The following is a 137,447-nucleotide window of genomic DNA, read 5'->3' on the forward strand; positions in this document are numbered from 1 at the left end:
ACAAAGGACATTTGCGGCAGGCTTTGGCCTTCAGACCCCCAAAACCCGAAATAGGAACCCCCATCAACTTGAGGAGAGAGAGAGAGAGCTCTGAGCCAGGGATCTTGGTTATACAGGATAAGCAGGGGTTCATGGTATTTTAATTATTATAATTAAACCAGAGGTTTGTCTAGTTAATGGTTATAAAATAAAGAATGGCTTTGTTATTTATTTAAAATTTATTTCTAATATAAATATATCCTGAGAAAAATTCCTTGTGCTGATTGTTAAATCAAATATTTATTAGACATTTTTAAATTTCGAAAAATATTGAATTTACACATTATTTAAAAATATATTAAAATACTCTTATTATTTCATTAAATTTTCTTCGATTTTAAAGCGGTTTCTTACCTTCTCACTTGGCACTACATATGCCCCAAAAAATAATTCTAAAGCTCTCTTTCTCCCATTTATTTAATATTTTCAAGAGTTTACCATTATAAAATGGTGTGTAAATCCCTTTGGTACTATATAAATGAATTTTTGATATAAAAAATAGAGAGAAAAATTCTTATATAAAGTATCATTAATATATAAACTAATTTCTGAAAGGAATATATTAAAAAAAATATTTTAAAATTATTTTTTCTTTGATTTTAAACCAGTTTCCCTTCCATTTATTTAATATTTTCAAAAGTTCACCCCTATAAATTGGTTTATATATCACTTTGCATCCCTCAAACATGTAACCCTTAACCCATAAACTCCCCTGGATGCCGCCATTCATCACATTCAATCGGTTTGAAAATCGCTGACCACAATTCAGTAACCATTATCGTGGCCCAGGTCCTGGCGAGGTGTTATGGCGATGACACGAGCTTGTACTTTGTAACCAGCCCCGAACCCCGCCCCCTCCCGATATCCTGATAACCTCTGCCCTCGCCCCGATTTATCCACTTCCAATTCGCGCCGGCGGCAGCATCTTGCGTGCCAGCAATTACAAAGTTTTCGGGCGCTGCATTTAATTACATGGAACGAGGGGGGGAAGGGGGGGCATCCCGCTAACCGGCAATCGGCCATCAGGCATCAGCATTTGTTATAGTCGCCGTACACAATGTAACAAACTAATAGCTGACCGCTCGGGGCGTTTTCTGGGGTTAATGTTGGGTGGCAGGAGGATCGAGTGGGAGTGCGGGTGCGGGTGGGTCCAACGAGCCGCTTAATTGAATGCCCTTGGCGAAAAATGAAAAAAATAAAAAGGAAAATGCAGGAAAAACAGACTGAAAAACAAGTGGAAGAATTTTAAGCCGGCTATAAGGACTTTGGGAGGGTCCTGTGCCAGGGATTTCAACAGAAAACGAAGATTTTTTTAAGGGAAATTATTAGAACAAAGATTAAATCATAGCAAAAACCTGTAATTACACACTATTCTATACATTATATATTTTTATATGTTATGAGTCCTGAAAGCCGACCCCGTTGTCCCAGCATTTGGCTTCGACTTTGCCTTCTTCCCGCCGGCTGTTTGTTAATGGCAAAAAAGCTCAGGCAAATTTTCCATGTTGGCTTAGACACAGCGAACGGCCCAGCTGCACCGTTGCCGCCACAGAAATTGGCCTTCTTTATTGTCTTATTGTGTAATTCCTCGCCAGCAGCAGCAGCTGCTCCTCCTTGGCGACCACAAGCCGCAGCACATTCTTTCGTTTTACACAGGAAAAACGTAGAGTTTTGTGCATTTGAATATAGTAAATTTTAGGTAATTGAAATTTATATTAATTTTTCACAGTGCAGAGCACTCTTCTCTCGCCCTGCTGGGACCCTCCGTTTATTTGCAGAAACATAAGCAGCGGCATTATGAAATGCCGCCGGCGGGTTAATGGCCATTTTTGGTATTTCGGTAACTGTTAACAGCAACAACGGTAAAAGCAGCACCAAAAACCAACATGGCAGACGAGGCGGAAACGGTAAAAGGTCACAAAAATGGCGGCGAAAAATTATCAAATTAAATATTGCGAAAATATTAAGAATATAGTGAGAATATATTAAGAAAAAATTAACAAAATATTCAGAAATATTAAAGAAATATTAAAAAATCATTAAGGAAATATTTTAAAAAAAATTTTAAGAAAACATTAAGTTATTATTAAGGAAATATTAAGAAAATATTAGGAATATATAAAGAAAATATTGATAAAACATTAAGAAATATTAAAGAAATATTAGGAAAATATTAAGGAAATTACAAAATAGTAAAAAAAACACACAATTTTACATTTTTATTTTAAAAATAATAGAAGAAATAAAAATGCCATTAGAAAAACTCAAACTCCACTAAAAAAAACTGCTTTCTTAGAGTATAGAATATTTATAAAAATTGCTTTAAAAAATCTAAAGAGAAGCAGACTTTAAGGACTCCTAATAAAATAAAATAAAAGCCAACAGAATATCAATTTCCCAGCCAATTATCCACACAAAATAGAACCCGATGCTGGCACAGAATATAAGGTTACCTTTGCTCATAAAATAAATGCATGAAAATAAATAAATTTACCTGCAGGAAAATATAAAATAAATACCCGAAAACACTGTAATAATATGAAGCTCTTATAAGAACTTTGACAACTTGAAACCTGACAACTTCAAGGCACAAACTGGTCTTCAGGTTGGAAATAACAAAACTGGCCAGGTGCCCTTATCCTCATCATCGACATTGCCCCCTCCTTGAGTGTCTATTTACTTCTGAAAATATGCAACGTCACTCGCCCGTCATTCCTCTTTCTCTCACAGAATGTAATCTCGTTAAAAGCTCCTCAAATGGCAGCAGCAGCAGCATCGGAAAACCCACTTTTGATTTTGAGAGAGAAGAAAGAAAAGGCGTTTCCCCCGTCGATTAGGTTTTGACAATTGATCCTACAGAGAATATATGTATACATATGCTGGGCTGTGGCATCCCTTTTCCTGCCTGTCCGCAGTTGATAAGCTTCCTAAAATGAATTATGCAACAGGAGCCACATCAATATGCAGTATGCAGCAATATGCACTGCTTTCGGGCGACGAGGCCAGCAACGACATTGTAGTCCCCTCCTCCATGTCGTCGTATATGCCCACTTGGAGGATATATAGCCACTGCCGCGATATGGTGACGTCAAACAACATTGTCACTGGTCCTGTAGTGCCAGTACACTGAAAGAAAGAGGGGGAGATGGAGGGTGAAGAGAGTGAAACTAGGGTTAAGAAACTAACAAGAAATTGGGGGGAGAATTGCCTCTAGATTCGTAACTTATTACCCAGGCTGTGTGTGTCTTTGGGAAGTGATGAGTAAGCCAGCTGAGCCTTTGAGCAGCCTGCTCCAATCTGGGCGGAGAAAGTCTTGTGAGTTTTCTGAGTCTCCTGAGTCTCCTGATTCTCCTGAGTCTCCTGATTCTCCCGAGTCTTCTGAGTCTCCTGATTCTCCTGAGTCTCCTGAGTCTCCTGAGTTTCCAGAGTCTCCTGAGTCTCCTGATTCTCCTGAGTCTCCTGATTCTCCTGAGTCTCCTGATTCTCCTGATTCTCCTGATTCTCCTGATTCTCCTGAGTCTCCTGAGTCTCCTGAGTCTCCTGAGTCTCCTGAGTCTCCTGAGTCTCCTGAGTCTCCTGAGTCTCCTGAGTCTCCTGAGTCTCCTGAGTCTCCTGAGTCTCCTGATTCTCCTGAGTTTCCAGAGTCTCCTGAGTCTCCTGATTCTCCTGATTCTCCTGAGTCTCCTCTCCAATTGTTTAATATACTTAGGAGAAAACAATTGGCAAAAAAATTACCTTCTTTTTTAATTATAATTATATTTTTTGACAACTCCCCATCACATACCTAGTTTCTCCCAGTGTAATCACGCAGTTTTCCAGCTGTGCGTGGGCTGGCAACGAATTTTAATGGCGGCTTAATTAAGCGTTGCATTTTGCGTGGGCCTGCCCAAAAATGGCAGCGAGAAGAGGGTTAAACTTTCAGCGGGACGCTGTCACTGTCACAGCCACTGCCACTGCCCGTGCAATTTTCCAACCCCCCACACCACCCCTATTTCCACCCCTTTGGCACCCCGCAATTCCGCGTCGCATCGTCTGTCACTAATCAAGCTGCGTTGCCTGTCAATTACGAGGTCCGCGGAGACAGCGAACAGGAGCTTCCTGCTCTCCTGGCTGAGCCCGATAATGATGGATAGATTGATGGATAGATTGATAAATGGATGGATGGATGGCTGGTAGGGCCCACAGGGATCGGAATTGGCATCAAAATGGAAGGAGGATCGCATTACCAGCTCATGGGTGAGATTTCCTGTTTGGATTAGGACAGGTTTTTGGATGCCAAAAGAGATAATGGATATTAATTTGTATATTTCTGATTTTAAAATACTGCAAATATTTGTGGAATTTTGTATGTTTACTTCTCTCTTCAAAGCATATATATGTAAAATCAAGGATAAGTTGGAAACCAAAAGCAGTAGATGGTAACCTGGAGATGGTTCTGGGAATTCTCCGTTTCATTCGTAAGGCGACAATAAATTTGCTGGCGACATGAAGATGCTTTCTCGAGTGGCAAAAACAATCAGCGAGGAGGAGGTGGGCAGCCAAGAACCTGGATGAGGGAGGGGCTTCTACATTAAGTACTCATTCGAGTACGAGTGGAAAACAACAACAACAACAACAGCAAGGACAATCTGGCACTGCTAGCTCACAATTTATTGTTCATTTATTCGCATTTAGAATACATACTTACAATATTGAACGACTCAACGAGCACTCAAGGTCCCTGTCCCTGTCGCTTTCCCTTCCTTCCCTTCGATTGCTATAAATTTCAAAATAGATTTTTGCATGGCGCTGATTGCATTGGCTTGTCCGGGTCCCGCAGCTCCTCCTCCTCATCCTGGATTCTGAGTACTGGTTCTATTTCTGGTTTCAGGACCTCTCCAGTCATAGTCATCCCTGGCCAGTCATCCGTAATTTCCCGAAACCGAATGGAAAATGAAATGGCGGCGACTCCCTATACAGTCCCGAGAGCGCCATCCAACAATCATCATCCAAAACAATATGTACTTAATTTCCTTTTGAAAAGCAGCTCCAAATTGCACTGACAAAATATTTTCTAAATATTAAGAAAATATTTAGAAAATATTAAGGAAATATTTAAGAAATTTTTGCAAAATACTAAGGAAATATAAAGGAAATATTGAGAAAATATTTAGGAAATATTAGGAAAATATTTAGGAAATATTAAGTAAATATTAAGACAATATTAAGATAATATTAAGAAAATATTAAGAAAATATTGGGGAAAAAAATAATTAAATATTTGGGAAATATTAAGAAAATATTTAGATAATATTAAAGAAATATTAAGAAAATATTAAGAATGTATTAAATAATATTAAGAAAATATTAACAAAATATTAAAGAAATAAAATTAACTAAATGAATCTTCAATAATTTAGGAAATATAAAAACTTGATTTATGGCAGCCACTGCAAGCTTACTAAAATACTTAATAAATATATATGTATTTTTTTAAATTTAATTATATACATTTCTTGCCATGTACTCCACTTTCTCCCCGTCCCCCTCTGTCCTGGCTGCTCATTTCATTTTGTTTCGTTCCATTTCATTTGAAGCTCTTAATGCTTCAGCGAGAACTCGAACTCGGAACTCGGAACTCTGAACTCGGGCTTGAACTCGAACCCGGCGCGTGTTGAATATGAATCATGCTCTTCAAGTGCTTTCCATATTGATTGGACGTGGAGTCCAGCCAGGGAGCCACCATCTTTTCATAGTTCACCTGACGGTCACATTGCTTATTTTCCCTCTTTTTGCAGCCATTATTTTCCCCAGCAGCTGCTAGGGGAAAAGCCAGAAGCAGGAGCATCAAATATTTTTCAATTTGAATTCCTCCCCCATATATCAAACCCGCGGAGTTGCCGAAATATTTGAAAGGCACGCTCGCCGCTCTTAATTAACATTTTCCAGGGGGGGGAAGAGGGGAAGCATGCAACAAGTACCCCCTCCTCAGACTCCAGGAAAAACACATATTGAATTTTTCAACACTTGAAAACCTGAACATAAAGTTTGCTCTATTTTAAATCATATTTATTAATTATTTATTTAAAAATCATAGCTTCCCTTTTTGGTTATTTATAACCGGGAAAACAAAACGCAAGGATTTTCCATTCATTTCATTTGTGATTTTTTCATATTTCCGTTGCGTTGGAAGGGAAAGCGTTGGGTGGGTGGCCAGTCTTTTTTTTTTTTGCTTCGCTTGTGTTTATGCAAATATTTGTATTCCATTTGCATTTCAATAATTGAAATTTTTTATTTCTCCAGTTTCCTATCTCCCTCTTTTTCTCTCATTTATTATGCGAAAAAAAAAGAGAAGAGAATGTAATTTTTGTGAACTTGATTAAACATGGGGTCGGGGCACATAATCCAGAATTTGTTTGCCTAACTCTTGACACAGCTGCCGGAAAATTGTGGTGGTGAAACTCAGCTTTTCTTTACAATTTTTTATTCAAAAAAATCTCTAATTTATATTTTAAAACTTTATATATAGTATATCGATAATATATTTCTACAGCTTTTTCCATCCACAATGATCACATTAAAAGCTTAACCTAAGTTTGCCGCATTGTCGCCATTTACCTTTTTTTTTTTTTGGAATTTTCCTCTTCTCAATTTCTAAGAGTCTTCTCGACTTATTGCTCTCGTAGAGTTTTCCCCTCCTCCCCCCAAAAATCTTCCTGGAGTTGGCTGCCTTTCTTGGACCTCGGCTTATTACGATTATTATGTCTTTTATGGCTGCGGTCTCGTAGCAGAAAGCAGCCAGATGCTTGTGGTAGTAGCTTCCTAGGCAAATGCCACCAAGTACAGTGCGTGACGAATGTGTATGAGCTTTCGTAAACTTTGATATAAATATTTTTAAATATCTTAAAATATTGTAAATATTTTGTAAATATACTATTTAATTTATAGTTCCGATTTATTGCTTAAAAATCGCAGTTTTTGTTTGAAATATCGTTACTTTACCTTTTCCAAGAATGGGCCTATATCCTTGGCCATCACTGTAGACTCGGCAGGGCACTGGTTGCTTCGCTTTCCATCTAACTTGCTGGGAAACCGCATCATCAACATGGCCGACATCATCGCCGTCGCCATCATCATCATCCGTCGTGATACGCACCGCGACAGGTTCGCTGCAGTTCTCCTGGAGGGGTTTCCCCCGTTCCCTTGGAGTGGCTTCAGTAGATTGGAAAATCATTGCAATAACTTCCACTTGTTTACTCTCCTCCAAGTCTTGCGTGTGTTTCCATTTTCATTTGGGGTTCAAAGGTAGGAACTTTGGGGGAGTTAATATAAACTATTATTTAGTTATTTTACTTTTTTCTTAAGATAAAAAAAGTGGGAGCTGCTGTAAATTAATATAAATATTAAAATAAATATTAATATAACTAAAAAAATATTCAATTTTAATATATAATTATTCAAATAAATTAAAAAATGGAGTAAAGTTCCTCTTCCGCTACCAAAACATTGATCTTAAATCATTTTCAAGCCAGCTTAAATGGTTTACAAATATATTAAATATTAATGTAATTAATAAAATATTAAAAATTAATATATATTTATTAAAATAAATTAAAAGTTTATGTAAAAATCCCTTTCAGCTCCCCAAATATTGATCTTAAATGGTTTAAATAAGGACTAAAAATAAATTAAGACCTGAGAGACTGAGAAGTGTAAATAAAAATCAAACAAAAATCGACTTAATGAGCTGCTGCAGTATTTGAAATTCAGATTAAAGCCCCCTGGAAACCCCCCTCGAAACCAGGAAACCCCCCCCCCATTCCCACCAGCAATCCGCAATTGAATTTCTATTGATTAACAAACGAAACGATTTGATTTCTCAATGGATTAATTCGAGCGTTGATTGGGCTCTCCATATACGTACGTAGATATATGTATGTACATATATTTGCACTCTGGCTGCACGTATATTATATTGATTTATCGCCGTGCCAGGCGCATGGATTTATTTGGCCAAAAACAACAATTAGCCGGCCCAAAATGGGAGTGTACTGAAATATATACTCGATAACTTACTTGATGATGCATAAAAAACAATTTTACGGAAAATAGTATAGGGAAAATGGGGTTTCTGTGTGTTTGTATTGTTTGGACAGACAATTGACCACTCAGCACATCGTTAGGATGTGCCCAGGGTTACCATAACCAAAGGAATTTCGGGAAATCATGCTCGATCCGGGAATCCTGAAGCAGCAGCAGCTGCAGCTGCCATTTTGTTTTTGGTGTTCACATCTGAAAATTTATGAAATTCCATGCCTTCGTCTTCAACTGCGTGTTCTTTCGTCTTTTGAGTGTTTTGTGTGTTTTGTGTGTGTGTGTCAAGCAGTCAGGGCCAAAACTGAGAGAAACTAAGGCAAGAACACCTTAAATTACCTTAAGCTTAACTTGAATATATAAATATTACCTAAAGCTTAGCTTAAATATATATAATATTTTTAAAAATTAATTTATCAAAAATAAATATTTATTTGTGAATAAATATCACTCAGCCGACCCGTGGGACAGAGTCTAAATAACAAAAAACCCCATAAAATCCTTTATAAAATCCTTAAATTTTAATAAGTAAAATAAATAAAATATATAATAAAAATAAATTAATAATAATAAAATAAATACTACATGAAAATACATATAATATAAATATAAATAAAATGTAAACACAAATTTTCGGAATAAAAAAAACCTTATAGTTGGAGCTCCACATTTTCTTTTAGTGCCAAAACAATAAAGACAAAGGATAAAATAAACAAAAAGAGAAAGAGACACAGATACAAGGAGAATGGGAAGTCAGAATAGCAGCTAGAGGCACAAGGAAAGGACCAAGAGCGGCCATGTCCTTGTCAAGGGTCGTTGAGTAAAGTGTATTCGAGTGTAGAATATAACGATTAGTTGAATCAGCTGCCACTTCCATTTTAAGAACCCAAAAACTAAAAAGAATAATGAAAAATAAATCTAAAAACTCTTCTACGTTAAATATTTAACCTAAAAAAAAAATTCCAAAATTAATGTTGATTTTATTCAAATAAATCTTTTGCTTCTCCTCAATCCTGAACATTCTTTTAAGAACATTTTTAGCATAACTTCTGGTGCCATCTTCATTCGCTTTGCATGCCAGAAATGGGGGCGGAGGGAGTGGCCTCAGAGGGTTAGAAAATGTAGATTGCCATGGGCGGTGATTGAGAGGGGGCGATTTAGAGGGTGATTGAGGACAAAGGTGCCGTTCGCCAGAATCTAAGGCCATGAATAAATGAATGAATTGCTCGATTTCGATTTCGATTTCAATTCTAGGGCTCTCGCTCACCCGCAATCCCCTCAAAGTCATTATTTACATTTCTCAGATCTGTTTTTTTACTCTTCCTTTGTTTCCCATTTAAATTCCAAGGGCAGTCGGTGTTCGGTGTTTTGGTGCAAATAAAGTTTTGCCTTTTGACTTGCAGCCTCTTGATTGTCGAACGCATGTTGCAAGAGGCCACATCCTTCAAGTCCTGCTCGAGCACTTGAAAAAACAATAAAATCAAAATTAAAATTGACTAAATCTAAAAATAAAATTTAGTTGTCACTAAAAACCAACTCAGAACAGCTTTTTGAATTCAAATGAATGCATTTTTGGACTACTTTTTATATTTTTTATCTTAAATTCTTTCCAAAAATTATCAAATAAATTTATAAATAAAATAATATAAATTTTAGTACCCCTTTGAGGGTATTATAATTTCAGTCAGAAGCTTGAAAAGCAGTGAAGGAGTCATTTCCGACCCCATAAATCATATATATTCTTGATCAGCATCACCAGGCGAGTCGATCTAGCCAGGGTTGGAAGAAAAATAAAATTTTTAAATTTTTTTCTTAATTTTATATCTTAAAAATCTTAAAGATGGCCATAAAACAAGTCAAAAATTTTGATCTCTTCAAAAATGAAATTTAGTATACAGATTTGTTAGCCTATTAAAAACTAGCATAAAAAAGTTTACCGAATTAAATTTGCTCGCTTTTTGACTTAGTTATGATATATTTAAAATTGAATTGAAAACATTTTTGACAAAGATACAGATTTATTAATATATATAATAATTTTCCCAAAAATTCTGAAATAAAATTATGGATAAATTACAATTTACAAATTTACAATTTAGAAAGTAAAAAGTTTCTTTGAGTGTACCGCAAACAACCGGAAACAGGCGACAGGACAACATGGCGGAGCCATGAAGGAAACTTAGAATGAAACCACGCACGCAGCCCAAACACATTGTACTCTCTTCTCCTCTACTCCGCGGCCACTCCGTGCACTTGTCTCCTGCTGTCTGCCAGTTGTCTCCCAGCCGAGGACATTTCCCCTCCTGCACATTAATTTTTATACACTATTATTTATTTATTTTATATAGATTTTGTATTTATTTTATGTTTATTATATATTTATTTAATATTTATTATATATTTTAATATATTTTATATATGTATTTTTTTTTTATATATTTTTTAAATATGTTTTATACATTTATTATATTTATCATATATTTTTATAATTTATTTTTTTATCCATTATTTTTCTCCCAGTGCCTCATGTTTCTTACCCCCCCCCCCCCCCCCCCTCCCTACCCACTATTTTCCACAGCTCTTTCTCACTTTTCCGACCATTGCAAAAGACATCACGTTGCCTATTGTAGCCATTACTCAAGCGACAGCAACGGGTGGCCCTATGCTTTTCCTGATTTTCTCCACCTACTACCATCCCTCCCTCCCCCCTTTCCGCCTGGTTCCACCCGGCATCCCCTGGAGGACACCAGCACCTCCCCCTTCCCGGGGCCGTGTGCATGCAAACACGTTTCTGATTAGGAATCAACAAAACCGACAACAGCAGTCGGAAAAGGACCTGTTCCTTCAGTTCCTTCAGCTCCTTGGACTTGCAGATAACAGATGCGAAATTTGAGAAGGCGGAAAAACAGGAAAACTAAAAGAGAAAGGGGGCGCGGCCATAATGACAATGCCGCTAGCAAAAAAAAGTCATTGAAAAAGTAAAGCTGAAGGCACTTTAATAGAGGTTTCTTAGCTTTCAAATCAAAGAATAATTTAATTTAAATTAAAGAATAAATTAACAAGAAGTTATTTAGTTAATTTCTTGCAAAAAATTTAAAAAAAATTAAAGTATATATATAAAATATAGTATTTTATTTATATTTTAAACACAAAAATTCCAAATTTCTTAAAATTGCACAGAAAATGCCACAGATTTTTGCTGGCAACTTTAAAACCACCGCTAAAAATGGCATTGTCTACGTGAAAAACTGGGGGAAATTTACACCATTACCAGGCCCTCCCCCCCCCCCCCTCCTATTTCTAGTTGAAAGCCCCAAAACTCCTCTTTTCAATTTTCCCCCCTCCTGAACAATATGGCAAAAGTTACGAGGCAACTCAACTTTTGGTAGGATATCCCTGGAACAACCCCCACCCCCTCCCGGAAAACCCCACCTACACACAAAGTAAACGTGTTGAAATTTAACTAAAATTAATTTGCCAAAAATCAGGGCGAAAGTTTGCGCCATTTTTGCTCTCTGATTTACTCAGACACTCCCCCTGCCCCCTTCGAATATCCTGTATTTTGTTTTGGTCCTGAGCGGACAGGGTCATAAATTTCATTGGGATTTGGCTCCTCTGCCTCCCCAGCAGAGAGCCCTTTTGTCAATTCAAAGTAATTCGCAGGCAAACAGGAGACAGCCGTGTGGATGTCCCGACCTGGGGAATTCGAGAGGAAGAAAAGTCCAAGGAGGTGCCCAGGCCAGGCCTCGTAGTGAGTGGCTGACCCGCAGGTCAGATCGATGGCACAGCTGGGAATTATACGAAAGTTTTCTCTCCCCATTTTTGGTATGGCTTGGATTTCACTCTCTGCCTGCCTACTTGGTTTTATTTTTGGGAGTTTATGTGGTTAATTATTGAGAGAGACTGCCAGGTGGGTCTGTTAGGTGTCCAAAGCTTTGAAGGAATATATGTATGTATAAAGGAGTCTTATTTCTGAACTATTTTATATATATTTAAATTACTTTTTTTGGTTCAATGATTTCAAAAATTAATTTTAGGTTGAATTATTTTTTATTAATTAATTATTTTATTTATTTTTTATTATTAATTTTTATGTTGGTTGTTGGTTACTTATTGTTATTTATTTTCTATTATTTAATTTACCTTTTTAATTATTTATGTTGTATTATTTATATTTTATTTATTTTATATAATATTCAGATTAAATATTTTATTTCTCCTTCTTCCTCTTCTTCAAAATATGGACAAATATGAAATATTTAAGAAATTAATTAATAATATTTTCTATAAATAATTCTCATATAAATTAATATTTTCTAGAAATAAACTCCCTTTTTCCATGATTTAAATATCAAAATACATTTCCTATGGGCAGGATGCCTGCACTGCCAGAACCCTTATCTTATGCCAATCCTCCATTATTCAACCTGCCGTTCGATCCGCCATATCAGCATCCAGCAGAGATTTCCCAGCAATTTCCCTGGGAAATACCAAATGGAAATATACGTAGGCGAGAGGACTCGCTTTGCAATTAGTTTAGTGGCTGCCAGCCCGCAGAGAAAACACAAAATTAGTGGCAGACTATAACCAGATATCCCCCTGCCTGCCCCTGCTACTGCATCTGCTCTCTGCCCGTATCCGGGACTCGCATCCGTCCGGATTGCGGTACATTTTTCTGTGAAGCGGAGTGTGTGAAAAGTAATTTGCATATGTATTGCCATGGCATTTGCATTTATGCATGTCGACAGGCCCGCCAGCCAGCTACCCCAGCCCCATTTTTCCCGGCTTTATCCTGGCCCCGCGCCCCACCGCTGCCGCCGCCGTGCATTTGCACATTTGCGGTCATGTTTATGCGCGCCAGTTAATCGATTATGCACGGGCTGAGTGAGCAGCGCCGGAAATGTGCAAATGCTGCACTTCCGCTTCTCCATTTTGTGCCCACGCCTCGTCCTTGCAGTTTTTCCCATTTTGACATCCTTTGTGTGTGTGTCGCGACGAGGTGTGAAAACGGAAATCATTATCGCGTTGCTGTCATCGCTTCACTCTATCCGAAAAACACACCAGCAGCACTCGCACAATCATGCCTTCGACCTGTTAACAAACAGTTTTGTAATCTGTAATCCCCTTCAATTGGTTCATTATCCCTATTTCTAGTTGTCTGATAATGTCATTAAATAGTGATTGAATAATGGAATTGCAAAGAGCTGTGATTCAAATATAAGAGTTTATTTAAGGGGCAAAGTAATGATTTAATAATTAATTTAATATATATATATAAAATTTATGGATATTTATTATTTTAATTATTTTTTGATATATAGAGAAATATTTATTATTGAAAATATTATTTGGAGGTTTTCGAAATTATTAATTTATTAATTTATTTAATACATATACAAAATATTTAGATATTCTTTATTTTAATGATTTAAAAAAAAAAAATAATAATATTTATTTATTTTTAATCCCAATATTCTCTTTTGGACTCTCTTTTCAAAAGCTATATAGTTTCATTAAAAAAATCAGTATAGATTATAAAAATTATTATTAATTTCCTTAACTTAATATATATTATCAGCTATAGCACTTATTTTTTTAATTTTTACAGATAATCTAACTTCGGCTTGGCACCTCACTGCCCTGCCTCTGCCATCACTTGTTTTTGCGGTTGTTTATTTAAACATTAAACGCCCGGAGCTGTCTGTCTATTTCACGTGTCTCGGATAAATAAATATATGTATGGAATATAGAAAATTGTGCATTTAGCTAATGCGGGCTTGGTTAAAAAAGGGGGTGCGGTGAGGTAGTCAATTTGTATTTTCTAATAATTTTTTTAAATTTATTGATTAAAAAATGTACTAGTAATTAATTTGAATTTTCTAATAACTAATTTGATCTCATTTTTGGCTAAATGAAACTTTCTTGTTAAAATGATATTATTTAAATTTTATTTAGACTTTAATTTCGTTTATTTTATACATTTATTATTTAAATTAATGTTGGCTTTAATTTTGTTTTTTCTTCTATAATATATCAGAGGTATGCCTCTTATATTTTCCTTAACCTTCATCCTAATTATTTCGCTTTGATCGAAAGCAAGCCTCAACAATCGATAAACAACCATCGATAAATAACCATCGATCCTGGGCCTCGCTTCGATTTATTCGTCCTGCCATTTGGCGATGCTAATCGATGTGCATTTGCGGCTTACATCACTAATCCTGCCAAGAGCTGGCCTCGTCCACTTCCCGGGGGCGTGGCATAATCACAGGCCATTTATCAAGCATGCACTCTGGCTGGCGATTCCGATTCCGATTCCGACTCGGATGTATGTGTGTGTGGGGGGGGGGGGAAACTTACAACACTTTGGCCAAAGGATACTGGTGGCCACAGGACATAAAGAACTAAAGAAACAGCAGCAGCAGGAGCAGTAGCAGCTGCAAGAAGTCACAACAAACAGAGGGAACGGAGAGCAAAGAAAGGAGACAGCGGAGAGCGGAGAAGGGACGAAAAAGAACAACGAACTGAGAGCTGAGAAAGCAGAACCGGAAAGTCTGAGGAATGGCCTGTTTGGGTCCGGGCAACAAAGTTAATTGAGCAAACCGGCTGGCTGGCTGGCGGAGAGAGAGAGCAGAGCAGGCCGCAGTTGAAATCCAATTTGTCTGCAAATACACAAATGATGGCCCTCCCACTCCCAGATCCGGCCTCATCCTGAACCGTAGCATCATTCATCTGCCAGGACCGAAAAAAGCTGCAAGCCGTGAAAGAAACACCACCAGCGGCATAAGATTTACAAGAAGTCTCTGCCCCAAAGGACAAGGGGAGAACGTGCTGCTGCTGCTTCTGCTCCTGCTGCTCCTGCTGGCGGGGTGGCCATCTGGTGGGCACTATCACCGCAACAACAACAAGGAGCAGCCAGGCAACACCAACAACAATAGCCAAACAGGATACGGATCCCAGCGGGCAACCAATTTCCCACTCGTCCAGGACATCTCTCTCCCCTTTGCTTTGTGAATATTTCAAAAATTGCAGCAGCCCAAGGAGCTGCACTGAAACAACTGGGAGCTGCCTGAGGCTACTCATGAGTTAAGGAGAAAAAACGTGGTGAATTGAAGAGAAGAATAGGTTTTTTGAGCATCAAAATATTGCATAAAAATCACGCATACGCAGTGTGGCATTGAATTTTATTTTTGTTTAAGTTTTAGTCAATATTTTTCATATTTTCCAGTTAAAATATTTAAGAAAAGACCTAATTACAAGTTTAAAAAATCTAGTAAAAATTAAATAATTAAGTTTTTATATTTCCAAAATATCCTAAAAAAAATTAAGCATACGCCTATGCATTTTTAGCTCAATATTTTTTATATATTCAACTTAAAATCAATAATTTCTTTTATACCTAAATATTATTTTTTAATATATTTCCGCTTTAAATTAACCCCAGTGCATTCTGGAGAACGAACTGCAAGCTGCATCTGCAACCGTTCTGGTCTCCCGCTGTCCCTGTGTCCTTCCAGCAGCATCAGGAAAATCAAAAAATTTTTCAGGCTAACAAGAAAGCCAGCAGAGCATCGCCAGCTTAGGCCCAAGTTGCAGGCTGCATTATCCTTGCTGCGGCAAAATATTTGATACCCTTTCCTCCTGCCCTTCACAGTGAGTGCCTGCCAGCCGAGAGTAGAGTATACAAATAATGGATTCCGGGGGAGGAGTGGGAGCGAGAGAGCAGGAGCAGCAAGTCCGATATGCATCTGACAGCATTATGGGTAAATTTGTTTGCCTTGTAAGCATATCCTTGGCGCACATCCGGCCGGGATATGTCTGCCATCTGCCTAACAAGCCAACAACAGTTTAGTTTGCCCCACTTCCGTCTCCAGTCTCCTGGAGTCCAGCTGTAGGTCGTGCTCTGGCTCTGACTCTGGCTCTGGCTCCTGCTGCTGTTGCTCCTCCTTCTCCCGGGACATGATCTGCTTCCAACTTAATCTGCATATGCGACCAAACATCTGGCAACATAAATTGCCGTAGAACGAACCAGAAATCAGGACACAGCTCCCCCCTGCCGAAATCAATGGGCAGCCGAGGCTTGAAGACAGGCATATCAGGAACTCGGTCCATTTCCACATCGACAGACATGGGATTCGCCACAAAGCTGGCCAGTTAACCGAGCGAGGACGAGTGAGTGCTCAGAATCCTTCAGTTTCTGGTATTCGAAAGCAACTTTGCACAAGGGAAATAAATGGGAAATTTGGGAAAAGACAACCAAACCTACTTGTCTTGAGAAATATGATATTTTCCTACAATATCTTTAATATTTTCTTAAATATTATTTCCTGGGTATGTCCTGTCAGGCTATCAATTATCAATCAAATCCTTCTGCCCTTCTTGTGCCTGTTTTCTGGTGAAAATCGAAAACGTTTCCCCACTTGGCTCGTAAAATCCGGCCATAACCCGGCCGGCATACCAAGTGCGTTTCCGTCCGGTTCGGCTCCTTTTTTTTTTTGCTGATGAGTCATCAATAAAGAGAGACAGGATCTGCGACAGCAGAGCAAGGATAAAGAGAAAATATTTCCTAAATTTTCTTAAATTTTATCAAGAAAGAAAACTATCTTGGGGAAGCCTCAAAACAATTATTACTGAAGATCTTTCTCAGGAAACTCTGTTCGTTTTCTGACAGGATGTGGCATAACCATTTCAAGGATAAAACGCCTCTTAGGGCATCCCTAGAGCTCTGAAAGCGAGAAGGATTCTTATAGAGAATCGGTAAATAAGACTTTAATACCTGTAAGCGAGTAACTGGATTTCCCTGCCGATTGAATTTTGAGTTTCGTACTTTCCACGATGTCCTGAGAGCCTGCCACGCCTACATACGTCCTGGCGTATGGATGATGATGCCCGTGATGCCTTACAGATGGCTCCGTGTATGCTTATCCCTAAACTTTGTCACAGTTAAATGACAATAAATGTCACACAAAACGCCATAAGCACACACAGCAGAAGCACACACAGCACACACATACACACACTGTTAGGTTTATATATGTGTATATATTCATATACATGTACCCACTGATAGGAGACGACAACGACACGGGACAAGGACATAAAAGGCAAAAGTTGTGTTCGCCAGCGACAGCGGCGCATAAAAGTTTTCCTTTTCCCTGGCTTTTCCTTACCTTTCTGGCCCGGCCAACATGATGCTCCTTTCTTTGCCTTTCCTTTTCATATACGTGTATGCCCTCACAAAGGGTATTTCTCTTTTTTTGTTTTTTTTGGTTAAAATACAGCAAAAAGCAAACAATAAGAGGTCGTTTTATAGCTAATAAAGTTTTTGTTACAGCTTGGAAACGGTAAATGGCATTCGTGTTTGTTTTAGAAAAAATTGTTTACAATTAAAAATATTTGAATTTTTTATTTATATACCATAATTCAATGAAATCGGTGGAATATAACGATTACAGAAAGAGTTTTTATCTTTCACTGAAATTATAGCCATAGGAAAAGGTAAAAACTATTGCCTATCTTTTTGGGCATTTTTTGTCTGTTAAAAATGCTTTAAAATTTAAAAAAATGTAAAAAAAAATTGTTTTTAATTAAATAAAATCTAAAAAAATTAAATAAAATTAAAAAAATTAAATAAAATTTAAACCAAATTAAATAATTTTTAAAACAAATAAATAATATTAAAATAAAATTATATAAAATTTATACAAATTTAATAAAATTAAAAAAAAATTAAATAAAAATAAAAAAAAAATAAATAAAATTAAATTAATTTAATATTTTAATTTTTCTGTTTTTTATTTTTATTTCTCATAGAAAAACCTTCCTTGAAGAGTATCTTAGACGCCGTTCTTTGGGCTTAAACTTTATAGCTTGTTTTCATTTTATTTTTATTTGTAATCTTATTTTTTGTTGTTTTCGTGTTTTTATTTATATTTTTTTTTTTTGTACATACTTAAGCCCGTGACTGAGGCACGTCATAACTTGGCCGTAAAACAGCTGACAACTCGGAGCAGAAGAGCGATGTGTTACGGCACTTCACCGCCGCCTTTATCCGCCTTTCTCCTCTTATCTTCTCCTTCCTCGGCTCCTTTCAGGCCTCCTCTCTGCTCCGCCTTCCTCTGCTCCTTTTGGGCTCTCCAACAGCTAGTTGTTTTAGTGGCTTAATGTGCTAAACAACTGCTCAGCGGGGGACAAGGGGGAAAGGAATTGAATTCCACCTAAATTTAGGGACTAAGAAAAGACACTCGCCAAGTCTCCATATGTGTGGGCCTCGCTGTGTCTGTGTGTGTGTGTGTGGAGCACGTCGAGAGCTCCCCGCAATAAAAAACATCATGCGGGTAGCTGTTGCTTTGTACTCGCTCTCCCACAACCACTGCTTTTCCCTCCCCCTTTTCACCCAACTACAGTCAAACATCCTTAAATAATATAATTACAGGTAAAAGGTCAGAAATCGATTTTTCTTATAAAATTTCAACTGTGTTAGAATCTTTAAAAATTAATAAAATATATAGAATATTATTTTATATAATAATAATTATTTATAAATATTAAATGGAGCCCCAAGTATATTTTAAAGTTTTTTCTTGGATAACAACTTAGCGTTGAACTAAAAAAATATTAATTTAAATAATTATTTACTTTATTTAATAAATATAATTAATTTTAATATTTATTTATTTTTTTATAAATATTTCAGGAGTAAATAAAAATTAAAATAAACAGATAAACTTTAAATAGTTACTATATACATTTAAATAATTATTTGCGCTATTTAATAAATATTTAAAAAGAATAAATAATTCTTGAAACTAATTTTGTTATTATTCAAATTTAATTGTTTTTATTTTAATAATTAATTACTTATTTATTTTTGTATGAAAAGAAATTACAAAATAAAAGAAAAACAAAATCCGCCATATGCAGGCTCCTCTGTAAATCCCATCTACTGTGCCAGGACCTCTTCTCGCTCAATTTGGCAAATTCCCTCATGCACTCCACTCATTTCTAGTTTGCCTACTCGAGCCTCGTTTGTCATTCATCTAACGGCCCTCGTCGTCCTCCTTTTTTTCCGGTTTGTCTTTGTCTTTGCTTTGTTTCCAATTCCCTGAAAAAAAAAAATAAGAATGGAAAAGGAAGAGTCCTGCTCGAGCAGGGCAGAAGGTCCTGTCGTAGGCTCTGATTGTTTGTAAATAAAATCGTGAGTTTTATTGTCGCTGTGCAAACTTTGATTAAGAACAGAGCGCCAAAGTATTGAGAAAGTAAACTCAAATGAAATTTTAAGGAGGCAGGACTAGCAGGACTAACACAGCCCCTAAAAAAAAAGGAATAGGAAATCCCCTTCAACTAGTTGAAACTTTCAACGTCAAGAAAATCTGCACACACAAAGATATCAGCGGCAAACAGTAGTAACAAAAAATACGCGAAAAAAAATATACTGGCAATACTGGATTGAGCAAACTTTACAAATTGAGAGAAATTGGCAGTTTTGACAGCATTTTTATTCGTATGCAATATTATTTCGTTATTTGTACACTTCCACTTCACAGCGAGTCCTTTGTTTTGTTAGTTTTTGCACTGCAAACAAAGTTACGAATGGTGTGTTTTTTATTTAATATTTTTATATTATTATTTAATATTTTTATATATTTTTTTATATTTTCATATTATTATTTAATATTTTTATATTATTATTTGATATTTTTTTATATTTTTATTTATTATACTTTATGTTTTTATATGCTAAATATTACTTTTGGAATTTTATGGATATTTTCTATATCATCATTTTTTTCCTTCTTAATTTTTTCGTAATTTAAGAAAATAAACAAATAAATAAAGGTCTTGGAAATCTTTAAAATACAAGTATTCTTTCGGATTTCTCACTTCAGAATTTCAAGGACAACTCCTATTAATTTCCCGATCTCAGCCACTCAAATTTCAAAGTGTAACCACCTCTATTTCTATACCCCAGTTTTCCATGCGTTTGTTTTCCATTTCACCTGCGCAATTTGAAAAAAAAAAGAAAAAAATGGAGTGCAACGTGACTCGCTCCCTGTGTGCTAGGTGTGTGCGTGTGTAAATTCACAGTTTTGCATTGCTTCGACAGGGCAGACAAAACACACAAATAACTGTCAAAGTTTCAATTCTCTGCGAAAGTAAAGCACGGTTCAAAAAAATACGAAAAGAAATAGAATCCAAAGCAAACAATGGGCGGCAAGGGCAGCAAATTGAAATCTCTCTATGGATATTCCCCTGCAGTTTCCTATATCCCGCTTTTGTTTTTTCGCTTTACACCTTTTATTCAAAAATATCAAGCAAAAAAGAATTTCAGTTCGAAAAAGGTTGAAAAATTAAAGTTGCTGGAAAAGTTTAAATACGAAAAAAATTAAATTAGAGAGAAATTAGAAAATTTAAATTATTAGAAGGTTCCTTTTTAGTTTAATGATGATTTGTTTTAATTTAAATTTAAATTTAAAAAATATTAAAATATTCCCATTTAATTTATGGAATTTTTTCTTTCAATTTAAATTAAAATCTAAGTTATTAAAATGTACCTAGTTAATTTATTCATAAATTCTCGAGACCGCAACTTCCTCTTGCAAAACCCAAAAGCCTTTACAGCATCCCTTCCCATTATGATATATTAATATTTTAGTTTGGTTTGGTTTTCAGCTCTGCTCCTTTTGTCCTCCGATAAGTCTCCTGTCGCCTGTTTACTGTCATGTAAATATATGCACCATATATCCTGCATATATTCTACTGATTTCCCTGCTTGGAGTGCAACACCTCCTCGAACAATTTTAATTATTTCCATGCCACACGCAGCAGCGGCAGCAGCAGCAGCAGCAGCAAGGAGTAATCCAGAGGCGAGGTCCTGCGGGATACCGCAGGCTCTGTGTGTGTGTTGGCTTTAACGGGGAATTAAGTCGGGCAACAGGAAGTCAGCAAGCACAATAATTAAGATGAGCGCTCGAGGGGCAATTATGTGACATCAACTTGCCAATTTTTGGTCCACTCGCTCGCACCTCCACCTGCCTGATAGCCTGCTCTCTCTCTCTCTCTCTCTATCCTCTTGGCTGAGCAAAAGGATAACAAGGAGTGGGTTAAAATCAAGGTACAGTGGTTTAGTAGGCAGCAAAATGAGCTTATTCGATTGGGGGAATCCTCTGGAATCCTTTCTGTCTTAACTTGGCCAACCAATTGCTGAATTGTTAATTGGCCACCCAACCAGCTTAATAGAGAAATTAAGCATAGTTGAATCAGGAGCTGATCCTTCGGAAGGAAAAGATGGCGGGCCTGAAGTTAATTTGTTATTTTTTATTAATTATAATTTATATAATTTTTATATTATAAATTTAATCAGAACTTTGCAACGCAGTAAAGAAGTCAAAACGATCGGAAAATTGCATAAATTAATTATTTAAGACTTTTAATTTAGATTTGTGTTCATTTTTTTGTGAAAAAGTATTTCCAGTTTTAGTTTACAGCCAGGAAATCAAAACAAAGAACACCGAAAACGTCCAGTCCACAAATGTGGATCGTATTCTCTCTCTCTGTCTTCTGCGAGAGAGGCATCCTTTCGTTTGCTTTTACATGTTATTTCAAGCGCAAGAATCAGAAGCACAAAGCCTAACAAGAAAAAGCCGAGGCGGCAGTAAAGAATGGAAAGCGAGAGAGAGAGAGAGAGAGAGAGAGAGAGAGAGAGAGCTTCCCGTTTATATCGGCGTCCTTATATTCCGCCATTGCCTCTTCAATTTCGCTCTCGCACTCGCCAGGATCGGTCGAAACTCGCGCGGCTCCCATGAAAACGCCGGAAAAACTGGGAAAAAAGTACGGAAAAACGGGAAAAAGTGTTCCCGTCGGGAAAACTAGCCCACCGGAGGGATCGGAAACTGTTTTCTACGCGAAAATCCGAAAAAAAAACCGAGAAAATCTACGCTCGGACTGCGTTGTCTTGACGGCCGACTATTGGTGCAAGTGTAAGTGAAATAGGATGTGTGGGCATGTGCCAGAGCCTTTTTTGTTGTTTTTTGTTTTGTGTTTGTGTATTTTTTTTTGTTTTTTGTTTAGTGTTTGTGTATTTTTTTTGTTTTTTATTTAGTGTTTGTGTATTTTTTTTGTTTTTTGTTTAGTGTTTGTGTATTTTTGTTGTTTTTTATTTAGTGTTTGTGTATTTTTTTTGTTTTTTGTTTAGTGTTTATGTATTTTTTTGTTTTTTGTTTAGTGTTTGTGTATTTTTTTTGTTTTTTGTTTTGTGTTTGTGTATAAATTCAACAAAATAAAAATGGAATTTCGACTACAAAGTGCAGATTACAGAATATAGAGTGAGTACAGATCATGCATTTAATTTTTCTATAGTATTTAATATATATTTTTTTTTTTTCTTTTTCTCCGTTTCTATTCCTATTTGCATATTTTCTTATGCACCGTCATTTGGCACTACACACGCAGAGCAAAGTACAAAGTGAGTACAGTCATACATTGCATTTTTCTGTTTATCCTATTTGCATATTTTCTTAGATGTGTGAGTATGGTTCACACATATACAAATATTATTTGCTATGCTCTCTCCTTCGCTCTTTTTGTGTTTCTTGTTAGGCCTTGCGCTTCTGATTTTTGTGCGTGGAATAAAATGTAAAAGTACAGTCATTCATTGCTTTTTTCGTATAGCATTTAGTTTTTTATTTGGTTTGCCACCGTTATTCGGCCAACGCAGAGCAAAGCATCGTTTGCTCTGCTCTCTCGCTGTCTCTCTCTCTCAATTCGTTCCTGCCGCCTCGGCTTTTTCTTGTTAGGCTTTGTGCTTCTGATTCTTGCGCTTGAAATAACATGTAAAAGCAAACGAAAGGATGCCTCTCGCGCAGAAGAGAGAGAGAGAATACGATCCACATTTGTGGACTGGACGTTTTTGGTGTTCTTTGCTGTGATTTCGCTCTCCCACTCGTATTTATTACGCGGCTCCCATGAAAACTCTGAGAAAATTGGGAAAAATGTCGTCCCGGGAAAACTAGCCCTCCGGAGGGATCGACAATTCTTTTTTCCGTTTTGTGTTTGTGTATAAATTTAACAAAAGATAAATGGAATTTCGACTACAAAGTACAGATTACAAAATACAGAGTGAGTACAGATCATACATGGCATTTTCCTTTAGCATTTAATATATTTTTTGTTTCTCTCTCCGTTTTTATTGAATTTCATTTATTTAATTTTAATTTACAACAAATTTTTTAAAAAAAAATTGATGATAAAAACAACAAAGAGTGAAGTCGGGAAGCGATTCCACAACAACTGCTGACTGCCCGAATGATTAATTATTAATGATTAATTAATAATTAACTACTGAAAACTTTTTTAATAATATTATTTGTATGATTTTGATTTTATCAAAGGCTCGACTTGACTTCGGCGTGCCGAACTTAGCTCGTTAAAGATAAATTTGACAAAGAATTAAAAAAAAAAAAAAATTATCAAATAAAAAAATCAAATATTTCAGGTCTTTGTGAAGGGTTTTATAATTTAGTCACTGAAGAATTCATTTCCGACCCTATAAATCATATATATTCTTGATCAGCATCACCAGGCGAATCGATCTGGCCTTATTCGGAAGAAAATAAAAATTTTTAATTTTTTTTTTAATTTTATGTCTTAAAAATGTTTTAAAGTTGCCAAAAAACAAGTCCAAAATTTTGATCTCTTGAAAAATTAAATTTAGTATGCAGATTTGTAAGCATATTGAAAACTAGCATAAATAAGTTTACCAAATTGAATTTGAGGCTTTTTTGGCCAAGTTATGATATTTTTAAAATTAAAATTGCCTACAAATTATAACATTAAAAAGATATTATTACTCATTTTTACAGCATTTAAGTTATTAATCATCCTCTAAGAATATCTTAAAAGTCGATTTTGAAAAGGATTCAAGGAGAAAGCAATATCTAAAGCAATATCTTCAACCTTGGAGAATTTTTAAGGCACTTTTGGGGCTTGGAGGGATATGTATGAAGGACTACCACTGTTCCGGTGCAACTTTGTGTCGCCTTCGAAGCTCTGTGCGTGTGTGTGTGTTTGTGTGTGTTTGTGTGTGTGGAGGAAAGTTTTCTTGTTAAGTTGCAGACTGAATGGCGCCGGTAAACATGGCTCGGCAAGTGCACAGCACAGCTCTCTGGCTTCCCGGCTCCCCGACACCCACAGCGTCATCATGCATCCATCCATGATTGAGCCAAATCCAGGCTCATAACTAATTGCCAGCGTCGTGGAAAGTTTAAATTAAGTTGCGTGTCATAGTCGAAAAGTTTTCCACTTATTCAAAGGAGGCGAAGGAGAGACGTGCTCCCCCAAAGTCCCTGCTTGAATTTGAATACACAAAATACTTGCAACTAATAAATAGATTTCATTTATTCAGACATTTAATCGAATATAACATTTTCTTTATGGAATTACCCACGCATTTGTCTTGGGGTTTATCACACTTAATCTTAGGATCATTTTCCCGATGATATATGCAGGCATTCAACTGGTTTTTACCTTTGCCTGCGACGGCGACTGCGGCTGAGGCGAGCTCGCTGGCGACTCCTCAAACTCCACATAGTCTGCATAGTCCCTGCGCTTGGACAGGGCCAGGGTCCAGCAGATGATCCACAAAGGCAGGAGGACCGTGGATATGACAAAGTACAAGAAGTTGCCATACAACTGGAAAGCAAGAGAGGAATATAAAATAAAAGTTAAAAGTTTAAACCCTAAACCAACTCACCACCGAGTCAATGAGCCCGTAGGCCGAGGCATCCATGGCCGCTGTGGCTGCTCGCAGCAGGATCTTCTGCAGCGGCAGTTCGGGGAACTGATAGAAGGTCATGGCCAGCACAATGACATACACGATCATCATGGGATTGAGGATAAGTGCGAGCAGGCGGATCGCATGCCTCAACGTGCTTCTGCTGGTGTCCTCCTTGGTCTCCAGGGCAATTACCAGCGGGACCGTGAGCACGGCCACAAAGAAGCCCAAGGCAAAGTTGAGCAGCCCAATGACGATCAAAGAGCAGCCGTAGATGAGCAGGAAGGCCACGTGCAGCAGCTCCAAGCCGCCGGGCGGCAGGACCACCACAAAGGGCAAGATAAACCCAATGAGGGAGAGGAAACTCAGCACGGAGGTGGTCAGCGGGGCAGCGCCCATGGGTATCTCCAGGAAATACTGCTGCAGGGGCAGCACGTTGCACAGGAAGCCAATGAGCAGCGTGGCGGTGAGATAGATCAGCACTGAGCCATAAGGCAGTTCGAATTTCTCGGCCTCCACATCGGTGTCTGCATCCCTTTCCTCCGTGTCCAGCTCACCGCCAGCCTCCGTCGACGGCAGCGTGGACCACATTAGGTAGGCCTTCACAAAGGCACAGGCTACCAGGGCCACCAGAGCCGGCATATAGTCCCCAATGGAGATGTACCGATCGTTGTTCACAATCACGTAGAAGAAGAAGCTCTGGTGGAAGCGCTCCAGGAGATTGTTTAGGCTCCTGGCTATGCCCTCGATGGCCTTCAGCAGCGGCACTGCCGCCGAACCCGGCTGACCCTTCAGCGTGGCATGGGTGGCCCTCCGATGGGCGGCTATGGTCAAGGCATCGATGCGATAGCGATGAAACAGGCCATGATTGCCATTGGGCACGCCCGACGACTGAGTGGCCAGCATGGCCAGCATCTGCCGGAGATTGGTCTCGAAGAGGGACTTGCTGTGCCGGCGCTTCTTGCGCGGCGTCTGCTTGTAGCCGGAGGCGATCCCCTCCCGGGCCATGATGCGCTGCACCAGGTTGAACATGTCCAGATTCGGCAGCTTCCCGTTTAGTCCTTCAATCCGCACGTCCACGTAGTCTGTTGTTGATTAAAGGTTACCCTTTGACTTTTGGGGATTCAAGCCTGAACTCACCTATTTCCAGATCCTGCACCTCGATATTTAGGGCCGCCTGAAGGGAACCCGCTCGCGCCGGCAAATTTCCGGGCCTCAGGTACGCCTTGCTCACGTCCAGGTCACGATCGCCATCGTGATAGGCCTCCAGCCAGGCCTGCATGCCCAGCTGCTCCTGCTCGGTGACCAGAAAGATTAGATCCTTGGCCCAGTAGTTCTTCCGCCGGGCAAAGTCGGCAAAGGCCAGCAGCAGCGGCACGCTGGGCGAGATGTCCGTGTGCACGGAGCTGGCGGCGCGATAGGGAGCCGTGAACACGATGCCCTCCGTGGAGGCAATGCGGGGAGCACGCAGAATGCCGTAGATATTCTTGCCATGATACTCCTTGCCGCCGCCAAAGGGATACCGCAGCGTGTAGTTGTGCGTGTGCGTCTCCAGCCCGAACTCATTCATCTTGGCCGCTATCCAGGCATGCGGGGTCGTTGACAGATGATCCTTGCGCTCGCGCTGCAGCTCCTCCAACAGCTGGATGGCCAGGCGATTGGCATCAACCCGGATCTCCGGGTAAACCAAGCCCGGCGACAGGGCATTCTCCGAGAGATATGTGCCGTGGTTGAACTCCGGCAGGGCCAGGCAGAAGAACCAGGCCACACCCGCCACATACAAGACGGTGCACACCTTGCGGACATGGCGCGCCAGGCCGTCCACCAGCTTGCTTTGCGTCGATATCGATGGATCGGACAGCAGGCCCATTTTCTAGCCCGTGTCTATATATATCCTGTATCCTATATCCTGTGTATCCTGGGAGACGGCAGCGGCAAAAGCAACAGTAAATAGGACGGAAAGGCGGCAGGTCTATCGATGCGGGTGCTATCGATAACAGCGCCTCTAGCAGGCCGGCTAGCTAGGAGACTTTTTGCGATAGTTTATCAAGCTCTAGGAAAAATATCGAAGATCAATTTAATATTTAAATTTTTTAATTTAAATTTAGGCTGTTCCTTAAATAAGAATAAATAAATAATTAAACATTAATATATATAAGTATAAAAATATAAATATATAAATATATAAAAATATCGAAATATAAAAATTAAAAAATATAAAAAATAAAATAATATAAATAATATAATATATAAAAAATATTAAAATATAAAAATTAAAAAATATAAAAATAAACTAATTTTAAATATAAAAAAATATGAAAATATAAATATAAAAAAATATTAAAATAATAAAATAAAAAAAATCTAAAAATATATAAACAAATAAATAAAAATAATAATAAAACAATTGATAAAATTTCAAAGAATTTAACATTTTCCATTATATTTACAACACAATAGTTGATGTTTTTAACCGAATAACTTTGTAATTGTTAATCTTAAATTGTATCAAGTTTTTGGGCTTAAAAGTACATACACTTAGAAAAAAAAATCGTACTTTAATATAGATAAATTCAGCGAACTTCATTCTTGTTTCACTTAATTTTATGAATATTTATTAAACTCAAAAAAAAAAGATACATATATATTTTTTTGATATATTTAGTGAATATTTGCAGTTTTAAACACTTGTTTTAGAGGAGATATTGATCCTGCGACGTTAATGTAACGAATATAATATAATATACATAATATACAGGGCTTCAAAATGAGGTAATAAATTGAAACATAAAGTGTTCTTTTTGAAATTCATTGATTACTTTACACTTTTCAACTATTTCTGTGAAAATGCAGCATTATTTTATAGGTGACTTTTAAGCTTAAATTCTAGTCAAAAAAAAAGAAAAAAAATAGGGACGAAGGACTACTCAATCAATATCACTTCGGAACACTGCTGCGGGACTGGATCCCGCGCCGGATACTAGAAGGTAACGCCCGGCATTATGCGCGACACATAGGCGCTGTGCGGCTTCCAGTCGAGGCGATCCAGGTCGATGGTCAGCTTCGGCTGCTTGAACTGCGGCTGCTGGAGATGGTCGTGGATGGTCTTGGCCGTCACACAGATCACATTCTGGCCCTTCCAGTACTTGATCATCTTCATCGACTGCAGCGTGTAGATGATGTCCTCCTGCGTGATGCCGCTCATCTCGCTCAGCTCCTTGATGGTGGTCTGCTCCGGCGAGCAGCGGTTCTTCATCAGCTCCAGCAGCGTGTATGCCCAGTAGCTGCGATAGCTCAGCCGTCCCAAGTCGGATAGCGGCTTCTCCGGGCTACCGATGACCCCCTCCTTGCGGGACAGCTCGTAGCTAAAGGCTATCAGCAGCTTACCGAATCCCTTGCGCTGATGCGGCGGCAGGACCAGGATGCAGGCCACATTGTAGTTGTCCATGGACTTTTTCTCCTTGGAAAAGTAGCCCACAATGTGGCTGCCCTCGCGATCCGTCTCGCAGAGGATGTAGAAGTAGAACGGATCCATGTCGAAGTAGAGCACCTTGTGGTCCAGAAAGAGCTTTGCCATCAGGCAGAGCAGCTGGCAGTACAGCGGCTCCTCCTTGCCGTTCACCTCGAAGATGGAGATCTGACCCTTGCGGTAGATCTCCCTGCCCGGTGGACGGCGCCGGTCGCACTGGTAGAGATGATAAGCGTAGCTCTGCCGGTACCGCATGTACTTCAGGCAGTACTCGCAGACGTACAGCGTCCGCGACTTGCCGAACTCCTCGGGAAAGGGACTGAAGTACCAGGTGTCGATCTCATAGTTGCCGAACTGCAGCTTGTCAATGTACTTGATCTTGGTGATGGACTCGTGCTCCTTCTCCGCCGCCGCCTGGGTGGCCGTCAGCTCGGCGTGGCTCTTCTGGACGTGATTGATTTCGTCGTAGCGCCGCTTCTGGTAGCGCGTCATCTTCCGGTCGCTGTAATCGTAGCGGTTGTTCTCGCACGGCGACAGATAGTAGTCCCGATTGAGTCCCGATCGATTCGGTCGCTGGACGGAACCGCCTGCCGCTGCCACTGTCGCCTGCTGCTGTTGCTGGAGCATCTCCCGGCTGGTGCTGGGCTGGTCCGAGGGCAACGGCGGCTGCGGCATCACCGTAATCCCACCCAGATCGTCGGCATTGTCCGATATACGATGCCTGCCCACCCATCCGTCCAGGCGACGATTCAGGCCCACATAGTGCACATAGTACTCGTAGGGCGTGGCCGCGTTCTCCGTCGTCCGCGACTGCAGCACCTGGCCACGGTGGACGGTGCCATCGTCACGTCGTATGTAGTAGATCTTCTCGGGATCCTCACTGACGTCGATCTTCTGCATCATGGGATCGCCGCTAATCACCGTGGTCATGGTCTCCGAGGTGGTGCTGTCGTGCTCCTCGGTCATGCCCTCCTCCTCCTCGTCGTCCTCCTCTTCCTCATCCTCCTCCTCGTCCTCATCCTCCTCCTCGTCGTCCTCGCTGCTGTCGCTTGAAATGGTCTCCACATTGGCACCGAGCGCCGTTCGGCTGGGCATCGACGATGTCGACGACGAGGACGGCGGCGGAGGAGGAGGCTGTATGGGCGGCGGCATATTGCGCTGGCGGGGATCACGCAAAGCCAAGCGGAGCGGCATGAGGGCCTGCTGCACCTGGGTCTGCAAGAACGGCGGCGGCTCTTCGCCACCATCGTCCGTGGGAGAGTCAGGGGTCTCGGGCACCTCCGTTGGCAGCTTGACTAGCGCCTTGAAGCCAAGCGGAGCGGGTATGGTGACCACCTCGGTGACAATGGCTTTGGTGGGGGCATCGGGATCGACTGTGTAGCCGGTGGGCGCCACATGAATCACCGTACTCGAGGAGGGTTCGTCATCGGTTTCCAAGTCATGTTCCACCTCAACTTCCTGTTCAGGTTCCTGAATCTCGGCCTGATCTGGTTGTGGCATCTCTTCCTGCTCCTGGTGCTGCTCCTGCTCTGGCACTTGCTCCTCCTCCTGCTCTTCCGCCAGCTCCTCCTCCTGCTCTGGCTCTGCCTGCAGTTCCTGTACAGATTCCTGCTCCGGCTGTATTATGTGTTCCTCCTCTATTAATTCCTTTTCCTCCAATATGTGCTCCTGTTCCGGCGGCTCCTGTGCTATTATCTGTTCTTGTAGCGGCTCCTCCAGCGGCTCCGGTGGCATCTGCTGCAGCGGAGTCTCCTGCTCGCCCTCCTCCACCTCACTGATGTCATCATAGCGTGAGCTACTGCCCCCGCCGCCGCTGGATGAGCTGGAGGTATTGCTGGGACTGGTGTCCCGGCGATCCCGCTTGCTGGGCGGCTCGCACTCGGCGGACGTTTCCGTCGTTTGTGTATTATTGCTGAGGTCCAGTGACTGCTCCGCCGATTGATCCGAGCCGCTGACATCTAGGCTGGCGCTCAGTTCGGCCGCCGCATCCTGGACGGGTGTGCGCGGCGGGCCCGCGTCCATTGTGTAAACATAGCCAGAGCCCTCCTCCGACGGCTGCTCCGGCTCGTGGTGTTCCTTCTCCTCCTGCAGCTGGCGCTGCTCCTCCACCTCCTCCTCGTGCTCCTCCACGTGGCCAACGCGCGTCTGTTCGAGCTCGGCGTCGGACATGTTGCCTTTCCTATTTACTTGCTTCCAATTGCGCCTTTTTTTTTAGACGGAAAAAAAGAATGCAAAACGCTTGGCGGTTGTGATGGCACTTTGTCGATAGGCGAGTAATCGATTTTTTTCTAGACTTTTCTTCTTGCGACCAAGTACAGTGGGTGCTCATTATATGAGTATACACAGGAAAAAAACAGGTTTAAAATTATAGAAAATATATTAAAAAATAAAATTATAAAATATTCTAAGGAATTAACTAATTAAACATTTTAATAATATATTATATATTAAATATTTATTAATATATAATAATATAATTAAATTATTAAATATAAAGAAAATTTAATTTTTAATTTTATAATTTATAATTCTTTCTTTTAAAATAAATATTAATAATAATAAAATTAAGTAAAATATTGCCTAAATAGTATATATTAGAGGTTTACGCCGATGGTTAAAGGCATCGGCGGCGGCGTAGAGGTCAAAATGACTCGGCGGCGGCGGCGTAGTAGTCAGAAAGAACCGGCGGCGGCGGCGCGTCAAATAAGGCAAAAAGGCCATTTTAATGAGTTATTTTTTTTTTTTTAAGTTTTATAAAGAACAATGACACTGAAGGCCGCGCTGAAGCTGCGCCGATGCCGCACCAGCGGCGCGCCGCGGCGCGCCGTTATTTTCATAATTTGGCGGCGGCGCGTCAAAGAAGGCAAAAAACGGCGGCGGCGGCGGCGTGGCGCGGCGGCGTATATGTCTAGTATATATACAGATATACCCAGAATCTTTTGAATATACGTATGCTTTATAAACAAACCTTTCAATTAGTTTGATATTATATTATTATTATATATTTTTAATATATTATATAATGTTTTTATATTATTTTATTATTACATTATATTATTATTATTTTATATTATTATTATTCATCGCAGTAAATTTCAACATTTAAGACCCCCTACAATTCGTATATATTCTTGATCAGCATCAACAGACGAGCGTATCTAGCCGTGAACATAATCCCAAACAACTTCTTGAATTCATTAAAACCCTGAAACATTTCAAAATACATTTTTGTGAGAAATTTTTATTGAACAGCTATCCTACGGAAATAACGCGCAAACAATTATCGGTAGATTTATGTGTGTAAATTGCTAAATACAGACAGCTAAAAGCACATTATGAATTTGGAATTCTTAGTTCTTAGAAAATCGTAAATGCATCGATAACAAATAAAGGGGATGATGCACGATGCACGCAGGATGCAGAGACCACTGCCTTGTCCTCGGCTGAGTATACGTCAGATCGCGGGCATATGGCTATATGCATATATCAATATAATATATATATATATGTGTGGGTAAGTCGTCTCTTATGGCCACGACGTGGGTCGAGTAAGGATTTCGATTTGGATATTCCATCACATCAAGTGTTTGCCGGCTGACTAGGATCCTCCTTCCGCCCTTCTCCTCCGGCTGACTAGCGCAGGGGCAGCTGCCGGTGCTGTCCCCGATCGTAAAAGAGCAGATATGCCGGCACTCCCAGCACCTCGTCGATGCTCACCTCCCGCACAATGGTGTCTGAAGTGTAGAACCATCTACAAAAATAGGAAATTTTCAATAAAAATATTAGGACAAAGGAAAACTGCCACTCACCGATGGGCATTTCGCAGGGAGCCGCGTCGATAGGTCACAAAGTGACCACTGTTCGCCTCGCCCGAGTGCACCACCACGGCCAGCAGGCGGTACAGGTTCTTGGGAAACATGGTGCCGAAGCCCTCGCCACCGCCCAGGCCATTGTTCATCGGCAGGCTGCTGGAAAACAGCGACATTGTCGAGCCCCAAGGGGTGCCAGCCTGGAAAAGGATATATTTCATTTCATCTTCACAAAATAGAAAGAGATAGAGTCCCCGTAAATTCTCACCTGACTATTGAGATGCGGCTGCACAAAGCTGTACGGCGCCATCGACAGGCTCTCGGGGAAATGGACAAAGTCCTGGCGCTTGCACACCTGCCCGGTGGGCAGCCAGACTGTGCGCGCCACATGAATGCACAGGCAGGCCGGCAGCTTGGCAAAGGTCACCGACTTGGTGTGCGTGGTCGTCTCATTGCAGGAATCGCACTTGACATCGCTCAGATCCTCCGAAGTGATGTAATCGCTGAGCAGGTGGCCCAGGCTCTGGCCACTCCGTCGCTGCGGCGGCAGATTCAGTGTGATGCTGTCGAACTTGTCATAGCGCACCGCCGACTTGGAGCCACAGCCGTTGCAAACAATCTGGGCGCCCATGGCCCCCTGGAAGGGATGCGCCACCTGGCTGGGCATCATGTTCGACCAGATGGACACACGCCCCGGGCCGCGATGCAAACGCTCGAGCGACCGGCACGAGCTGGACACCCGACGATTAAGGCCCTCGCCCATTTCCTGGCCCTGCGGCTGCCTTGGTCGCGACAATCGCTCGCCGCCGAGCGTCGGCGTGGGCGTGGCCAGAGCATCCCCTTCGCTGGCTAGCGGAAAGCCAAACGGCGTTCCGGGCGAAACTGCATCCAGCAGCAGGGAACCCAAGCGATCCGAGCCTTCGCGCTCGCAAACGGAGGCCGGCGAGTCCGGTGTATGGGCTTCGGAGCGCACCAGGCGGGTGAGACTGGTGCTTTCGTCATACTCCATGTTAAGGAAGTCGGTCAGCATGGCGCTCGAGGGCCGATTTGGCTGATCCCCAATGCCCCGCTGGCTGGCGCTTGGTCCGGCGGCCATGGCGCTTATGGGTCGGAATCCACCAAGGGGCGTGGCCGTGCCCAGGCCAATGCTGCTGCTGGCGTCATCGTTGTCGGTGGTTCCCAACGTGCCCAGCGGCAGGGCGTCCGACAGACAGCCTAGGGGCTGCGGCCGTATTGCCTCCTCCTCCAGGGAGGAGAGCAAAACGTGGAACAGCTCGTGGGCATCGTGCTCCTCCTGCGGTATCACCCAGCCCAAGGCGTTTAGGGCGCGCAGCACAGCGCCCGGTGAGTGCGGATCACCGCGCAGAGTGGCATGGGTGCCGTTCACCACCTCCAGCGTGTTCAGCATCGAGCTGATCAGGCTCCGGCGATCGGGGGAGGCGCCGTTGTACAGCTGGAGCCAGGCGATGAACTGCGGGCAGGCGGCCAAGGCCTGGAGCAGGGTGTTTAGGAAGCAGGTGCGCCCAAAGTTGTGCAGTCCGGCGATCTGGCCGCGACGCTGGCGCAAGCGGGAGCCTGCCAGAAGGATGGGGGGGAATCCATAAGGCTTTCCGTAAGAAAACAACACATTTGCCACTCACCCGAGGGTCCCCAGAAGACAAAGGCTCCCACGACGGCGGCCACCGTCACTCCGGCGGCCATCAGAATCTTTTCGCTCTCCATTTGGCTCCTGGATTCCTGCCCGTGCCTGTCGCTTCTTCACTTTTCGGGGGGTTGCAAAAAGTGCAAATAAAGGAAACTGGAGGCACGTCTACAGCATGGACTCCTCCTCCAGTCTGGGAGCTCCGCTGTAACAAGTGTGGCAATGTTTTCCTATTCGGGAAAAGCTCAATAATTTCCCATAAGAATAAACTATAAATTTTGATGGAAAAAGAAAATTTTGTGTCTGCTCCTTGGCTAGAGATTGCCACCCTGTGCAGACATGGCGATATGGCAAGGCTGCCTTCTATCGATATCTGCCTATCGGGCACAGCTGCGAAGTAACGGAGGCGAGGGAATGGCAAATAAGAAGAGGAAAACGAAAACACAAGGCAGACACAACAAACAAAGCTGGCGCTGTCAGCGTGAAAAGTTTTTATTTGGAAATTGTTCCCGTTCGTGATAGGTTGTAACACTCGGCATCTCGGCATGCAAAAAGTGCAAAGAAATTTGGGAGGAGAGTGGAGCTAAGGGACAAATTAAATGCAAAATTTGTAAGTGATTGTAAAGGTGAAACAAAATACCAGTGCGGCGCCCGAGTGAGGCACATTTTCGAATATTCTGGAAGCTTCTAATGTTTTCTCGACTGGTAAGTTTGGGGAGTTGATCAACCAACCCACCCCCTTTCGCCCCATTAAGCGACGGCCTTGTGTCCATTTCCCAATTTTCCCCCAGCTGAGAATGCTGCGCAATAGGCAAAGCAGAGAGGAGGAAACAAAAAAAACACAAATACACACGAGACTTTTAATCGCTCCTCTGTTTTCGCTGGCTGCTTTATTGCGCCGTTTGTTTATGTCCCCCCTTTCGCTGGCTGCTGGCGTTGTGCAATTTGTGCTCTAGTTTGCATTTCTGCATTTAATTTTGGAATCTATGTCAAAATGCTATTTCAAGCTGTTTCGAGAATGTTCGAGTTATTCGATATTATTTGGTTACACTTCTCTCTCTCTCTCTCTCTCTTCAAGTCTAACTGTTTTTGTTTTTTTCTTTCTTTGCTTTGTTGCCTTTCGTTTCTTTGTTAAACACTCACACAAGCTCACACCTGTTTGGCCTCTGTGAGTGTGTGTGAATGTTAGTCACGTTTAACGGCTTTCCCAGCTTGGCTGCTTACAGTGGGCCTTGCTTAACAGTAATTTCGAGAATAAGCTTTACTTTTATAATTGATTTTAAAAGGCTATGAAATAAATCTGTTTTTATTTGTAAATATTTTCATATATCAAAATTTTTGTTTAATAATTTAATTTAAAACTCAAGACACTAGTTGTCATTGCCAAGACAGAAATAGATAAGACAGAATTTCAAAATGATTTCCTACACAATTTGAATTGAGCAATTTCTAGGGAAATGTGTACATTTTTATTTATATATTCTTCTGCTGTTGCTTAATTTGAAATCTTATAATAATTAATATGTAAAACGAAATTTTTAAACATTTTAGGGACATTTTATTTTCCTTGGTATTACATAGCCAATATCCACTGTGTCTGATCCCTCCTTTCGAACCACTAACCCCCAGCGGAGCTTTGACGAAGACCTCGAACAAAGAACAAAGAAAGCGCAACGCAATTGCAACTGCAAATAAAACCGCCTCGAACCGGTGGTAACCAAATTTGGCTTTGGCTCAAAACCAGTTGCCAAGATCTAAGATCTACGTCGCATTTCCGCCTTCACCTGGTTGGTGGTGACAAAGAGAACAAGCCACAAGCATGGATGCCCAAGAAAACAGTGGACAGCAGCAGCAGGCCAAGGACGAGCATCGCATCCGCACGGACAGCGAGAGCTCCGTGGATAGCCTGACGCGCTTTGTGCTGCCCAGCCTGGACGGCTCACCGCCGAAGATAGTGACCCTGGACGACATGTCTAGCATGTTCAAGGACCTGCAAAACATGGAACTGGCCCATGAGATAGCCCTCAATCCGGACTTTAAGCTGCAGCAATACGAGCCGCCATCGAACAGCCTGGAGGGTGCCATCAAGAGGAATGTGCACAAGGCCTTCTGGGAGTTGCTTCGCGAGCAACTGGAGCGGCAGCCGCCCTCCTACGACCAGGCCATTGGCCTGCTGGCCGAGATCAAGGAGACCTTCCCCCAGCTGCTTTCCCGGAACAAAGAGCGGATCGTGGCCCACATCAACGAGGTGCTGGACGAGACTGTCATTCAGCAGCAGGCGGAGCGGGGACTGCTGGACTTCCGCGCGTATGCCAACTTTGTGATCAACATCCTGTCACGCTCCTGCTGCCCGGCCAGGGACGAGGCCGTGGCCAAGCTAAGGGAAATCGAGGATGTGGTGGACACCTTTCGCAGCATCTTCGAGCTGATGAGCCTGATGAAGCTGGATATGGCCAACTTTATGCTGACGCTGGCGCGCAAGGAGATAGCCGCCAATTCGGTGGAATATGAAAAGCAGAAATTCAGCAAGTATATGCGCGAGTACATGGGAAATGGTGAGCTTTCTTTCCTTTTATTTTTGAGAATATTTTTTAAATTTGAATTTCCTTTTTTAGGCTACAGCTTTCCGGCCACCGAGGACTGGCTGCAGCGCCATCGCGCCGGCAGCAATGTGGACGAGACCATATACAATGCCTACATGCAGCTGATCGATTATCCGGCGGACAAGGAATTCCCCGAGCTGCTGCAAATTGACAAGGATCGCTTTTCGGGCCTCAGTTGGCGCGCCCAGCGTCTGATCCTGTGCGCCTCGCTCATCTCCATTGCCCAGAGCACGCCCATTATATCGCAGCGTCGCGAAAACCGCCTCGAGCTATCCAAGCAGCTGGACATCATCGTGCAGGATGTCAAGAACCAAGAGTGAGTGTCTACTCGATCTCTTTTTTGTTTAAATAAACTAATTGTGATGGCATTTGCAGGCAAGTAGCCACTGCCATTGGCAGCTGCTATGAGCAGATTCGCGCCTTTGTCAACCAGGCCTTGGCGAAGGAGCAGCTGCCGGCCATGAGCGAGGCCGACCAGGAGGCGCTCAAGAATCAGGTGCTGAAGCTGAGCAACAAGGCCTCGCCGGTGCCCAGTTTGATGGGTGAGTGCTTTTACATTCCCTTGTCTCTTTTTTTTCTTATAATTTATTATATCCTGTATTTCAGCCAAGCGCTTGGATGGTTATGTGCGTGTGGCCCTGCGCTCTAATGGCAGCATACCGCCGCCGCCCGCCGGCTTTGTGGATTACCAAGAGGAGCTGGTTGCATTTATCGCCTCGTTTCGGCGTTTGGTGTCCTACAATCATGCCGTTTTCGGCGAACACTTTCACCAGATCCTCAACAAGACCATGCAGCCACAGACGGAGGAGGCAGAGACCAGTCCGGCAGGTGATGGAATAGCCACTGGCCAGGCACAAACTGCAAAGCCTTAAGCACAGTCATTTACACCCAAAACACACACCAACACACACAAGCCACAAGATGAATCTGAAGGAAATCTGGAGCTGGACTTGGAACAGAAAGAGAGAGAGCACCCTCCCATCTGTATCTCCCCCATTTGGCTAATGATTTCATGTCCGAGAAAACCCCCTTGGAAAACAAGTCCTCGGGTGGAGAGGAAAGTACTCTAGGGCGACTGTGATAACAAAGGAGAGAAAAGAAAGCGAGATGAGATGAAAAGATATCCAAGAAGGAATAAGGTAAATCAAAGGTATGAATCCTTTCGTGCTCGCTCCTCCGTTGAATTCGGAAACGGCTACAGATCGGCTAACAACCCCCCTTAAATGTACACATAATAAATAAATAAATAAATATAAATATGTATACAATATGTACACTAACCCCGGACTAACCGTTATTCGCTGGACTAGACCCTGTTGGGTCATACCATGGTACTCTCTAACGATCGATAGTGAGGCGTTGCGTGGATCGTGGCAGATATATACAAAATAAGATATACATTTACTTAGTTTATCTAGTTGAATAAAATATATTTGAATTTAAACTGGAATTTAAATGTTTTTGAAACCATACATGAAAATCTGAGGGTTTTTTCTTTATAGAGTTTCATTTCAAACCCTTTTTTGAAAGGTATTGTGATTTAATAATATTATTATATATTATTATAACATATAATTTCATTTATTATTTCAGTTATTACATACCATCATTTAATTTTTGTTAAGTTTTTAATTTTATACATAGTGTTTTAAATTCAAAATCAACAGAAAACCCTGTATTTCAACAGATTACAATAAAGCTATAGACTGGGAGATAAGAAATCGATTTTCTGGACTTTGAAATCCCGTTGTAATTGGTATTTTAATTGGATTAAAATCATTTTCCACCCAGTCTATGGTCACATTATAACCCAATTCAAAGAAAATAAGCTTAAAAAACAACAAAAGAAAACTTGGGAAATATTAAAAAAAAAAAAAACCTCAGCGAAAATTGGAAACAAAAATCCCAAGCAATATCGGATAATTCCGAAAAATATCAAGGAAGGGTGCCTAAAAAAGCTATGAAGATAAAGATCCGGAGGAGCCTCTCGTTCGCCGGCTGCGGCTTTCTGGGCATCTACCACGTGGGCGTTGCGGTCTGCTTGCGCCAACATGCCCCCCACCTGTTGCTGGAGAGGATTGCCGGCGCCTCCGCCGGAGCTTTGGCCGCCTGTTGCCTCATCTGCGACCTACCGCTGGAGGGCATGGCCGGGGATTTTCTGCGGGTCGTCCAGGAGACACGTCGCCACTCGTTGGGCACATTCAGTCCCTGGTTCAATCTGTCCGAGTGCCTGCTCGAGGGGATGCATCGTTGCCTGCCGCCGGATGCCCATCGGCTGGTCAATGGACGCCTTCACATATCCCTCACCCGGGTCAGGGATCGCCAGAATGTGGTTATGTCGGAGTTTAGCTCACGCCAGGAGCTCCTCCAGGCCCTGATGTGCTCCTGCTTTATACCCGGACTGTCGGGCTTGGTGCCGCCGCAGGTTGATAGTGATATTTCCCGATTCTTAAATTATTTGTTTGAAATCCCCGTTGCATCCTTAGATCCTTGGTGTGCGCTACATGGACGGCGCCTTGTCCAACAATCTGCCCCTGCTGGACGAGGCCACGGTTACCGTCACACCCTTTTGCGGTGAGAGCGACATCTGTCCCCGTGACCAGAGCCCACACCTGCTGCAGCTGAATCTCAATTGGGCGAACAACAAGTTCCGCTTGTCACGGCGAAATCTACGTCGCCTTGTGGGCATTCTGGTGCCGGGACGATCCGATGTTGTGGCCAATTTCTGTCAGCAGGGATACGATGATGCCCTCCGCTTTCTACGCCGAAATGGTCAACTCAAAGAGGACTACAGCCTGCAGGATGGCGATATGGTTAGCTGGATTCACAAACAGTGGGAGATCGAGGCGAAGCGGCGCGAGAGGGAGGAAGTGGATTCAGTTGGAGCACCTCAGGAGCTGCAAGAAGAGTCCCAAGACTTGGATCATAATAATAATACCAGGAAAATTCAAAAGCGTCAGCATAAGAATCAAAAGAAGGCTAAGGAGCTGGTGGACAATGAGACACATCTAAGGCTAGTGTCAGAGAGTAGCCACTACCATGCCAAGTCCCTTCTCAGCTGCACCTGGTCCCTGCTCCGTCGGATGTTGACCGCTCCATCGCTGGCCAGGCACATGGTTCAAAGAATGGCCGGACATCTGGGCCGGAGTCTCACGATCTGCGAGCAGCCGCACTTTGACCTGGCCCTGATGCAGGCACCCGGCTCGGGCTCGGGCTCTAGCTTTGGCTCCGTCGTCTCCGCCTCCTCCAGCTAGACCCCACCTGACGCCACTTTGGGGCTTTGATAAGGCAGGTGATAAGAGCAAAGTCAAGGCCGAAGCAATGTGCGACGCCGACTGGGGAGATCAGGTGGCTAAGGAGGAGGTGGCAATGGAGGCGGAGTATGAGGAGCCCCAATGAGGCGCCAATAGTTTATCAGCGATCGGTCAATCGATCAGTTCCCAATTAAGCTTAATTTGCTGTGGAAATCGTTTTGTAATAAATATATGTTGTTTTTTTTTTACACAAAAAATTGACATAAAAAGCCATTATAAAATAAGATAAATAATTACACAAAAACACATTTATTTGTTTTTATAATAATCTCTGTAATTTTCATAATAAAAATGTATATTTTTGTTCCTTGTTAAACCCATGCAGGGTAATTTCAGACACACAAACAGTGAAGGAGTCATTTCCGACCCCATAAATCATATATATTCTTCATCAGCATCACCAGGCGAGTCGATCTAGCCAGGTTCGAAAAAAAATAAAATTTTAAATTTTTTTTTTAGATTTTATATCTTAAAAATCTTACAAATGGTCATAAAAAAATTTTAAAAATTTTGATCTCTTGAAAAATTAAATTTAGTATGCAGATTTGTTAGCCTATTAAAAAATAGCACAGAAAAGTTTACCGAATTGAATTTGAGGCTTTTTTGGCTTAGTTATGATATTTTTTAAATTAATAATTTCCACAAAATAAGCACATCTAAAAAATTCAAATATTTTAGATCTTTGTGATGGGTTTTACAATTTTTTTTAGTGAAGGAGTCATTTCCGACCCCATAAATCATATATATTCTTGATCAGCATCACCTGGCGAGTCGATCTAGCCATGTTGACAAGAAAAAAAAAATGTTATAAATTTTAAAAATTTTTATAAGGAGTTACATCGTTAAAATCTAAAAAAAAAATTACAAAAATTTTAATTTTTTAAAATGTTTAAACTGAGTACACAGATTTATTACCCTATTAAAAGCTAGTATAGAACAGCTTTCCGATTTGAAATTAAGTAATTTTTGACTTAGTTATGGAATTTTTAAACTTTGATTTAACAAAAAAATTATCATTTAAAAATATATAAAAATTTCTATTTCAATAATGTGCATGAAAATGATTATTATTAAAATATTTAATATTTTTTTTAATGATTTTTAACTCCGAAATAAAATTAAAAAGTGAGCTTTGAGTTAATTTTGTGAATATCCACAAAAAAACAATTCCTTTGTAGAATTCTGTAGAATTTCCTATCTAAACTGGTAGCCATACAGACTGATAAGCCCCTAGACTATCAGAATATATCCCCGTTTCGAAGTCTCTCTCTGACGCACGGCAAAAAGTGCAACCCGAGGCAGATGCACAACGAGATCAGAGAACTCGGCATAATTCGCACATATTGCTGACCATAATACGCCATATACACAATACTCAATCTCAATAATCAAAAGCGAGAGAATGAATAATAAGAATCACGCCACTTTCTGTACTTTGAACTCTCTCGATCCCGCTCTCTCCTGCTCTCTGGCTCGCTTGCACTCTCGTTGATTGGCCACGCCTCTTCCGCCGGGCTCATCCTGAGGCTTCAAGCCAGTGGCGGAGGCCAGCCAGGAGGGGTCTGATCTAAGATAATCGCACCTTAAACAAGGAACTTGCCAGAAAATATAAAAATATATATTTTTAATTAAAAATATTTTAAATTTTATATCCCCCCTTAGGCCCCCCTACAAAATATATCATGGATCGCCACTGGCTTAGCCGCCTTTCTTCCGCTCTCACACTCTCTCCCACTTTCAGAGTTAATTTCTCCCCTCTCTCTTTGTGTTTTTATTAAGTCATTCAATTTTTTTTATAGCACTGCCTGTACGTCAAATTCTTGATTACGTTTATAGTTAGCCTTTATGGGTCTCTGCCTCCCTCTCTCTCTCCTCCTCCCACTCTTTCTCCGCGATAAGAGGAATTGTCGTTGCCAACTGAGGGGACCAGAAGAAGACCGGGCCTCGTCATCGCTGCGCTTTGGGAAGAGTCTCGAGTCTGGGGTCGAGCAGGGCTGGGGTCCAAAGTCCGGTTCCATTAACATCTTGAAGTACACCTTGCGGTTAGTCAAGCCCATAACGAGTATTACCTCTATGATCATTGAGTACACAGTGAGAAATCTTGATGGGTGGTTAATTAGAGAAAATATTTCTCAAAGGGCTTTAACTAATACCTTAATGCCTTGTATTTTCTAACTTGAAATGAAATAAAAACCGGATTTTGTTGTATTATTTTGTTTCGATGCCTGGCGTCTGCGGTTTTGGGAACCCGTCCAACTAGTCGTCCACCGCCAGACATGCCCAACGAAGAAGAAGCCCTTTTCTGGCGGAGACTCATGAATATTTTGTAGCCCCCAAAATGCATTTAGCAAAACTCGAAAATTATGCCAGGTATGCTGAGATTGATTCCTGGATTCCATGTTTCTCCTGTACGTGGCGCAAATACAAACGAGGAAGAGGCAGGGGCAGGAGGAGGAGTGGCAGCTGAAATTCAGACGACGACGTTGCCCAATCTTAAAACAAAAAAAAATGGATAATTGCCCGGCCATTAACGCCGTCATTATCGACAAGGACAGGCAGAGATGCAGAGTCCAACGACGGCGGTACAGTGGGCACCCTAACAATGGGATCTTCTATTATAGATTTGTAAATATTTAGCTTAAAAAATATATTTTAATAGAAAGGTTAAAAAAAATATTATTTTCTTATTTTCAACTCTTAAAATCAATTTAAAAAATTTAAAATAAAAACGAATAAAAATTAAATATTGTTAAAAAGGTGTTAAAAAAATTATTTTTATATTTAAAAGCGTTTAAAAAAAGTGAATTAAATACAAATAATATTTTAATATTATTAAAAAGGCCTTTTAATATTTTTTTTAAATAAAAAAAATTATTTAAAATTATTTATCATTTTGAATTAAAGAATTGAATGTTTGCTGTTCAATAAATCCCTTCCTTTTGTACGATATAAGAACACACTTAATTATCACATGTTTGTAAATATAGTATATTTATAAATATGTATAGGAACCTTATCTCCTCTATAAATTCCATTCGCTCGCCGCTGCCTGAACTCCACGCTGAACTCCCATATAAATCAGCGGACCGGGGAACGCTGTCTCGATAAGGCGACCAATCAGATAAGGAATATATAATATAGCACAGAGCACTATCGTTGGGGGAAATAATTAAAGATGATTCTTGTTCTTCGTTCCAGTTTTGCGTTGGTTTTCTCTTCTTTTTATTATTATTAATAATATTTAATAGTATCAAACTAGGGGTTGTTTAGAGCAAACATTATGGCTAGGTTCTCCATACAAGTGTTTGTTGTGTGTGTGTGTTTGGGGTGTGTGTTTCGTGTGTGTGTATATATATTAAGCATAATTCATTTTCATTAGCAATTAGACATCATCTGGTTTTAGGGGCTCCCAGCGAGCGTAGAGAATAAAAAATAGCTTTAGGCACTAGGATTACGTATACGTATAGCTAACCCACACTTTCTAGGCCAATGTATATATATATATATATCAGTGTATATATTTTAGGTATATATAGGCGTATATATAGTATGTATATTATATTCAATGCAAGTGGCACTTTGGACGCCTTTTAGCACAGCTAAAATCGATCTCCCGATCTCTTTCTATCGACTACAACTTACAAGCTACGGTGGTGTGTGGGTGTGTGTGCGTGTGCGGGGGTGCTGAGGGCTGGCTATATACTTCAAATAAATATTTACAAATCAAAGGGAGGCTGGTGCACACTTATTTCTTGTTCTTTGCTGGTTAATCCCTTTTTTTTTTATATAAACATGTAAATTTTTGTAAAAAATTGAAAAAAAAAACGAAATTATAAAATTATAATTAAGAAAAAAAAATTATGGATCTTGGGGTATGTGTGCAGATGTGTGTGAAAGAAGGTAATATCTAAGCTTCAGATATATACGTATATATCATTACTGAGACGACGCCGCCGCTGGTTTGCTCTTGGCCACAGCCACTGCCGAGGAGTTGGAGTTGGAGTTAGAGTTGCTGCTGCTGGTGGTGGTGGAGGTGGCTCCGCCAAAGGGCGAACAGTTGTCACTGGACAGCGTAGACTGCTCCACATTGGTGCCCATCGATGAGTTTATAAAGTTGATGTACTGGTGCAGCTTTAGGGCGGCTATCAGGGAGCTCAGATAGTCGTTGATGTTACCCTTCTGGACCTGCTTGATCTGTCGGGAGACATTTCGATAGACGCGACGCGAGATCTTGTTGGATAGCCGTCCAACCGTCTGTACTGTGTGTAGGACTGGATCCTCGCTGGCGGGAACTGGCACTGCAAATTTAATTAAAATTAAAGTTAATTGCAATTCAAATCAAAGAGTTTCTTAGTTATTTAGTTAGTCTTTCGGGTTATTTAATCAAAAGTTGTTTTTGGGTTAGTGCTAGTGTGAGTGGGATGTGCTTGGGCGGTGTTCTTTGTGTGTGCTTACCATAAACTTGTTGAGTTCCCTATCGATAATGCCTACGATCTCTGGATTTCTTCTAACGTACTCAACAATTTCGGTTATGATTTTCAAGGACATGGACAGAAATACCGTCGAGGCGGCCACTAAGAATCTATCATCAATCTCTTGATCGTGATCCTGGTCGTAGCTCTTCTCCCCAACAACAATAACTAACGAATAGGCGCGGAAAAGAGATAAGAGATAGAGAGAAAGAGTTTATTAATTTAGAAAATTAGTCACTGGGGGTGTTAATTACAGTGTTATAGAGGGGGAGATCAGGATCGGGATCAGATTCAGGTTAAAGGCTAAACCCTAGAAGCTCGAAATCGAAATCGTAAATATTTCCCACTTTTTTTTTAGAAACTATTTGGTAAATTGAAGGAAAGTAGCTTGAAATCAGGTAGAAATAATTTGGAAATGTCACAAATATCAAACTAATTCAATATATCTTTCGCTTTTGGCGATTATATCGATATATTCCATATATCACACAGAATATAAAATATCTATTTATATCATCAAGATTTTTCCCTAATTTGGTGTTCATATTGTTCAGTTTTCTGAAATTTTTTAGAGTGTGTTGCAGATTTTGTATATTGTTCTTCATGCTTGATTAGTGTTCATGCTTTTCTATTTGTTAGCTATTTTTAATTTTTATGCTTAGGCCAGTGTGTGTTAGTAAAAAACAAACAACGAAACGAATAGAAAAGAAACGAACGAGCGAATCTGGACAGATCGGATCGATGGGGTTTCTTTGGGAGGAGAAGGAACTTACTGTCATTTTCAGAACTCTTGCCATTCTGCACGACGGCATTTTGTTTATCATCTGAGAATTAAAAATATTTACGATTTATATTTAGCATTTTGTTTACACACCGCAAAAGAAACAATAAAAAAAAAAAATAAAACAACAGACAGGGGCTATGGAAATGGAAGAAAACCAAGAGAATACGTTTCTTGTCTCAATTTTTAGCCTAAAGTTTTCAATCGCATAAATCAAGTGCACTTTTTCGAATCATTTAATGAGCTGGAAAAGTTAATAATGAACTTGTTTTGCGGCGCTCTATCCAACAATTTAAATTAATTCTAAAAACGGACTTGCACTCACCATTATCCTCCTCGACATCGGACTCGCACTTGGGGAAATAGTACTCGAGCAGGCGCTCGGCCAGCGCTGTGGTTGTGTCCACACCATTGACGGCCAGACTGCCGTATTGGGTGGCCAGGACCTCGTTGGCCTTCTGCCAGGCAAGATCCTTCAGGGAGGCGGCCTTTTGCTGGCCGGCCGCCTTGAATTTGACCACACGCTCCAGATGCGGCTGGACCACATCGATCACCTTGCTCTTGGCCTGATTGTAGATCTCCTGGGGTGTGTCCTTGATAATGGGTGCCTTCACCTCCAGCTTGTCAATGCCCTTGACCAACGTCTGGTCCACATAGGCGATGGGTCGGTCCAACTTGGTGACAAATGGAGCGGCTGTCGTCACGGCACGCGTCACACAATCCTCGGCAGCCGTCAGGGCCCATTCGAAGACGCGGTTCTTGCCTGGAAAAATACAAAGCAGAGGAGATTGATGGTTTTGTTGGAAAAGTTCTGGAATTGTTGGGTAGCTATAGCTAGCTGCCACATGTGACAAGAGGCCTAGCCTTATCAGTGGTTGCAACAAAAAGTAATAATTATAGCAGCTGCGCCGCTTGGCAGTTCTCACTGATAAGGGAAGAACTGCGCAGTTTAGTTCAGGATTGCAAGGCGGCCCCCACATGCCACCCTCCGGAGTGTTCGTTACGATCTTTCTCTATCTGTCTGCGACGACAACGACGACGAGTTTTAGACCTTTGATAGTTCGTCATTCCTCAAACACATCATCCAATAAGAGTGTGCGTACGAGTGTGTGTGTGTGTGTGTGCCAAGCACCGGAATATAACAAACAAGTCGAAAGTCCAATCAGCGACAGTGTTGCCAGCTGTCAAGAGGCTAAGTTTCCAGCCAAGTCGTGGGATATTCCACAAGTTCAATATTCTTGAGAGTCATTGCAAAGATTACGAGGTTTTTGGCGAACCGAAATGTATAAATCTATTTTATGGATTCCAAGAAAACAAATATTTCAATTCATACAATAAATGTTACTAAATTGTTAAATAACATTAAAAAAAAACACGTGCACTGTATACATCTTTAAAAAAAAAAAACATTAATTACATATTTACATCAGCTTTTTTGTGGTCAATTCTGGCAACACTGCTCTCCGCCAGAGAGCGCCCCCAGTGGCGTGGCCAGTGGGTCTGGGGGCCTGCTCTTTCTCTCGAAACGAGCCCCCCATCGCTGTCGGCGCCTCTGCGACTGCAGCCTACGTGCGGTGGTCCGTTTCTCTGTCTCCCTGCCTCCATCCCCTGCTCGCATCACATTTTTTTCTTTGGCCAAGTTTTTATTATGTAAATTTTTAAGCGAACTTTGTACGCCGCGCGTCACGAGGGCAAAGTGCCGGACGTAGCGTTGTTGTTATTGTTGGTGGTGCTAGGTCATGGCTGTTGTTGTTTTCGCACTGCTGCTGTGATTGCGATTATTGGCCGCCTGCTTGCAATCAATTAACATCAATTGAGCTTAATTCCCGCCCATTGCCGGGCAATTAAAAACTCCGCCGAGTTGGGCTCCGAATGCAAGACTCGAACTCGAGCCCGAACGCGAATTAAAATGGCGAAGTCGAAGCAACGCAAACGCAACGGTTTCGTTTTCAGTTTCGTTTTCGGTTTCGATTGCATGCGCTCTGCATTTGCCATTGCACATTGTTGTTCTTGTTGCGGTTTTGTTTCGGCCTCTCTTTCGGTTTTTGGTTTTCTGTGCCGTTAGGCGGGGCGCCCGTTACTCGCTCGGCGAGTTCAATGCACTTTTGCACCGCACTTGTCCTCCATTTCAACTTACCTTTTACTTTGCCGTAGACATCCTGCGATTTGTCCCACGCCGCATTCACCACGGGGAGCTTGATGATTCGCTCGAGCGACTCCAGGTGCGGCAACAGGTCCTTGGCGTCCTTGGGCTGATCTTCGGCTAGCGTTCCGTTGCCGGCTGAGCCATTGCCGGTGGCGTGTTTCTGATCTGCACTGGCCATTTTGTTTGATAAATTTGCGAGTTCTGTTTTCACTTTTTCTTCTTTTTCGGCTTTCTAGTGTCTTTCCAAGCTCTTTCGCTTGGCACGTCACGTCACTTTTCTGCTTGTTTCTTTCACGAACGAAAAAAAAACCAACGGCGGGTTAAGCAAAGTATAGCGGTCAAAAGGAACTGTGGAATACGTGGAGCACTTTTCTATTTATGTAGCACGTCTGCACGTCCGCGATTTGAATTAATTTTTAATTTTTTTTGATTTTCCGATCGCTTGCATTGCTATATATAGGCTTGGCTCTCTCAAGAGCCGAAAGAGAGAGAGAGTGAGTGCGAGAGCGTAATCTGTTTGAGGTTATTTTGCTTCTGCTAGAAGTGGCCACATTTTATCGCTAGATTTTGCATTTTTCACAGAAACAAAGATTAATTCATAGATTATATGTTATTATATTAGGTTGGATGGAATCATCAAGTGGAGATTATCAAGCGCAATTAAAGATATTCCAATTTTGATTATTTTAAGAGTATTTTTGTTGCTCTCTGACTTGTCAACACTGTCCAGCCAGGGAGAGATCTGTCTTTAAACCAGTGATGCCACGTTGTAGCCAGATTCTAAAGGAAAACAGCTAAAAATAGAAAACGATATTATATATAATTAAATAAATTGTTAGGTTACAAATACAATAATTACTAAAATATGCTAAATTAATTATAATATTAGCTACTTTTGGGGCTATAAGCTAGTTTCAAATTTAATAAACTTTTTAATTTTCACATATGCTAGATCTAGCTTGAAATAAGCTAACCTGGCAACATTGCCTTTCTTCGGGCATTGCCATTCTTCTGCAAAGAAAGTGCGAGAGAGTAGGAAGCTTGGGAGAAAGGGAGATAGCGCCTGTGTTTGGTCGCCATGCTTGACAACTAGATTAATAATACGCAGTGTTGTCGGGGCGACAAACAAAGTTTAGATTGAAGTACATTCCAATAGATGTAGGTCTATATAAATACATATGTACATATGTATGTACGTACTTATCAATGGCCAATGGGCAGCTACGCCACGCAAATGCTTCGTGCGACCTTTGAACCCCCTGCCACCGCATCGATAATATAAGTGTACATTGTACGCCGCCACTGCACATCTACACACTCTCTGGCTCTCTTCCCTACGTAATACTCCCCAAATGCTGTGTAAATCGCTTTGCCTTCCAAAGTCCGGTATTTGAAACAGTGACAAGTTACAAGAACTAAGAGCGAAACCTTAGTCACCCTCCCACATCCAGATCAAGTAGCTAGATTTCGATGAAATCTTTATTAATAATTAAATAATTATGTGTTTATTAAGATTGTTCTTAAGTTTCAGCACTTTTCTGCTAGCTTTTGCTGAGATAGTAAAGGTAGAGCCATTCCATATCCAGGTATCGCATTATCCCCATAGTATTTCTGAAAGTATTTGAAATTTATTAATATTAATGTAAAAATTATAAATATTATTTTGTATACAATATTATTAGAAAGGTTATACAAGGCATTAAATGGTCATTATCGAAATGGGTTAATGTCCTCAGAGAATTATGCGCTCTATAAAGCAATTATGTCTGTCTGATAAGGCTTAAGCCGCCGCCAGACGATAGCCCAAACCATAAATGCGCATATTAACCAAGCCCTCGAGATTTAGAAGGCTACACCTAGACCAAAGTCCAGACATGTCGTCACAGCGATTGTTTATGTTGTAACCAAGAGGGGCCAGGTGCTTATCGCCAAATCGTCTGGTACCGGTAGCTCCTCCAATCACCGATATCGCCGTAAATTGTAAATAAACGTTGTAACCGGGCACCTTCTTTTCCGGCGTTCTATAGGGGGACTTTGAAATCGCAGTATCTCAATGATTTTATAACATTAGACGAAGGAAATCACTTTATTTGATTTCGATAGCAAATAATAATAATAAAAAATATATGATAGGCCTTAAGAAATAATAGTTTTGCTAAGGTTATAGGATCCCCAACACCCTAAGGTTTTGTATTAATAGTTTACATTTTCTGCTTGAGGAGAACTCATCTCTTAACTGGATGATTAATAAGATCATGTCGTGTTGCTTTCTGATTTCATCAGCCGACAGAAATCAAACAATATTGAAATAATCCGATCAACAGTCACACGTAGACCCAAGACCTACTGTGAAGAGAGACTATAGTCAGAGGCTAGGCCCCGTCATGGCATCCAGTATATATGTATGGCTCGGTGTGTTATCGGGTCTGTCCGTCTGTGCGGGTATTTTCCCGAATTGTCGAGCCTAGAGTTCCATTGGGTTTTGGACATACTGTCCCGAGATCGCATCTAGGGAGCACTTCTTGAAAGGCCTATGGGCATGATCTATATATAGAGGGAGGAAACACATTCAGGTAACGATGACATATAGACGGACTTTGAGTCCGAGGCGTGAGTGAGTGAGTTCCTCGAAATATATAGTATGTACAAACACATGTGAAAGGCGAATGAGTCGGTGGCTGATTTCATTAAGTTTTTATTTACTTTTTAGTCGCTGCTCTGGATGGGACGGCGCTGATAAGGCGATAATTTTTTTTTTATACTCTGCCCCATTCATTTAATGCCTTTGTTTTATAATTGTCGCCAGTTATCGTTATGAGGTATAAGCCTTTAAGCCACTTATTAAACAAAGTTCGCCATGCCTTATCGCAATCTAGTGACACACGGGGTTCAGATCGCTCTGGAGTCCAACTCAAGAGTTTGATTATATTTTTGAAAATCATTCCACGATAGGTTTAGTCTGCATTCCTTAGGAGTTTAATAAGTGTTTCTGGTTAGCTGGAAATTAATTTACAAAATTCACTACGCCTGGGTTACTTGAACCCGAGTTACTGGGGGTTGAGCCTCATGAAACTTGGCTTTTGCAGCTTCTGGCCTTCTGAACTTTCAGTGTAGGTTGTGTCAGATGTAATAACATTGTTATAGATATAAATTTCATGAGGAAACTATCAAGGAAGTTGCGAAAATATCTTACATATTTCCCCAGAGGTTGCTTGCGAAATACTAGAAATAATTTTATTTATAAACTTATGGAATTTCTATAGCCTATCCTTATAAAATTTGTAAATGACTTATTTGCGGCATGAAAAAAAAAAAAAAAACAAAGAATATATATTTCATATTTTTAATTGATTAACAAATTATATATGATAATAATGATGGTACTGGGGGCCTCTGCGTATTCGTCATGGGGCAAAACCGCAAAGAAGACGAAAAAAATAAGAACCAGAACAGCACCGACAAAAAGTCGTCTGGTTGAGTTTGGACTTTGGATCCCCATACGACTTGTGACGCCGACTTGGTCGCTGAGAAAATTCGTTGTCGCCGTTGGAGCGTGTGTTTTGTTAAAGAAAAAAGAACCAGGAGGCAAACCAGAATCAAATGGAACTCTATGACTAAATTTAGGCAAGACCGAGGAGTACGTCATCGCGCGTAGATAAATAAGTACAAGTACAAGTGTTTCGCACAATTGTCGGTGCAAAGTGGGTGCAAAGCTTGTTTGCTCTCAAAAGTCGTCCGATTCGCAGGGCCCAAAAATAGAAATAAAAAGTAAATTTTGGAAAATCAACAAAACACACTGTACAAAATGTAGAAATGAATATACAACTGAATAAAGATAAGTTTTCATATATATTTGTATACCCTTCCATGGGTATTAAATCTATTCTACGCAGTAAACGAGTCATTTCCGACCCCATAAATCATGATCTCTTGAAAAATGAAATTTGGTATGCAGATTTGTTAGCCTATTAAAAACTAGCATAAAAAAGTTTACCAAATAGAATTTGAGGCTTTTTTGACTTGGTTATGATATTTTTAAAATTAAATTTTAAACAAAATTATCACCTCTAGAAAATTCTAATATTTTAGGTCCTATTGATGGTTTTTACAATTTATTTCGTGAAGGAGTCATTTCCGACCCCATAAATTATATATATTCTTGATCAGCATCACCAGGCGAGTCGATCTAGCCAGGTTCGAAAGAAAATAAAATTTTTAATTTATTTTTTTATATTTTATATTTTAAAAATGGTCATACAATAAGTCAAAAATCTTGATCTCTTGAAAAGTGAAATTTGGTATGCAGATTTGTTAGCCTATTAAAAACTAGCATAAAAAAGTTTACCAAATTGAATTTGAGGCTTTTTTGACTTGGTTATGATATTTTTAAAATTAAATTTTAAACAAAATTATCACCTCCAGAAAATTCTAATATTTTAGGTCCTATTGATGGTTTTTACAATTTATTTCGTGAAGGAGTCATTTCCGACCCCATAAATTATATATATTCTTGATCAGCATCACCAGGCGAGTCGATCTAGCCAGGTTCGAAAGAAAATAAAATTTTTAATTTATTTTTTTATATTTTATATTTTAAAAATGGTCATAACAATAAGTCAAAAATCTTGATCTCTTGAAAAATGAAATTTGGTATGGAGATTTGTTAACCTATTAAAAACTAGCATAGAAAAGTTTACCAAATTGAATTTGAGGCTTTTTTGACTTGGTTATGATATTTTTAAAATTAAATTTTAAACAAAATTATCACCTCCAGAAAATTCTAATATTTTAGGTCCTATTGATGGTTTTTACAATTTATTTCGTGAAGGAGTGATTTCCGACCCCATAAATTATATATATTCTTGATCAGCATCACCAGGCGAGTCGATCTAGCCAGGTTCGAAAGAAAATAAAATTTTTAATTTATTTTTTTATATTTTATATTTTAAAAATGGTCATACAATAAGTCAAAAATCTTGATCTCTTGAAAAATGAAATTTGGTATGCAGATTTGTTAGCCTATTAAAAACTAGCATAGAAAAGTTTACCAAATTGAATTTGAGGCTTTTTTGACTTGGTTATGATATTTTTAAAATTAAATTTTAAACAAAATTATCACCTCCAGAAAATTCTAATATTTTAGGTCCTATTGATGGTTTTTACAATTTATTTCGTGAAGGAGTCATTTCCGACCCCATAAATTATATATATTCTTGATCAGCATCACCAGGCGAGTCGATCTAGCCAGGTTCGAAAGAAAATAAAATTTTTAATTTATTTTTTTATATTTTATATTTTAAAAATGGTCATACAATAAGTCAAAAATCTTGATCTCTTGAAAAATGAAATTTGGTATGCAGATTTGTTAGCCTATTAAAAACTAGCATAGAAAAGTTTACCAAATTGAATTTGAGGCTTTTTTGACTTGGTTATGATATTTTTAAAATTAAATTTTAAACAAAATTATCACCTCCAGAAAATTCTAATATTTTAGGTCCTATTGATGGTTTTTACAATTTATTTCGTGAAGGAGTCATTTCCGACCCCATAAATTATATATATTCTTGATCAGCATCACCAGGCGAGTCGATCTAGCCAGGTTCGAAAGAAAATAAAATTTTTAATTTATTTTTTTATATTTTATATTTTAAAAATGGTCATACAATAAGTCAAAAATCTTGATCTCTTGAAAAATGAAATTTGGTATGCAGATTTGTTAGCCTATTAAAAACTAGCATAGAAAAGTTTACCAAATTGAATTTGAGGCTTTTTTGACTTGGTTATGATATTTTTAAAATTAAATTTTAAACAAAATTATCACCTCCAGAAAATTCTAATATTTTAGGTCCTATTGATGGTTTTTACAATTTATTTCGTGAAGGAGTCATTTCCGACCCCATAAATTATATATATTCTTGATCAGCATCACCAGGCGAGTCGATCTAGCCAGGTTCGAAAGAAAATAAAATTTTTAATTTATTTTTTTAGATTTTATGTTTTAAAAATGGTCATACAAAAAGTCAAAAATCTTGATCTCTTGAAAAATTAAATTTAGTATGCAGATTTGTTACCCTATTAAAAACTAGCATAGAAAAGTTTTCCGAATTGAAATTAATGCTTTTTTGACTTAGTTATGATAGATTTCAATCGTCGGTACAGATACTTTATGTACATATTTATGTATATGCACATATTTATTCTTTTAAAGTGTATGTATTCAAGTGATTTCCGAGAGACTGAGACTGATAGTGATAATATAGTTCTTGCTTCACGCATTGAAGGCGTGAAATCGTTATGGTCAGCCGTCTAATTCCGTTCAAAACTGATTTTAAAAATAATATATTAAAATTAGTTTTTATTTTTAAAATAGAATTAAGCAATCGGTGCACTGCTTAACGACACTGCTTACTTTGTGGTGTACTTTAACTATCAGCCAACAGATGGCGCACTATCTACTTATAAAAATAGATTCAAAGCTAATAATTTTAAATTAAATTATTCATACATTATTACCAACTAAGTAAGCTTAATTATAATCTGCAAGCCACTTAAAAATGTCCCGGAATAGCCCTTAAAAGTAAGGAAGCCGGCACCCGTTCCTCGAAATAATGAAATAATAATGGTGTAAAAATGAGGTCAGTTCAGGGAACCCGGACACCTGTTGTGCCTCTATTTCCTTTCCACCAATTGGCGAAAGGACCCTCATAGGCAGTTGTCTGCGAGAGTTTGACGCAAGTGCTTTACCGTCATGGAAAGTGGAACCATGGTAACCATGTCTACGCCTGCCGTGGACTCCAATTCGGACTACGATTCCTCATCGGGTTCCGGCTTCTCGCTGATCCTTTTGAGCAAATCAAATCCCGTCTTTGGCTGCTACATGTTCTGGACCAGTCTTTTGATACTAAAGATGCTGATAATGTCCCTGCTCACCGCCCGACAGCGCATGAAGACAAAGACCTTTGCCAATCCTGAGGATGTGCGCGGAGGCCTGGAGGTGCGCTTCGGGGATCCCAATGTGGAGCGAGTGAGGCGGTATGTGGGGAAATATTCGTTAATATTTTCTTTTAATTAATTTATACAATTTAAATCTCTTTCAGGGCCCATCGCAACGATTTAGAGAACGTGTTGCCCTTCATTCTGATGTCACTGGCATATGTGGCCACCGGACCGAATCCCCTAACAGCCCGCCTGCTCATCCGCATAGGAGCCAGTGCCCGGCTGCTGCACACCGTTGTCTATGCGGTGATTCCGGTGCCTCAGCCGGCTCGTGGATTGGCCTTTCTCACCACCTTTGCCATTACCTGCTTCGAGGCGGGCTATGTATTCGTATGCTGTGTGAAATACATTTAGGGGAAGGATAGCTCCTTAATCATAGCATTTCCTCAGATATTACATTATTTTCGAGGATAAATCAAAGTTAATAAAGTATTTTTAACTGAAATAGAATTTGCATTGCATTAAAATAGCTACTCTTCATACATAGGAACTTGTTTTGCCTTGTTATTGCTTCGTGTTTTTATATGTCTTGGATACCCAGCTAGGTTAATTTTAAGTGCTAGCTGCACAGCAGCAACAATTCGCTCCGTCGCAGTTCATAACCAGTTTGGCCAGCCTCCACATGTGCTCTGGGCAGCTAGGAGAGCCTCTCCGCTTAGCTCAGCTCACTCACCCAAGTCCCCTCGAAGCGCTAGCACGCACAATCATCACAATGTCCGCTCCAGCCAGCAGTACCAATACCAGTCAGGCGATGCCGCCATCCAAGGAGATGCTGTTCACCCTGGACAACCCGGTGTTCTGTTGCTATCTCTTCTGGGCCACGGTGCTGGTGGCAAAGATGCTGCTCATGTCCCTGCTGACGGCACTGCAGCGTTTCCGGTATAAGGTAGGTTAACGCCATCGCTGCACTGGCTCCAAAGGTCATCCAATAGCGCAATTCCATTCCATTCACAGCTGCTGGGGCTCGTTCCACTGGCGCTGCGGCGCAAGGTAAAGCCCTTTAGTCATCATTAAACCAGTTTCTAAACGAATGCCTGTGTATATGCTCTTTGTAGATCTTCCCCAACGAGGAGGATCTGTTCTTTAAGAATCTGGAGGTGCAGTTTGATGATCCGCATGTGGAGCGTGTACGCAGGGCCCATCGCAATGATATGGAGAACATCCTGCCCTACTTTATCATGTCCTTGATCTATATTAGCACGAATCCGAATGCCGATGTGGCCTGCAATCTGTTCCGCGTGGCCAGCGTTGCCAGGATTGTGCACACTCTGGTCTATGCCGTGTATCCGGTGCCACAGCCCTCGAGGATCATAGCCTTTGCCACCATGCTGTGCATCACCTTCTACATGGCAGCAGTAGTTGCTCTGCGTACCCTAAGCTTTATCTGAAAAAAGGGGGAGAGGGAAGCCTGGAAAACCCTAGTTTGAAGTCACTTTGTACCTTGAATTTGTAATAAATTAACCGAGTGTGAAATCAGCAGAAAAACCGTCAAAGATAAGACCTTATATTGTCTAAAAATATAATGTCTTATGACCAGAGCTTGCAAAAAACTGTCGACCGTTTCTAGTTGTCTGCATATATCTGTCTCTCTCTCACTCTTTACGAAAAGACTCAGAGAGCACCCGTTCATGAGTTCTTGGAATCAGCTCGCGCGCGTTCAGAGCGAACTCGTTTTTTTCTATTCTGTTTTGTTTTGGTTGTCCCATGAACCGTGGTCAGTGAACAAAAGTCTTTTGCGTATGTATTGGAATACATTCACACGCATAGGCAAGCAAATCCTTAAACGTTTAGTTGCGATTTAAAAACAAAATTGTCTAAAACTTTTCTATTCTTTTTAATAGCATTTTGTTATATGGACACTTGTTCACAAAAATAAATAAATAAAAAAAAAAACAAACAAAGGTGAAGACCGTTCGCGCTGAGCTGTTCGGTCCCTTGGTCTTTTGCTGGCTCTCTGTGTGCGAACGTTTCTCGTCCCGCTCTTTACGCACGGCTCATTGAAAGGCCGAAGCAAAAAGAGCTCAACGAAAAGCGTTCAACAAAAAACCGAAATGAAGACAGCAAAACTCCCTGGCTCTGAACGAGAGCGAGAGAGTATGATCTTTTTCGGTTTTACTCGCAACGAGAGCACAGGAAAAACCCCGTCAACAGTTATTTGCAAGCTCTGCTTATGACTGATTACCAAAATTGCAACTTTTGAAGATAGCAAACAAAGGGAAATATTTAAAAACAAACTAATTTCAGAAGGAATAACGACCTTTCCCCAAGAACAACACTTATAGGGCTCTGGGTTTTTCAATTAATTTAGTTCTATAATTAGCTTGAGATACAACAGAAACAAAAACAATGGGAGGAGGAGGAGGAGGAGCGTTGCATTGGATCGAGGAGGTCTCTGGCACTGGGGACTCTTCCGACTACCGTCTAGATATTGAAGCCGGCATCGCGCATGCACTTCTTGTGCGCCTCAATTAGCGACGTGCAGTTCTCCTCGCCATTCTCCACAATGCTGGGGAAGATGGGTTACATTGGATTAGCTTTTCGGTTGCGTCACAATGCCGAAGGAACACTCACCAGGCGTCACGTGCCCGCTTGGTCTCGGGGCAGGCGCAGCAGGCCTTGCACTTGGGCTTCTCGGCGACGCCGGCGGCACCGACTGGCTCGGCCGGCGGAATGCTGGGACTGGCTGCTGCCTGGGCCACTCCGACTCCCTTGGACGTACTGGCTCCCATTGTGTTACGATGCAAAGATGTGCGTGTGTGTGTGGTCCTGCTGCAAGTCAACGGAGGGCAGAAGTTTCACTTTCGCCTTTCGCGCTGTTTGTTTATGTAATAAAACTCACGTTTCTAGACGAATATTTCACCACAATTCACACACAAAACAGAGTAAAATTCAAGTTCACAAAACAGGGTTGTCAGGTGACTGGAATTTCGGGCTGTCTGATGTGTAATAAATGTATTAATCGATAAATCGTGCATCAATACATCTTTAAAAATATCATAAATTCATTAAATTATATTATAAATGAAATATTAAGCGACATTCTACCATTAGAATAGATTATTTCTCTTAATTGAAACGATTGTTCTTTTTTAAAGAATCTGACAACTCTAATATGAGCTGCCAGCAATCGATAAACAAACCAACAGTGTTGGTTAACATCGAAATGCAATGTCAACAAAAATATTTTTGTTTTTATTTTGATTTATTATTTTATTTAGCTCAATGTTTACTAGGCCACTTCCATTTGGTCGCCTGTCGTTGTGGTCTCCTTTGGCGTTTCCTTGAGCCGCTGCAGCATGTTGTGCGAGACAAGGTCCAGTTTCAGGTGCTGCACACTCAACGCGCTGCCGTCCCAATCGCGCAACATTTTCAACTTCAGGGGATCGCAGAGATTCAGCAGCTCCAGGCCGCCAGTGCGGTACTCGCTGCGCTCCTTCTCCAATGTAATTGTGATCACATCCTTGCGGGCGGCGTGCTGGTTGGCCCGGTGCTTGCCAATCGACTGCTTCAGGTTGATCTGCTCAAGCTCCTCGTCGAAGCGCTTGAAGTACAGAGCGATCAGATCCTCAAACTCCTGCGGACTGAGTGGTGCTGTGCGGTCCTCATCGAGTTGGCCCAGGAACCAGCTCAGCTTCTCGCCCGTGATATTGCTTTTAATGGCATGGCCAAGGCGCACCTTGTGCTTGTTGTTCTGGCGACGTGCCTTCTTGCCCAGCGCCTTGGTCTTGCGGCTGTTGGGGTGCTTGCATTTCTCTAGCTCCTTGCGCAGATTTGTCTGGTATTTATGAGAGTTTAATCGATTAGATTGATTTATTGTATATATATATAGTTTTTAGGTAAAAAAACTCACCATTTCGCCAGCGTTCACGTTGCTTTAATTGGGCTGCAGTGTTGGTAAAGACCGAGAAGCACATGCTGCTGCCTAGATCAGCTGGATCCCTAGGGATGGACACACCGTTTGTGGTATTTTAATTTTAAAATTTAAAGTAATTTAAGAATTGGTAATTAATATGTTGTGTATAATTTAAATCGAACATTTGTAGTTTAACAAATCTTAATTACTTGTATTAAAATTCGTCTTAAATTAGCCCTACGGATCGTGTTATCGCTGCTATCGATTGCCAGAATCATCTGTTCCTGCAGGCACAAACACACGCACAACACACCTGCTCGATCGCCGGACATACGAGCCGATCCGCGACATTTTCCTTGTGCATTTCCAGGCCCCCCCAAAGTCCCCATCAAATGGCAACCCACCTGCTCCGGAATGGCGCTACCGGCTGGCTCTTAAGGAATTGCATGTCCCGCCCCCAGGCGAGTGTGAGTAGCTTTTGCCCCAAAAACACAAAACAACAACGAAGCTTGCCTGGGTGTTATGTAATCTCACAAACACCTAACGCGAGTGCGAGCGAGAGGGCGAGACAGCTCTGAACTTCTCTAATCTGTGCAGGTTTTGTTGTTGTTTATGTATCAAAGATCAGTTTAAAAATTCCTTAATTTTAATAGCTAAGCCGCTGCCTGCACTTGACTTCCAGCCTGGACAAGAGGGTCTCCTTCAACCTCAGCGACATTGGCGAGGGCATCCGCGAGGTGACTGTGAAGGAGTGGTTCGTCAAGGTGGGCGACACCGTCGAGCAGTTCGACAATCTCTGCGAGGTGCAGTCGGACAAGGCCTCGGTGACGATCACCAGTCGCTACGATGGCAAGATAACCAAGATCTATCACAGCATCGATGAGATTGCGCTGGTGGGCAAGCCCTTGCTGGACTTTGATGTGCTGGAAGAGGATGGTGATGACGCAGAGGACACCACGTCCTCATCCTCCTCCTCCGAGAGTTCTGCCAGCGAAGCGGAGCGTGTAAAGCCGTCGGAATCGGAAACTGGCGGCCGTGTGATTATACCCGCCACGCCGGCGGTTCGTCGCCTGGCCAAGGAAAACCAATTGGATCTGGCCAAGGTGCCGGCCACTGGCCGCAATGGACGCGTGCTCAAGGGGGATATATTGGAGTATTTGGGGCAGGTGCCGCCCGGCACCAATGTGCCACATCCCACGCTGGCGCACGCCAAGAAGCCAGCAGCTCCTGCCCCTGCGGCTGCTCCTGCTCCGGCTCCTGCTCCGGCTCCTGTGGCAGCCGCTGCTGATCGCGTAGAGGTGCTCAAGGGAGTGCGCAAGGCCATGCTCAAGTCCATGACGGAATCCTTGGTAGGTTATGAATGAAAAACCCTACAGGAAGGGCTATTAATATATTTTTTCTCTCCAGAAAATCCCACACTTTGCGTACAGCGACGAGATCGACATGACCCAGCTGATGCAGTTCAGGGACCAACTGCAGGCGGTGGCCAAGGAGAACGGCGTGCCGAAGCTCACATTCATGCCGTTCTGCATCAAGGCTGCCAGCGTGGCCCTGTCCAAGTATCCCATTGTGAACAGCTCCTTGGACCTGGCCAATGAGTCGCTGATCTACAGGGGTGCCCACAACATAAGCGTGGCCATTGACACGCCCCAGGGTCTCGTGGTGCCAAACATTAAGAACTGTCAGGCGAAGAACATTATCGAGATAGCCAGGGATCTCAATGCTCTGGTGGAGCGCGGACGCACTGGCTCCCTGACGCCCACGGACTTTGCCGACGGCACCTTCTCGCTGTCGAACATTGGTGTTGTAAGTAAACCCGAGAGTCCTGCGTTGAGATTTGAGTTGCAGCTTCAAATTCGTTTCAGATTGGTGGCACCTACACGCACCCCTGCATCATGGCTCCCCAGGTGGCCATCGGAGCCATGGGCAGGACCAAGGCGGTGCCGCGCTTCAACGACAAGGACGAGGTCGTGAAGGCGTATGTGATGAGCGTTAGCTGGTCCGCCGATCATCGTGTGATCGATGGTGTGACCATGGCCAGCTTCTCGAACGTCTGGAAGCAGTATCTGGAGCAGCCCGCTCTCTTCCTGCTCCAGTAGTGGACGACGATGAGGCTGTTCCCACCCCCACCCGATGCATTTATCTAGACACTATATACGTATATATTTTTTTGATTCTTTTTGTGTGGAACTCTACGAATGAGCCAGGCCATTTGCCGCCATATCCTCCCCCCCCCCCGAAAAATGTGCATTTATAGGAGGCAGTTGCTCTGAGCGGCTCCTCGATTACTTTAAGCTCCTGGCGCACATGGCGCTGGCTCGCTCCACTCCTTGTTAACCAGCATTTAATGCCAGTTTGTGGCTTTGGCCTACAGTTTGACTGTAGGCGTGCGTGTGCATTTATTTTAAAGCTTTGTTTTAATGGCTGTCCAATAAATATATCCAGAACGGTTTATGTGAATGTATCTCTCGCATGTGGAATAATGCATTATGTAGGGAGGCAGGCCTAAGTGGCCTGCAAAGTTTTCCTAATTTGCTTACAACTTTTGCCCTTGTGGCCTTTTCATGCTTGGCCTACCTGTGGAACCTTTTAAATTCGAATTAAGCGGCCTAATTCGATGCTGGCCGAGGGTTCTGAGAAGCTGGGGAATTCGAGGTTTCAGGGAGTTTTCAGTGGTTTCCCGGAATTTTAAAAAAAAAACAATTTCTTTCTAAGTAATGTAAGGAATTAAATTGAATATTTTATTGAATATTTTAATATTTTTATATTTTAATATTTAAAGCAAACCAAAGTCTGTTACTGTTTTGCTGAAAATCAACAGAAAAATATTTTAAAAAAATATACGTTTATTCTTTAAAAATTAATTCCTATACAATTTTTCACAGCCTTAAATTCAAGACCTTTTTAAAGACCCATTTCAAAAAACAAATCCCAACTTATGCAAGTTTTTAAGAACACTTTTCTGGTTTGTAAACCTGCATTACTGCTGGCTGCTACACGAGTATGTACACGGTTTTGCAACTTTTTGTTTTGCAGCATGTGTAATTTAATTTGGGGCTCCATTTAGTCCATTCCCGCCGTCATTCCCCAATTCCGCGAATCCCCGTGGCCTCCACTCCGCGCTCCAGGGCCACCAGAAACACACGGTCACCTTCCCACATTCATGGCAATCATCACGCATACGCACCGAGCGCACGTTACTTTCCTCGTGGCAGCAGCAAGTCTGTGCTGTCAGCTTCTCATATCGATAATATTAACTGGAATCTAGCTGGATATATAATATAGAAAACTGGTTAATTTTATATTTTTTTAATTTTTATAAATTAATTATATATATTTTTAGTGGCTCTTAGCCTATTCCAAGAATTTACAAGCGGATTCCCAAAGCCAGAACCATTTGGGAATTCTAGCGGCACAAATTTCGAAAAGAAAACCATTAGATTAGTTTCTTAAAAATTATTTTAATTTAATATCTAAAAAGCTAAAGCCAACTTTTATGTGAAAAATACCCCTAAACAGGCAACACCGCTGCGGCATCGACATAGGCAGCGACGTCAGCTCAGCGGGACATGCGCAGTGGGCGGCCTTTGGACAAGAATCCAACAAGTGCGGCATGGACTGCTGTTCGGGCTGCCTTTCGGCTCGGCCCACTTCCAGCCCCCAGAGCGTAGGAATTTCAACACCACCACGCGTATTGCAGTGGCGACTGTGCGGGGATGTAGCGCCTCAGCAGGAACGGGGCTTGGGGGTGGAGTGCACAGAGAGAATACAGAATATTAGGAAAACTTCGGAATGAATTGTATAATATTTTATAATTTATAAAATATTTTTAAAATTTTTGCTTACCTTATTTAGTGGTATTTCTAAAATATAAATAGAGTGCACAGGGAGAGATGTACATAGAAAATATTATAAAGAACGCTGAACTAATTTTGTTGTATATTTTTAAAAATTTTTTAGAACCTTTTTTAATGATATTTCTAAAATAAAAAAGGGAGGGCACAGAGAGAAATAGTCTTATATAATTCAATTTCTCCTAATTAGCAACAAATTTTCTTTAATAGTTTTGCTACGATTTTTTTTACTATTTTCTTTTGATTTTTATCCTTTCAATGATAAAAAATCAATCTCTCCGATATTATTTTGGCTATATTTTTCTCTCTGTGTGGCTGGTTCGCTGCTGCGGCATGGTGTGGCCATGGTGTGGTGGAGTATGGTCGGTTGGCTGGCGTCCTTTGGTTTTGCTGCTTGGCGCGACGACTACAAAAATCAGTCACACCACGGCCAGCGCGCAGCTAGCACAGCCAGAGCAAAAGCAGGAGGCACACCAAGGCGCAGCACAGGAGCGGCAAGAGAGAGAGAGTCCTTAGCCTGCAACTGACCACGAGAGCTAAATCGAGCCCGAGCCTGAGCCAGAGCCTGTGCCTGAATTCCTGAATCCTGAATCTAGAGCCCAAAATACAAAGCTCTGGCAGTTACTGTTAATTTCAAGCGTTACCTATGTTTCGTAGCTTGTTGTTGTTGTTTTTTTTGTTTGTTTAAAAAAGAACACACGCTTTGATACATAAGAAATAAGAGAAAATAGTGGTAATTTGGCAAGTGAAAAGCAAGAGAAGGAGAGAGTGAACAATGTCAAGCAGAATGCAAGGGAAAGCAACGTTGATTAACTGAAATAAGCAACAATAATTAGTGGACTAAGAGGTAAGTTTAAGTTAAAGAAAATACACACACACATGTGTGTATAACATTGTTTTCGTGTGTATTTTTATTATTTTTTTTTTTTGGCTCGTTCTTAACGATTTTTCCAGTGACCTTGTTGCGTACGCCAGAGCGTACAAATTCGGTGGGGGAGTGAGAGTGTGCGTATGTGTGTGTGTGTCATTGCTGCTTAGCCTTGTCCCTCCCCCTTTTATCCACATTTCGCATACACACACACACACACACACACACACACTTACTTGCGTGTGTGTGTGCCTTCTGCGCATATATTTCTGGGCCGAAATTTTTGTAGCATACTTTTCAGCGAGAGCCTGAGGAATTTATGCGGGAGTGTTGTTTTTTGTTTTTTTTTTTTGGTTGGAGAACAAAAAACCCGACATTCAAGGCATTTCACTTAGCATATTGCTTGTTCCCGGGTTTTTGTTGTTGTTTTTGGCATTCCAAACAGCGTGTTTATGTGTGTATACGCCACAGCTGCGGTTAAGTTATTAGCTTCCAAGAATAAAAAAACCTAAATGACTTGTCTCTATGGTAGAAATAGTTTTCTATAGAATGTGGGGAATAAAATAGTATTTTAAACTCAATATATGAATATATGTTTTAGTTTAAATATTTTATTTTGATTTATATAAGTGAGATCTCATATAACAATTGTTTTCCATGAAATTGTGTTATTTTAGACATTAAAAATGTTTATGCATGTTTAATATATTATATTTTAGGAAATTAAAACTGCTCCTTTCTTTCTATCTTAAAAAAATGAAATTATTATAAGTTTTTATTCAAATTAAATACATAACAAACTATTTTACTCTATATATTATGTTGAAAACTTTAAAATCTCGTTTGTTTATTTACCTATATTTATTAGAAATTTATTTTTCCCCATCCGAAACCTTAATAATAAATAATAATTAATAAAATAAAAATAAAATAATAAGAATATCTCATCTTATCTTATACTTATCATTGATCTTTGGAGAATTTCTAAAATTATTTTAAAAATAGTTATTATAAAAGTAGTTGCAATCCTAATGCCTTGTTAGCCACTGTATTATGTGTATATATGTATATTTGGCCGGGAATGTTGATATCCGAATGATAAGACCCATTGGGCATCAGCCTTTGTGGCCTGGCCTTGGATGTACGGGATTATCTATGTACGTATGCCCTGCTGATAATGTGGCTTCGGCTTGTTGTCAGGGAATGCAATTGCCGAGCCTTTTATTGATTTTAAGATGGGCCTCTAGATGGAGGAGACCATCTCCTTTTGGCTCTTGCTGCTGCAGTGGCACGTGCACTCCCGCTTAGGGAGTAGGGAGTAGGAGGGAGACTGACTGACTGACAGCCTGGCAGACACTTTAAGTGGCCTGAGTGGTGACAGGAGAGCTTTTTTAGAACAAAAAGCTGGTGAAGATGAGCAGGAGTCCCTCTGTTTCCATTCTCTTAAGCCTTTCCCTTTTTCTTTTTCGCTTAATTCAGCAAAGGAGATGCGCTTGGCAGGACGATAAATACGGAATGCCTGCCAGCTACACGTTGAGAAATGCTTTGTTTATTATTTTATTTGTTTTATATGGCATTGTTATGGGACTCCCTTTGGGCATTTCACAAACAACAGACTAAAGCAGGAAATATACGTATATTTCCGGTATAAGCTTTCCTTAAGGAGAGGCTGCAAAACGGGTCACTTTTCAAAAAAATTAGCTGTGGCGCAATGGCTAAAGTTAGGTTAATGAATTAAATACCATATAGTAAGACAATATTTTAACGACCTCTGTTCAACTCCGCATAATTTTGTCAATTTTGTTATGATCGATGTGAAACTTTTACAAAATATTCTTAAGATATTGGACATTCATAATAAAAATTTAAAACATTTATTAAACAAAAATTAAATACCATAACATCTCCTTTAAGTCTCTCCTCTTAATGCGCGGAAGTTCAGCCAAAATTTCGTATAAATATCAACTTCTGGCTGATTTTTACCATTTAGTTCTCTTTTTAAATTGAAAAGCTTTACATTTTTCACTTGCTAAACCTCTTTTGGGCCAAGAACTTCTCAAGTAACTGACCAGCAGGCCATTTGAAACCTTGCAATCATAAAACGAAGAACGTGGCCACGCGCCTCATCTCCGGATGATTTCATTTTTCGGTTAATGACAGTCTCGCTCCAGCAAACCCTTGACTATTTTTAACCTCGAATCGGAAGGGAACTCAAAATGGGCAAGGAACTAGGAGAGAAAGGGGAAATGGGAGTGGGAATGGGAATGGGAATGGGAATGGTAAAGGGAGTGCGCCTGTCACATCCAGGCTGATGTCATTTCGCGGAGTCTGCGGTCTGTGGGCGGCAAAGTGGCATCCCTTCAATGAGTTTTTCCTTCTTCTTTTTGTTGTTGTTGTGTGGGGTAAGTGCATCCGTAGCCTTGACATGATTCGCCCTGACGGCGACGGCTAGTGGTGGATGTTAAGTGGGTAGTTGTGGGTGGGTAGGGGGGCAGAGCCCAGTGGTCCACTGACCAGAGGTATGTGTGTGCGCGAAAACTTTTTTAGAGGGCTTAACAAACACTTTGCTTTAAGGACATGGACCAGAAATTTAGGGTTTTCAAGGGAGAAAATGTATTAAAAATATATAAAAACTATTTTTATTTGTGAAGATAAATAGACAAGAGGCAGCTGCACTCCCTAAGAGCTCTTATTTTATATGTACATCCCTCGAGGTCGACATCAAGGTCCTTGATTCGAGTGCTATTAGAGATATTAAAGTGGGTTCCTTCGCGCCTGCACTGGGTAATCCCTCACTTAAGGTACGACTCACCTTGGGCACCCTTAATTGGTGCTAAAATTACTTGACTAACTCTCAGCCTGAAGATTAATCCGATGACGAATGATGATGGTTCGTTCCCCTGTTGTCGAGGAGGTTCCTCCTCAATTGGCCTTGGGGGCCACATCCACGTGGGGCATTATCGAGGGATTGGCATGCCAAGTACTGAATATATATATTTTATTGGCATTCTTTGGAGACAGACTCACGGACGCCCCCACTGGAAGTATATTTGTTGACGTCAATGGGGGTGTTGGTATATATATATTTGCAATTTGTGATTTGCAACTTTAAAATATATATTGTGCCTCCGCTTTGACATTCAATTTTCTGGGCTTTGGTCTCCTCGGGATGCCAAACCGATTATATTGCCAGCGGCAAGGTCATTGGGCAAACAAAGAGAAGGCCAAGAGAGAGTTGACTGACTGGCTTGAACCCCCGAAAATATTTGTATTTCTTTTGGCTCCAAGGGGACACGATTAATTTTGATGGGGAAAACGAGGAGAAGGATCAGACTGAAATTTAAACAAATACTAGAAAAGGGGAAAGATAATAAGTAAAATAAATAAGTAAAGAAAAAATTAAATAAATAAATAAATAAATACAAAAATAAAAACAATTGCCTACTTTTAAGGTTTTTGGTTATAATTCCCAACGGGTTCTAGTTCTGATTTAGGGTAATATTTAGGGTTTATATTTAAAGACATCTTTATCCGTAGCATACACAATCCAACTCCAGGATGTCGGACCAACAGAAAGCCTCCCTGTGTCCCCGGCTGGTGGACTACATGGCCATTGTGGGTGCCCATACGACGCCGCCGATGCCAAAGGGGCTGCAGGGCCTCAAGGCCCCGCCCGTGCAGGTAAGCAGCCATCAATGGTTACCTTAAAAATATATATATATACAATTCTATGAATTATGGCTTAGGTGCCGGATCTGCTACGTCGCTACCCGCCCTCGGACCATGCCGACTTCCCGCTGCCCCTGGACATGGTCTACTTTTGCCAGCCGGAGGGCTGCACCAGCGTTGGACCGCGACGCACTGGCTCCGCCATCCGAGACATGACCTCCTTTGTGTTTGCCCTGACGGACAAGGACTCGGGAAAGACACGGTATGGCATCTGTGTAAACTTCTATCGACCCATCGAGCGTCCCAGCACGGTGGCAGCGGGCGCTGGTGGTGATCGAGCCGGCAATGGTGGACCTGGTGGTCATGGTGGAGCCGGTGGTGCGGGCGCTGGTGGCGGCGCCGGCGGCGGTGGACGCGGTGGCCGGCGGTCCTCGGCCTTTCGGCGCGAATCGTGGCGAAAGAGCATGGAGCGCAGCTCCGACTCGGCATTTAGCAGGCAAGTGTTGTGTGTTTGCCAGCGGAGTGGACACCTAGAGGGGACTACTCCCGGGTGTGCTCCGGTGGAGCGACGCCAGTCTAACCTATCTCAAACCATTTCCATAATAGTTACGGCCTCTTAACTACTTCTAGCGACTACAGAAGTAACGTAGCGCCCAGCGATTCGGACCGTGAACTCACCTCTCGCCGGGATTCCGACCAGCAGCGCCTCCACTCGCATCAGTCGCAGTCCCACCACTCGCAGCAGTCCCAATCCCAGTCGCAGTCGCATCATCCGTCGGCGGCGGCAGTGCCGAAACTGGGCCTAATGGCCCCATCCGCAGACTCCGAGTCCGGTGGCAGTCATTCGCCATCGCCGCGCGCCTCGCGGAAGCGGACGAAGCTGCGCAACCAGTCGCTGACCTCGCTGTGCATCATCTCGCATCACCCGTTCTTTACCACCTTCCGCGAGTGCCTCTTCATCCTGAAGAAGCTGATCGATGCCTGCAACGAGTCCTCGTCACCCAAGCGAGTGGGTGCCTCGCAGAAGGTCAACAGGGACAATGTGTGGACGGTGCTGACGGGACATGCCAGCGAGGCGACGCCCTCGATCGTTCTGCATGATGTGCGGGAGATTGAGACGTGGATATTGAGGCTTCTGTCCACGCCGGTGCCAGTGCCGGGGTCCACGCGAGTCGAGGTGAGTTGGTAGGAATTTTTAAGATTTTTTTGGGCGTTTAAAAACAGTCACAGCGCGTATACTTGATATTTATTAAATAAAATATTACTCATACGCCATGTATTATTTTTATTTATAAAAAATAACTATTTAGATAGAAAATTTATAAAAAAAATAACAATAAATCTGTAAGAGAGTTTGAGAAAATAAAGAATTTTTCCTAGAAAGTTTCAAGTCTAAAAAGTAATACACCTGGCCACCTGTTGCCAAAATTTTAATTTAGAATCTAAAATTCTATATTATTTTTTGTTCCCTTTAAGGTGGAGGTGCTCTCACCGACGGTGCACGAACCCCTGCTGTTCGCCCTGCCCGACCACACTCGATTCTCGCTGGTGGACTTCCCCCTCCATTTGCCTTTGGAGCTGCTCGGCGTGGAGACCTGCCTGAAGGTCTGGACACTGATCATGCAGGAGAACAAGGTACTGTTCCAGTCGCGTGACTATAATGCCCTCTCCATGTCGGTGATGGCCTTTGTCACGATGCTATATCCGTTGGAATACATGTTCCCGGTGATACCGCTGCTGCCCACCTGTCTCAGCTGTGCAGAGCAGCTGCTCCTGGCGCCCACGCCCTTTGTGATAGGTGTGCCAGCCTCGTTCCTGGTCTACAAGAAGAATTTCCGGTAAGCTAAATAATTGGTATACCAAATACTTATTGGTAACTCTCTGTGGGGTTTTTCCAGCTTACCTGATGACATTTGGGTTGTGGACTTGGACTCCACCAAACTGACGCCGCCAACGGGTGGCTACGAGGAAATACCACCGCTACCTGAGCCCGAGGGCACCATCCTGAAGAATCACCTCAAGCAGGTAAGCCCCCTGGATCCGCTAAGATCATCCCGAAAGTAACCCCTGTATATAAAATAATCTGAAAGAGAATACGGTATTCGAATGCTGGAAATTCATCCATAAAGTCAGGAAAATGTGATTCAAACTTTGTTTTCCAATGAAGAAGTGACTGGACAGCAATTCCAGATACTTGTCTACTTTATTTTTAATTTCTTGTTGGGGTCACAGTTCAATTTTGGCATGAATGCAAAATACTAGTTGGGGCAGGGTCACTGCAGGGTTTCCAGACAGAGCTGGCACTTCTTGAGTAGATCACAGCTCCGGTCATACAGCTCAGCGTCCAGTTGGCGCAACTCATGTTCCTGGCCTTCGGTGGGATTGAGGAAACGCTGGAGCTTGTCCACCTCGTTGCGCATCTTGAACACAATGCCGGGCAGCAGGGCCTGTGCCTTCTTCACCACCTGCTCTTGGACGTGGAGCTGGCGCTGGTCGGCCCCCTCACTGCGGAATCTCTCCAGACGCTGCCGTTCTATCTCGCCCTCGTTCTCATAGTGAATCTTCTGCTGCAGCAGGTTCTCCAGCAGGGCCCGGTAGACGATCAGCTGCTCCAGCCGCGGGTCCGTGAAGCTGGCCTCCGAGTCGCGGCGTCCGAAGCGCAGCTTGGCCGGATTTCGGGGGTCAACGGCCTGCACGGCGGACATCAGGGCAATGTGGGGACTGTACATGACTCTTTACACTGCAAAAAAACTGGTCGAGAACTGGACTGCTGTTGAGTCAATACTTTGAGTGGGAAAACAAAGGTTGTCTGTGAAATTTCAAAAATTTACTGGGTGAATTTCTAGCATAGAAAAAATATAAGATTTATAAATGTGTGTTCATTGATCATTGAATATTTCAAATGCATTTGCTCCACTTCAACTTTATTTTAAATATCTAAAAAAAAGAAAGAAAATTAATTCGAAGAGCAAATGCATTGGTTTACCTAACGCTGCTATCGTTTATCGTTGTCACAAAATCGTTATCGCTGCTCATTAATCGACTTTGGTGTGATTTAATTCGATATATAAATATAAATCTAATTGTGAATGGAGACTCCTAATGAATATTTATAAAGAAAGCTGTTCGGCAGTGTTTTAATTTGATTTTTTAATATATATCTATTTTTTAAATAAAAAATTCCCCCCCACTGAGAAACTTCTGCAAAACACTTGTACAACTCTCTCTCTCTCTCTCTACCTCTCTCTTACTTACTTTCTTTGTGTTTTTGCTTTTCTTTCTGCGCCTATATATCGATGTGTGCCCCATCTCTGTCTCTACTTTATGGCTATAATACTTTTGACACTCATGCATTATCTATTATATATATGATATATATACAAATGTATATTGTTATACTTGATCACAACTTGAACAACAACAACAACAACTACATCAATATCAACATCAACAACAACAACTATCGTTAAACAACAACAACCACATGGGCAGGCAATGCTATTGATGGACGAAGCTGGACTTGGTGTAAATATCGTTCGCAATCGAGTTTATCTACGTTTGGTTTATCGTTTATGGTTTATCGTTTTTATGGTTAAATTTGAGTTGAAAGCGTTTGTACATACTAAAACATAATCCATAAAAATATACTAACTCCAGATCTGAGACTATATATAATATATATATGAGGCCAGAGAGCACTAACCGCATGCCTACATTAGAGCTGAGAAAGTTGATATCAAATCCATCGATAACTTCGATTCCTTGTCATCAGTCATTATCCATAAACCAAGGCCTAGGTTTTGGGATTTCCCTACGCGATATATGTGATATATCTGTCCCTATATACTACCTATATATATCTCTCGCTGTCTTTAGTACTATGTGTTTCGTGTGCATGCCTCTTTCTCGCGCTCTCTATGTCTCTCTCTCTCCCCAACTCCTTCTCTGTAAATTCCAGTAACTGAAGTAGCCTCAAGACCCTTGAAATAAGTATCCCTTGTACAAGAATCCCATAGTTAGCCCAGTTGAAGGACCCATTTAGAGATTACTCCGGGAAGATCAGAGCGCTTACTGATGATATCCTTCCGATACCGCTCCACAGGCTCTTACCTCGATGACGGCCACCAATCAGGCGGTGTCCTCGCAACAGCTTTTACCTTCGGTGAGGGACAGTCTCCAGGAGCCACCGCTGCTGGGGTAAGTAATACATACTAGAGCTGGAAATAAATCATTTTTTTTATTTTAAAAATAATTTTCCCACCGAAAACAGGGTATCCCAAGTGCGACTTCCTCTGCAAACGCCACCGCACTCGGCCCAGGCTAGCCAACGGAACTCCGTGTCCAACCAGGGCGCCCTGAACTCCCGTCAGCCCAGTCCCATGAACTCGCCGGCCCTCAATCCCTTTGTCTATGGCACCGATGTGGACTCTGTGGACGTGGCCACCAGGGTGGCCATGGTGCGCTTTTTCAACGCCCAGAATACGCTGGCCAATTTCGCGGAACACACCCGGACACTGCGTCTGTATCCGCGTCCCGTGGTGGCCTTCCAGATCAACAGTTTCCTCAGGTCCCGGCCACGGGCCTCGGTGTTCCTGAATCAATTCGCCCGGACCCAAGCGGTGGAGTTCCTGGCGGAATGGTCGCTGACGCCCACAAATGTGGCCTTTCTACGTGTCCAGACTGGCGTGATGGACCCGATGCAGGTGGGGGACAAGCCCAAATGGTTTGCCCATGCCCTGACACCCATTAGGTTTTCGGTTTGGGACGATGGCAGCTCCCTGAACGGTGCCCTGCGCTCGCTGAAGCAACTGGAGTGCCAGCCGACGGACGAGAGCGGCTCGGACTCGGAGGGAGCGGACAGCAGCAGCTCCTCGTACAGCTCCCTGAGTGACTTTGTCTCGGAGATGGCCTCCTCGGATCTGTCGCCCAGCCTCCATGACGTTTTTGGCTCTTACAATCGGCCGCATGTGGTGCCGCAGACGCTGTCCTCGAATCTGGATCCGGCTTTGGTGTATCATCCGCCCAGCAAGCTGCAGTATCCCGAGGGCACGGCCGATGCGGCGGCGGCCATCAAAGCTCAGGAAGAGGAGGATGATGAGGATAGGGCGGATAGTCCGGTGTCCTCGTCCTCCAGTCGCTCGGATCTCAGTTCGCCCAGCTTCAATCGCGACTCGGAGTTTGATTTCCAGCCAAAGGGACAGGCGGGTTCGGTGGGTGCGGGAGGTGCAGGGGTATCTGGCCCCAGCTTCGAGCTGGCCACACCCTTGGCCATGCGTCTGGAGGCTACCATTAAGATGGCCAGTATCGAGCAGGAGCCGGACACGGTCAGCAGCAGCAGCGGCAAGCCGATGACAAAGCTGCAGCGTCATCCCAGTGACTCGGAGCGGCATGAGAAGAAGATTCCGGTAGGCTCAAAGGGTTACAATCGGGGAACAAATTCTAGTTTTTTCTGTTTATTTAGCCACCACTGACGCCTCCCGTCAAGCAGCCCAGTGTGAGCAACATCCTGGCCAGGACGGGCAGCTCTGGCTCCAGCTCGAGCAGTCCGGGTCGCCAGAGCTCGCAGAGCTCTCTGTTCGAGAATTTTGCCTCGCACGCCAAGGAATTGGTGCGGGAGACCACCAGGCAGAGCAGCCAGGAGGGTCTGCTGGCCCACGTGGACAAGGTAAGTCTAGGTGCCGGAAAAGCTGGAAGGGATTGAAAGGAGTGTGTGTTGTGTACTCTCAATGTGTTCATTTCTATTTTCTTATATTTTTTCTGTTAATTTTTCGTTTCTTTTTTTTTTGGTTTTGTTTATTTTCTGCGTTGGTTGGTTGAAAACTGCAACCTGACATGAATGTTCCGTACTGTATAGCATGCGCTGGACGAAGATCTTGACGACAAAATGCGTCATACCTTCGAAAAGGTTGGTACTCCCACTCCGCACAATCCCCAGTCCATTTAATATACTCACAATTCTTACATTCGTTCATCATCCACAAACGCCACATCCTTTCTACATCAACACCATCATCGTTTACATCATCAAATGATGTAAGTTTTACATACATATTTACACAACATAAGAGTCTAAATAAATACATATACATAGAAACTGAGCATCCTTGATTTTCATCTTTTTGATATTATTTTCAAATATTTTTTCATATTTTTAATATTATTTTTAAATACATTTTCGTATTTTAAATATATTCTCCCATCACTCAGCTCTCATATTTGATTTTTACCACCTTTTTGTGGTCACCCAAACATCCTTGCTCCTCCCATCCACATCCTCCACCGATATCGTCATGGGAACTCATAGTGTCATTTTGTAGACTTGGGACCGTAGTCCTTGTCCTCGTCCTCCAGGGGACTTGGACCTTGCTTTGATTGTTACTTAGCACCACCACGTAGCTATAACCCTCCCTCCTCCATTGCCATCACTAACTCTCATCCTCCTTCGGGTCCACAGTTCACGCTGCACGCCAAGAAGGCAGCGGGCGAGGCCTCCAAGCAGGCTTTGGAGGTGTCCAAACAGGCGGCCGGGGTGAGCAAGAATACCCTTGAGGATCTCACCTATGTGGGCAAGTCGACGCTGGGCGATCTGACCAAGACGGCCAAGGAGGCGGCCACCAAAAAGGGCATCATCAAGATTGAAGAGCATCCCGGCGGAGGAGATCCCATGGCGGCGGTCTCCATGGCACCGCCAAAGGTGCCTGGCTCCCAGCTGGCCACACAGAAGCAAGTGCAGCAGAGTGGCGGTTCGGGCGGTGGCGGTGGCAATAATTTCTTCTCCTCCATTGGCACCGATTTCAATGGCCTGGCCTCGTCCACATCCACCATGTTCTCGGGCATGTTTGGGAAAAGTAAGTTTCGTTGGGAATCTGGTAACGAAGCCAAGGAAATAACCACTCCACATCACAGAAAACCAGCAGAAGCAGGCTCCTGTGCCCCACAAGCCGGCCGCCAGTGTTGGTGGCTCTGTAAAAAGCAAGACCGGCATCAACTTTGACCCATTTCCCGGCCGCAAAGGACTCGTGGAGCGAACGCCTCTGATCAAGCACTCGGGTCCCAGGCAGACACAGGAGGAGCTCACCCGCCAGCAGAACCAAGAGCGTTCGCACAGCAATGCCGAGAACCAGGCCTTCCTCAAGGATGTGACCAATCAGGTGCTGGCCGGCGAGGGCGTTGGCTGGCTGAAGCTCAATCGGTTTAAGAAGCTCATGGAGGACGAGTCCTATCGCACCCTGGTGCTCAGCAAGCTCAATAAGACGCTGGACAAGAAGATAGCCCCAGATGATCACATAGACGATGTGGTGGGTGGTCACCTTTTCTCCCTTCCCAATTCAAGGATTTTAAAGAATCTCTACTCCCATTTCCAGTGCGTGACAAAGCCCGTGTGGAAGGGCATGCTCAAGTGCGTCCAGGCCATTGCCGGCGGCTTGGATGTGACCTTTGGTAACTTTGGCCTGGGCGGCATGGCCTCCGTGTTCCAGCTGATGGAGGTGGCGCACACCCATTATTGGAGCAAGGAGATCCACGAGGGCAGCGACATGTCCTCCAGCCTGCTTTCCAGCCATGCGGCCAGTCCCATGGGCAGCCGGGAGAACCTACGCTCGCCCAGCTCACCCAATGGCTCGCACTCGGGCCTGGGCAGTGAATGGGCATCGCCGCAGGAGTCCCGCAAGAGCTCAACCGCCCATCCGATGCCTGCGTCTGGAGGTGCCCCACCAAATCGAAGGCTCTCGTCGACGGACAGCCAGGATGGCCAGTCGACCACGGAGATGTTCAAGGATATGCTGTCGCAGAAGAGAAGTGCCTTGAAGAATATGCTCACCTCGTTCGATTCGGATGTGAGTATACAGGGTAGTCCCTAGTCCCTAGTCCGTAGTCGTAGTGTCCACACCTAGTTGCGTCCATTCATCAAGTGCTCTCCACCAAAAAACTCCTGTAAATTGCTCAGTGTATATAAATCGTAAATCGTAAATCGTAAATCGTTTATCGTATATCGTATATATCGTATGTAGCATCGCTTATCGGCATTTCAGTGTATAGAGGCCACCCAGTACCAACTAGCTTGTATCAGTATCAATCAGTATCTATCAGTTGTAACATATATATGGCTGCAACCTAATGACCTGACCCTCGCCTCACGTAATCCCCGCAACCTCGCAATCCACCCATCCGTTTGTAGAGCTCTCTAACAGGCCGTATGTAATCCGTAGGCTGCCGGCTCCACGGGCGCTCTCTCCGTGGTCAGTCTGGGCGTTGTTCGCTTGCCCTCCAGCTGCCGGTCCACAGTCTCGGACACGGAGTACGAAAATGTAAGTACATCCGGGCCAGAGTCTAGGAGGTTGTGACTTAATTTATGAAGAATGTTCAGAATGTTATGGAGAGTTCCTAAAAAAGGGGAGGTTGAGCAGGTTATAAATCTAGATAGGTGTTTCTACCCTACCCCTTGCACATTTAACGAATCAGGCTTGTAGAGAGTCCCCTGCCATCCAGGACCTTAACCCTAGAACCCAAATCCCACAAAACCTTGATTTACTAATGATGAAACCGACCTTGCAGACGACCACCTCAAAGGACTCAAAGAAGAGCACTGGCAACTTGTGGTCCGGCAAGTCGACGCTGAGTGCCGGCTTTCGGTACACCGGCGGACACCTGATCAACACCTCATCCTCGCCGTCGCCGGACAGTCCGCGGGTGTATCTGTTCGAGGGCTTGCTGGGCAAGGATCGCCTGAATCTGTGGAACCAAATGCAGTTCTGGGAGGATGCCTTCCTCGATGCTGTCAGCCAGGAGCGGGATATGATTGGCATGGATCAGGTGAGTTTTGTGGGACAAAGGCTCCTCCTACTCCTCCTGCAAGAATCTACTTGGACACAATCCAGGGTCCCATTGAGATGATGGAGCGCTACAAGTCACTGAGCGAATCGGAAAGAAAGCGGCTCGAGCACGACGAGGATCGACTGCTCTCCACGATGCTGTACAACCTGACCGCCATCCTGGTGATGCTGAATGTCACCAAGGACGAGATCCGGCGCAAGATTCGCCGCCTGCTCGGCAAGAGCCACATCGGACTCGTTTACTCCCAGGAGGTGCACAATGTGGTCGATCAGATCAATAATCTGGTGAGTTTTAGAGGGAGGCGTGCATCGCCTTGGAGCTTGATTTTAACTTGGGTTTCCCCTGCTCAGAACGGCAACGATATTGATCTGAAGCCACTTGGCTCCCGGCTGCTGCACCGCCAGAGCTTCACCGTTCACCAGGGCACCGATGTCAATGGTCCGCTGCGTTTCATGGAGGTGCGGGACGATGGACTGGTCCTGCGATCCGTCGACGGGACCATTGTGGAGCGCTGGTGGTACGAGCGGCTGGTCAACATGACCTACTCGCCCAAGACCAAGCTGCTCTGCCTGTGGCGCCGCAACGGCGGACAGACCCAGTTGCACAAGTACTACACAAGGAAGGTGGGTCCTCCTCGAAGCAGGATACTGAATACTCAATCAATCAATAATTCCCTTTGTCCAGTGCAAGGAACTGTACAACTGCATCAAGGAGGCCATGGAGCGCGGCGGCACGCCCACCAATGTGCCCGAGTTGGGGGGCGAGTTCCCTGTCCAGGACATGAACACGGGCGAGGGCGGCCTGCTGCAGGTGTGCCTCGAGGGTGTCGGTTTGTTGTTCTCCAACAGCAAGGTGAGTGTATGCTCTTACAAAAAAAAAAAAATAATAATAAAACAAAAAGAAAAACACCTGGCACCCACACACACACACACTGAAGATCAAGCTAAAGTTATAAATACATAGTTACACCCAAGACTAAGACACGAAAACGAAAGCTCCGAATCCGAACTATAGTTAGTGCTCCTCTTACACACTTACACACACACACACACACACACACACAAGTACATTCCCACACACACTCCAAGTCAGAAGAACCTCCCCCCCCGGTAACAAAATATAACTAGCACGAACATAATCCAAAGTTTATAGAAAAGAAGTAACCGAAAATTCAGAAAAAAGTATCTAGAGGATTATCGATCAACAATCGATATAATAAATGGGTATCAGTACATATCGCGCGTCTATCTGTCCATATATCGATACATACTCCCACTGCCTACGTTTCAGTGTTTCATTTACAGTCGTTTCATTTCGTTGAGTTTCCTTTCTCTTAACCTTTAGTTTACCTTTAGTTTTCTCTCGTTTCATTTTCAGTCTGGCTTTCTTTCTTACTTACGATAACTATTAGTTCGATCGATTAACCCGATAATTTCCTTGTTGTGTGTGTGTATCGACTGCATCAAGATCAAGGGCCTTCTCAATATAAATTTATATGTATAATAATATATATATATATATATGTCTATATATATATATTTATTATGTTTGGTTTTCAGTTTGTGCTTTTCCGATAAACGTTGTGAAAAAAAAAACAGATTCTTAGGAATAAAAAAAGAAACCTGGACCGAATATATATATAAATATTGTAACATATTCCAGGCCGGAAGTGAGTCCAGTCCCCAGTCCCATTGTTCCTGCGAGTGTTTAAGTTCGTTAGACCCGACCGGAAGCCCGACCCACCTATATATCCCCAAAAAACCCAAAGCTAAAAAACCTCCAACTACGCATTATTCTTTACCTCTCTCTCACTTTCTCTTTATCACTCTCTCTCTCTCTGTGACTCTTTCGTTTTTCGTTTGGTTCTTTGGCTTTGGTTTTGGCATTTTATTTTGACTCGCCTTCTTCAATATATTTAACTTGTATTAATACTCTTACGTCATTATATAATCCACCAAAAAATATATATCGAAAAATCAATCGAATCTCTTATCTTATACAATCTCTATTTGATCCAAGCGAAAGAAATACAACAAATCAAATAAAATATATATATATATGCAGAAAATCCATCTATATCATACCCATATATTGTGCTAGTGAATGTACTGAATGCCGTATTCATTATAATCTCTATTTTATTTATTATCTAACCGATTCAATGATAACGCCATCAAAAAAAAAAAAAAAAAAAAAATCAACAGCAAGAGAAATACTTATACCCCTTTTTTAAGCCCTTTTTATATTTCTTTTTCGATAGATTATACGATCCTTACGTTTGGTTACTTATGCTCACCGTTTGATATGTTTCATAAGGTCATCTTTTTAAGCTCATTCATATAATTGGTATAACTGTGATTACCAATTACCGATTTTACCATTTCACCGATTTACCGATTTTAACAATTTAACGATTACCGATTTTTACCGATTTACTAATTTACCGTTATACGATTTACAATTTACGATTCACGATCTCCGACCTACGATTACCGATTATCGTTAGTAAGAATTACTAAAAAAAAATCGATACATTTTTGTATGTAACCTATTGGAAGTTCCCCCTTATCACCACATAAGCATTACATTACCATAAGAACTATTTACTACTATAATACTAAATCACATTAGATAGAAAAAAAAATAAATAAATAAAATAAGATGAGGTCGCCTAGGTCCCTAGGTTATTTTAACAAGCTATTAGTTTCCTTGTAAATAGAAATCTACAAAGACTGAGGGTTATGTGTGTGTTTTTTTATGGTTAAAACACTGATGAATACCTTCTTGATTTTGTTTATTCGTTGTTGTATTTTATGTTCTGCTCATTTGCCTTCTATTTGAATCTTTAAAGCTCATCCCTCTATATATATATATTCGTATATGTATATGAAAAAGAAAAATGTGATGCAACGAAAGCAATATAAAAAATAAAAAAAAGAAAATAAGGCGAGATGACAAAGTATATATTCTAAGCTGGTAACTTTTGAGATGGTCCTTGTGATAAAAAAAAAAAAGAAAAAGAAAATCCTGCTTATTTTGTTCTGTTTCATTTGATGTATACTTATTTTTTCTCTTAAAACTCTGTTATAATTTAGATATAAATTTTAAAAATATTTATATAAATCTACCACTCTGTCCGTATCTCTTTTAACTACTAACTTCTCTATCGATTTTTCGTGTTTTATAAAAAAATATACTTGATATATAAGACTTTTTGTATCGTTTTTAGTTTTTCTTCTCGTTTCCCAATTTTTTTAGATTTATTTTTCTGTTCTTTTCACCTTTTTGGTAGCAATTATGCTTGCCAAATTTGTTTCCTTTTTCCTCAAGTATAATAACCGAAACAACAACAAGTACAAAAAACAACAAATAAGTAAGCTATAGTAGCCATGTGCCCTCCACCCATGATTGCCATTGTAAAGCCGATATACCCATTAAAAAATATATATATATTTAAATATATATACCCCCATTAAGCAAGCGACTCTAACATAACAACAACAACAACAGCCACATTTCATATCGTTTCTATTTAGTATTTACAAAAATCTATTCAAAATGATTATGAAAAAAAAAAAATTGATACATGAAAACAACAAAAAATCCAGCCAGCAAATTAGAAATTGATAAAAACAACAAAAATACTTTATGAATGAAAAACCGTTTTTTGACAACAGTTTTTTCTCAACTTTCCTTTTTATAATTTTCTTTGTTGCTCGTTTAATCGCGGAACGCTGCACCGTTGCTCGCTCTCCCTCCTCTTTGTGGACCAACCAAAAAAACTATATATATCACGATCCGTATCGAACCGAACCGAACTGAACCGAAAATGAATCGAATCGAACTCAATTCGCATTATTCCAAATGATTGGTCTACTTCTGAAACACAAAAATAAACCAATAATAATATCAAAAAAATGTCTATCATAAAAAATACGATCTGAAAAACAGGATTTCGAGGTATTGCAATGAACAAATTTCTTGTTATATTTGAACTTAAATTTATAAGCAACTATTGTTCTTTAAAAGCCCTGCTATCCACCCAACACCCCCGTAACCCATCCCACCATTCCCACCGCCACTCCAAAGCCCCTCACAAAAATAATAATTACAAATAGAAAATAATTTTAGTTTGCGTTGCTCTTGAGTTTTAAGTTGGATTATTTCCCATTTGATTTAAGCCTTCACTTTTACACGCCCAAAAAAAACCAAAGAGAGAAATAAAAAAAGGTAAACCAAAGGCATTACCAGTTGCAAACCAAAAAATTTGTAGTTGATATTGAATTTCAGCCTGGCCAAAAGAATATATAATGTATATTATTTACCTACATATATCTTTTACGTTTCTCTCTATCTCTGAGATTTTAGTTTTTGAACTGTTGGTTGATTGATTGGTTGGTTGGTTAGTTGGTTTGTTTGTTGAATTGAACTTGAACATGAATTTAAATTTAAATTTTAAAATAAATTTGAATTTAAATACCCAAATGCAGAATTACCGATTGCCTATTAACGTTAGAATATATATATATTTTTAGTTTTGCGGAAGCACCTTGTCGTTATCGATTTGTTTCCATTTCACTCGTTATTTCTGTTCACACATGGTCACACCTTCTCGTCCGAAGCTGGTCACACTCCCGTGTGTGCTACTAAAAACCTAAATCTAAGCTTCGAGCTTCCTAGCATGCCCAACCAAGCACGCTCCACTCTTCCTCAAGTGCAACTACTTGCGAAAGCCCCTTGCCAGGGTCGAGAATGCACCACAACTCACAGTATTTAAAAAAATAATAATAATTATACGCACCACACTTGCATATGTCCAGGTCCGTCTGGAATTGAGTTCAACCAAGATATTCCTGCTCTACATATATTGAAGCCAACCAAACTTACACAATCAGGGCTGAAATAGCAGAAATTTACGATATGCTAATAATGGCTGTGCTGTTTCATTCCGTTTTCTTTTTCGCCAATTTCCGTTCCATTCCATTGCTTTTCGTATCCTTTCGTTTGTTTAGGAAGGTAAAGCAGCCTCAGAATTTGTATTTCATTTTGTTACTTTTCACCGAGTTATTAACAAAATAATATATAGACCCAACACACTTTCCTTAGTTATGATTTTCAGTTTGCTTGTGTAGCGTTACGTTGTTATAGCAAAGACTTGAACATCAATCGTAGTTTTAGTTTATAAATTAAGCAAACTTCAAGAAAATCTATACCAAATTCAATAAAAAAAACATGCAAAAAAACAAAAAGAAGGAAAGCGTATACCAAGGACAAGCCTTATGAAGAGCTAGAAAAAAATGGATAAAAAGATATGCCAAGTGCGCTTTCCAGGCCTTCCTGCCTGCCTCTCTCTCTATCTCTCTCTCTCTCTCTCTCAATCTGTTTCTATTTCACTCATTTCCAGCCTGTATTTGTCTATTTCGTTTCGTTTCTCGTTCCGTTTCCGTTTCCTCTTAAGGGCCTAAGGAAACCATAGCATAGAGTACCGAAGAGGATTAGTTTTATTAGTGGAGGCTGGCACATGTGCTGCATGCTGTTACATGTGTCGCCGAATTATGCCTGCCCCATTTCTCCATTCCATTCCGTTTCGTTCCGTTCCCCTGCTCATCTCCCAATTTCCCATTTCCCGTACCGCCGAGCCCTTTTTCAAGTCTAAAACGGGAAGAGGACGATGCCCAAACAAGGAGCAATCCTCTAATAGAACCGATCTCTCCTGCTAGAACCAACCCCTTAGTGTGTTTACAATTTTTTGTATACTAGCAAACTTCTCTAGAGAAGTACACACACACACACACAAACACACTCGGACACCGAACACACTGTAGCTTAATTTAGTTATTTTGCGTTCGTATTAGTGCCAAAGTTGGGGTAAATATATATACTACAAATATATGCTTAGAACCAACGCCTTCGTATCCAAAATCCAAGCTACTTAGTATGCGACCATCTCACAAGTGCTAATTAGAATTCCCCTTTAATCCCTCCACACCCAAAAAAAAAAAAACAAAAACAAAAAAATAAACAACAAAAATCAATTAAAAGAATTCCATACTCTCTCAGTAAATATATATTGTCAGATGTATGGAAATAAAAAGAAATCAAGTAAACCAAACTAATTACCAAACTTTCATTTGATTTTGCTGCATTCTTTTTCTGTCTCTCTCTCTCTCTATATCTGTCGAACTCTCTCGCTCTGTCTCTCAGTCTGTTCCGTTCCGTTTCTTTGCGTTTTACTTTCCATTCCGTTCCATTTCATATTGCGTTCGATCGTTGTTATCTTGCGTTCCGATGCCATTTGGTTGCACTGATAACCACCAAAGCAAAAAAAAGAAAAGAAATAAAAACACTAGATGCGTGCTGTGTACATACATGAATGTCGTTAACTGTTATTGGTGTCCTTGTCTTTCAAATAGAGTTTTTATAACCATGCGCTTGCGTAGCCTTCAGTTTTTGTTTGCCTGCCAGCCTGCCTGCTAATGTTTGCATAATCCGTTTCCGTTTCCGTTTCTTTTCATTTCGTTTCGTTGAGTTGCGTTGCATTCCGATTTTTTGGTAACTGTTTTGACAACACAAAATAGAAAATAAATAGCGAAAAAAAGAAACCAAAGAACAAAAAAGGAAAGAACATTTTGCTCTCCCCCAAAAAAAAATATATTATTTATCACATTTTACCACCCATGTGTGTATATGCTATCTCTTTTCAACGCTCTCCAAAATCTATCTCTGTCTAACTCCCCCCAGCTCTCTGCCTATCAACCAGTCTTTCATTTGTGTGAAAGCTTTTTTTTTTTTTTGTTTGAACCGCCTTATTATTTGCTTTCCGTTCTCTTTTCTATTCAGTTGCATTCCGTTCTGTTGCCTTGAGTTTCGTTCCGTTTTCCCCCCACCTCCGTTATGTTCCATTTTTTGCGTTCTGTTCCGCGACGGAACCTTTGAATCCGGAGAATTGAACATACCGTAGAAGAATCAAGCCCAACTGACTCCTCTCCGCCCGTATTTTCAGTTCTTCGTACGCTTGGACCACATCCGCAAGTGTTTCACCCAGAAGGGCGGCATCTTTGTGCTGGAGGAGTACAGTAAGTACTCTATTCTATATATATATCACAAGTTGGAAAACAATGGTTTTTTTATCTTTTGCAGATCCCAAGACCCGGAATCTCATCCAGCGCAAGTACCAGTCGAGCATGGTAAGTACTGTAAGCCCTTCAGCACACAACTCACCACAATTCGCCACCACAGCCATATTTCGTACTCTCTCTCTCTCTGTCACTCTATATATATATATCTTACTCTCCCTTCACCACTTGTTCCGAGTTGCATCCCCTTCCGTTTCAATTGCGGCACAATCGTTTATCGATTAACTGTACATAAACTTAACCTAATCGTGCAAATTTCTGTACAAACCTTACACATCTGTTTATATTTCATATATATATATATATGGAATATGCAAGTATTCAATTACTTTATATAATAATGGCACCTACAATTGCACCTACAGTTTGTATATATCAACGATATAAACGATAATCATTCTTTGTTTTTCGATTTTCTTTTTATTACCCGTTCTGTTTCCGTTTCCGTTCATAAATATAAATACTATTCTTTTCCGTTTCTGTTTTTTGCATTCGTTTTCTGTGAATATATTTCTATGTCAACAACGACAACAACAATCAACAACAACAACTCAACAACAAACAATGCCTGCAACAACAACAACAACACACAAACACCAAAACACCACTAACTCTCATTTCAACAAAATCATGATGAAAAATTCAAAAACAAATAATAATAAAAACAATCACAAAAAATAAAAAAAAATCACAAAAACAAAACCCCGAATCGAATGTAATTGAAACCCAAAGGCCTCGGAAATCGTGCTGAGCTTTCATCGCGTGACCTCCGTGCAGTTTGCCTACATCTGTCATCTCAATGGCTCCTCCACCGCCCGCTATCGGGGTACAGTCACCGCCAAAGAGCCTAGTGGATCATTGGAATTGGAACAGGCAGCGCCGAGGGAGTAAATGGAATAAAAGTGCCTAGAATTGCCTACCCTCTCTTCACTCCCCAAAAAGAAAACTATGTAAATAAAATCCGAATCCTTTTTATGTATAACTCCTTTGTATATTTTATGTACTTCCCAACACATTTATAAGAAATGAAAAGCAAAGAAGGGAAATAACACTTGTCTACCAAACAATCGAAACATAAAAACGAACAAGAGTTCTTATTTTTTTATGTTGTGGCTTTTCTTGTGTAAACTTTCTACAGTTTTTCCTTTGATTTCCAGTTTTAAGTTTCATCTTTTTTCCCCTTAAGTTTTGGTTGTTCCACCTTCACTGTTCTACGAGCTGCATGCTTTGCTGCCTTTGTGTTGTGCAAAAAAAAAAAAAAAAGAAAAACAATTATAAAATAAAGATTTCTTTTAAAATATCAAAAACACAAATCACTTCACCAAAAACACAAAAAAAAAAAAAAACACTGTTCATTTCCAGGCTTGATATGCAGGTTTACAGAGATATTTCCAAAAGTGTATCAATAATTAACTTAATTACTTAGAATCCAAATTAAAACTTAATTTCCCTTTGATTTTGGAACCATTTCTGTGACTGTATCGAGCCTTAAAGGGATTTTAAACTCCCATTTGATGCACAAAATGGGATGACAGCTCTTTAAAATCACGTATATGCTCCGTAGTCCGATCAGATTTGCTACTCGGTGCTGTGCGTATTCTCCTACGTGGCCGCTGGCCAGGATCAGAAGAAAAATCCGGTGGTCATCACGCCGCAGATCCAGGACATTCATGCCCAGCAGAAGCAGAAGCACCAACAGCAACAGCAGCAACAGCAGAAGGAACAGCAGAGGGATCAGCAGAAGGAGCCAAGGGAGACGCCTCATCCCACGCAGCAGCAACAGCAGCCAGCACCTGTTCCTTCTCCCGCTCCAGCTCCTGCCCGGATGAGCGGCAAGGGCCAGGCGGGCAGCATCTCCATCCGCCACACGGTGCCCATGCAGAAGCCCACCATAACCATGTCCACGGTGCAGCCCCAGGCCAGGATGCCAGTCCATGTGACGCCGGCCCCGGCTTCTCCTACGCCTGTAACTGCTCCTGCACCTGCTGCTACTTCGACTTCCGTTTCCGTTTCTGTTCCCGCTTCCGGAAAACTGCCGCAGCTGCCGCCACGCGTACCCTCTCAACCTTCCACGGAGAGCCTGGCCTCGATCAGTTCACCGCCGCCAAAGGTACGCAGCGGACCGCCGCCTGGTCCGCCGCCGGCCATACCGCCACGCACGGGAGCCATTGCCAGGAGCGGCTCGGTGCCGGCGGCCCGATCCTTTGTGCGCCAGGCATCGGCCAACTCCACGCCGCCACAATATACGCCGCAGCCGCCGCCACCGTTTGTGATACCCAAGCGGCACAGTGGCCTGGCCAGAGCCTCCACTTTGACGGCAGCGACCACCGCCTCCAGTCATCTGCCAAGTCATCCCAGTCATCCCAGTCATGCCAGTCATGCCGCCGGCAGTCATCCGCAGTCGCAGCAGCGCGCCAGCCATGGCAGCGTCGCCGCTGTGCTGCAGTCCATGCCGGAGGCTGAGCCTGGCTATGGATCCGGGTCCGGTTCTCTTTCCGGCTCCAGTTCCGGCTCCGGATCGGCATCGGGCTCCATTGCCAGCGCTTCACCGCAGGCCCATCGCAAGCACTGACGAAGGAGTTCGTTCTTCAAGTTTGGCGGCGGAGGAGGAGGAGGTGGTGGCGGTGAAGGTGGCACTGGTGCTCCAGCGGATATCGGCGGCGGCGGTGGCGGTCAGATGGGCGAGGAGCCACATCCCCATCCGCATCGGCGCGATGTATGCCGCACCATTTGCATTCCATGGCTGTGATCCCGGAGGAGCAGCCTCGGAGGAGCAGCCAGTGCGTTTCGTTCGAGTTAAGTTAAGGATCCTAGGAGCCACTAGGCGGGGCTTTTCGGGCTAAAGTCCCCTTTATTACGTTTATACAGTGCAAAAAAATTGTATTTTTAATTACTTTTGTTTGCTTAAATATTGTTTATAATTTTTTTTAAGCATTTTTGACTTGCTAAAAATATTTAAATTAATTTGTAGAAAAAAACTAAAACCTAAAACCTCAACAAACTATTTCAAAGCCATGTGAAATAGTCAAAAAAAACTCTAGAGATTTTTAAATAATTTTATAAGGTAATTGTTTATAAACTAAATAAATTTTAAACATTATTTTGTAAGTAGAAAATATAGAAAAAAACAAAAACTGAATAATAAACGTAGCAAAGAAACCCCCCAAAATTAAAGCCAAACTCACAGTATTTCCTCACCTTTAAAGGGGAAAAGCCCCCCCGAAAGCCCCGCTTTATGTGCCCAGTTATGCTCTATATATATAAATGTATATATATATATATATATATATATATATATATATTTGTATATTTATATATATATAAACATACAAATATTAACTGTATTTATTATAGCCAAACCATATCATTAGCCGCCACTAACTAAGCCCATAGACGAATTGTTTCCTGCTCAGCTTTAAGGCAAAAAAAAGGCCAAAAACAAAAAAGAAGAGGAACTTGCTTATAAACCTACCTATATAGACATATACTATATATATTGTATTGTAAAGATCGGCACACACACACACATACACAAAACGGAAATTGAAGGCAATCTAGTTAGGGATATAGAGTATACTATACCAGAGATGTGAATACATATATATATATATATATATACAACTACTTACCAATCTGCTACGATCGCAACTCGGAACAAAACAAATATATATCCTACACACTCTTATATATATATATTGATATATATATATATTTATGGTAAAGGAATTTAACTAGTTCTACTAACAACAAATCAAGGGGAGGACGGAGGTAAGCTTAAGGAATTAAGGATCAGGGAACACCACAAGGACGGACCGATCGACTCTTGGGAGAGAGCAATAAGTGTGTGCGTAGTAGTAGTTATTCAGAGGGAAACACACGATATATACAACATATATATAACTATACCATATATTTTTTTGTTTGCTGGTTCTGGATGTTAACAATACAAGTAACAATAAATATAAATAAATATATGAATAACTAACGAATAAAGCCCAGCACCTATATACATACATGCACATATATATACCTCTAATCGTGTATATATGTATATGATCGAATGTGTATTTTTCAAAGTTCAAAGTGAAATAAACAAAACAAAAACACAGTTCGTTTGTTGTCTAATCTTTGCCTTCCCTTGTGCGAGAGGGGAGGGGAGTCCAAGGACGCTATGCTGGGTCCAGGTGGGGGGGGGGCCCATAACTGATAACCCACTGACATAGCCGCAGGCCCCCCCGGAGAAGCCACTTCAACTGCGTCACGTTCGCCGATAAGGTAATCATAATAATAAACATTCATTAACACTGGTCAGCATTTATCAAAAATTTAGTGAAGCTTAATTTTTAATTTTATTTGTTTTTTATTTTATTTTACATAATTTCTAGTTTTTTATAAGTATAAAAACTATATTTATGCAAACTAGTGTAATTTTTATATATTATACATCTTTTTTATTACATTTTTTTTTATATTTTATATATTTTATTATATTAAATATATTTTTTTTATTATATATATTTTTTTTATTATATATATTTTTTTTATATTATATATAAATTTTTTAAAAAATGCTAAAGGCTTTTAAAATTAAAAATTAAATTTATAAGCTAGAGTATTATTTATAAACAAAAAAAAAATACAAAAATAAAAAAAATATATACATTATGCTGAGCTGACCTCCTGGTCGCGTGGCACAATCCGAACTCTAATCCCGTTGCCACTCTTCATCACCAACTCGGCCAAAGGCTGGGGCTGATAATCCTCGTCTGGCAGGAAGCGATAGCTGCGCAGCAGCATCGACAAAGAGGTCTTCAGTTCCAGCATGGCGAACTTTTGGCCTGGAAAAATACAAAAAAATTATTAATAAAATTATTAAATAAAAAATAGAGTTAATAAAAGTATTATTTGTGGACATTTCATAAGCCCTTTAATGACATTTTTTATTCACAAATTTAATAAACAAATAACTAAATAATATTAAGTAATGTTTTCGTTAGTATTTCCTGACTAAAGATGAAAGCGTTTAGGAATTTTAGGACTAGGAGCTCAGAATTTAATAGCCATAGCTTTTCCTATTGAATTATATTGTTTACAATCATTCAAGTGAACTTTCAAGGCAACAACCCAGCAGCATCCAGCTTTCCTTATCAATTTTATACATATAATTCGAGTGACGTCTATAAATATTCACAGAATAAATTCATTCAATAAATTAAATCGCTCTTGTGTGAACTCTGACAAATAGCTCGAAAAATTCCGCTGCCTATTTTTGGTATCAAAACAAACTTTCGATTAAAAATCAAAACAAATAAATATTTAAAAATAGCTCTACACAAGATTTCTAATAAGCTAAAGAGATTATCTAGGGGTTTTTAAGGGTTTCGAGAATTTTAAAATATTTAATTAAAGGCTCAAAAAATAAATTCAACTCTATGTAGAATCCCTACATGGATTATCATGGATCATGGATCATGGATTATAATAACTATTTCACCTGATTATTTAAAATTTAGAAATACTTAAAAATATTTCAATAGATGAATAATGTTTAAAAAAAAATAAAGATATTATCTATACATTTTTTAAGGTTTTAAGAATTTTTAAATAATATTTAAAAGCTCAGAAAAATCAATTCAACATTAAATAGTAGAGATTACCCTGTATTATAATAACTATTTTACCTGAATATCTAAAATTTAAAACATCTTAAATTTTAAATATAGAAATAAAATAAAAAATAAAATAAATAAGACTCTCACCTATGCAATTCCTGGGACCCGCACTGAAGGCGGCAAAGGCAAACGGATGCATTTGCTTCTCGTTGAGCAGGAAACGCTCGGGATCGAAGCGTTCCGGATCGGGAAAGTTGGCGGGATCCCGATGCAGCATATAAATGAGGCACGAGATCGAGGCGCCCTTGGGCACCGTCAGCTTGCCCACGGGCAGATCCTCCATGACCTTGCGCGAAAAGAACGGCACCGAGGGATAGATTCGCAGCGACTCCTTGATCACCGCCTCCAAATACGGCATCGGTTCCTTCTCCCTGCCCTCCAGCTCGGAGACTTCCTCGTATGCCCGTTGCTGGATGGCCGCGTGCTTGGACAGCAGACTGAGGGTGAAGGCAATGGCCGAGCTGGTGGTGTCGTGGCCCTCGAACATGAAGGTATCGACCTCCTCGCGGATGTCGGTGTCGGTTAGCTCGGCGCCGCCCTCCATTTGGCTGAGGAGAAGCATGTCCAGGAAGGCCAATCGCCGCTTGCCGCCCACATCGTCCTGCTCGGCCTCGGGCCGGGCTTCGGCCCGCTCCTGGAGTAGCTGCTCCCTGCGCAGGCGGATCACGCGGTTCGTCTCGTCGTGGAGCACCTTCAGGGCGGCATCGCGCTCCTTGCCCGGCTTGGTGTGGCGGAAGAAGATGTTTAGGCGCTGCCAAAACGAGAAGCTCTGCTTGTGCATCACCCGGCAGATCCTGCGAAGGTAAATTAAATATTTTATTATTATTTGTTCCAAATTTAAATATTGTTTTCCCACACTCACTTTTGCACTGCCTGAACATACTCGGAATCGCTCTGCAGCTGGGCATGCTTCCTTATGCCCATGGCCGTCTCACAGATGGCATCCAGGGCGAACAGGGTGATGTACGGATAAATGTCGAAGGACTCACCGTTGGCCTTCTCCCGGAGGCGGCGCACTAGGATGCGACAGTTCTCCTCCATGGGCTCCTTGAACTCGCCAAGGATGCGGAAATGGAAGCCCGGCGTGAGGAGCTTGCGACGACGATGCCAGGACTCACCGCCATTGGTAAGCAGACCCTTGCCCAGCCAGGGCTCTACGAGTTCATAGTTTTTGGACTTGAACAGCAGCGTGTTGTTGCCCAGCAGCTGTTTGATGTCCTCCGGATCGCTGAACATTACCATGAGGTCCTTGCCGAACCAAATGCGAAAAACAGGGCCATGTCGCTCCCTCAGCTCCTTCAGCCAATTGAGGATCTCTTTAAAAGGTTATTAAGTAATTGTTTATAAACAGAAATACTAAGAGAACACAAGTTCAAAGTCCAAGTGCATGGAAATTCCATTGCAGGCAACGCTGCGTATACGTGATATTTTATAAATATTTATTTTATTGCATTCTGGTGCTAGTTGTGCCCCCCCTACTCACCCCCCTTCTTCACATTCGCTATCAACTCGCCCACCGAAGGTCCTGGCAGCGTCTTGGCGAATCTTTGTAGACGCAAAAAGTTCAGGATCTGCGGCAAATAGCGCAGAAACAAGGCCCAAAGGACAAAGGCCAGCAATGCCAGGGTGCTCATAGTAGAGATCACAAAATGCAACTGCAACTAGAACTATAATACAACTCGCTGAGTGATCGGTGAGTGCTATATTTGTAAAGCGGTGTCTAGTTTTTGCCAACCGCTCGGCTTTCCGTCTCGTTTGCAACTAATTTGCAGTCAGCCAGCCGGCTCTCCTTCTCGGATCTCGGATGGGGGCTGGGTCTGGGCCTGGGTACTGATAGCGATACTCGGAATGCCCTGCGCTTGGGGTCGCCACTTCCCCCTAGAGGGTCTCAAAGATGACGCAGCTGGCACTGGCACTCTGCCTCCTGGTCAGGCCATATACTAGTGCCTCTTCTGCGTAGAAGTACTTACATATTTATTAATGGTGAAATTATTGCGTAGACAAAGCTGATTAAAAGTGCTCAAAGTGCGGGCTAGAACTATGAACAAAAACTACAAGTATTTGGGTCATAAACAAAAGAAAAAAAAAATTTCGAAGAGCTTCAAACTAGAGATTGTGTCGAAAACAAACTGGGAAAAACGTCAATTGGCCCTAATTTTTGGAACTATCAGTAAAATAAAGTCAAAGTGTTGACTTTAAAGTAATTTAGGACATAAATTAAATACTATTTATAGAAATACTGTGGCTTCTTTACTTGAAAAATAAATTAATTTTGGTAAATTTAAAGACTGTAAATTATAAATAGTTTAACTTTATGCTTATAACTTTATTTAGAGGTCCATATAATTTTTTTAAATTTTATGTTTAACTTATATTTACATGTGCATATACCCTGGTACTCGACTGTAGCGAATCTCTCGCCAAATTGGGCCTCCACTGGGGGCTATATCATTGCCTCAGTGCAGTGCCAGACCCAAAAACGGGTTCTATCACAACCACAAGTGCAGGCGATCAGAGCAATGACGTTGACCCACATAGAACGTGTGGATCGTGTCATATAAGCAGATATATATAAACAAAATATTTGTTGTAAGTTAAGGCGGTAGATTTAAGTTTTATATATATTTTAATTCTATTATAAACAACAAACAATAGACTTAAGTTTTCTTAGAAATTTAACAAGAGATTTTAAAGACTTTTTCCACGAGTGGAAGGAAATATAGTTAGTTATCTTTATTTACAAAGTCCTTCAGACTCGCGAAGTCTAGACGTTTTCAAAGGCTGGACTTTAGGCAAAAACAACAGAAAAACTTGTTAACAGACAAGACCACTTGTTAACTATCAGTATTTTTTATTTATTATTTATTTTTTTACATTTCAATAAATTTTTAAAAATATTTATTTGGTTCCTACGCCAAATTCTTTTAATTTACAACTATTTTATCTTTATCTTATCACAAAAATTCATTATAAAAGAGGTCTGGTTTAAGGAAAGGCTTTAACAATGTCTATAAAGCCAACGCCTTTGTCTGGCTCAAAGTTCAACACTTTTGAAAGCTGATTAAAATAATTAAATAAACGGAAATTAGCAAAATCCTGACTGCAGCTGCTAATCACAATTAATCATTGTCATCGTAAAAATTACATTAAATGAAGGAAACTGTGAGTTCAAGTTCAGTTTAAGGGTTGAAAGGGGTTTTAATATACTTTGTTTTTAATATATGTTTGCTTATATATAAAATGCATTGCTCCTATCGCCCTGACAACTATTTTCTAGATCATCGTTCATGCCGAGCTTATCTTTGGCCTTGCAGTTTGCATTTGATTAGATTTTACACTGAGTGTGATAAGTTGAGGTCACTTTGGCACAGGTTTATTGGGTGTTAAGTATTTAGTTTTGTAATGTATTAAGTAAATATTATATAAATTATATAAATATTTTATAAAATTGAATTATAATTTCTAAAATTTCTTATAATTATTTTACATAAAATTTATCGTATATAAAATTCTTCTATATTTCTAGACACTCAGCTAAAGCTTTCGAAAAGCTAAGATGACTTTTGGTTACTATGAATTCCTGGGATACTTTTAGGCAGTCTCTTGTATATATTTCTCTAGGTGAGCTCGCGTATTTATTTATTTATATTATATATTTAATTTTAATATTTTGAACAAATCAATGCTATAAAATATCATAACTAAGCCAAAAAAGCACCGAATTCAATTCGGTAAACTGTTTTATGCTAGTTTTTAATAGACTAACAAATCTGCATACCAAATTTAATTTTTCAAGAAATCAAGATTTTTGACTTTTTTTTATGACCATTTTAAGATCTTTAAGACATAAAATTAAAAAAAAAAATTTTTTAATATTTTTCTTCCAAATATGGCTAGATCGACTTGCCTGTTGATGCTGATCAAGAATATTTATGCTTTATGGGGTCGGAAATGACCCCTTCACTAAATAAATTGTAAAAACCATTAATAGGACCTAAAATATTGGAATTTTTTAGAGGTGATAATTTTGTTTAAAATTTAATTTTAAAAATATCATAACTAAGCCAAAAAAGCACCGAATTCCATTCGGTAAACTTTTCTATGCTAGTTTTTAATAGGCTAACAAATCTGCATACTAAATTTAATATTTCAAGAGATCAAGATTTTTGACTTATTGTTATGGCCATTTTTAAGACTTTTAAGATATAAAATTTAAAAAAAAATAAAAAAATGTTTTTCCCTTCCAAACCTGGCTAGATCGACTCTCCTGTTGATGCTGATCAAGAATATATATGATTTATAGGGTCGGAAATGACTCCTTCACTGCTTTGCAAACTGCTGACTGAAATTATGATACCCTGCAAGGGTATAAAAACCTGAATTATTTGGGTTTTTAAGTTAATCAAAATTGTCCATTTTGCTATTTATAATGTGTTTTAATTACTCACAAGGCTATTTACTGGATAAAATCATTATAAAAATAATTAATGGCCATCATAAATTCAGCAAACAACATTAAGTATGAAAGAAGTTCAGCAAAATCAAGCAGAATTTCTAGTTTTAATAGAGAAAGAATTGTTTAAGCATTCATTTATGATTTATTATTTGTTTTTAAGCAAGTTTTTTAGCTGGGAATTTCGGTTTCTTGGCACCTTATCAGTCCATCTTGGGCTAAAGTGAAGTATTTATGGCGCAAGCACATTCCCAATGCCCATGTCAAAGTTGTTTACCTGGCAAAAACAGGCAAAAACATTTTGTTTTTGGGTGGGTCAAGGTCGGATGGTTGGGCGGCCAACCAACAATTGACCAATTGGTTGGCCAAGTCAAAACAGAAAGCCAGGCCAAAATCCAGGCGGATTTCGCACTCGGACGTGTCGACGACAGGTGGTTGGGTTGAAAAATCAAACGTAAAAGCTGAGATTCCCAATAGAAAAAGAAGCAGAAAGGCACTGAAAAAAACAGATTTTTATTTTAATTGTATTTTTACTTTTAAATAAAAGGTTTTTAAGAAAATTATTTATTAGAAAGTGTTTATATATAATTTCAGTTTCTTATATCTTATATAGGGTAAGGTGGGGTAAAGCCGACAGTGTGGGTAAACCCGACCTCCCTCTGTTTTCGAAAATCGGAAGCACTACGCAAAATAATATTAGTGTTGTCGTGTAGAGCATCGAAAACAATGTAAATGGTGGTATGACAGCATTTTATTAGTCAACATTGAGATGGTCAAACGACAACAAGTTTGTTTTCACAATTTTGAATTTCATTTTTGTGCATAATTAACTGCAGGATATTTCTTTTTGTCAAAGTTATCGCATGAAAAGGTAAGTGGATTTAGATTCTTTGAATAAAGTCCTACAAAGTGCATATAAGTTTGGTTCATTTTTTTTCATAATTTCTTTTTTAATTGCGTTTTTATGAAAAATTACGTGGTGGGGCAAATCCGACCTCTAAATAGCGGGGTAAATCTTGCCGCAAAAAATCCAAAAAAAACAACAATCACACCAAAACCATCAACATCGCAGTCAACCAGACGTTCAACTCGAACCAAAAAACGCCAGCAAGCTATTTGAGCAGCGAATCAGAAGATACTGATTAATTATTTTGCTATTTAAATTTTTTTAATTCTTTTATCTTTTTTTACCATTATATAACATAACATTGATTGATTTATCATTGCAACACCTATATTTAGGTTATATCTGTACTATATCAACCAAAAACATAGGCGGTCGGGTTTACCCCATCATTTTTGAACATAGCAAAAATGAACTTTTTCGTAAAACGCTTGTATCTCAAAACTTTTCAAAGGTATGAATAAAATGCTATGCATAGAACGTTGCGCAAAAGTCTAACCTTTAATTTGGTATATATAACGACTTTATCCGATGTAAAATAAGCATTTTATAGCCAAAACCATTTACTAGGTCGGCTTTACCCCACCTTACCCTATATATCTTATATCTTATATATTATGTGTTATATACCCCATTTTTCTGCCGAGTGTAGAGCAAACCCTTAGATTAGATCACCCTGAACCGGTTGCCAATTTCGACTGGCCACCATTAAAAGCGGCTGACAGAATTCAGCGAAGAGCCAATGAGCTTGCCAAATAGCCAGTGATATGATATATATAATATATTTGTTTTTATATAAATTAAATAATGGCCTTGGCATGCCAAAGTAAAGCCGCTGAAGACTGCACAATCCGAAATCTGGTCCGAGCCAAATGCAGATGGGTCAGCGGAAAATCCGCTCCCAGAAGACCGAACAACCAGTTCTCGACCCTTAAATGGACAGACAGTGGACAGAACCCAGAGGTTTCATCAAAAGAATAAAATACAGAAATAGAATTGCGTACGACGGCATGATTAGCATATTCCGGCAATCTGCTGAATCATTATTTATGCATTAATTATAAACGTTTCTGGCAGTGCTATTTGCCAGCTTGATTACCAATACTTGAATGCCTGTTTTTATTTAAATAACCAACTGACAATGTTTCCAAGTATTACCTCTGCCGATGATCGTTAGTTTTTGGTCAATAGAAACGGAAAGTAGAGAGATTAGCAACTTGAATTACCTAATCCTGATATGGTCATGACTTTAATTAGATAAGCAAACAAGACTCGAGTTAGAAAATAAAAAAAGGAGAAAGATTAAAGGGTTTACTTATTTCATTTAAAGAGAATATATTTATATTTTTTAAATTGTAAATTAAAATAAACACAGGCTAGAAATAATCCTTTTGCATTTTTTACTAATTTAATTTAAGAAAATATATTTTATTTAATATTTTGAATTAAGAATTTTATTGTATATTTTTTTATATATTTATTTTCGACCCTATAAACCATATATATTCTTTATCAGCATGAACAGGCACATCGATCTAGCCATGTTCGAAAGAAAAATAAAATTTTCAATTTTTTTTTTAATTTGATGTCTTAAAAATCGTTTAAAGTTGCCAAAAAAAAAGTGAAAAATTTTGATCTCTTGAAAAATTAAATTTAGTATGCAGATTTGTTAGCATATTAAAAACTAGCATAAAAAAGTTTACCGAATTGAATTTGGTGCTTTTTTGGCTTAGTTATGATATTTTTTTAAAATTAAAATTGCCTACAAATTAAGACATACAAAATTAAATATTTCAGGGTTAATTTTTAAGGGTTTTACAATTTATTTAGTGAAAAAGTCATTTCCGACCCTATAAACCATATATATTCTTGATCAGCATCACCAGGCGAATCGATCTGGCCATATTTGGAAGAAAAATAAATTTTTCAATTTTTTTTTTAATTTTATATCTTAAAAATCTTAAACATGGCCAAAAAAAATTCAAAAATTTTGATTTCTTGAAAAATTAAATTTGGTATGCAGATTTGTTAGCCTATTAAAAACTAGCATAGAAAAGTTTTCCGAATGGAAATTGATGCTTTTTTGGATTACTTATGATATTTTTAAAATTAAATTTTAAACAAAATTATCACCTCTAAAAAATTCAAATATTTTAGGTCTTTGTGAAGGGTTTTACAATTTATTTAGTGGAGGAGCCATTTCCGACCCTATAAATCATATATATTCTTGATCAGCATCACCAGGCGAATCGATCTGGCCATATTCAAAAGAAAAATAAAATTTTCAATTTTTGTTTAATTTTATGTCTTAATAATGTTTTAAATTTGCCAAAAAACAAGTCCAAAATTTTGATCTCTTAAAAAATTAAATTTAGTATGCAGATTTGTTACCCTATTAAAAACTAGCATTGAAAAATTTACCGAATTGAAATTCGAGGTTTTTTGGCTTAGTTATGATATTTTTAAAATTAAAATTTCTTACAAATTAGGACTTAAAAAATATATTAAAAATAAAATCTACAATAAACCCATCCCCATAAACCCACATAGTAGTATATATGATTATTTTGTGGGCCAAATGGTAATATTAAAAAAGAAAGAAAGAAAGACAGTAGTAGTCTATATAAAAACGACTTGAATCATTTTAAAATCAATTCAAACTGAATACATTGGCCCCAAAACTAGAGAGACGTGTCAATGACTTGGGTCTACGAATGACTTGGCACTGTGCGTTATTTGATATTGGGTTTTGACTAGGAAGAATAGAGGGGCGTGGCCTAGCGTCTGGCTTCAGTGGCTGCTATTTGAACTATATTCCATATTCATATGAAGTGGGGGATTTTGTGTAACCTTTGGATGGTGAGTCGTGCCTCAGCAAGCAGCTAGTTTCCGGGGGAACCGAATATGCGATAGTACTCTCTATCTTGGATATATATATTTATTTATTCAATTAATTTTATGCAAATAGAGAGACCGAGAGACCAGTCCCCAATTAATCTCCGTTCGGAATCATTCGATTTGGCAAACAACTTTTGCTTGGAATGTGCCGGACTCCTCGCGGCATCCCAAACATTGAATGTCAATTCTTGTTCGATGTGTGTTCTGTGTGTGTTGTGTGTTCTGCCAATGTAAACACACAACTCTTTGCCTTATTGTTTTTATGGCCAACTTGCCTTGAACTTGGTTTTGAGAGGAGGGAAGGGGGAGGCTGATAGCCAAGTTAGTCAGGCGGATTCAGCTTTATGAATTGGCCAAACAAACGGAAAGACAGCCAGCCAGCCAGCCCCTCGTGTCCATAAGTGCGCAGTGAGCACAAGTAGCTAGGGTTTACAGTGATAGACGAAAGTGTGGGGTCTACACTAAAATAATAAATAAAACTAAAAAGAAATATTTAATATTTTTACAATAATATAGCATTTCTTTAGAAGTTTCTTTAAAGCTATCTGAGTTCATGTATAAAATTAATAAATTATATTAATATAATAATAAATTATTAAGCAATTAAAAAAATATATATATATAAAAGTATGTACAATTTAGGAAGGGGGTCTTTAAAATTTTTAGGTGACAAAATGGTTCCTTTAAAATAATAATAAATACAAAATTAATACTTTGCGGAAAGTACAGATAATTTTATTGGGTGGAAAAACGTTTTAAAAATTTTTAAAAATTTGGAATATTAACTTTTAAGGTTTTATTTATAATAGGTATATTTTTATATATATTATATATACATATTTTATATTTATTATATCTCTATACATATATGTACGTATTATTTTGACTCACACTGTCTGCCGAAATCGACGGGTCGCTTGGATTTGTTCGAGGCGTTAAATACGCGAACATAAATCGCGTTTACGGCAGTTAAATTGCTGGCCGCTCTTCATCGTTTTTTTTATATTTATTTTTTGTTAGTTGTTTGGCTTTTAGTTGTTTTAGCTGTTTCGCCGCTTGGTACAATGTGGACTAAGTTATAAACATACAAGTACTATATACTTTGGCTGTCATTATATTTCGAACTTCCTCGTTCTTTGAGTCCATTTTATGGGGCGTCCAGGCGGGTCTCTCTGCCCAAATGCTTCCTTGAAAAAATACAAATTAAAATTAAGAGTCCACTCCCAGCACTATCTGTGATATTGCCTTACGTAAGGGGGAGTTTCCAATTGCTATTTTGGGCCCTGATTCCGATGGATTTATCGGGCTATTTTGCATTTAAATGGGTCTCGACGTGTTTCCTGGTCGAAGTTACGTACTTGTTTACATTTACTTACCACACTTTAGCGAGACATTGAAACGAAATATAAATAAAAGAGTTTTTAAGGCTAAAAATACATTTATTTATATACATTTATACATGTAAACCAGCTTTTCATTATTTAATTTTACTTTAAGGAACTGTATTTTATTTTCTATAAGAATTTAAGTATATAAAATATTATTTAAAATATTGTTTACATTTATTTAGCAAATATACATAATTTTTTATATTTTTTAAATAATTTTAAAAATCTTAAAAATTGATTTCATGTCCCAGGTGCCAATTTAGGTATATAAAATATTATTAAAAATATTGTTTACAAATATTTGGCAAATATAAATAATTTTTTATATAATTTAAAAAATTTTAAAAATTAATTTCATGTCCCACGTGCCAATTTAAGTATATAAAATATTATTAAAAATATTGTTTACATTTATTTAGCAAATATAAGTAATTTTTTATATCTTTTAAATAATTTAAAAAATCTTAAAAATTAATTTCATGTTCCACGTGCCAATCCCCAATCCCCAAAGACCATTGATCATTATTTCAGTTTCAGCCTCAGAACAAAGTTCGCTGGACTCTTTGAAAGTTGTTTGTTTTTAGTTGTCCGGAGCATAAACGAGTCTTGGGGCCCCCCGGCTGCAAATTTGATGATTGCGTATGGACATTATGCGATTTAATTGCTCATTAAATTCATGCAGCCGGAGTTGAGACAGATTTAAATCACAACTCGGGGAGAACAAAGCAGAGATTCTTAATTCTTTTAATTATATTTAATTACGCAGCGCGATTTGAGTTTAAATTTGAATTTGAACTTTAGCATTAGTTTGGCTCTCGTTAATTGGACAAAGAGCCATTAACTTAAACAGAAAAAAAATTAAAACTAAATTAAGCTGGATGGATGGCAGCTGACGTGGCCGGGGCCTGGGCCTGGGCTTGGCTCCAACCGAATTAGCCAAGCTCCAAGTTGAGTGCCCTTCAAACTGCAGCGCGGGCTATCAGCCCAGAGCCATCGACACACCAGAAACCAGCGGACCAACCTCATCGTATGCATATCGTGGCCGAAAAAAAAGACATCGCCTCCACAAAGAAACTGTTTAAAATTCCACATACAAATCGTTGCAGTGGCAGCCGTCGACGTCGTCGTTGAAAGCGAAATTGAAGCCGAAATCGAAATCAAAATTGAAAATGAAAATGGGTTACAGCGGCCCCAAGGTCGTCGGAGAGGGAGAGTTCGTTGGGAGGCCAATGCGAAAGCGAAGTGAAGACGCTACGATGCACTGTGTGCACTGAACGAAATAAGTAACAAAGTTTAATATTTCTAGAGAGAGATTTTGAGAGATTTGAATCTTAATTTGAAGTATTTCCATATCTTTTACAAATAAAATAGAAAATAAAAATAAATTAATATTTCAATAAGCTTAGCTTTTTTAAAATAGATAAACAGAGAAAGAAAGAAATAAATTTATTAATAAATAAGTAAATAAATAAATAATTAATAAATAAATGATTAAATTTATTAAAAAACAAATAAATATATTTCTAAATAAATAAATAATATAATAATAATCTCTCTCTGTGTAAAAACATATAACATAATGATCTCTCCCCACTGCAGGCCAAAACGAAAGACTTGAACGAGCCACAAACTTGATGGGCATTATCATTTATGATTTTCTTCTTCTTAGCATTTGATTTTTGTTGTTGTTGTTGTTGTATTTTTTGTTCATCAAAGTGCATAGAGGAGGCCCATATTTAACCCATTGACTTCCCACGACGCGACGTAGCATAAGTGGATTGGAAAATCCAAAAGTGGAAATAACCAAGTCAAGCAAAAGGTGTATTTGTTCATATTTATCAGTGATTAAATGTCTGCCAGGTATCTTTGATATTTGGCGTATTTATTTTGTTTATAGCTTAACTCTGAAAAGTTTGATTGATTGACTTCCTTGGTAGTTTACTTTTGATTGTAAGAGTTAATAAAAAAATTCATTTGGAAATACCTTTTGAATAAGAGAAAATATTATATAATTGTTATAAAATTATTTAATATATTTTTTAGACTTTAAAATAAAATATATTCAAATTTGTTCTCTAAACTCTTACAAATTCCCTATTACAAGTCTCTATTTGCTTCTATTTTTCTCAAAATAAATACATTTTAATATCAAGATTAGGTATTTAATATTTTCCCCCATTTTTGCCATATTTATTTGTTACACTTTTATTTTATTTTTATAATTTTCGCTATCAAGTTCAAGTACTAATTATTTTCCCCCATTTATGTCATATTTATTTATACCTTTTCAGTCAGTTTTAACCACAAGTTCTTCCCATTTGCCCTTTGATTTTATCTGAACTTTATTTGCTTTGTTTGATTTGCAACTCACGCTGTTTTCCGTGCACTCAAATGTTTATACAATATTGTTTTTCAACAAACATTTGTATTTGTATTTGTACATTTGCCGGCAAATAGAGACATCGCGTTATCAGTATGGCTCATTGGTTATTACCAATCCGGACGAGTGTTGCCATCGTTGATCTTTCCCTGCTCTGATCGCTGATCTTTAAAAGACGCGTCTTGTGCGGTGTTTGGAAAGACCAACGACCGACCGGTTTGGGTGCAACAGAGTGTCATATTTGGAGTCACTGCAAGGGCCTTTTCCATCACTACAATGTACTTATGTACGTATATATATTCATTTACCTGGGCAAACAAGAACTCTAGAAGAGACAACCGCAAAAGCCGGCAAAAACAAATGCCAAAAAGCCAAAAGACGGCAACATTTCAATTGGTAATGCAGCCACGCAAACGTCAGAGGCTTGGCCAATTGCCAAACTCAGTCGTCAGTCTGGCTTTCTGACAGTCTGGCAGTCAGTCAGTCACTTTTCGGTTGAACGTTGGCTGTTGCCTCTTGAAAAATCGCCACATGCAACTTGCAACTTGGCCTGTTAATGAGACGCCGTTGGCTGTTGGCTGTTGGTTCCGCGGAACCGAACTCGCTCAGATATTGCCACAAGCCGCAGACATGGCCAAAAAGGAACACGGCCAGAAATGGAACAATTTGAGGGAATTTGGCAACTAAAAATAAATAAACATTACTATTTATTATTATTTTCATTTATTTTTACAATTCTTATTTCATTATTAATATAATTATATACTTTTTTGGTTTATATAAAACGTATATCTTATTTTTTACAGTGCCTTATAACGACTGCCGCCACCGAGTCCAGAGTCAATTGCCACATTCTTCCTTTTTGCCGCCAGCGTCAGCTAACGAAAGAGAATGGTTATTTTCTAGTGACCTGGAAATCGAGTTTCACGGGAGGAGTAGCTTTGTGTCCTGGTAAAGTTTAAATTATATAATTTTTTTTACATTTTTTATTGCCTTCTTGAATTATTTAAAATATATTTAAAGGTTGTACACCTTAAACTTAAATTAAAATAATATTTAAATAGAAATAAATATTTTAAATACAATGAATAATATAAGAATATAAAAGAAAGCCGCTTTATAATTTCTCTAAATTTTGTAATGCCAACTTTAATTGTCAATGAAACAATTAAGAGTTTTTCTACTTAAGTTTAAATCGAAATAATATTTAAAAAATAAATAATATTGAAAAATAATAATAAAAATAAATAAAATAAATAATAAAAGTATTTATATAAAATAAATAATAATATAAATAATCTATACGCAATAAATAATAATATAAAATAATATTTATTAGTAATATAAATAATATAAATTAATATAAATCAATATTATGTAAATATATTAAGTAATTAATTATTATATAGTACGATTTTTTTATTGATTATTATATAATAATATTAAATAATAATATGGTATATAATATTATAAAAACTTGGCCAATGAGCACACACACAATCGTTACTTTCCTTTTTTGTGCTAATCTCAAGATATATATCCATCTATATAGACACAAGTACCTTGTATTTAGTGTTTGTTTTATTATTATTTTGTTGTTGTTTTTTGTTGTTTTTATTTTGTATTTTTTTTGGCAGTGCTCTGGTTCCGCTTGCAATTTGCGCCTGTTGCAAGAACCCGCCGGCAACGGCCGCTTTATGGACCTGGCTATAACATATAGTATGTCTAGTCCAAATGGCTATATAGATATATAGCTATAGCATTTGCTAGTGCGGCATATGGCTAACCGAGCTGCAAATTGCCGGCGTCGGGTCGGCAATTGTGTAATTTGATATTGGCAACCAGACCAGCGACCAGAGACCAGCGACCGGACTCACTTTCAATGCATTTGCGTCAGTTTTTCTTCGGTTGCGAATAGCTAGCTGCACGGAACAAAAATAAAACTATATCCCAAATGGTATCTAAATGTTAACAAATTTTATATAATTTTATATAATTTTGTATAATTTTTAAATAAGGAAATAATATAAATATTAATGGGGAAAAAGACAAATGAAAGCAAACTTTTTGAATTGAAGACAAGGGAAACATTTTTGTTAAACAAAAACTATTTTATATATAATATATAATATATAAACATGGTAAATTAATTTTATAATAATTATAATGAAAATATATTCTCAGGTATTATATTTAATATCATTAAATATGAATATATATCAAGATTCTTGTTGCAACATAATATTTAAATAGTTTTTAAATATTATTTAATACCAAAATAAATATTTATAAAATTATTTTATAATTTTTGAAGACTGCACCGACTCCCAGTTCCGTTGGATCATCATCTCGGCCGAAAGCCTGATGGACAGACACTCATCCCCAACGATTCTTTCACGCGTCATGGTCTTTATCCATGGAACTCGTTTTCTTCTCGCCGCCTTCTATCTTCTGTTGTCATCGAAACGAGTTATTGGCCAACGATCGTCGCCAGATCGGCTGTAATTATGTTTCCAAACTAACTTTATTTTTGGTTTTTCTGCGATTGATCAGCAAGAAATTGTTGCGACACCAGCCAGAGATTCCCTCCTGGCATCCTCAGGGCCAAATTCCAAATCTATTGCTGGATTTGTTTATGATTTATAATGATGTCATTCACCTTTTTTCGCCGCCTAAAAACGGGGGCATCTTTCACCTCTCTCACTTTTCATGGCTTTCGATTCTGTCGCGTCATGCCAATTTGCGAAATTCGGCCTCCTAATTTAATATTCTAATTTAACGATATAGAAATCCTGTTTTTTTATACGAATTAATTGCCTTAAATGTCACCAAAATGGGCTTACAGACGGCGGGGCATTTATATATTTAATATTTATTTTTCCCTGATTATTTCACATTTTTTGTTGATTTTTTAATGGCTATTTGGGGACTTGAAATGCAATTTTTATGGAAAATAACTGTGGTTTTAGCTTACATTCTGGCTTAGACAATTATTTGTTAATAATTTGTAAGCATCTAATTAAAAGAAATAAATACATTTGGTTAGCAAAATATTTTAGAAATATTTTAAAGCTTAAAGGGAATCCCTTTTTAATTTTTATATTAATTTATTGGGTTTTTTTTTAGAGAGCTTAAATATCTTTGATGTTTAAAGTTTATTTATTTTATTAAATTTAATTTTTTTCAGGCAATCTTTTATTTACTTTATTTTTTTTTTATTAAATATGTATCATAATTATTATTTAATTACTAAAAAAATTTAGGCAAAATTAAAATCTCTAAAAATACTTTGAGTATAAAGTTTAGTTAGTTGTTTATGTGTATTTTATAATTGAAATATTTAATTAATTAAGAATTTTCCTCCTCAGACTGCAATAAAATCTCTAAAAATACATTTTTATTAAAAGTTAAATATTTAATAATTTTTTTTTAAGCTCAAACTCAAGTTGATCGATAAATCATTGTGATAAAGTTATAAAATCAAGATAAAACCCGAAGGGAATCAGATTTTCCAGACACATTTGTCACCGCCCAATTATCTTGGCCATATGGATGTAGGTTTTTTTCATGGCAGCAACACTTATCCGATAACTGTGGGAGTCTTGTATTGGGAATAAAAAATAAAATCCATTCTCATCTCGTTCTCGAAGCTGAGCAAATTGGCGGCAGGTGAAGCAGCCGGATCACCTGGCATTTTGGCCATGCAATCTACGTTCTCAGCCAGCCAGCTCCCAGCTGCTATGATCGTAGATCTCGAAAAAACAAAATTCGGCTTGCATTTGGTTTTGAAATTCGCTCGCAGATCGCCGAACCCGCGAACCCAAGTTGCCGAGCCGCCGAGCCACCGTCGAGCCGCCGCCGAGCCACCGCTGAGCCAAGCTGGGGCTGAGCGGTCTTCGCATGCTCGGCGGCATTTGGACAATCAGTTGTCGTCGAATGCTTCGTCTTGGCGGTCGGTCGCTAGATCTAATCCGCCTCGCTGCCCCACTCGATTTTTCGGGAATATTAAAAAACAAAACCAAATATATATCGGCTATATATATTTCCTTAATTTTTTTTGTGCCTGTCTGTGATTATGTGCCAGGGTATTGCCGGAAAGAACTGATTGAATATATCCCCCGTTAAACTATGGCCAAGGCCAGCGTCCTGTTCCTGCTCCTCCTCCTCGCTGTGGCCAACTGCTGCCTGGCCCTCGATGGCGGTGCCCCCGTGCCGGACACTTGCAACCTAAAGGATAATTGCAATTTGGGCGATAATCTGCTCAGTCGATCGGGCCAGGGATCGGATCATCCTGGCGATGTGGCCGGGGATAAGCTGGAGAGCAAGATCGCATCGATTTTCGAGGACAAGGTGAACTACAGCCTGAAGCTCTTCGCCGACGAGGCCACCACCACAATCCTGGAGTATCAGACGGCCAATCTCAGTGAGCTGCATGCGGGGCCCGGAAATTTTACGCTCCACCAGCTGCATCGACTGGAGGCCGCCAATGCCCACGAAGACGATCAGGTGGAGGAGGATGAGAAGGGTGAGTTTATAGGAACATTTTAAAAGAATTTTTTAGTAGAATTTTTTAAAAAAGTTTTAATGGAATTTTGTATAGGATTTTCAATACACTTTTTTATAGAATTTATCCTTGTGTTTATAAAGAAAATTACTTAAAAATACTTTAAATGTTTTTATAAAATGTGGAAAAAATATTTAGTCAATTAACAGATGATTCCATATTTTTTTTTATGTTTTTCATAAACATTTAAAGTATCTTTAAGATATTTTCTCTATATTTTCTTTATATATTCTCTTTAAATATTTCCTGTAAATTTCCTTTATAATTATAGTTAATACTTTAAATGTAGTTTCAGTTATGGCAAAAATATTAAATTAATTAACAGATGATTTAATATTTTTTCCATATTTTCCTAAACATTTAAAGTATTTTTAAGATATTTTCTTTACATTTTCTCTATATTTTCTATTTAAATATTTCTTGTAAATTTCCTATAATTGCATTCATATATTTAGCCTACTTTGAGGACCCTTCTGGTCTTGGCCCAATATTAATTTATATTTATTTCTCACCATATCGCTTACCAATCGATCGATGGGCACTTTCTCACGCCGCCCACATCGAGGCCTTGGGCATTTCGGCCAAAAGCGATTTCTGCAATTGTACTTGTACTGTGTACTGTGTAATGTAATGTATAATGTACGACGGTTAATGTTAACGACACTCGGACACTTGGCTTAAAAAAGCGGATTGTTGCATAAGAGGCGCGTGCGTCAAATAAAATCAATTGCTGGCTGGCATATATGATTTTTTGTTAGCTTCTCTGGGCCACTTCCTGGAGGTGTAGATGTACCTTTAGCTGTACCTGTACCTCTATATATAATATATCTATTGTATCTGCTTATCTAATACCCTGTCTCGCCTTTTTGGTTGCGTACTTATTCTTGTTAAAAGGTTTGGCCTTGTTGGCTCTTTTTATTCTCTTTTCCGGTGCCAATATTTGCAGTAAAAGTTAGGACATGATGAGGATGATTCGGGGGAAAACCCCCAGACATATGCACATAGTACAAGTCCAGACCTCCGTCAAGGCAAAGTGCGAAGTCTCACGTAAGCGAGACAATTTTTTGTTGATTTAATTACCGTTTTTTTTTTGTGTTTTTTTTTTTTTATCTGCACGTAAGCGAATCTCATTTAATCCATTTATATTGCAGCTGAGAAATTACAAAGGTTTTTAAACTCATTTCAACTGTTTTAAGCTCTTGGCTAAGAAGGTTTTATAAAGCAGGTTACTAGACAACTATTGTTAACTATAAATATGGCTTTAGGTACGTTTTTTCAGATAGTCTCTTAATGATTATTCCAGCGCTTAGCTTGGCGTTAAATATCGCATCTTTCATGGCTAATTTTTGCAGCTCATAAAATTCGCAACGCTGCGCCAACACACTTTTACAAGAGTACTCGAAAAATAAATAAATAAATATATATGTAAACATGGAGATATCTTAGACATTTACAAGTACATAAAGCCCAATGAAGATGTACCTCCCATTCGTTCCTGCCCAGAGGCCCAGCCCATACCGGACTTTAAGTGCTTTGGTTTTTTCGCTGTTTGGTTTTTTTTATATTTTTTGTTTTTTTGTTGCCCACTTTGTGACTCGTTTGTTTGTAATTGATCTTTGCCAGCTTCGTCGTGGAGTGGCATCATCCTCCTTAGAGGAGCTCTATGCATGTCTCCTCCACTCCAAACCAATCGCCAGAGTCATCATACCCCCCATAGCTAATGGTTAATGGCGGCATTGGGGAATGGAACCCGAGATATCTAGCCCCATTGAGATAACAAGAACTCGCATAACGGTGGCAAATTGGCGCCGAATCACAAGCTTTAACCTCTTGGCGGTGAGCAGTTAAGCCAAGTTGTCAATTGGCTGGTTAAATATTGGCTTTAAACTCGGCTTAGTTGGGGCTCTTGAGAGGAAAGGGGAAAATTACGTATACGTAGGGTAGGACACAGAAAATAAATATATTTAATAATTTCAAATTAAAATCATAAAAAATGCTACAATTTATTTATTTAAAAATAATTAATAAAAAAATAAATGTATAAATAATGCCAAACTTTCTTAATTCAAAAATAAAATCAGAAAAAATTCTAAAATAGCTTGAAGGGTTTTTAAAGCTTACAAAATGAAACTTAAAATGTAAACTCAAGTGATTTTATTTTGTTCCTGTATTTTCCCTGCATTTTCTCTCCGTGTAAGCTATGCAAACAAGCTCATATCGCGATCGCATTGCAGTAGCTGGCCAAATGTTTGTGAGAACAAAGTGACAAGTGCTGAACGGATTGTGTTTGGGATTCTGAATAAACACAAACACAAGTAAACCCATATCAAGAAAGATATATAGATATATAGAAAGATCTATAGATATACTTGAGAAGGATGAGCCGACGCTAATTGGTAAAATGAAATCATTTTTTGGCAAACAAGACCGCGTGCATTTTGCGATCTCATCATTGCGATTCATATTCGAATCAATGGGAATCGAGCCAGGCTTTGAGTCATGGTTCGAACCAAAAACTCGATCCAATAACTAGAACGCTCTTGGCCAATCCAAAAGCACCGTTTGGCGCCGCCAAGGATTGCGCGAATTTGGGGCCAGGAATTGGCCAACACTCGCGAGTCGCAAGTCTCGAGTCGCGAGTCGCCCGAGAGTCCAGCGGCAGCTGTTGGCCGTTCGGCTTTCAGTTTTCAATTTTCAGTTAACTCAGTTAGCACAGGTTGCCCAAGTGGGTCAGAGACAAGTACAAATACGAGCACGAAACACACGGCTAATTAAGCCGCCAGGCAGCTGGCCTGGTCCGGAGTGTGGTTCTTGTTTTTTGCATAAATCGCAAGCTCAGCATAGCCATTCTCTAGCAGCTACTTAGCATCTGGCCAAAATGCATAGTGGGCTTGTAATTTAATTTATATTATTTAGAAATTGTTGTTTTTTGTATAATTTAATTTTAGTTTATTTTATGTAATCCAATCAGACAGTGAGACGGGATTTAAGCCTGAAGAGGGATTTGGTATATGTGAGAATTTTATATATAAATGTTTTAATATATAATAAATAGGTTAGGCAGGTTAAATAATTTTCATTATATATAATTATGGGAATTTTTATTTTATTTTCTGTTAAGAATTTCTTAATTTCTTATTTGTAAAAGATTTTAATATACATTTCTCATTGAAAGTATACCAGAATTTATGCTACTTCTTTTGTTTAATGTATCTTTCAGCTTGAATATTTTATTTTAAAATGTTTTAATGAAATAAAATTATGAAATTCTTATTTTTTACAGTTTCTTTATAATTTCATAATTTTATTTATTATTTTTATATATCTTTTAACTCAGACCACTGTGCTTTTTCTGCAATTGCTGTTGTGTGCCTCTGATTGATGGGGCAATTGGGTGCATAAAATCACTTGGCTTTGGCTTTCCATTTCATTGTGTCACAGGAGATTTAGGTGTTTCTTGGTTACATTGGATTAAAGAAATATTTACGATTGACTGATAGGATTTCGCATAAAGTCTTTTTTTTGTATTATTTTCTGGGGAATTTTATTAAACGTTTTTTAAGGCTATTAATTTTCCATTCCCTGAACGTTTCTTTTTTATCGGCATTTTATGGTTTACCAAAGAGATTGCATAACAAGTGGATGAAGTTTTATAGGCTTACTTTATGGGATTGTCTAGTACTCTTTAGTTTTTTGTTGGTTAGTTTGAAGAATTTAACACTTAAAAACATACCCAAACTTATTGTTTTATTTATAAAAGAACAGCATCTCCACTTAGTTTGGTTTCTGATTTTACAGCTTAAACCTTTTTTTTAATATTTATTTTAGCCATAAATTCCGGCTCTATTTTAGTTACAAATTCCCTTAAATTTAAACCCGAACAATGGGAATTTAGAGAGTTACAAAAATGTATTCTGGAACTCCGTTGTGTCATTCTATCAATGTCCCAAGATCTTCATAATTTGCGATGCTAATGAGCGAGGCAGTCGCCAGGCGGCTTCGTTTCGCACGGCTGCCATTGTTGGTTGTTGGTTGGCACATCTTCATGCCGCGACTGACAATTGATCGGGGGGAACCGTAGAATTCCCAATTCTCAATACTCTATACACCCGATGCTTTTCCAAATTTAGTGGGCACACGTATAGATATAGGTATAGTATAGATATATATATATATATAGAATATGACGACAGGCTTGTCGCGCATTCCGCAGTCAGATCTCGTCGCACTCTGACGCATTTTAGCACTTTTTTCCACCGCCTCCCCCAAAAAGAAAGACGGATGCAGGCGGGCTGATGGATCGATGTTCGACGGCTGGACGAGCTTGGCATTCCAAATGAGAGGCAGAAGCATACAAAACCCCTAGCAGGCCGCCACAATGGAAATGTTAATCAGAACCAAAGCACTGCCCCTGGCATGCTGATGATGTGGCCACTCCATGTGGGTACTTGGCTGTGGCTTTTTGCGAACCTGAAACTGGAACTCTGCCATCGGCAGGCCTCTCGCCATCTTAGTCTCGGGATGGCGCCTCATTATCCCCCGAAGGCACCAAGCCTCACTGACTTCCTGTTCGCTGTTCGAGAGCCACGTGCCCCTCGGGGCCTGACCTTGGCCAATTTTGGACAGCACTTGTGTTTATATATAGCTCATCAGGTATATAAATAATAAAAGAGGGAAATATAGGTGGGGTATTCTGGATTTAAAAGACTTTTTTTTGTCAGCTAAAATAATTAATAATATTTATAATAATTATTATTATTTAGATTCTGGATATAAAAGATTATTGTTGTTAGTTCTTGGTGATTTTAAAAAGGTTTTCTTAAATAGTAGAATAAAAATATGGTATAGTAAATATTTTATGGCAATATTACCCATGGGAAAATAAGACTACAGACCAGAATATATTTTATAACTTAGTTAAACATATTTACAAATTATTTTCCAACTTTAAACTCTTAAAACTCAATACTTTCTTTAGTCAAAATATATAACCAATCAATTTTCTCATTTATTTCATCCTTTATATTAATCAAAAACGTCCAACAACTATTTAAAAAAAACTATTTAAAATTTAACAGACCATATTTACCGATTTCCAAAGGATTAATTTTCCACAGGAAATTATTCAGATGGCTTAAATTAATTTTAAAATTTATACATTTACTTAAAAACCCAATTAAAATCCATAATTGAATTTCCTATATCTCTCTCCAACTTTATAATATCCTGGAATTCGGAATACATTTGCTGGCCTCGTAAAAACCAATCTCTGTTAACAACCGAAAGCCTTAATTTAAAGTAATTTTCTATGCTTCAGACTTGACAATTATAATATGATTTATGATACTCTCATTGATTACCGATCTGTATTAATATTTGCTAATCACGGGTTAGCGTTTGTTGTAAATACCTCAAGTTTTTGTTTGCCTTTTGGCGGCTTGCAAGTGAATCACTGGCTATTAGCCATAAAAACCCAGTTAAATGATTTTATTTTCCATTGAAAATCAAAGCGAATCTTATGTCAACTTCCTTTGTTATACATTTCGCTTTGGTTTTCTGATATAATGCAATTTTTGAAAAGTGCAGAAATGGCCACAATTATGGCCAATAGAGATTGGCCAAGCTGGAGCTGTGAGATAGGGTGTTAAGTGGGGGGGTCAAGCGTTCAGCACTATAATTTACTTAAATGCCAATTGAAAATTGAGGCAAGTAAATTGATTTGATATTTTTACAATTATTATTAAATTAAAAACAAAATAAATGGAATTGAACTACATTTTATATTATTTTCCTTACTCCATATAATTTTTATTTATTATGTTTTTTATTTTATTTATTTTATTTTGAAATTCCAGTTTATTTGTACAACATCGGCAGGCGTTTTCTGGCCATCACCCAGCCATTCGATCCGGCCAGAAATCCGGATGCCTCATCGCTGTGCCGCCGCCAGATGCGCCAATACCTGGATGCCTTGGACAACTTTGATTTGTGGGCGCTGCAAAGTGAGTAGAGTAAACAAAAACAAAAACAAAAAACCCCACCGGGAGGGGGATTTCTTCAAGGCCATGCCGTGACAGTAAACAAATTAGCCAAAAGAGCAAAGTAAGCAAAGCAAACAAAAAGAAGGCGGCATCGCCGGTTCTAGTTCTGCAAGTGGATAATAGTTGGTCTTGGATTGGCTGGATGGATAGCCACTTGGATGCTTGGATACTTAGAACCAGTCGGGGGACGTTTCAGCTCGAATTCGAGTCATTGCCAACTGGCCTCTGCCGGCGAGTAGTGTGACCGCCAGACGAGTCGACATAAATCGAAAGACCCCAAAGTCATCTGTGCCTCAAAATCGTAACAGTTGTGATCAAAATAATAGTGGCAATAGTAATATATGGAAGCGATATATTTTAAATATTTATTTAATATTTTATTTTTCATATTTGAAGTCTCTAAAGTATTTTATTTTGAAGCCAAAGTTATAAGAGTTAAAGCTTTATTTTTCTTACATTTTAAAAATTAATTGCAAATTATTTTCAAGTTAAGAAAAAAATCACCTCCAGTTGTAAAATCATAATACTATATTATTTACAAACGAACTGACTTTTAAAAATATCAAAAAATTAAAAAAACTCTTTGCTTTTAATAACTAAAAATGAGGAAAAATAAAATCCCAAAGAACATAAAGTTACAGCATGTAAAACACTTGCTTGTTTTGTCCGACACTGTAAACTGCAGCTGTGTGTGCGCGCCAAAGTGAAGGCCAACCGTCGAACTTTACCCACATTCGCACACACACACACACACATTGTTGTGGCATTGCCAATTGCATCTAGTGAATTTTTTTCTTGCCAAGAGCAGCAAAATTGCAAACATCGAGCGAAAATTGCGATTGCTAAAGGCAGTGATTCCACGCGAACTTGACACAAAAGACCGCAACGTTGACTGCGGCTCAGAATCAGAACGAGACACAAAACGAGTTGCGATCACAGTCAAGGTCACCACCCCGCCACCCCACACACACATACACAATTACACATTACACCTTCAACCAGGGAGAGCCGAAAGCGAAACGTGAATGGATCACAATTATAAGCTATTTGAGGAATTTTGCAATTTTTAGATCAAAATAATAGCAATTAAAGTATAGTTTTTTGTATGTTAAATATTTATTAACATTTTAATTTACAAGACAAGCTATAAACATAAGGTAACTCAGGAAGTAGATCAGTCCTCAAACTTACTTTTGCCTTGCTTAAAAAAAAAATAAAGATATTTAAAAAATATGTATACATTTTTAATATATTTCTATTAAAGCTTAAAGCTGTCTAAGAAAGTATATATACTCATTTAATCTTTTAAAGATTTCATTAATATATCCACCTTGTTATAGGTCCACATTAGCTCTTTCTTTTAACTGTTTTGCCATCAATCAAAGCTCTTAAGAAAGTCGTATAATCATGCTAATTTTAACCAATTTTATTGACATTAATTTAAAGAAAAGAACAAGGATTTTTATTACACTAAATAAATTGGAGAAAGAAAAAATTTAAACGAGCAACGAAATTAATTAAAATGAATAGAAAACAACATTTTGTCTAAGAGAAGAGATGGCTTAATTAAAAGAAAATATAAAAATTTTAAATTTAAATTCACAGAAGTAGAAATAACATAAAATATATAATTTAACAACTTAATAAAATATCATTTATATTTATTTATTATTCATTATCTATATTCCCCTTTTATTTTCCAGTGCACGATGCCAGTGGCAAGCTAAACTCCGGCATTTTGAATGGCAACATCAATCAGCCCGGGGACTTTGATCAGTGCTTGGGCATCCAGCAGCGGATGAAGAAGGACAACGACCAGGATCAGGATCAAGATGACCTAATACTCCGCGGCCAGTATTGTCTGGCCTATGCCCAACCAGTCCTGCCCCACAAATCGAAGCGTCTGCAGAGCTTCTTCAAGCTCATCCAATCCCATGGACCCTTCAAGAGCGAGTTCAATGACGTGAGTATATGCTACCTCTGTGTGTCCCTGGGACTGCTCCTCCTCTCCCCCCTCTCCACCATTCTTCACCAGTTGAGAGAGCCTTTTAGGGGGTGCACGTGACCAAGATCTGGAGATTATTATAGATGGGGCTCTATATGAATCATTTAATTTCACATAAAGGCTTTCGAGTTAATTGCTTTTAATGGGTTTTATGGGGTCTTTAAGGTTTTTGGGCATACAAAAAATATTAAATTGACAAATTTATATATATATTTTATTTTTTTTAATTCCTAAGAATTAAATTTGTTTATTAAAAATATTTTTTAATATTTTCTCTTTGAATTAGAATTTCTTTAGAATTGTTCCCGAATATAAATATTTATTTCAACTTAACTTATTAAATATTTATTTATTTTGTTTGGTTTTTAAATTAAATTTAACCTGAAAAATCCATAAAAAATTATTAAAAATTATTACAATTCATTTTTAAAGTTCAATTCAATATTATTCAAGTATAAATCAGGCTCTGATGTATTATTCATTTTTGTTTATGTGAAAGTTAAATGTCGGCCAAATAGATTGATTAACATTGGGCCGCTAAATCGTTCGACTTCGACATTGAACTTGAGCCAAGACGAAAAGCAAAGCCGGCAAAGCGATCAAACGCGATAGATGGCCATAAAATGCAAATCGAAGCTCCGAGAGAGCTTCGAGTGGAGCTCCGGCCACTGAACCCAATATACGGACGGGTTTCTCGTGCGATTCTACATAGATCTCCATCTCCGCCTCCTCATACTCCTCCTTCTCCTCCCCATTGCCTTGAGGAGAATCGAAACCCACGGAAAGCATCCCTCCCATAAAGTCGTTATTAGTGATTTATATCACTCATACGCAGTGTGTGAATTTTGTGGAATTTATTTATATTTATGGGAAAATATCAAAGAATGAAATACTGAGTCTGTTCCGGTTGTTTAACGTATGAAAAATATCTGAATTGGAGACATGAAATTTACTATGAAAAAGCTTAGTAATAACTATATTTAAAAATTAAAATATTTAAAGCTTATTCTATCAACTCTGAGAGTATACTGTTTTAAACCAATTAAAAATATAAGTAAAAAATATAATATTAAAGGAATAATTATGCAAAAAGTTTAAATAATAAACATTATCAAATTAAAAAAAAAAAAAAGTTTCAATTTTTTTAAAAAATTCAAATTTAAAAAATCTGTAACTCTGTTAAAAATGCATTAAATTCAATACCGAAAACTGTTTTATGTTAGTTTTTATTAGGTTAATAAAACTGCTTTCTTTGGTTACATTTTAAAAAATTAAACATTTTTTTTCAATTTTTGAGAATTTAACGTTGTAACCCCTTATCAAAATTTGGTAAAATATCAAAAAATATGATTTTCCTCCGGACATAGCTTAAACGATTTGGCTGGCGATGCTGATCAAGAATATATATGATTTATGGGGTCGGAAATGACTCCTTCACTAAATAAATTGTAAAAACCCTTCACAAAGACCTAAAAGATTATAATATTTTTTATGTCTTTATCTGTGGGCAATTTTAATTTAAAAAATATCATAACTAAGCCAAAAAAGCACCAAATTCAATTCGGTAAACTTTTTTATGCTCATTTTTAATAGGCTAACAAATCTGCATATTAAATTTAATTTTCCAAGAGATTTAAATTTTTGAATTTTTTTTATGACAATTAAAAACAATGTTAAGACATAAAATTAAAAAAAAAAATTAAAAAATTTTGTTTTCTTCCAAACATGGCTAGATCGACTCGCCTGGTGATGCTGATCAAGAATATATACGGTTTATAGGGTCGGAAATGACACCTTTACTTGGAATTGTTAAGGAAACTGGTTAAAATACGTTTTAAATATGGATTTTAAAAATATACAAATTTATTTTATATAAATCTACCCAGATTATTCCTCCTTTTATAATTTATTTTAATTATTTGCATACAATTTTTGCTTCTTAAATTAAATCTTTGAACCTAATTTGCATTAAATTCTATGAAGTAAGAAAACAAGTTCTAATTTTTTTTGTTTATTTATTTCTTTCTTATTTTTTTTTTTTTTGGTGATAAAGCGATGCTTTTTATGAATTTTGTTGTAATGTAAATTAGACAACGAACGCGCAACCTGGCTTAATTGAATGACCGCAATTCCCGCTTAACTAGTCTTTGTCTCGATGCAATGGGGGGTCAACAACACCCACCGGTGATTCACTTACATTAAGGAGGAGGAGGGATTGCGGCACCTCCTCCTGCGTCATTGCACAGGCTTATCTCTAACCGGCTTCGATCTTTTATTCCCATTTGCAGCCCGGTCACCGAGTGCCCCGCTACTCGCTAATCAACTGGGGCCTGTGCGTGCCCTCGGGCTGCTCGGCCCGGGACGTGGAGTACAGTGTGGCAGAGTATCTGGCCAATCAGACGGCCTCCACGGGCATCAGCTTTAATGTACGCGTAGAGCCGCAGATGTGCCAGGTGAGGGATCAGCGGCCCTGGGATAGGAACACCACCTGGGCAGTGCGCTTCTTTGTGCTGATACTCTCCGTGGCCATACTGTCCACCATCTACGATCGCTCCACCAAGTCCCAGCCCAAGCAGAGTACGTGTTTTCAATTTAAATAAAATGTAATTGTTTATTTATTATATTTTCAACCCCCACAGATGCCTGGTTCACAGCCTTCTCGCTGGACAAGAACCTGCGCTGGCTGTTCAGCACCAGCAGTGCCCCCGGTGACATTGAGGCTGTCCATGGCATCCGCTTCCTGAATGCCATCATGCTGATCTTCTCGCACAAGTCGATGGCCATGTTCTTTAATCCCTACAACAACCGCACAGCCATGTCGGAGAGCCTGGGCCAGCCCTGGACGGTGATTGGCAGGGCTGCCTCCCTGTACACGGATCCCTTCTTGCTGTTCAGTGGCATGCTCACCGCCTACTCGCTCTTTGGACGCCTGATGAAGCAGCAGCCCATTCGGCTGAAGAACGAGTACATCAGTCGCCTGATGAGAATTGTCCCTCCCTTGGCCGCCTTGATCCTGTTCTGCACCTATGTCCTGCCCTTGTGGGGCAGTGGGCCCCAGTGGAACCTGGTGGTGGGCCATCATGCGGATATTTGCAAGAAGAACTGGTGGCGCAACCTGCTCTTCATCCACAACTACTTTGGCTTCAGCGAGATGTGCCTGACGCACACGCACCACCTGGGCATTGATACGGAGCTCTTTGCCGTGGCTCCTCTGCTGATACTGGGACTGTGGCGGTGGCCACGACGGGGACTCATGACCCTGCTGCTGCTCTGCACAGTGGGCACGGCGGCCAGATACTACACAACAATAGTGAATCAGCTTTCGAATTATATATACTTTGGCACCAAGTGAGTGGTTGTTATAATCGTTTTATAGAGCTCTTTGTGATGTCTAAAATCCCCGCCAGCATCCAGCGATTGTTCCGCACGGCCGACTACATGTACTCGTTCCCGCCACATCGCTCCACGGTGTACATCATGGGCATCCTGCTGGGCTATGTCCTGCGAAAGTATCAAAATGCCAGGCTGAGCAGCCTGCAGCTGAGGCTGGGCTGGCTGGTGGCCACCGTTTGTGTGCTGGCCTCGCTCCTGGGACCAGCTCCAATGGGTGACATCAACTATGTGTATAATTCCACGCATGCAGCCATCTACGCGGCCTTTGCCCCCATAGCCTGGTGCCTGTTCTTCTCCTGGATTGTGTTTGTGTCTCACAATGGTTACACGAGTGGGTTTCATTATTTAATTTCTTATTTATTAAATATTTATTTCTAAATACTTTAAATTTCCAGATAAACTAACGAAGCTGTTTGCCTGGCGCGGCTTCCAGGTGTCCACAAAGCTCTCGTACGCCATTTACCTGACGCAGTTCCCCGTGTTTTTCTTCAATGTGGGCCGAAGGCGTCATATACATCACTATTACAACTTTGTTTCGATTATAGTGAGTATAATTAATACTAATTAATTTATTAACAAACAAACTTATGCTTTACAGCTCGACACCAACGAGTTCATATCGATCTTCCTGGCCTCCGTGGCCCTGACGGTGCTCTTCGATGCACCCTTCCAGAATCTGAAGAAGCTGCTGATCAAGCGGCCCACGGCCACCGTGGCAAAGGCAGCTCCAGAATCAGTGGAGGCTGCGACGACGAAGCCCAGCCCTAGCACTGCCCGCCATGCGAAACCGAATCCAAATCAGCATCCGCACTCCGATTAGCACACTCCCCTTTTTTAGCATGTAAACTTGTAAATGTCTTCTTAGCATTTAGTGGCAAATATGTTTAGTTAAACCCGGCGATATACCCAACCCGAGCCCCTACCCTTCCCTAGCTATAGTCGAACGCTTTATACATTGTAAATTGTACTGTTAGTCAAGAGTCGAGCGACAGAATGAGAAGGATAACACTTTCGTAGTCATAGAACCGATCAATCAATCACTGCTTGATGTGCGATATTATCTTGCTTGCTTAAAACCGAGGGGCAGTCGGAGGAGTTTAGGATATCCTCGAGGCCCGAATGTTTCTTAGATATTAAACTTACCTTACCCTAAGCAAGGTCGAATGAACGTATTTTTTTTTATAATTTAATTAATGAAATAAAATAAAGAAAAATGTTACAGAAAAAGCTGAAATAATTGTAAGAATTTTATAACCGCTGGAAAGTATGCAATATACAAGTTCAGAGCATACAGTTTGAGAAGTCCTGAAAAGAATACAAATTCAGAACATACAGTTCGACAGGTTTTGAAAAAAAAGATACATCTTTTCTGGATTCACTGGAAGAGAAGAGCCTTTACAAACCTCTAATTTCTTAGTTTAAAATGAGAAGGACGCCCTATTGTTTATATTCCTATACTTGGGGTATGATTTTCTATGCAACCTGATATAGTTTAAATAAAAGAATTGAAAAGATTTCTGCTTTAGAACCTATTAGAAATACCCTTTAGCTCCTAGTTCTTACTTTATGCCAACTTAAACAAAGATTTAAAAAATATTCTCTTTTGAAAAACCCTAAAAAAAAAATGATCTACAACATTTTATCATTAACCAATAGCAAAGATTTATATATAAAAAATGAATTAAGCTAATTTAGAAGGGTATTCAATTCCAAGTTAATTTTTTAAACAAATTTCTAAGGCTTAGTAAACGATTAAATGACTTCTTTAATATGATATAAAGCAGTTGCTAAGCTTAGTAAGGTTTGATTTAACAATAAATTTGAATACTTTAATAAATATAAGATAGTAATTTTAGAGGTTTAATTAATAAAGAAATATATAGAGTACGTTTCTTGGGATAAGTAAAATGTAGATCATGTGAAGTTGGCTTAAATTGAGAGCGTAAAGACTTGTAATGGTTGAAACCAATATTTGTTTTGATTCTATTTAATGGATTTAATTCCTCTGACTAAAGTTTCAAACATTTCAGTTTAATCCTGTTTTTAAGCTCGTTCTAAGAAGTTTACTAATCAATTTTAGATGAAACCAAAGGGTAGAGGGAATATCAAAGCTTGACATGATTAAAACTAAATGCAGTAATGCCTCGACTTTATATAAAATGCTGAATATAAATTGCAAATTAAGCAGAGTTCTAAAAACGACTGCTTCTTCTGAAGGTTATGAACCTTTGTCCTACAAAATATAATTTGCAAATTAAGCAGAGTTCTATCCTCAACCAAGACCTAAAACTTTCTATATTCTTGGGCACACTTCCTCTTAAAGGCTAAGAACCTTTTGGCTGTAATCCACTGCAAATAATACAACTGAAAATGGAAAGGTTATCCTGCTCAAAATATATATTCTTCCTCGGCAACTTTATAAATATAAAACCAAATTTACCAGCTCCAAGGGACAAAGATCATTTAACTGGGTTAATAATTGAAATATAATTATTTTAATTCAAGATTTAAAACATATATAAATATAATATGGCAAGGAAAATCTTAGCGAAACATTTTTAAATTGAAATGAAAAAATATTTACAATTTAACTAGGTAAATTATTCAAATAGAATCATTTTAACTTTAAATTTAATGCATAAAATTCATTTAATTTAATTTAAAAATAGAATATGGCAAGGCAACTCTTTGCGAAACATTTCTAAATTGAAGTTAATTGTATACTTTATAAAGAAAAACATTTAAAAGTGTTAAACTCACAACGAAATTTGATGGGAAAAGCTGCTTAGACATTTGATTTTCCTTTTCTTTGAACAGAAAACATTCAGTTAATGATCTTCGATACCTTTTTGCTGGTAAATGCAGGCGAGGCCTTGAGCCATGTCTCCAGAACCACTTCCACGAGGTTTCCGTTTTGAAAACAACAATGCTCGGCTTCCTTTAACGCGGAATAAGCACTGGAAACATGGCTGCTTCCTCGAGGTTAGGTTCATTGAAGCCTTTTGCTTTTCGGGTAGAATTTTCTTCACAATTCCGTTCACTTTTCTTTTGGCACATTAAAAAAATAGTCACCATTCACTTGGTTGAAAAAAAAAAACAAACATTTATTATCCTCGATCTTTTATTAGCTTGCCGGCGGCGACAGTTGGTTGATGGGGCTTTTCGGCTCTGCCGGCGGCCATTTCTAAAGATTTATCAGCTAATTTATGTTGTGTGTGACGAAGGAGGGCCTCCCTCTGCCTATTTGCCGGCCTGGACGGCCTTCTTGGGCTTGGCCTGGGTACCCTCGCGGAATCCGTTGCGGAAGCGACGACGCACAACCTTCAGGTGGCGCATGCGACCGGTGCCGGTGGTCTTCCTCCTCTTGGCCTTCACCGACCAGTTGTCTGTTGAGGGAAGAGATTAATTAGCCAAGGTACTACATGGATCACCAAGAGATACTCACAGGAACGCAGCTTGGCGGCTGGGTAGCCGCACTGGGCGCACGTCGACTTCTGGATGTGGTAGGAGCTGCGGCCACAGCGACGGCACAGGGTGTGCGTCTTGTTGTGGCGTTTACCAAAGCTGGATGTACCCTTCGTCTGTGGGGGGTGGAGACACAACAAAACAAATTATTCATTATCACTTTTCATTAACAAAAATATAAACACTCGAATTCCCGGCGCTTCCGGCCTGGCCACTTGCTAAATTCCATTAAATTCGCAATTCTCATTGCCAGTACTCTTTGAGCGGCGCACTTTAGTCGCAAAATTGTCACTGATGGCCGGGAATTGGAGCGATTTTATTTTGGAGCTAACGTGGGTCTCTTACGCACCATCTTGAGAGGCGAACGGTAGAAAAAGAAAGAGCGGAAGAGGAGATGACAGTCGCTGTCGTTGAAAAATCGATTTTAGTAGGGATGCAAAAACATCGATAGTGAGTACATCACTAGATTTTAGTGCCCAAACTATCGATTGAAAAAAAATCGCAGGGTTGTAATTAACAGTCGCGCCCAACAGCACATACGGACTGTTAAGACCGTGCAACTGCGAGCTGTTTTGGGGGTTGAAATAATTAAATATATATTTAATAAATTTATATTTTATAAAATTAATAACATAAATAATTGCTTTAAATTTCTTTACTTTTTTCTTGCCAAATAATATTGTTTATTGTGGCTAAAAATATTAACAGCACACTGTCAGAGGATATATCGATATATTCATATTATCTTTTTGCGTTTTTTTTAAGAAGGTGTTATAGTTTTAAATAAAATATTTAAAATAAAAAGCTGCAGTAAAATTTATTAAAAATGTTATTTATTATTTATTAGCATTGAAATTTTTAATTTTTTTTTCACCCTAATTTTTGGTACTTTTTATGTTAACAGAAATATTCCAAAATTGCCACTCACTAGAAAAAATAATTATCGATAATTAACAGCTGCAACTGTCAAAAAACTGTCAAAAAAATGACTAAATAGTCGATAATTTAAACATCAGCTGTTTACCGGCAACTAATTTAATATTTCCCGCCACCTTTAAATTCAAATTCATCACAATTTTTTTTCAAAATGCTGTGTTTATTTTATTTTATTTTATTGATTTTATAATTTTAAAAATATAATTTTTAAATGTTGTAATTTTATAATTTTTTTAAAATTAAATTAAATTTTGAATATTTTTTAAATAAAATAAACATATAAATAATAAACATGATATATGTATAACTTGATGAATGAGCTGACCATATAGAAAATAAAGGGCCAAGAACACTCCCCTTGATAAATAATAATATATTACTATTTTTAAATATTTCGCTAATATTAATATTTATTTTGATATATTATTTTTATATATATATTATTTTATTTATTATATTATTTATATTTATATAATACTATTTATATTTATTGTTTGTTTATTTTATTTTATTTTATTGATTTTATAATTTTAAAAATATAATTTTTAAATGTTGTAATTTTATATTTTTTTTTTTTTAAATTAAATTAAATTTTGAATATTTTTTAAATAAAATAAACATATAAATAATAAACATGATATATGTATAACTTGATGAATGAGCTGACCATATAGAAAATAAAGGGCCAAGAACACTNCCCTTGATAAATAATAATATATTACTATTTTTAAATATTATAAATTATTAATATTATATTTATTTTGATATATTATTTTTATATATATATTATTTTATTTATTATATTATTTATATTTATATAATACTATTTATATTTATTGTGATTTTTCTTGGAATTTTTAAAGATTTTATAGGACCTCTCTCTCTCTCCCTCTAATTCAAACTCTCGCTCTGCCTCGCTCTGTCTCAATCTACCTCTCTCTCTCTCTTTCTGTCGATGTACCTCTCTCTCTCTAGCTACCTTTAAATAGAGGTACCTACGCATTAGCTGCCTTGACTTAAACGCTCAACCGGCAAATTTCTTATTAAACAGTCAATAAAATCAGCTCGCGGCAGCAGCTAAACAAAGCAAATAAAAACATGCTTGGTTGATTAAACCGAGCAGAGCGGAGCTGAAAGCTGATAAGCTAAGCTCCGCTCTTCGTGTATGAGAGCGCACACACTGAGAGCGGAGCTGAGCTTATCAGCTTTCAGCTCTGCTCTCAATATGCGCGCTCTCATATACGTAGAGTTTGTGTGTGTGTTTGATTCTCTGACATTATCGGCTCTCTTATCAGCTCTCTTATCAGCTCAGCCCTTAGCTCTGCTCTCAGCTCTGCTCGCAGCTCTGCTCGCTGCTCTCGCTTACCTCAGAGAGCGGATAAGCTCGCTTATTAAATCAGCCGTAAGCTCTCTCCGCAGTCCTCTCTCCCCCCAGCTACCTATTAATAGAGGCACTCCTACCGGTGCCTCTCCCCCCGCGTTCACTTGTTCGACCCTCCCCTCGCGTTCACCTGGAAAAGTGCAAGTAATGATAACAAGCTCTCTCGATCTACCTCTCCCTCTCCAGCCACCTCTCTCCCTCCAGCTACCTATAACTATAGGCACCCCTACCGCCGCAGCTTCAGTATGTGCGTCTCTCCCCTCGCGTTCACGTGTGCACCTGTGCTTATCAGCCCATCGGATGATCGCTGGAAAAGTGCAAGTTGTGATAACAATCGAGCAAAAGACACCAAAAATCTTAGCAATTGAAGGAATAAATCATCGCTGAATAATAAATCAGCTTCAGTAGTGCGCCCCTCCCCTCGCGTTTACCTGTGCGTCTCTCCCCTCGCGATGACGTGTGCACGTGTGCATGTCAAACCATCGGATGATCGCCGGAAAAGTACCGTTTTGCTGAAACAGTACAAGTTGTGATAAAAATCGTACAAAAACACCAAAAATCTCTGCAATGGAAGGAATAAATCATCGCTGAATAATAATCATGCATAATCATGAATAATCATCATCATCAAGAATCTGTGAAATGGAAGGAGTTAATTATCGATGAATCTCAGCCAAGTCTGCGATGGCGATGAAAGATAACTGCGGGTAAGTGCAAGTCAAAACTAATAATAATCTTATGCAAATACAAACTAATTTAAAATAGCTTTGCGAATTAAAATTAAGGCATTTTCGGCTTAGTTATTAAGTTTTTCAGCTGTTGTTTTCCCAAAAATAATTAATTTAAAAGTGAAATTATTTAAAACATACTTGAATCCTTTCCCTCCCCTAATTTATAATTTAAATTCAATTTTTTGTAGTAAAAATATTCATTGTTTTATTTATGAAATATATTATTATGATTTACACTGGAAATAATGCACGAATTTCAAATAATTATAAATAAAAATAATTCAATTAAAAATGAAATTATCTAAAACTTACTTGAATCTTTAAATAACATTCTTTCCTTCCCCAAATTAATAAATTAATTCCATTTTTTTAGTAAAAATATTCATTGTTTTATTTATGAAATAAATTATTATTATTTACACTGGAAATAATGCACGAATTTCAAATAATATTGCATGCCCGGGCGGCACCCGAAAACAAAATCTACAAATAGGCTTTTAGAAATACAAATACAGGGCGATACACATATAATAGTATAATAATGGTAGTGGGGATACAAAAATAATGTTTACTAATGGAGAATGAAATTCAAGGGAAAATGGTAATGGAAATGGAGTGTTTCGGGGGGGGGGGGGGGGGGGGGGGGGATTTCATCTAGGGTTTTAGGGTTTTACGTAACTAATTTGCGACTATGAGCAAGTCGATTTGGCTTGAGGGACCTCAAACGAAACCAAGTTGCACATAATTTGGCTGCAGCTGTGATCCTGCTTGCTGGGGGGTGGCGATGGGGGCTAGGTGTGGGTAAGGGATGTTCAAGGATGTGCTGGTGCTTTGCAACTAATTACTACGTCTCGGTTTTCTTTTTTTTTTTTTTTTCTTTTTTGTGGACCTCTCTCTCTTTACATAAAACTAATTCATAGAGAAAATTTAACTAAGAACCTTACGAAAAGCTTTGCGAATAAATTATACGAGTTTCGGGCATAAACATATTTTCCGGGGGTGATTCCGGAGAATGGAAATCTTTAAAAATCTTTCCAAATCTCTCAAAAAATCTCCTTTAACCATATATCTCCCAGAACTCGCCCCCTTGAATATAGCTAAGTATTGACTTGCAAGTTAAAGGACCTCTGGCTCCACATTTTCGCTATGAACAGAAAAGTCTCCTCCTGATCCAGATCCAGATCCTGTCTTGACCTTATTCTTATATAACTAAAGCGCGAAAAAAAACTGTTGCTAAAATTAAACAAAAAACGTTTCGTTGTTGCGCTCACTGCTGCAGCTCTCCGACTTCTCCTCTTCCTTCTGTTTTTTTTTTTTGGCTACTGCCGCTCCACATTGATGGTAATGACCATGGTTGGTCAATAGTGGCCGCCACCACCTCCTCCTCCAACGCCGCCGCCGCCACTGTGTCGGTGGTGTTCGCGTCTGCCGGAGGACTGATCACGATAGTCGCCATTGCGGGAGCTGCTCTTGTGGTGATGGTGATGGTGACGCTTCTTCTCGCCCTTCAGGCACACGTCGGAGACCACCATTTCGGAGTCGTCACGCATACCATAGTTGTCCCTGCCGCATCTGTTGCAGGGGATTTGTTGTTAAAAATAAATGAATAAACAATTGTTATGGGAGACCACCCACCTGTCCAGATTCTCGCGGGAACGCTGCATGTTGTCGCGCAGATTGTCGCGGGAACGGGTCATGCTCGGCGGATCGAGGGTCTCCTTGCGACGCAGGGCATTGTGCGAGCTGTTCTTCGAGGCGGACTCGTGCAGGTTCTCCCAGGCCTGGCGGTAGTACCTGTAATAAATTAATAATTTTCATAAATGATATGGCAAGTCCAGCGATTTGGGAATATTTTGGAAGGAAGTGTTGCTCACCTGTTGAGTCCGTTGCGGGATCCGGAAGTGGAACTGTCGAAGCTGGCCACGGTATTGCAGTCGGGCGAGGCGCGATGGCGATAGTGTTGAGTGGTTCGATTTCTGCAGGAAAAGGGAGATGGATATATTTGATTTATTTATTAAAATATTTTCTTTTTAATATTTTACTATATATTTTTCTGAATGCCAGGACGAAAGAGTGTTTGGGGTTAGTCACAAAGTTCAGGCAACAAATGGGGGGGTTAGGTACTACGCACACACAGAGCCAGATGAGAGAGAGACAGATATATAGAGGGGGGAAAGAGACAGGCAGGCAGGCTACAAGAGACAGAGACAGAGACGGAAACAGAGCAAGAGCGAGCCAGGCGTGCAGTGTGAAAGAGAGTCCCCACATAGTGTGATTAATGGGTGTTTGATTGAGCGGATGAGCTGATGGATTGATGGGTTGAAGGTGCAACAGCCAGGAGTAGGAATCGCCACACAGCCCACAGCATTCGCAGCAGTTTTATTTTGTATTTTTTTGTTTGGTGTTTCAGTGTTGATTGTTTGGTTTGATTGACTGATTGATTGATTGTTTGGTGTGGTGTTGTTCTTAGTTGGTTGTGTTCTTGGGCTGCTTACATTTTGTGCATATTTATGGCCGCTTTGATCAGCTGATTGACTGGCTGATTGATTGACTTGCTTAACTCTCTGGGTGTTTTCGTTTCTCCTTAGAATTTATTCGTTTTTCATAGAGTTTTCTTGATTTTTCGTTTAATTTTCTTAATTTGTCTTTAGGTTTCTTGATTTTCCTTGGGTTTACCTAGCTTTTCCAAGCTTTTCTTGAATTTTCTTAATTTATCTTTCGTTCATTTTGGGTTCGTTGATGCATCTCTTTGGCACTCGTTATGATCTCTTGTCCAGGTAGTCTCCAGGTTGTGTTTTTGGCTCTTCGATCTCTACTCCTCTTTGGTGGTTATCTCCTCCTCCTGCCCATGCCATCCCTGGGTTACATGTGCGTCGTGGTCGTTGAGCTGCTGAAGAGCCCCGCCCGGGTCCTATATCCCCGTCCGTAGCTGCTAAACTCCCTCCTGCCCAGCTTCTGGTCATCGAAGGGCAGCGCCAGCACACTGTACCACAGGGAGTTGGGATCTCGGTCCTGGTCCGCATCCTGATTACGCCTGGAGGTGATGCTACCGTAGCCCTTGGTGCTGGTCAGTTGGGCCGTGGACGCGTAGCTGGTGGCGCTGGTGGCCGTCGCCGTGGCATAGCTGGGCAGTCGGCTGGGACGCGGTATGCCACCACCAGACCTCTTCCCGAGGCCGAAGCCGAGACCGAGACCGAGCCCGATGCCGATGCTGTTCCCGTTCCGGATACCCTGAGATCCCTTCGCCTGGCCGTGCTGTTGGTGCTTCTGCTGGAGGCGGTACTTCTGCTGTTGGAGCTGTTGCTGTTGCTGCTGGAGCTGGTGGTGCTGGACCTGGTACTGGCACTGGTGCTGGTGGTGCTGGTGGAGCTGCTGGTGGTGGTGATGATGAGCATGATGATGTTGGTAAGCAGTTAAGTGTTTGGCTAGGTGCCGCCGTTGGCTGTTCGGGGTGCTGACGGTTTTGGTTTTGCCAAAAAGTACAGAGAGTGGGAGAAGCAAAAACGAAAAAAGAGAGTTGTACAACGAGAGAAAAAGAGAAAGCGTCGAATGTTCAGGTAGGTGTGTGCGTGTGCGTGAGAGACTCTCTTTGATCGAGCTAAGAAGACAGGTGAGAGATGAGAAAGAGCCAGCGAGAAAGCGAGGGGTAGCCGAGAACTAGAGAACTCAGAGAGATGGAGAAGGAGACCTGAGACAGAGACGGGGTACAGTGTGTGTGTGATAAGGATAGAGAGGCTGAGAGGGGGACAGGGACTAAGAGAGATCGGATATCGGATATCGGAGGTGGTGGTGGTGTTGTTGGTGGTGGGCAGGTGGTGACAACCCGACAACGATCGACTTTGCTCCATACGCAGACAAAAGCGTATCAATCATGGTCCAATTCGGTACTCAAGCATAAAAATCATTAAATTGTTCAATAATATATCGAATATTATCGATCAATAATCAATCAATATAATCAAAAGTTGAATTTTTAAATTAAAAAGTTAAAAAAACTGAAAAAATGTATATAAATCTGGGATACAATTTAAAAGGTTCCACCATAATTATTTAAAAAATTGTAAATTACAAAAATATATCGAAATTATCCCAATTTTTCATCGGGAACGCTATGTAGAATAGATCCAAAATTTTGAATTTTCAAATTAAAAATTAAAAATAAAAATAAAAAATTATATAATCCAAAAATAAAATTTTTGAGTCCCAAAATATTTATTTAAAATATTGCAAATTGGATAAACATATCGAAATTATCCCAATTTCGATCCCAAAATCGATAAAAATTCTAATTTAAAAATTAAAAAATGTAAAAAACGGAGATACAATTTCAAAGGTCCCACAATAATTATTTAAAATATTGCAAATCAGATATATACACTGAAATTATCCCAATTTGTATATATTCGATTTAGAATCAATAAAAAATCATTGAAAATATTCGAAATTGGACAACAAAATCGACCTCGACTGACCACTGATCCCCGGGTTATATATAGCCCAGACCAGGACTCACCTTCGCACCAGGATCACGATCGTTGTGATGACGGCGGCCAGGAAAACGAAGCCACCGAAAGCACCCAGAGCCACAATGGCCCCCAGATTGAGCTTGGCCTCCTTGGTCTCCTTCCGGTCGGGATTGTCGACAGCAAACGGTACATTGACATTGGGCGACTGATTCTGTTGGATGTTGACGCTGTCGGGGATTTCGTTGTCCTGCGGATGCGAGTTGGCAATGATCTGCTGTGTGTTCCTCGTGGTGGTCTCCACCGGAGCACCGCTGGGGCGGCTGCGCGGCGGCGACGGGGCATAGGTTGAGGGCACCTGCGGCGGCTGGGGCACATGCTGTGTGCTCGGAGGCACTGCAGCCGCCGGTGTGCTGCTGCTCGGCTTCTTCGGGATGAGCACGGGTCGGACGGTTCGGCGCGGAGGGAACTCCTCGCGAACGGTGCCGGGCACGGGCACATTGATGATATCCTCCTCGGATTCAGCTGGAGAAGGGATAAAGATGATGTTGTTATTGGTTCTCTAGAGTCCTCGAATCTCTGTCTACTCACACTCTCCGTTGATCTCCACCTGCGTGGGCCGGAGGCTGGGGTAGGTGCCCACAGTGCTGGAGCTGCTGCTGCTGACAGTGGACACAGCCGGTCGATAGGGTGTGCGGCTGGTGGTCGAGCTGGACACCACGACCTTGGGCCGGAAGGGTGGCGGCGTGGCCACCGATGAAGGCACCGTGGGCGCCGCTGTGGGCTGGGTAGATGGCTCCAGTTTGATGCAGCGCGGCAGGGCACTGCTCCACTGTCCGCTGGCCAGGCAGCTGAGCACTCGGGGTCCTTCCATGCGATAGCCGGGCGGGCAGCTGACCTCCGCCTTGGAGCCGTAATAAGTGCCATTCGGGGCATGGATGATGGTGTTGTAGTAGTTGCCCGGCAGAGTGTCGCATTCCACAACTGGGGGAAGAAAGGGAACATTTAATGTTAAATCGAAATGGAATAATATCCTTGAGGATAAGTCTTTAATCCTGGCTAAAACTCACTCTCGCAGCGTGGCGGCGGTCCGTTCCAGCGCTCGTCAAAGTCACAGGTGAGCAGGGCCCGACCGATCATCTCGTATCCCTCCTCGCAGGAGTACTTGACGAGGCTCAGGTAGCCCACGGTGTTGTTCAACAGGGCGTATGAGCCATGGGCAATGCTGGCGGGGAGGCCACATTCGATATCTGCCAGGAAAATAAATCATACATAAAAAATCTAAATAAATAATAAAAAGATTCCCAACTCACACTTGCACACCGGCGGAAACTCGTTGTAGAAGCCCGTCTCCAGGCAGGTGCGCGTGGCGGGACCCACCAGCAGGTGATTCGCATCGCAGCTGTACTTGATCTGGGCGCCCACCTCGAATCCATTGAGGGCCACCATCGTGGAGTTCGGCGGCTGCTCCGGCCTGCCGCACGTCTTCGGCTGATGCTGGCAGATGAAGTTCAGTAGCGTATTGCAGTTGGTGTCGCTCCACAGCCATCCCTTGGAGCCATCGAACCGGGCACAGTCCTCGTCGCCACCGGGATGGCTCCAGAAGGACACCGTCAGCTCGTCACCGTTCACCCACTTCCAGCTGCTGCGATCGCTGCCGTCCCGCACTGCTCCCATCCAGTACTGGGAGCTGACATCGCTTCGATGTCGTCGCCACAGCTCCCAGCTGATGAAGCCCTGCAGCGCCGGATTGCTCTCGCTGATCAGAGTGCCGCCCCGCGAGCGGCAGAAGGAGAGCGCGTCCAGGAAGTTCAAGGGCTGGCGGTTATAGAAGATGTAGCATTTGCCATTGTAGGAGGCCAAGGCACCCGGCGGCTGATCCCGGAAGGTGGGACAGCGTTCAATGGGCAGCGCTTGGTCCGTGTAGACGAAGGCCTCGCAAATGGACAGGGGATTCGGTGTGCTGTTCTCCAGGTGGACGGACACAAAGGCACCGGGCATGGGCGGATTGCAGGGCAGGAACAGGGGCTGGCCGGCCTCCAGGAGTCCGGTGAAGCGGTTGCAGATGGGATTTGTGCCCAGATCGGGGCGGTTGTTGCCCACGCGAACCACTATGGTGGCGGGTTTGTTGCCTGGGGAAAAGGTAGGGTATGTTTTAAGGTGATTTGTTAAGGTGAAATGGAAAGAATCTTAACAAAAAGATGGCAGCCATTTTTATATTATTTAGTTCTTATTTTATAATAATTAATTGTTTAAAAAAAGGTAACCCCAATTTCTCCCTCAATTCTCCACTACCTATTGGCCCTAGTTTGTGGCAGTGCAGAAGTGCAGCCTGGGCTATAGCTATTTCTATTGGCATTCCCACTGCCGTTGTCATTATTATGGTTATGGCTTTGTCTGTCAGCAGGTCAGGCGGGTTCAGCTTCAGCTTCAGTTGCAGCCTCAGCGGCAGCTCCAACATCAGCCAAGTGAAAGTAATCATAAATTTTCGGCTCGCACTGACTGACTCACTAGGTCTGGGTTTTTTTTTATATATTTTTATTTTGGTCTTCAGTCGAAGTGGAAGTCCAAGTCCAAGTCAAAGTCCAAGTCGAAGTCCAAGTCGAAGTCTTCGTCTTCGTCTTTGTCTTGGCTGTCGTCGCAAAAGCCGCACGAAAATCACATAACAAGCCGCCTCAATCGAGGAGGAGATGGTCGGAGTCGAAGTCGAAGTTGGAGCTGAAGTTGGAGCTGGGGGACTTCAGGTTGCTGGCAAGTGAAAGCATTAGGGAAAACTGGCTGGCAGTTGTTTACTCTGCATTTCGGCAACCCTTTTTTTTTGTGCCAGCCTTGGCTGGGACTCGTGCAGCATTTGCCATTTTGCCAGACAAACATTTGGAAAATTGAAAACTGCCTGGCTGCCTGCCTGGGCAGCCTGGGAAAACGGGGCATTGAACTGTCCACCGAACGGCGAGAGAGTTTCCTCCCAGAGAATGCGGTCCAGGCAGGTCCATAATCCGGCCTCCAGCATGTGAGCTGCGACAGGTTAGGGTTGGGCCTGGGGAACTGCTGACTGCGGTTTAATAAAAGCGAAAAGTTTCGCAATTTTTAATCAATTTGCCTGGCTTCGTCGTCGTCTTTCACTAAGCGCCACTTTAGCAGCCCAAAAAGACTGGCTGAAAAACATTTCTGCCAACAGAATAATTATGGTTTTGGCTTGGAATTATATCCGCCGAGATTAGGTAATTGCGGTGACTCTCGTTTTTTTTTGTTTTAGGGGGAAATTGGAAAAAATAAAAGCTAGCTTCTAAAGAGCTTCTAAGAAACTGAAGAACCTTTAAATTATTATTTAATTATTTTTTTTATATATATATTTATAATTTCATGGTGTTGTTCTCCTTATATTTTGATTACAAATTAAGTTTACTTACCACAGCAGGACTTGCCAAAGTCCAAGCGCACCAGCTGGACCATGTAGGGCTCCAGGAGATTGACATACCACCAGGGCGAACGCTCTGCCTTGGTCAGGGAGCAGGTCTCCGGGGTGAAGAAGGCGGAGGTTGAGCCATCGATGGCCTTCTGGGGTGCTCCAGCGCCCTCAGTAGAGATTTGCATGGGAGCCTTGCCAGCGGCCACATTTAAAACTGAAAAAAAGTGAATAAGAAATTAATTTTCAGAATGAATTTTTGACCTATCAGCAAGTTGAATTTTCAGTGTAGCAAATAGGGGTCATAGGTAATTATTTGGGAATTCAAAGCAAGATGCAGCAGTTCCCAAGCTGGGCCCAAGGCCCGGCTAATTGGCTGCGGGCCCTGACACGGTTTTGTGGGCAAAAGCATAGGCAAAGCTCAGCCAGCGATGTTCTGGCCTGGCGAATTTGTCAAGAGACCTTCGTTCTGGCCATTGTTTCGGTCCGACTACGACTCTGACTCTGGCCAAAAAGTGAGGCCCCGAGATGGAGTGTGGCCAAAAGCAAAAGTGAAATTTAATGGCGGCTCCGCTCGGCTCAACTTTTACTTGCCGGCGCTTAATTACATCGCTCGCCACGCACTTTTGCGGCATTGGGGATTCATTAATCAGATGCATCTGTCGGATAAGATATGCCGGGAGTTTGAGCCTGAGTTTGAGCCTGAGTTTGGCTTTCTCGGGCACTCACACACATATAGTAGTACTATATGCTATATCTCGTATCTAATGCTCAGCAGGTGTGTGTGTCTGTGTGTGTGCTTGTGGCGGTGTGACAAATGCCTTTTAATTGCTTTTAATTAATTTCCCATTGCCAGCTGCTGCCCGCCGTGTCATGTTCGAATTTAAAGTCGAATTCCGTAGCAATTTTCAGGTCGGAAATCGCTTTCAGCTTTTGTTTTCTTGTTTTCCTTTTCTTTTCCCGCGTCATCAGAGTGCAATCAGCGATTGCTTTGATTTTTTGGTCTATAAACCTCAAGACTTGGTTCAAAGCGGGTCGAAGTGTTGCTTTTTTTTATTGGAAAATAATTATAAATTAATGTCTACACTACATTTTTGAGGTGTAGTTATTTTTGTGTTTTTTCTGTTGTTCTTTTTGTGTTTGAAAGGAGCAGCAATCTTTTTCAGCTTTTATTTTATGAATTAATGATTTGTTTGATAAATAAACGAAAGTCTTTTTCAGTTATTATTTTATGAATTAAAAATACAAGAAAAACCCTTAAAAATCCATTGAAATTCTGTTGATTTCCCCCAAAGTTCCCATGGCATTATTCATGCTTATTAACACCTACTACTGTGTCGATCGAATGTCTTTTTTATCTTGATCTTTATTAATAACTTTTCTATAAAGAAAAGGCCCGTCAAAGAGTTTGATGGATCGTTGAATTGCCGCCCCTTTTTGAGCCTCCACAAACGCCTTCCCAAACCAGCAGTTTATTCATTCATTCATTCACTCACTCGCTCATTCATTCATTGATTCATTCAATTGTAGAAGACCCTTTTCCAGCTGCTCTGTTTGTGTCAATCAATTCCCTTAGTTCACGGAAGTGCATGTCTCGTTGGAAATTGATTTAGAATTCATTTGTTTGTCTTCGTGCTCGACTGGTTTAAGTTTTTTTTTCGTTTTTTCGTTTTTTCGTTTTTCTTTTTTTAGTTGTGAACAAAGTGGGTCAATTTGGTCGAGCTGGATTCTTCCCACCTCGTCTTCGGACCCCCTCTTTCTTCTGTTTCCCCTCTTTCAGCTCCCCCTTCTCTCTCTGCTCGGCACACGCACTGGTTTTTAGCCCAATTTCGCGCGTTTTGTTAATCATGTTTCGCTTTTTTTCGGTTAACAACTTTGCATTCAATCGGAATGCCATTTGCTCTCTTTCTTGCTATTTTTGTTTATTTTTTTATTTATTTTCTTTTTTCACGGAGAACGTGAGTGCACGGTGAGAAATTGGGGATGTCTTTGGGAGGTTTACGGGTTTTAAATAAATATAAATAATAAATAAATAATAATAATAAATTAATACTAATAATATATAAATAATAATCATAATAATAAAACAAACCAATAAATACAAGTAATAAATAATAAAAAGAATATAAATAATAATATATAAATATTAGCGTTATTAAAAAATTCTTAAACTTTTTGCCTAAAAACATGTTTTCCCTTTCTTTGCTTTCTTACTATTTTTTCTAATTTAAAATTGGGATTTCAAGTGCAATATATATTTTTTAAAAATTTTTTTCTATTTATCTTTTAATTTAAAATTTATTTTATTTCTATATTTCTTTGTTTTTTTTTTTTTTATAAATAATTTAATTTCCATGTTTCCCTTTTTATGTCTTTTCTTTTTCAAATTGTTAATTTTTCATTTCTGTGTGGAGATATTTTGAGAACGCTTCAAATTTTGTGGCGGTGAAAGTTGTCTTCCCCCCCGCTGCCCAGTTCACGTCCGAATCCAAGGCCGAATCCGAATCCGAAACCGAGTCCCAGGCGCTAATTGAGTTGACGAACAGCAAGTTCGTGTGCGCAGTCTTTTGTTTGCTTGTCTTGGCGTGTTGTGTTGGTGTTGTGGGTTTTTGGGTGATTTTAGTAGACTTACCACAGAAGGGAATGCCCTCGGGCACCCACTGGCCCTTGTCACAGACCCGCCGCGCCGGTCCCAGCAGCTCGAAGCCACGCTCACAGCTGTAGGAGGCCACCGTGCCCTGGGTGAGATTCGCGCTGGAGAAGACCACGCTGCTGTGCGCCGGTGAGCCCGGGAAGCTGCAGCCGGCATCTGGAAAGGCAAAGGTAGGAAAAGAGAGAAGAAATTAGTTCATGTTTCCAGTTAATTACAAGGAAATGATTTTTAATTAATTCATTTGCTCCAAGGGGGGTTTCTAAGAGTGTTGCTTTCTGGGGCATTTCGTTATTGGAACATTTTTTATTTAAATATTAATTGGAGAAAATAATAATTTATAAACATTTTAAGCAAGCTAGTAAGCTTTATTTTTTGTTTATTAATTATTTCTTATTGGCTCTGCCTTGTCAGAGGCTTGTGTGTCCGCAGCATTTGATTGACAATTAAGCCAGTTCCGTTCCAGTTTGGTCACTCGGTAACGACGACGCCTGGCGAAAAATCTCTGGCATTCCGCCGTCAGATTGCAAAATGTTCTCTCGGCTTCGGTTGTTATGTCTTGTCTGCCTGTTGTCAATGCAAAGCGTGAGAAAATTGCCACAACAAAATCAGCAAAACAAAAAAAAAAAAAACAGATAGAAGCAGCGATCAATTTAGTTGTAGCTGCCGCTTGTATCTTTGTATCTCCATATAAATGTATCTATGTATCTATGCAAAAATGCTTGCCAGCCGTGTGCAATAATCAAATGTGTTGCTGCTTCGTATGATTAGTTATTCAATTGAGCAGTTCCCAGGCCCAGACTGGCCAATGTCATGAGTTTGAAACATCTCTTGGGGATGTTAATGGCAAGCACAGAGGGAAATCTGTTGTTGATTTTATTACATTTATAAATTAAATCTCTAGTTAACTTGGTTTTATCAGCACTAAAGGCTGCTTAAACACCAATTTAAGTTGCTTGTAACACACTTTTTGTCGCTGTGTGTGCAAATCGTTCTTGGCTCGGAGCTGTTAAGTGCGATTTTGCATAATCAGCGATGAGGAATGAGACTTGGAATGGGAATAACGTAGAGAAGGGGCTAGCCAGTGAGCCATAAATGGTCGAATAACTGCAACATCATTTGACCAGCAGCAGTGCAACTTTCCAAGCAGCTTCCAGCTAGCCACAAAACACGTATTGCTATACATCTATACATTTTTCCAGATGCTTCTTATACAATCCCCTCCAGTGCCAGTCCCAGTGCCTGGGCAATTTCATCATAACGGTTTTGCTGCTCATCAAAATGAGATACAGACTCTCTTGGCCACTCCAAATCAAATTAGTTCGGGCAAATTGAAATTAACAAAAAGCCAAAAAAAAAAAAAAAAAAACTTTAGCCGAGTCATTTGTCATGCAGGGCAAAACGCAAATTAAGAAATCAAGTTCATGAGGCATTTTCAATTTTCGGGCCAGAGTTTCGCTTTAGTTTCGGTTTCGGTTTCGGTCTTGGTGTCGGTTTCCGACCAGAGCAAGTACCCTGAGAAGCCAAGCCAGTAATGACGACTCCAACTCCCACGCTGTGCGTCAAAAGAAACCGAAAACCAAAAGCCAAAAACCAAAGACCGAAAGAAGCACCGAGACCGAGATGCGATCGTAGGATCGACCGAAAGGTTGCCCAGCCAGCCATGCATGACAAAGAGATGCCTAAAAAAGTGGGTAAAAAGCCAGGTAAAAAGAGTTAAGGTAAGGTAAGGTAAGGTAGGGTAGGGTAGGGTAGGGGTAACAAAAATTGTTGAAAAAAAAAGTGCAAAGGCAAACGGCAGTAGTTGCGCCAGCAACTTGTTGCTTTCATTTGCTTTCTATGTGCGCGAACTTAGTGAAAGTGATACCCCACACACACACACCACACACACCGCACACTCCATACACACCGCACACTCCAGGCACATAAATAATACCACAAAGAAAGATATATCTGTGGCACGCCAAGGCGGCATTGACAAAACAACGGCAGCGATTTGTAGCAACAAGCAGACGTTGAGCTCCGTGGAATAATATTCGGATATTCGGTGTGTGTGCGGTGTGCGAGTGCGGATTAAAATCATCTAATAATCGTTATAAGCATAATAACCGTTATAATTTCCAGCTCGTTTCGGACATGGTCCGTTCGCCATTGTTGTTGTTGTAACAAATTACCCATCAACGCCTTGGCCAAACCAGAGTGTGTACTTGGAGTGTTATTTATATATTTATTATTATTTTTTTTTTTTTGGGGAAAAGTCTAGTTTGAAAATTAAAGAAATTTCTAAAGAATTGAATGAATGAAATAGGAAATTATTGAAAATTAGTAAAGGAGTCATTTCCGACCCAATAAATCATATATATTTTTGATCATCATCACCTGGCGAGTCAATCTAGCCATATTCGGAAGAAAAATATATTTTTTTTAATTTTTTCTTAATTTTATATCTTAAAAATCTTACAAATAGTCATAAAAACAAAGTCAAAAATCTTGATCTTTTTAAAAATGAAATTTAGAATGCAGATTTGTTAGCCTATTAAAAACTGGCATAAAAAAGTTTACCGAATTGAATTCGGCGCTTTTTTGGCTTAGTTATGATATTTTTAAAATTAAATTGCATACAAATTATGACATAAAAAATTAAATGAATGTTTTGTGTCTTTTTGAAGGGTTTTGCAATTTATTTAGTGAAGGAGTCATTTCCGACCCTATAATCCATATATATTCTTGATCAGCATCACCAGGCGAGTCGATCTAGCCATGTTCCGAAGAAAACCAAATTTTTAATTTTTTTTTTTAATTTCATGTCTTAAAAATGGTAAACAAAAGGTCAAAAATTTGAATTTCTGGAAATATTAAATTTAGTAAGCAGATGTGTTAGCCCATTAAAAATTAGCATAAAAAAGTTTACCGAATTGAATTCGGTGCTTTTTTGGCTTAGTTATGATATTTTTAAAATTAAAATTGTCTACAAATTAAGACATAAAAAATTAAATGAATGTTTTGTGTCTTTTTGAAGGGTTTTGCAATTTATTTAGTGAAGGAGTCATTTCCGACCCTATAGTCCATATATATTCTTGATCAGCATCACCAGGCGAGTCGATCTAGTCATGTTTCGAAGAAAACCAAATTTTTAATTTTTTTTTTTTTAATTTCATGTCTTAAAAATGTTTTAAAATGGTAAACAAAAGGTCAAAAATTTGAATCTCTGGAAATATTAAATTTAGTAAGCAGATGTGTTAGCCTATTAAAAATAAGCATAAAAAAGTTTACCGAATTGAATTCGGTGCTTTTTTGGCTTAGTTATGATATTTTTAAAATTAAAATTGTCTACAAATTAAGACTTACAAAAACATTACAATATTTTAGGTCTTTGTGAAGGGTTTTATAATATTTTTTTAGTGAAGGAGTCATTTCCGACCCCATAAATCATATATATTCTTGATCAGCATCAACAGCCGAATCGTTCTGGCCATGTCTGGAGAAAAAACATTTTTTTTTAGCCATTTTTCCAAAAAATTACATCGTTAAAATTCTCAAAAATTTACAAAAAAATTAAAATCTTTTAAATGTTATACGAAGTAAGCAGATTTATTAACCCTAAAAAACCAACACAAAACAGTTTTCCGAATTGAATTTAATAAATTTTTGGCTGAGTTACAGAAATTTTAAATTTGAATTTTTTTTCCAAAAATAATCAAAAAATCACACCACTTTTTCAAAAATAAATATAATTTTTAGAATTAAAACAATAACAATAATTTAAGCCATAAAATATACTAAAACTTGTCTAAATTTTGATGGAATTTCTTGAATTTTTGCATGGAAATTCAAGGAAAATCCCTATTTATATTATTATACAACTCAACTCTAGTGGCAGGTTGCATTTCCGCTTCAGCAGACGAGGCAGCAGCCTCTATTAAAGCGCAGCTGAATCTGCAAAGGCAACCTGCAACCTGCAATTCCCCCCGCCATTAGCGCTACGTAGAAAGTTGAACCCCACTTAGGCCCAGGCTTTAGCTTTAGCTTTAACTTTAGGTTTAACTTTAGCTCCATTTCCATCTCCATCCCCATTTCAATTTTTTATTTCCAACGCCAGCTGAAAGTCCCAGGCCCAACCTGCACATTAGCCCCGTCCTCGCCTCCGTGCAACATTCCATAACCAAAGTCAGCAATTTGCGTATGTCGGCTAATTTTATTTTAAATGCAAGTCCACACCTGGCGGGGATCGCGGAATGGGGTTGGGGTATCTGGACTGGGGTACGTGGTATCTGGACTGCCCTGAGGTGTGGTCTGGTGTCTGGTGAAGCTCTGGGCATTGTTTCAACAGTATTTAACATTTCTCTCTCCTTATGTTTACTTTTTTGGGGGCCTCATTTAGGGACGAGAC

General features: G+C 40.0%; 17 protein-coding genes and 1 long non-coding RNA gene across 39 annotated transcripts in view; 7 read left to right on the forward strand and 11 right to left on the reverse strand.

Moving 5' to 3' along the window:
- Window positions 1–24,482: 24,482 nt before the first annotated feature.
- Window positions 24,483–26,878, reverse strand: GAA1 (glycosylphosphatidylinositol anchor attachment 1). The gene is made up of 3 exons (XM_017161877.2): window positions 26,024–26,878; window positions 24,863–25,968; window positions 24,483–24,801 (listed from the first exon to the last, which is right to left on the reverse strand). Exons 1-3 carry the CDS (start codon window positions 26,751–26,753, stop codon window positions 24,622–24,624), a joined length of 2,016 nt encoding a protein of 671 aa, XP_017017366.1. The 5' UTR covers window positions 26,754–26,878; the 3' UTR covers window positions 24,483–24,621.
- A 416-nt stretch (window positions 26,879–27,294) lies between these two features.
- On the reverse strand, window positions 27,295–30,598 carry mof (males absent on the first). The gene has a single exon (XM_017161794.3). The coding sequence runs from the start codon at window positions 30,519–30,521 to the stop codon at window positions 27,864–27,866; it is 2,658 nt and encodes an 885-aa protein (XP_017017283.1). The 5' UTR covers window positions 30,522–30,598; the 3' UTR covers window positions 27,295–27,863.
- A 975-nt stretch (window positions 30,599–31,573) lies between these two features.
- Usp30 (ubiquitin specific protease 30) lies at window positions 31,574–34,153 on the reverse strand. Its single transcript, XM_017161666.3, has 4 exons — window positions 33,802–34,153; window positions 32,430–33,736; window positions 32,162–32,361; window positions 31,574–32,103 (listed from the first exon to the last, which is right to left on the reverse strand). The coding sequence occupies exons 1-4, from the start codon at window positions 33,881–33,883 to the stop codon at window positions 31,986–31,988; spliced, it is 1,707 nt and encodes a 568-aa protein (XP_017017155.1). The 5' UTR covers window positions 33,884–34,153; the 3' UTR covers window positions 31,574–31,985.
- Window positions 34,154–34,299: 146 nt separating this feature from the next.
- LOC108071003 (T-complex protein 11-like protein 1) lies at window positions 34,300–37,856 on the forward strand. 3 transcript variants are annotated; one of them, XM_017161677.3, is made up of 5 exons: window positions 34,300–34,508; window positions 35,355–36,358; window positions 36,419–36,722; window positions 36,782–36,948; window positions 37,013–37,856. In XM_017161677.3, exons 2-5 carry the CDS (start codon window positions 35,623–35,625, stop codon window positions 37,276–37,278), a joined length of 1,473 nt encoding a protein of 490 aa, XP_017017166.1. In that variant the 5' UTR covers window positions 34,300–34,508; window positions 35,355–35,622; the 3' UTR covers window positions 37,279–37,856. The 3 variants fall into 3 exon arrangements, with proteins under 3 accessions (XP_017017166.1, XP_070144840.1, XP_017017172.1); XM_070288739.1 differs by having other exon boundaries at window positions 35,385–36,358; XM_017161683.3 differs by having other exon boundaries at window positions 35,433–36,358.
- A 343-nt stretch (window positions 37,857–38,199) lies between these two features.
- Window positions 38,200–40,036, forward strand: dob (doppelganger von brummer). The gene is made up of 2 exons (XM_017161904.3): window positions 38,200–38,831; window positions 38,893–40,036. Exons 1-2 carry the CDS (start codon window positions 38,367–38,369, stop codon window positions 39,658–39,660), a joined length of 1,233 nt encoding a protein of 410 aa, XP_017017393.1. The 5' UTR covers window positions 38,200–38,366; the 3' UTR covers window positions 39,661–40,036.
- A 2,863-nt stretch (window positions 40,037–42,899) lies between these two features.
- Lsd-2 (Lipid storage droplet-2) lies at window positions 42,900–47,555 on the reverse strand. 4 transcript variants are annotated; one of them, XM_017161704.3, is made up of 5 exons: window positions 47,111–47,555; window positions 45,299–45,736; window positions 44,966–45,016; window positions 44,176–44,360; window positions 43,733–44,018 (listed from the first exon to the last, which is right to left on the reverse strand). In XM_017161704.3, exons 1-5 carry the CDS (start codon window positions 47,295–47,297, stop codon window positions 43,875–43,877), a joined length of 1,005 nt encoding a protein of 334 aa, XP_017017193.1. In that variant the 5' UTR covers window positions 47,298–47,555; the 3' UTR covers window positions 43,733–43,874. The 4 variants fall into 4 exon arrangements, with proteins under 4 accessions (XP_017017186.1, XP_017017198.1, XP_017017193.1 ...); XM_017161697.3 differs by lacking the exon at window positions 44,176–44,360 and having other exon boundaries at window positions 42,900–44,018; window positions 47,111–47,551; XM_017161714.3 differs by lacking the exon at window positions 44,966–45,016 and having other exon boundaries at window positions 47,111–47,554.
- Window positions 47,556–53,821: 6,266 nt separating this feature from the next.
- On the forward strand, window positions 53,822–54,469 carry LOC108070852 (microsomal glutathione S-transferase 1). The gene is made up of 2 exons (XM_017161486.2): window positions 53,822–54,151; window positions 54,217–54,469. Exons 1-2 carry the CDS (start codon window positions 53,868–53,870, stop codon window positions 54,467–54,469), a joined length of 537 nt encoding a protein of 178 aa, XP_017016975.1. The 5' UTR covers window positions 53,822–53,867.
- Window positions 54,470–54,734: 265 nt separating this feature from the next.
- On the forward strand, window positions 54,735–55,600 carry LOC108070818 (microsomal glutathione S-transferase 1). 2 transcript variants are annotated; one of them, XM_017161428.3, is made up of 3 exons: window positions 54,735–55,001; window positions 55,070–55,105; window positions 55,171–55,600. In XM_017161428.3, exons 1-3 carry the CDS (start codon window positions 54,738–54,740, stop codon window positions 55,501–55,503), a joined length of 633 nt encoding a protein of 210 aa, XP_017016917.2. In that variant the 5' UTR covers window positions 54,735–54,737; the 3' UTR covers window positions 55,504–55,600. The 2 variants fall into 2 exon arrangements, with proteins under 2 accessions (XP_017016917.2, XP_017016925.2); XM_017161436.3 differs by lacking the exon at window positions 55,070–55,105 and having other exon boundaries at window positions 54,738–55,001.
- An 800-nt stretch (window positions 55,601–56,400) lies between these two features.
- Window positions 56,401–57,103, reverse strand: Cox17 (Cytochrome c oxidase copper chaperone COX17). Of its 3 annotated transcripts, none has more exons than XM_017161853.3 (3): window positions 56,955–57,103; window positions 56,687–56,884; window positions 56,401–56,621 (listed from the first exon to the last, which is right to left on the reverse strand). In XM_017161853.3, exons 2-3 carry the CDS (start codon window positions 56,842–56,844, stop codon window positions 56,537–56,539), a joined length of 243 nt encoding a protein of 80 aa, XP_017017342.1. In that variant the 5' UTR covers window positions 56,845–56,884; window positions 56,955–57,103; the 3' UTR covers window positions 56,401–56,536. The 3 variants fall into 3 exon arrangements, with proteins under 3 accessions (XP_017017342.1, XP_017017348.1, XP_070144178.1); XM_017161859.3 differs by having other exon boundaries at window positions 56,687–56,881; window positions 56,955–57,028; XM_070288077.1 differs by lacking the exon at window positions 56,955–57,103 and having other exon boundaries at window positions 56,687–56,948.
- Window positions 57,104–57,298: 195 nt separating this feature from the next.
- On the reverse strand, window positions 57,299–58,083 carry LOC108071161 (translation machinery-associated protein 16 homolog). Its single transcript, XM_017161844.3, has 2 exons — window positions 57,966–58,083; window positions 57,299–57,890 (listed from the first exon to the last, which is right to left on the reverse strand). Exons 1-2 carry the CDS (start codon window positions 57,966–57,968, stop codon window positions 57,345–57,347), a joined length of 549 nt encoding a protein of 182 aa, XP_017017333.1. The 5' UTR covers window positions 57,969–58,083; the 3' UTR covers window positions 57,299–57,344.
- A 157-nt stretch (window positions 58,084–58,240) lies between these two features.
- Window positions 58,241–60,432, forward strand: Dbct (Dihydrolipoamide branched chain transacylase E2). The gene is made up of 4 exons (XM_017161837.3): window positions 58,241–58,435; window positions 58,622–59,317; window positions 59,376–59,774; window positions 59,834–60,432. Exons 1-4 carry the CDS (start codon window positions 58,361–58,363, stop codon window positions 60,065–60,067), a joined length of 1,404 nt encoding a protein of 467 aa, XP_017017326.1. The 5' UTR covers window positions 58,241–58,360; the 3' UTR covers window positions 60,068–60,432.
- A 4,857-nt stretch (window positions 60,433–65,289) lies between these two features.
- Window positions 65,290–67,168, reverse strand: LOC138929075 (uncharacterized). The gene is made up of 3 exons (XR_011445502.1): window positions 67,038–67,168; window positions 66,136–66,393; window positions 65,290–66,041 (listed from the first exon to the last, which is right to left on the reverse strand). It is a non-coding gene; the product is annotated as an uncharacterized lncRNA (long non-coding RNA).
- Window positions 66,238–86,435, forward strand: Rab3-GEF (Rab3 GDP-GTP exchange factor). Of its 10 annotated transcripts, none has more exons than XM_070288028.1 (21): window positions 66,238–66,371; window positions 66,437–66,855; window positions 66,966–67,536; window positions 67,836–68,197; window positions 68,258–68,384; window positions 69,852–69,884; window positions 70,462–70,556; window positions 70,630–71,764; window positions 71,821–72,024; window positions 72,214–72,264; window positions 72,814–73,207; window positions 73,266–73,657; window positions 73,724–74,194; window positions 74,567–74,665; window positions 74,913–75,170; window positions 75,236–75,475; window positions 75,542–75,814; window positions 75,876–76,043; window positions 82,195–82,267; window positions 82,332–82,378; window positions 83,892–86,435. In XM_070288028.1, the coding sequence occupies exons 1-21, from the start codon at window positions 66,249–66,251 to the stop codon at window positions 84,897–84,899; spliced, it is 6,543 nt and encodes a 2,180-aa protein (XP_070144129.1). In that variant the 5' UTR covers window positions 66,238–66,248; the 3' UTR covers window positions 84,900–86,435. The 10 variants fall into 10 exon arrangements, with proteins under 10 accessions (XP_070144129.1, XP_041630755.1, XP_070144133.1 ...); XM_041774821.2 differs by having other exon boundaries at window positions 66,990–67,536; XM_070288032.1 differs by lacking the exon at window positions 83,892–86,435 and adding an exon at window positions 83,060–83,381.
- LOC108071071 (tubulin-specific chaperone A) lies at window positions 68,510–69,173 on the reverse strand. Its single transcript, XM_017161749.3, has one exon. The coding sequence runs from the start codon at window positions 69,086–69,088 to the stop codon at window positions 68,633–68,635; it is 456 nt and encodes a 151-aa protein (XP_017017238.1). The 5' UTR covers window positions 69,089–69,173; the 3' UTR covers window positions 68,510–68,632.
- Window positions 86,436–86,625: 190 nt separating the features above from the next.
- Window positions 86,626–89,765, reverse strand: Cyp4s3 (Cytochrome P450 4s3). Its single transcript, XM_017161827.3, has 4 exons — window positions 89,483–89,765; window positions 88,862–89,315; window positions 88,087–88,793; window positions 86,626–87,165 (listed from the first exon to the last, which is right to left on the reverse strand). Exons 1-4 carry the CDS (start codon window positions 89,631–89,633, stop codon window positions 86,990–86,992), a joined length of 1,488 nt encoding a protein of 495 aa, XP_017017316.1. The 5' UTR covers window positions 89,634–89,765; the 3' UTR covers window positions 86,626–86,989.
- Window positions 89,766–103,945: 14,180 nt separating this feature from the next.
- drd (drop dead) lies at window positions 103,946–117,211 on the forward strand. 4 transcript variants are annotated; one of them, XM_017161927.3, is made up of 8 exons: window positions 103,946–104,547; window positions 110,442–110,588; window positions 112,331–112,590; window positions 114,921–115,209; window positions 115,272–115,980; window positions 116,040–116,356; window positions 116,421–116,569; window positions 116,624–117,207. In XM_017161927.3, exons 1-8 carry the CDS (start codon window positions 104,151–104,153, stop codon window positions 116,843–116,845), a joined length of 2,490 nt encoding a protein of 829 aa, XP_017017416.1. In that variant the 5' UTR covers window positions 103,946–104,150; the 3' UTR covers window positions 116,846–117,207. The 4 variants fall into 4 exon arrangements, with proteins under 4 accessions (XP_017017416.1, XP_070144299.1, XP_070144300.1 ...); XM_070288198.1 differs by lacking the exon at window positions 103,946–104,547 and adding an exon at window positions 106,864–106,982 and having other exon boundaries at window positions 116,624–117,211; XM_070288199.1 differs by lacking the exon at window positions 103,946–104,547 and adding an exon at window positions 106,883–106,901 and having other exon boundaries at window positions 116,624–117,211.
- A 1,917-nt stretch (window positions 117,212–119,128) lies between these two features.
- RpL37a (ribosomal protein L37a) lies at window positions 119,129–119,971 on the reverse strand. Its single transcript, XM_017161915.2, has 3 exons — window positions 119,840–119,971; window positions 119,471–119,606; window positions 119,129–119,411 (listed from the first exon to the last, which is right to left on the reverse strand). The coding sequence occupies exons 1-3, from the start codon at window positions 119,840–119,842 to the stop codon at window positions 119,266–119,268; spliced, it is 285 nt and encodes a 94-aa protein (XP_017017404.1). The 5' UTR covers window positions 119,843–119,971; the 3' UTR covers window positions 119,129–119,265.
- Window positions 119,972–123,169: 3,198 nt separating this feature from the next.
- LOC108071118 (uncharacterized) overlaps window positions 123,170–137,447 on the reverse strand; it is a 24,072-nt gene continuing 9,794 nt past the window's right edge. The window contains exons 2-11 of one of the 2 annotated variants that reach the window (XM_017161809.3): window positions 133,040–133,216; window positions 130,412–130,624; window positions 128,315–129,133; window positions 128,072–128,251; window positions 127,593–127,985; window positions 127,052–127,526; window positions 125,405–125,992; window positions 124,413–124,514; window positions 124,174–124,332; window positions 123,170–124,110 (exon numbers count right to left, since the gene is read on the reverse strand). In XM_017161809.3, coding sequence (XP_017017298.1) covers window positions 123,897–124,110; window positions 124,174–124,332; window positions 124,413–124,514; window positions 125,405–125,992; window positions 127,052–127,526; window positions 127,593–127,985; window positions 128,072–128,251; window positions 128,315–129,133; window positions 130,412–130,624; window positions 133,040–133,216 — 3,320 coding nt within the window. In that variant the 3' untranslated portion in view covers window positions 123,170–123,896. The remainder of the gene's footprint in view (window positions 124,111–124,173; window positions 124,333–124,412; window positions 124,515–125,404; window positions 125,993–127,051; window positions 127,527–127,592; window positions 127,986–128,071; window positions 128,252–128,314; window positions 129,134–130,411; window positions 130,625–133,039; window positions 133,217–137,447) is intronic. The other variant, XM_017161803.3, reaches the window with a different exon arrangement.

Source organism: Drosophila kikkawai, chromosome X, assembly GCF_030179895.1.
Source record: "Drosophila kikkawai strain 14028-0561.14 chromosome X, DkikHiC1v2, whole genome shotgun sequence".
In the NCBI taxonomy this organism is placed as follows: Eukaryota; Metazoa; Arthropoda; class Insecta; order Diptera; family Drosophilidae; genus Drosophila; species Drosophila kikkawai.

Bases quoted from the DNA above. Each gene is read 5' to 3' on its own strand.
- GAA1 (XM_017161877.2), bottom strand. From the start codon at position 26,753: ATGGGCCTGCTGTCCGATCCATCGATATCGACGCAAAGCAAGCTGGTG. The intron at 25,969-26,023 runs GTGAGTTCAGGC...AATCAACAACAG, and splicing joins GGTGCAGGATCTGGAAATAG to ACTACGTGGACGTGCGGATT. The intron at 24,802-24,862 runs GTGAGTTGGTTT...CTTGCTTTCCAG, and splicing joins ACGGGCTCATTGACTCGGTG to TTGTATGGCAACTTCTTGTA.
- mof (XM_017161794.3), bottom strand. From the start codon at position 30,521: ATGTCCGACGCCGAGCTCGAACAGACGCGCGTTGGCCACGTGGAGGAG.
- Usp30 (XM_017161666.3), bottom strand. From the start codon at position 33,883: ATGGAGAGCGAAAAGATTCTGATGGCCGCCGGAGTGACGGTGGCCGCC. The intron at 32,362-32,429 runs GTGAGAATTTAC...ATCCTTTTCCAG, and splicing joins AGCCGCATCTCAATAGTCAG to GCTGGCACCCCTTGGGGCTC. The intron at 32,104-32,161 runs GTGAGTGGCAGT...CTATTTTTGTAG, and splicing joins TCCCTGCGAAATGCCCATCG to ATGGTTCTACACTTCAGACA.
- LOC108071003 (XM_017161677.3), top strand. From the start codon at position 35,623: ATGGATGCCCAAGAAAACAGTGGACAGCAGCAGCAGGCCAAGGACGAG. The intron at 36,359-36,418 runs GTGAGCTTTCTT...TTCCTTTTTTAG, and splicing joins GCGCGAGTACATGGGAAATG to GCTACAGCTTTCCGGCCACC. The intron at 36,723-36,781 runs GTGAGTGTCTAC...TGGCATTTGCAG, and splicing joins CAGGATGTCAAGAACCAAGA to GCAAGTAGCCACTGCCATTG.
- dob (XM_017161904.3), top strand. From the start codon at position 38,367: ATGAAGATAAAGATCCGGAGGAGCCTCTCGTTCGCCGGCTGCGGCTTT. The intron at 38,832-38,892 runs GTTGATAGTGAT...TTGCATCCTTAG, and splicing joins CGGGCTTGGTGCCGCCGCAG to ATCCTTGGTGTGCGCTACAT.
- Lsd-2 (XM_017161697.3), bottom strand. From the start codon at position 47,297: ATGGCCAGTGCAGATCAGAAACACGCCACCGGCAATGGCTCAGCCGGC. The intron at 45,737-47,110 runs GTAAGTTGAAAT...GTATTTTTCCAG, and splicing joins TGTCTACGGCAAAGTAAAAG to GCAAGAACCGCGTCTTCGAA. The intron at 45,017-45,298 runs GTGAGTGCAAGT...TTTAATTCTCAG, and splicing joins CGATGTCGAGGAGGATAATG to ATGATAAACAAAATGCCGTC.
- LOC108070852 (XM_017161486.2), top strand. From the start codon at position 53,868: ATGGAAAGTGGAACCATGGTAACCATGTCTACGCCTGCCGTGGACTCC. The intron at 54,152-54,216 runs GTATGTGGGGAA...AATCTCTTTCAG, and splicing joins AATGTGGAGCGAGTGAGGCG to GGCCCATCGCAACGATTTAG.
- LOC108070818 (XM_017161428.3), top strand. From the start codon at position 54,738: ATGTGCTCTGGGCAGCTAGGAGAGCCTCTCCGCTTAGCTCAGCTCACT. The intron at 55,002-55,069 runs GTAGGTTAACGC...TTCCATTCACAG, and splicing joins TGCAGCGTTTCCGGTATAAG to CTGCTGGGGCTCGTTCCACT. The intron at 55,106-55,170 runs GTAAAGCCCTTT...TGCTCTTTGTAG, and splicing joins CACTGGCGCTGCGGCGCAAG to ATCTTCCCCAACGAGGAGGA.
- Cox17 (XM_017161853.3), bottom strand. From the start codon at position 56,844: ATGGGAGCCAGTACGTCCAAGGGAGTCGGAGTGGCCCAGGCAGCAGCC. The intron at 56,622-56,686 runs GTGAGTGTTCCT...CATCTTCCCCAG, and splicing joins AAGCGGGCACGTGACGCCTG to CATTGTGGAGAATGGCGAGG.
- Dbct (XM_017161837.3), top strand. From the start codon at position 58,361: ATGGCAACCCACCTGCTCCGGAATGGCGCTACCGGCTGGCTCTTAAGG. The intron at 58,436-58,621 runs GTGAGTAGCTTT...TAATTTTAATAG, and splicing joins TGTCCCGCCCCCAGGCGAGT to CTAAGCCGCTGCCTGCACTT. The intron at 59,318-59,375 runs GTAGGTTATGAA...TTTTCTCTCCAG, and splicing joins AGTCCATGACGGAATCCTTG to AAAATCCCACACTTTGCGTA.
- Rab3-GEF (XM_070288028.1), top strand. From the start codon at position 66,249: ATGTCGGACCAACAGAAAGCCTCCCTGTGTCCCCGGCTGGTGGACTAC. The intron at 73,208-73,265 runs GTAAGTTTCGTT...TCCACATCACAG, and splicing joins CTCGGGCATGTTTGGGAAAA to AAAACCAGCAGAAGCAGGCT. The intron at 74,195-74,566 runs GTGAGTATACAG...TGTAATCCGTAG, and splicing joins TCACCTCGTTCGATTCGGAT to GCTGCCGGCTCCACGGGCGC.
- LOC108071071 (XM_017161749.3), bottom strand. From the start codon at position 69,088: ATGTACAGTCCCCACATTGCCCTGATGTCCGCCGTGCAGGCCGTTGAC.
- Cyp4s3 (XM_017161827.3), bottom strand. From the start codon at position 89,633: ATGAGCACCCTGGCATTGCTGGCCTTTGTCCTTTGGGCCTTGTTTCTG. The intron at 89,316-89,482 runs GTGAGTAGGGGG...AACCTTTTAAAG, and splicing joins AGCGAATGTGAAGAAGGGGG to AGATCCTCAATTGGCTGAAG. The intron at 88,794-88,861 runs GTGAGTGTGGGA...TTACCTTCGCAG, and splicing joins TATGTTCAGGCAGTGCAAAA to GATCTGCCGGGTGATGCACA.
- drd (XM_017161927.3), top strand. From the start codon at position 104,151: ATGGCCAAGGCCAGCGTCCTGTTCCTGCTCCTCCTCCTCGCTGTGGCC. The intron at 104,548-110,441 runs GTGAGTTTATAG...TTGAAATTCCAG, and splicing joins GGTGGAGGAGGATGAGAAGG to TTTATTTGTACAACATCGGC. The intron at 116,570-116,623 runs GTGAGTATAATT...TATGCTTTACAG, and splicing joins ACAACTTTGTTTCGATTATA to CTCGACACCAACGAGTTCAT.
- RpL37a (XM_017161915.2), bottom strand. The intron at 119,412-119,470 runs GTGAGTATCTCT...TTCCCTCAACAG, and splicing joins AGCCGCCAAGCTGCGTTCCT to ACAACTGGTCGGTGAAGGCC.